A 104,274-nucleotide genomic window follows, 5' to 3' on the forward strand; every position below is an offset into this window, starting at 1 on the left:
GTGGGAGACCTGGGTTCAATCCCTGGGTTGGGAAGATCCCCTGGAGAAGGGAAAGGCTACCCACTCTAGAATGCTGGCCTGGAGAATTCCATGGATCGTGTAGTCCATGGGGCTGCAGAGTCGGACATGACTGAGCGCCTTTTACTTTCATGGCTATGCTGGGTCTTCATTGCTGCCTGTGGGCTTTCTCTAGTTTCAGCAAGCAGGGGCTACCCTCCAGCTGCAGTGTTTGGGCTTCTCATTGAGGTGGCTTTTTTGTTGCAGAGTGTAGGCTCCAGGGTGCATGGGCTCAGTAGTTGCGGCACACCAGCTTAGCTGCCCTGCAGCACGTGCACTCTTCCTGGACCAAGGATCACACCCATGTACCCTGAATTGGCAGGCAGATTCTTAACCAATGCACCACCAGGGAAGTCCAAGAGAATAGATCTCAAAAGTTCTCAACACGTGTACACACACACAAAATTATAACTGTGAAGTTATGGATATGTTAACTAACCTTATTGTGAAAACGTTGTACACCTTAAACTCACACAATGTTCTGTCAACTATTTCTCAATAAAGCTGGAGGAAAACTTTTAAAGTTGGAAGAACTCAAAAACAAATCCTAGCAAATACGTACAATGGAATACAACTCAGCAATAAAAAGGAATGAACTATTAGGTGAATCTCTAAATAATTATGCTGAGTAAAAGAAACCAAAGCAGAAGGATGAGTTATGAAGGATATGAGGAATTTTTCAGGGGTGATGAGTATGTTCATTTTCTTGACTGTTGTGATGGTTTCATGGGCATGTGTCAAAATGCATCAAATTGTTCCTGTAAATATATGCAGTTCATTTTATATCAATTATATTTCAATAAAGAATAATGTTAAGGCATATATATCATTTTTTACTATATCTTGCTCAAATCAATTCTTAATTAACCAACTATATTATTGTGCTCAAGATGCCATAACAAAATTCCACTGGCTGAGTGACTTCAATTTGTTTTCTCATATTTCTGGAGGCTAGAAGTCCAAGATCAGGGTGCCAGCAGGTTTGGTGTTTGATGAGACCTCTCTTCCTGGCTTGCAGATGGCTGCCTTTTTGCTGTGTCTTCAAATGACCTTTCTTCTGGACATGCCCAAAAGAAAAATATCTCGAGTCTCTTCTTCTTACAACCACACAACTAGTCATTATAACAAACAAATGAATCACTCAAACACATATACAAATTTTTATTTAGAATTAGAGACTCAAATACAAATTAAGTACAATATAAAGTAAACCTTCATAAAACAATCCACAACCACTTTAAATCATCTACTATTTCTACAATAAAGTTAAAGAGAAACCTAAAAATAGTGAAAAGTCAAATTATTTTTTAAACTCATATTGTTAACATTAAAATGATTTCAAAACACTCAAAGAAACTTAATCAGAAAATGAACAAAGACTCTACAGAGTGATTCTTGCGATCCACTAAAATCAATTAAGGAATTAAATTATAGTATGATTTCTACTCATTCACAAATAAAAAGCACCTCATTTTTAAAAGACAACTAATTATCTGTTTCTTTCAAGGGCTATGAGGACTACTCTGTTTACTTGACTTTTAAATTTAATATGGCACAATAGGTTTGATCAATGAAAACAGTATCACTAAAAATGCTTAGGATGTCCCTTACAGACCATTTTTGTTTTATTTCATAAATAAGGAGGTCATATATTTAGAAGTTAAAATATTACAATAAATATGTGGCAAAATAAATAATCAAGTCTTTCACTTTTCACTTGCAAGTGGGAAACTGACCAGACTCATTTTATATTTTCCCTTTTTATTATGTCTTAATTCTCCAGAAAAAAAAATTTTTTATATTTTATATTATTGTTATAAATCCAAGTCTAAGAATTGGTGCCAAAAAAACTAACTAACTAAAGGGAGACAGTATATCTTAAGTCCATGTTGTTTCTGAAAATACTTATTAAAAGTGGAGCTAGACCTATCTTAAGTAGATTAACAGGAAAATACACTATTATGGTGTTTATATATTTAAAATAATCCAAAACAAAAGACAAATCCACGCTCAAGAATGGCACCCACATATTCAAGAATAAAGTATTCTCCGTATATACTAACAATTGGGTGGCTAAATATTTTCCTAAAAACATGCATATTATAAGGCCTTTTATAATTGAATTTATAAAACCAAACTATATTATTTATGTATCAACTGTCATCACTGAAGCTTTCTGCATATCAGGAGAGTCAAACTTTAACATCTGTTGTTCTGAGAAACTGAAGATGAAATATGATCAAACTAGCTTTTCACTAGAAAACTTTATATATCTCAGCAATCTGTTACACTTCTTGTCATCAAGGAAATAGACTCCAAGATGTAATTATTCTTTTCAAATGTTAGTTTCTACTGCATTACTCTTTAAAAACCATTTTAATCAAATCACATTTCTTGGAGAAAATTCACTCAGGGTTCTGAACAAATCAGTTGTTTTCTACAAGCAATTCTGCCTTGAGTGGTGGAGCTCTAGCTCTCTTAGAAGTAGTTTTTCGCTTTCAAAGAAAATGAAAAATATTTACAGACTTTCTACTGACTTACTAAAAATAAAGAATAATAGAACATGTATAAGAAAATTCTAGAATACAGTAACTTTTCAGTTTCCACAGTTTCTTTTCCTATAAATTAGCTATAACCTCAAAAAAGTCATCTAAGTTCTCTGTGCTTTAGTTTTATCTTTAAAACAAAGAGATTAGAATAGACAATCCCTAAGGTCCTTAAAATTCTCACATTGTATGATTCTGTGCTTCTGAAGAAATATTTAATTGATATACTGAATTGGCCATCAATCAAGAGAGTTGAATTAAAATAGCACAGCTGAACTAAACATCTATTAGAAAAACACAAATACCGTGGTAAAGCTCAACTTCCTAAACCATACGAGGCCCATTGCCTCTTCAGCCAGACCAATGAAAAGCCCACAGAGTTAAAACCAAATATCTTGGTTAAATAAATTATTTTAAACTAGACTGTAAACCTATTAAAATATATTATCTATGCCACAGTTTTCCTGCATTCTAATATACATTATTTTCATCCTATTTACATTTAAGATAATCTGTACAGTGCAGGTTGGGGGCTACTTAATATTCTTACACTTCAAAACACTAGTAAAGTTAAATAGAATGAAGAGTAGGATATTAGTCATTATCATATTCTGCAAATTTCAAATTAAAAGTATGCTGAATAACATTTATGGGCTAGAAAAACAAGGCAAAGGTAAAAAAAGGAAATCTTGCTTGTAAACGCTAATGCTCAAATGAATTCAGTTGTGTTTTGCCATTTCTCAAAAAAAAAGAAGAGGGAGGAGACGTCGGCAGAAACCTACTAGGTAATACTGAACCACAACATTTCAGGAGCTTTTATCAGAAATTAATAAGTAATTAATGCACCATGAAGCAGCACTTTGGTACTAGTGCAGTGCAAGTTGGCTTTCCTTTGTCTAACTACGGGCAGCAAATGAGGCACTTAACTATAAAATAGAAAAATAGGGTAGATTTAAGAAGAAATTCAAAATCATTCACGAAAGATAATCAGCATTATTCAAAAAGTTAAAAATTCTATTTTTATTTAACACACATCAATGTTACACATGCTTCACTGGGGAAAATCTTTTCAATGTAAGACTGCTGTTTGTTTATAAGAGACAGAAAATCATTCCTTTGCAAGAGATTCTGGATTTCTGAGCATGAAATCCAAGTCTTCTCAACTTGAGTGCTACATATTTAAAAACCGAGAAAAGTACATCTTACCCACAGTGAATAAAAGTTTCTAACTCGCAACATAGTACAACATATGATCCCTGACTTTATTCTTGGAAGGATCAGCTTTTGTTTTATGTAACTTTAAAGAAGGGGACCTAGTGACTGCAACTGAATAATGAATACATATTTAGCACCTGAATTTAGAGAATACTTAATTATTGCCATAGTTTTAAATCACTGTACACACAAACTAGGGGGAAGTCAGATATGTGTGTTCAATGATATTAGAACATTCTCAAAGATTAGAATCTCAAGCTTCCAAAAATTATCCTTGATTTGCAAATGCATTTATTAACATACAAACACAATATTATCATTTCTTCCTGGAGTTACAGATATATACTCTTTTTAATGAATAAAGAAATAAATGAGGTTTACTTTTTCTTTACCACCATTACGTTGTCTTCCAAATGTGGCACTTTTTCAGATTTAGATAGAAAATAGTCCTTATAAAAAATGCCATTCCTAGTCTACCACTGGTGTTATTTTAAATGTTCTTTTCTACGAGGCCAAGAGTTAAGTAAATGACCATGGGCCTCTGCTGAAATATATAAGCAAATACAAAGCAGGAACGAAGAAAGCGTACATTAATTTCTGGCAATATATTGGCACATAAATGCTTATCTGTGCATGTGCTTAGTCACTCACTCGTGTCTGACTGTGACCCCGTGGACTGTGGCCTGCCAGGTTCCTCTGTCCATGGGGATTCTCCAGGCAAGAATACTGGAATGGGTGGCCATGCCCTCCTCCAGGGCATCATCTTGACCCAGGGATCGAACCCAAGTCTCCCACATTGCAGGTGGATTCTTTAACAACTGAGCCACCAGGAAATGCTTATCAATGGGGTGAAAAATCACTACATGAAAAGATAATAAATGTTTGCTGGGATATTATCCCAAGTGAATGCAGCCTATACTTAACAGAAATATTCTTGTGTTGCCCTTTAAACAAGCTTCACTTTAATTCTGGACAGAAAACTTTGCTTCATATGTTAAAATTGATGCATAACATTAAAGTTTTCCATGAAACAATTATCCCCACTGAAAAATCCTATCATTTTACCTTTTCTTCCTGTTTGCTTACAAGAAGTCTTTCATGGATTCATAGGGAGGAAAAAGGCTTAAAAACACATGTTCTTACTCCAAAGAGGCTGGCGAATTTCAATAGTTCACAATCCTTGTATTTGTCATTTATATTTACTGTAGCAAATTGTATTCCTCACTACATAATTAACTTTCTCACATACAGAAGAATTAAAATTCTCTTATTTGTATCTTTAAGGTAAAATTTCTATCTCCTTTAAGGTATTCAAGTTTAGTTCTGAAAGGAAATGAATACATCAAAACATAGGAATACTGTTGAGGCAATTTAGTTGTTAATAAAGTGCATGTGGCTTTCAATATAAATATTGTTTGATACATTATAGCTAAATAAAAAGCAAACAAAATAAAAACAAAGATTTAGCTCAGTACCTAGGTTTCGGCGGGGTGGGGGGATAGTAACAAAATTGGGAGAAATATTCTCCCCCCTGCAAAAAAAAGCCAACTGAAAATATTCTTAAATTAAATAGACTTCTGCTTTTCAGGCAACCAGATATGCTATACAATAATACCAACATGCAATACCTGAAATGTAGAATCACATTCTGACTGCTGCCCTTGTACGTCTGCATTTAATTCACAATTCTCTGGTGTCTGGCTGACTTCATATTGCAAAGCAGGAGATACGTCATGAGCGACATCTACAGAAGCACTATCAGATAAAACATCTAACTTTTCAGGGGAATGAGGTAGGTAAAGCTTACTATCTCCCGTTCCTTCATCAAAATGTCTCCTTTCATCAGCATCATCTAGTTGCTGAACTGAAGTTAGATATTGTTCAAGCAGACTATTATCCTGGTCATTGTTTGACCCTTCCTTACTCCATTCACCATGTTCTTCACTAACATCCCCTACGTCTGACTCTTTGCCATACTTGACAGTGTCAACAGAATTCCCCATTATGGAACTTTCACTACCTTCTGTGGAACTTTTTTCAAAATCCAAAGAATCCTGTAAACAGTGAACTTGTTCAGTTAAGGAGGAATGAAAACCAGAGTCTGGAAATTCTGGTAAGGATTTCTCTTGAGGAGCTTCATCAGGAGGAATGAACCAATCAGAATTTTGATCAGAAGATGGTTCCTGACTTTGGGTGAATAAAGGAGGTTTAGATGGCACCAGAGTACTTGATATAGGGGGAACATCAATATGGCAGGAACTTAGATGCTGGTCCACAGTCTGCTGCCAAGCTTGTAGAGACCTTACCTGCAAACCAAAGGATACAGTTTCACTACAAAATATAAATCATGCCTATTTTACAACTGTCCCTTGAGGTTTTTTCTCCCCTACATTCAGGAAGCTGGTAAACGGCAGATGGTAAAACTTGAGTTAGAAATGTCCTGACTCCCCTGATCCTTTCCACAGCACCCCCAGCTTAGACCTCGTTGGCAAAAGTGGTTTGCATTGTTGGAAAGCAGGAAAGCAGGAATGGGCCAAAGCAATTCACTTGCTCCTACTAGAAAGATAATCAGAAGCACAATAACACACATACAGCTGACTACAGGGTCAATAAGGTTCTCAATACACTGAAGTCTATTTAACAAGATACAATAGAACCTATTAATATGAGTAGATTCTCTAAAATGGAAGTCTCATTGTAGATACCCATTCCAGATAAGAGTTTTTTAAAACTAACAATGTAGGATTTCCCCTGGTGGTACAGTGGGTAAGAATCCCCCGGCCCACGCAGGCGACACAGGTTCAATCCTTGGTCTGGGAAGATTCTACACACCGCAGAGGCCATGTGCCGCAACTACTGAAACTGGTGTGCCTAGAGCCTGTGCTGTGCAACAAGAGAAGCCACTTCGTGAGAAGCCTGAGCACCACAATGAAGAGTAGCCACCGGTTCCTGCAACTAGAGAAAGCCCTCTTGCAGCAACGAAGACCCAGCACAACCAAAAATTAATTATTTTAAAAAGAGAGGGAAAAAACCTAACAATGAAGTATACACAACTCTAAAATACCTAAAAATTCCTGGAGTTCTTGATAATATGACCTTTACTTCTTTTTCTTTTTTTTTGGCTGTACCACACAGCTTGTGGGATCTTAGTTCCCTGACTAGGGATCAAACACATGCCCCCTGCAGTGGAAGGGTGCAGTTCTAACCACCGGACTGCCAGGGGATTCCTGGACCTTTACATTTTTAAAGTATACTTAAAACCTCAGAATTTTACTGTAACATCTGCAACAAGAAAGCAGTATATAGAATTTTTTAGTTTCCCTTAGACCATCCTTCAAGGTAATCCTTGATAGTAGTTTGATATGTATCTTTCCAGACCTTTTACTATGTATTTTCTAAGATGACAGTATAGGTAAAATCCTATTATAACAAATTCTTTTCTAAAAATACTTCCAAGGAATAATCACCCAGAACTATTTGTGGGGATACAATAATAGTAAAACCGATGTCTGAACTGTCCCCATAGCGTGCTATTTCAGGATTCAAACTCTCTACCTGGAAGTCATGTGGACTTTTTAGGACATGCATATTGTAGCCATCACACACTGTTTCAATCATCTTTCATTCAAATAGTCTTAAAAGATAAAACAAGACAGCTACTTGAAACTTAAATTAGGCCTTTTATATCTGTTGGACAGTTGTCCAATATCCTTCAATTTACACTTTCCTTCAGTGTTATAGTTCTTTATTTTTCTGGTCAAAATTATGAAAATATTTTTGTTCAGATTAAATAAAATGTAACAAAATTCACTGTCCTAGTTCAGAGTTAGTGGCAGTGAACACAAACCACATCCTTAACCTTGAGAAAGGGTGCTACCTTGCCTGTAACTATTCTATGATTATCTTAGTAAATCTAGAATTTTTCTTCATTTACACAGGTAAATCAGCAGGAAGGGGCTTACCTGGTTCCAAAGGAATCTGACAGCCTCTTCTTGAACAAATTTTTGAATCCGTTCTTCATCTCTTTCTTTTCTTAATCTATAATAATTCAAAGTCAATTACTGACACAAGAAAGGGTGCTTTGAATTATACTTATTATGACAAATAAACATATTCATTGTAAAGAGATTAATAATCTAATAAGTGCTTTCCACTTTTAGAATATCTAAGTGAAACTTTAGTTTTAAACTATGACTCAACATAGAAGCCAAATTAGATGTGACTGAAATTCAGATTATACTGATTCTACAAAGTATTGCCAGTACTGAAAAATAAAATATTAAATGGCTCTTTTTTGTCTGGCCTCAATTTCACAGCCAAACACACAGAAGGAGCAAGAGCAGCAGAACGGATCAGGATCACAGCTTCAAAGAGAAGAGAACTGGTCTCCTCTTTGAAGAGACCAGCAGGACTAATCCCATCAAATTTCACATCCCTGTTTGCTCCGGGTCCTGACATACTCCTTGCTATCATCAACAGACTTCCCTGTGCATAACTTCCCCTCATTCATTAAAGTTTCACTGTGGGCTCACTGTCCCCGCTCCATACTTAAAACTTATCACAAACCTAGGGTTCCCTTAGCTGTCCAGTATCTCTTAAACTGTCACCCCATTTTGTTCTGAACCTCTGACCTACTTTCTCCAGCCCCTCAAGCCTTCTTACTGCACCATGTGGGACTCCTGAATTATAATTAGCAAACCCCCATGTATACACTCAGCTTCTTCTCTGAACTTCTCCTTGACCAAATCAGACGCACTTCCAAGGGCACTGTAGCCCTCTCAAGTGGCAGCTATTTTTTTCACTTATACATCAGGGTCAGAACACTGCTGCCCACTGTTGTTTACAAATGATTCTTAATCTTCCTCCTGCAAGAACTCCAGCCATCCTGCTAAATTTCCCCAAACTCTTTTTCAAGTACTGAGCTCCCACTATCGGCCCCCATTCACTGAAGCCTCAGCACTAGTATTCTTCTCTGCCCTGTTCCCCTGGTCATTTCTGGAGCCCCTGACATTCACATGGATGCTCTATCAGTCATCTTCAGTCCCACTCTGGTAGTGGTGGCGTTATAGTTGCTAAGTCATGTCAGTCCCACTCTAGACTCAAGTATTTTGACTACACCATTTAAAAAAACAATTTCAAGCACCAACACAAACCTCTCAGTTTACTTGTTCTTGCCACAATCTGCAACAACCTGGACGTCCAATCCTCATCTATGACCACCATACAAATGATGTCTTTCTCCTGTCTTTCCTTTTACCTCATTTAAGTTCCAAGATCTATCACTATAATCATCTCCCTTCAAATTGTCTTCAGCTCCCTTGATCTTCCCTCTCTCCCCTACCATGTACACCTGGGAAAAAACCCACTCCTGGCTGAACCGGGTCCAAAATCAGAACAGAACAGCTGAGAGTTGCTGATAAAAATCACAGTTTGACTTATTGTTTTGCACTTTTAAGTTTTTCCTCATACTAGCCAGCAATTCTCCATTCCCTTTATACGTTCACTTTTAAGATAAATACTCCATACTTCACACCTCTCTCCTTCAACCTCTCACATCCTCATCCCCTCATTTCCAAGTGCTGACCACATCTGGTATATTACTGAAAAAAGAGAAGCACCCATCAGACAGGACTTCTGCATCCCCCACCATCAACACCTACCACCTTACCTGCCCCTGCTCCTACCTCAGGCCACTCCCTCCGCTGGTGCACTGAACCTCTTCTTATCTCACCTTCTCAAGAACTTCTGTTCTGCACTTCTTTCATTGCTCTGCACCATCAGTTTTTCCTTCCTTATTGAATCATTTCCACCAACACATAAACCTCCTCTGTATCTCCCATCTTTAAAAAAGAATCTTCTTTAACTCCAGATTCTCCTCTGGCAACCACCTGCTCCCTTCTCCTCGTCACAGCAACACTCGTCCAAAGCTGGTTGTGCTCACTCTTCACCTCTCTTCTATTATTCAGTCCTTTCCAAACTGACTTCATCCCACTACCCCCTGAAGCTGCTCTTAGGAAGCACACTGGGCAAGAAAGGGTTAACTTAGCAGGACTCAAATGTTCAAACTCAAACATCCTAAAGACAGGATTAGCCTTGACCAGTTTCTGAGAGATAACCTCTAAACCTTTGGAATATCCTGCCTGATAAGAGCACCTTTGTATCTCTGAGACCTTGGTTTATGCTAACAATGTGCTTTATGGTGAACACCAGTTTGGTTCACCTGAGACCCTGGGCTACAATGTTATCAGTTTGACCTTGGGTGGGGGCCGAGGTCTGAGTAGTTAAGGTCAGTCACACGGACTGACCTAGGTGACTGACCGCCAATTAAAACCCCAGATGCCAAGGCTTGAGCGAGCTCCCTGGTTGGCAATACTTCATATGTGTTTTCACTCATTGTTGCTTCGAGAATTGAGCCCCACCTGTAAAACTGCACGGGAAGAAGACAACTAGAAGCTTGTACTTGTCTCTCTTGAACTTTGCCCTGTGTGTCTTCTTCCTGTGCTGACTGTAAGCTATATCCTTTCACTCCAATAAACCATAATAAACATGAACATAAAGAAGAGCTTTTTTGAGTCAAGAGTCCTTTTTGCAAATCAAACCTGGCGATAGTTTTGGGGACCCTCAACACAGTCACCGCCAGTTGCTGAATCTAGCATACAGTTCTCGGTCCTCTTACAGCACCTCTCTTCTCCCTTGAAACATGGCCCTGCTGGAGCTGGGACACACTCTCTCCCAATTCTCCTCTCACTCTGGCTGTCCCTTCTCAGTCTCCTTTACTCTTCCTCCTCTCCCACTTGATAATATCAGTAAATACAGCCAGGTGCAGGATTGATACTCAGAATAAATGTATGAAATCCTAATTTCCCTGGGTGACAGTCATGAAAACATGTAAGTCATAGAATGAACACATAACTTCCACCATAGCCCCCAAATTTTAACCCCTTCTAAGCCCCTACCATTTTCCTCAATTCTTATGTCATCTACTGGGTTCTATGTAGACGTCCTCATCGTCTCATTTTTATACTCATTCAGTTTTTCTACATCTTCTGAATCTTTTGTGTTTGGGTACATAGATGTCCATAAGGCATGAATCTCATCCAATGTTTACTGCTATGCTGCATCTATGTTCCAATTTCGGCACTAGATATGGAGGCACATATTGCAGTCCTTGCTCTCAAGATGCTTTCAGTACAGTGTCAGAGACAAACCTAGAGTGGCAACATGGTATGGAAAGTGTCCCAGCCACAACAGCAGTGATTCAGTGTTCTGAATCAATGCTAAGAATCTGACACCCCCAAACGAACAAAACAGCACCTTCACAGTAAAAGCCTTAAAACAGACTTCTCACCCACCTCCTTATTTCACCAGTTAGGCAGACAATGTGCTCTTGCATCCTGCGAAGACGGATTTCATAGCGCACATCTCTAGCTTGTGGGTTGTAGTTCCTGGTATAAAAGCCCCGCCAACAGGCCTGAAGCTTGGTGGCTGCTTCATTCAATTTCTGGAAGGCAACTTTATCCTGTCCCAAAGGAACAGATTTCTGGGTTAACACCCTGCAGGGAAGTTTCTCTGAAGCTGTTTGAAACCTGGCTTCTTCACTGTCTGGCTGCGTATGGAAGACACTGTGTCCAACTGACTCAGGAAAAGACGTAAGACTGTGGGTGTGATTCTTCAAGCCGGCACTGGTGACTGTTGGCTCAGGACAAGGTAACAGTCCATCTTTCTCATTTATCTCTGTACCAACTGCATTTTTTGTCATCTGAACAGAATTCTCATTTGCAGCCCCCAAAGCCTTTTCCTCTTCCTTGTTTGATAAGCCTTGGTTTTCCGGCCCTTTCACAGATTCATCTGCAGCAGCATCATCTTCTAGGCTCAAGTTAATGCCTTGCAGCCTCAGCTCCACTGTAGGTGATACTGGAGAGAGTCCTGATGCAACTGGCATAAAAGTAGACTCTGAAGAGAGGAGACTGCAATTTAACTTGTCCTCATCGGTCTGGATGTCTTCCAGGTGCAGGTCATTTCGAGAATATCTTGCAGTGTGTACAGAGGTTGGAAAGTTATTCTTAACAGCATGTGATTGGTCATCATGACTGCTTATCCCAACCCAAGAATTGACTTGGATGACAGGTTCTAAAAGAATCAACAGAATATCATTGGAAATATTAAATATTTAAGGAGGGATATTTTCTCAGTTTTATCCCTTTAATGAAATCTAATCCCTGAAATATAGTAAAAGGCAATGAAATCCTTTCAGTAATTTCCTCCAAAATGCCTTAAAATATCAAACCAAATATTTTTAAGAAACTTAATTCTTGCAATAATCATAAAAATAATCAAAGTACTCGGTCAAGTCAAAAAGGTGGCAGTCCTCTGAATGTTTTCAAAAATTAAGACATTTAATGGTTATATATGTCTGTGTATATTGTTGTTGTTTAGCCACTAAGTCACGTTTGACTCTTTAGCGACATGACCCCATGGACTATACAGCCTGCCAAGCTCCTCTGTCCATGAAATTTTCCAGGCAAGAATACTGGAGTAGGTTGCCATTTCCTTCTTTAGGGGAGCTTCCTGATCCAGGGGTTGAACCCACATCTCCTGCATTGGCAGGTGGATTTTTTTATCACTGAGCCAAAAGGGAAGCTGCCATTTGTGTAATATACATATACATATACATATATATAAAATAAAAGATCCAAATGTTCACTTGAGCTAACAAATAAAACATTCTAAAAATATGTACTGTTTCCTGTTTTATGATACCAAACAGATCAAACAAAAAGGGACCAGAGATCAGTTAACTTCTTACCGCTTTCTGGGACTACCTGGCCATCTTGAATGGGGCTGGAATGCTCTGGCACAAGGGATGCCCTTGATTCAACAGGAGCAAGAGGAGACAACTCTTCATTGTGGCTCTGGTTCATTAACTGCCTCTGGTGAAATCTAAAATCAGAATACCTCATGTGATTTAACACAAATCAAAAAAAGAAAGCTTCTCTGCCTCCTTCGACAGTTCCACAGGTAACACTGTCAAGAAGGGAGAAATTTACAAGTTTTCAAAGTACATACCTTTAATGACCTCGAAATTACAAAGTCTCATGGGTAGAAAATGTTAAGAAATTTACTTTTAAATTACATAGTCAGACACCATCATAAGCATACACACACATACAAACCTTCATAGACAGGATCTCTGATGAAAGAAGCGACTACTAAAAATGCTTCTAGCTATACAACGTTAGTATTTTAAGTTTTTTCTAAAAGTTTTATTTATTATTTATTTTTGGCTGCATTGGGTCTTTGTTGCTGTGCATGGGCTTTCTCTAGTTGTGGTGAGCGGGAGCTACTCTTTGTTCTGGTGCACAGGCTTCTCACTGCAGTGGCTTCTCTCGTTGCAGAGCTTGGGCTCAGTAGCTGTGGTGCACAGGTTTAGCTGCTCCACAGCATGTGCCATCTTCCGGGACCAGGAATCAAACCTGTGTCTCCTGCATTGCCAGGCAGATACTTAACCACTGGACCACCAGGGAAGTCTCTATAATGTTAGTATTTAAAAACTCATGTGAAACACCCACACTAAAAGAACAAATGAAGTTATTTTAAATCCCAGGCTGCCAGGCTGCTAGGCTCTCCCCGCTCAGGAAATGACTAGCAAGCAGTGCAGCTGCTGGGGAGGAAACCAGACTGCACTGCATGGTTTGGCTCCTCTGCAAGACCGCTGCGGTGACCAGGGATCCAGAAATGTGGCTGTAGCACTTGCTCCAATCCTACAAACTCTGCAGGAAAGACTCATCAGCTGCTACAGATAAATGCACTTACCTCTGCTTGCTCAGAATCTTCTCTAGTTTGGCATCCTCTGCAGTTTGAAGGCCCAGTGTAGAAGTGAGAGGACAAACTGTAGCCAGATACTGGACAAGCTGGATGTGCTGGCCAGGCCGATACGCTCTCCCCTTGCCTTGACTATACAGCCATTCAGCTTTTAAACTGGAATTGGGGGATAGAAAGAAAAAGGGCTGGCACTGGGGTAGACAAGATACATTTTTAAGCAATAATGATCTTCCTTCTTAATTTGCCTTTCCAGCATCACTAGATGTTTTTCATGAATAACATTCAAGTTAAAAAGAAAAATTATCCTCTGCTTCACTCTCCTTACTCCTGTAATGTTCTAAATGTTTTTTCTTGCTTAGGGGCACTTCCAATGATTTGTACTAAATGGTTCCAAATATTTTAAAATTACCTTCAAAGAAGCAATAAGTATTTCCTCCATTCACTGTCAAACTGAAGTACCTAAATACATAAATTGTGTTTAAATCCATTAGTTCATAATGATAGCTTTTTTAAAGCCAGCTGGTCACAGTTGAACGATGCTAGTGAGCTACCACCTCATTATTTTTAAAAACTGATAAAGGGGGAGAATTAAATATTATTAATTCCATCTTTTCTATACAAACTATGCCAATGAGTAACCAAATAGTTACTTCACAGAAGTATTCCAGCTTATTTAAAAATGAATTATAGAATTAAAATTTCACCACTTTGCAACTCTCAATGAATTAATGGATTTAGGCATTGATCGTTAACAGCTACTCATAACATAAGAGACAACCAGATACCACGTGGCTCTCAACAAGACCCAAAAAGCTGTCCTTGACCCCACAAAAATCTGATCAAACCTCCACCTACAATTACCGATATACAGAAAACACAAAAGGGGAGAGTATGTCAAAGGACAAGGGGACGCAGCAATTGGCAAAATAAGTACAGTAGGAAACTCTGTAGGACAAATAATCTGATTTTGTCAATAACCAAAAAGAAAAAAAGAAAGCAAAGCAAAGAGACGGGGGCCCACAGAGAGATCTGAAAGCATCATCTTGGACCTCTAGCCAAGCTGACCTTTCAAATGACTCCAGCCCTGACTGTGATCACACTACAAGACCCCAAGTGACAACGACCAAATCAGCACACCCAACCCATGCAGCATGCAATAAACAATAAACTTTTAAGATACTGAAAAAGAGAGCAAGAAAGAACTATCTTAAATACATCAAGCAATTACAACGTATGGCCTTATTTGGAACCAGTTTCCAAAATTCTATTTAAAAACTACATTTATGAGGACTAAACATAAGCACTTAATATTTGGTGTTATTAAGCAATTATTGTTAAATTGTTTGAGATGTGATAACAGTACTGTAGTTATTTCTTTACAGACTGACATTTCCCAAATGTCCCACAGAGCTCCCAAATTGGAGTGATTATGAATAAGGCTGGAGTGATTATGTTTGGAGTGATTATGAATAAGGCTGCTATGAACATGCTTATGCATTTTTTTTGGCATACATAAGCTCCTATTTCTCTAGGGTATATAGCAGAGTCAAACTGTTGAGTCATAGGGTACTTATATGTTTAAATTCAGCAAATACTGTTAGTTTTTCAAAGTGGCTGCACGATTTATACTTCCAGAACAGTTAATGAGAGTGCCAATTGCTCTACATATTCATCAAAACTAAACGTATTGCTCATACTTCTAATTTTAGCTACTCTGGTGGGAGCTCCATAATAGCAAGGAAAAAAAATAATCTTTCTAAATTATCAAAAAGTCACTATAGTGGGGAGGGGAGTTATGATGAGTGGGACAAAGAAGACCTCTGAAGTGCTGGTTACATTCTAGTCTTCTTTTCAATGGTGATTATATAGAAATTCTAAAATATTACATTTAAACTATTTCTAAATTATATGCTATCACAACAAACTGCGGAGAATTTTTAAACAGAGGGGAATACCAGACCACCTGACATGCCTCCTGAGAAATCTGTATGCAGGTCAGGAAGCAACAGTTAGAACTGGACAGGGAACAACAGACTGGTTCCAAAGAGGAAAACGAGTAAGTCAAGGCTGTATATTGTCACCCTGCTTATTTAACTTATATGCAGAGTACATCATGAGAAACACTAGGCTGGAGGAAGCAAAAGCTGGAATTAAGATTGCCGGGAGAAATATCAATAACCTCAGATAGGCAGATGACACCACCCTTAAGGCAGAAAGCGAAGAACTAAAGAGTCTCTTGATGAAACTGAAAGAGGATAGTGAAAAAGTTGGCTTAAAGCTCAATATTCAGAAAACTAAGATCATGGCATCTGGTCCCATCACTTCATGGCAAATAGATGGGGAAGCAATGGAAACAGTGACAGACTATTTTTGGGGGCTCCAAAATCACTGCAGATGGTGACTGTAGCCATGAAATTAAAAGACGCTTGCTCCTTGGAAGAAAAGGTATGACCAACCTAAGCAGCATATTAAAAAGCAGACACATTACTTTGCCAACAAAGGTCCATCTAGTCAAAGCCATGGTTTTTCCAGTAGTCATGTACGGATGTGAGAATTGGACTATAAAGAAAGCTGAGGGCTGAAGAATTGATGCTTTTGAACTCTGGTGTTGGAAAAGACTCTTGAGAGTCCCTTAGACAGCAAGGAGAACAAACCAGTCAATCCTAAAGAAAATCAGTTCTGAATATTCATTGGAAGGATTAATGCTGAAGCTGAAGCTCCAAAACTTTGGCCACCTGATGTGAAGAACTGACTCATTCGAAAAGACCTTGATGCTGGGAAAGATTGAAGGCAGGCAGGAGAAGGTATGACAGAGGATGAGATGGTCGGATGGCATCACCGACTCGATGGACATGAGTTTGAGTAAGCTCCAGGAGTTGGTGATGGACAGGGAAGCTTCCTGCAGTCCATGGGGTCACAAAGAGTCAGACACGACTAAGTGACTGAACTGAAGTGAATCCCACAGAGAGAATCAGAGAGAGAAGCTACCCCCTCAAACAAAGTCTACTCTTCCCAACCTCCTGAAGTCTCTGAAATTAGACATTTGCAAAACTTCAGGGAGAAAGTTTTAAAAAAAGACGCAAATTCACCTTTAAGTCACTTGGATTAAAACCATTTCCACAGTATAGAAACATAGCTTGTGAGGAACTGCCTGGCATTCCAGTGGTTAGGACTCCAAGCTCTCACTGCTGAGGGTCCAGGTTCAATCCCTAGTTGGGAAACTAAGATCCCATAAGTTGAGTGGTGCAGCCAAAAACAAACAAACAAAAACCTCTTCAATTCCTAGTTCCTATCCCTAAGTAATGGGCTTCCCCAGTGGCTCAGTGGCAAAGCATCCACCAGCAATGCAGGAGATGTGGGTTCGATCCCTGGGTTAGGAAGATCACTTGGAGGAGGAAATGGGAATCCACTCCAGTATTATTACCTGGAAAATCCCATGGACAGAGGAGCCTGACAGGCTACAGTCCAAAGATTCACAAAGTTGGACATGACTGAGCGACCAAACACACGCACATCCCTAAGTAATAATGCCAATTATTATTTATTAAGCCCCTACCACATGATCAGTATGCTATACCCATTATCCTTAATCCTCAATCTTTAATCCTCAGAGCATACTTGAAAGTTAGGTACCAGATTTTACAGATGAGAAAACGAAAGATCAAAGAAGTTAAGGAACTTGCCCAGGCCACACAGCTAACGGATGGTAGGGAAAGATGTGAAGTTTTCTCTTCTCTCTCCTGACCAGGTCTCATTTCTCCTCCCAGGTCTCTTTTTATGCCAAACCCTTATCTTGGCCCATCTCACCATGGTACTTCCCACACATGAAGATGTTACCAGTCCTACTCTCTTGGCCCATCTCACCATGATACCTCCCACATATGAAAATGTTACCAGTCTTACTCCCCTAGAAAAATCTGGTAACGTCTTTATGTTCAAAGAAAATCCAAGTAAATCCACATTCCAGCTTTAGAATTAACCAAGTTTGAAACAAAACAAGGTGTTTGAGTACAAAGCAGCACTCACTGCAGCAAAAATGAAAAGCCACACTTGTTTGCAGGCAAACTAGAGCTGACATACGTCAGCCTTCCCCAGCACCGCCACTGTGTAGCTCCTGGCTGCCATTCCTCACTGCCCCTACCCTGTCCACAACGAGATGAAAACAGAAGGGAGAAAGACAAGGAAAACCCTGTCAGTATCTACCACTCCTCCTCCCATCGGCAACACCACCAAGTGACTATCAGTCTCTGCTACAGAACGACAAAAATGGTGAGAAAGAATACGACGTGTGTTGAGCCCATGAATGCACATATGTATGCAGTGAAAAGAGGAGGTAGAAGGAGGCGGTGACGAGGATAAAGTCATCTCAATTCTCACTATCCTCTCTTAACTCCACCCCTTCTTGTCTACAACCTTGATCCTTACCTCCCCTACAGCTCTGACCCCACTGATCATGTGCCAGCTTCCAGAAGACCCCATCATGCAGGGGTCCTAGTTCTGAACTGAAGAAATCATCAATGATCTAGAGATCATTGTACCATCTAGTGATCAAAGTATCACTTCTGCTGCTACATGGCTAGAAGATGAGGACCAGTCAGTATGTCTGCTACCAGCTCCAAATTGGAACTCCGCATGTATTTTCCCACAGTCACTTTCATAAAGAGTAGTTGGGTCCAAAGGTGTTATTAATAGTGCCTTTACAATATGATGGACGCAAGTTTTTGTGGAACTGATCTAAAATCCTACATAGCACCCATAACATGGTTTCTATACAGAAATGCTCCAAGCCCCAAACAACTGAATAACAAAAGAATCTTTAGAACTCAATTTATTGTATGTTGGGCATGAAATTAAACTCACTAGCCCCAACCTCTAAGATGATATTTATTATCCTTTTTTAGAAAAGATAGAAAATCCTAAATGAACAGCACAGAGTCTACTATATAACTGCACTAATTACTAATTTCTAAATTAATATTTCAAGCATTATTCAGCTTCTTAATTTGTAGTAAGCCAGAAATGAGCTTGTCAGTTAATTTCCATGATAAATGTGACATTAAAGGGGTCACGTTCACCTTTCCTTCTGAGAAATCACATATCCATCTAGGACTCGGAGGCTTAGGCACCAGCTGACGATGTATGGCCGATAGTCGAACCCTGGGATGGAAGGTGTTGCCATCACACATGGATTGTTCATGATTGACAACTGTTCCAGTTCAGTTAAGGATGCCAGAAAAGAGACCTGGAACAAAGGACATCTTTGTTGAATGAAATGGACTACTCAGTGGCAAGCACAGGGCTTCCGCTGATTACACATCTCTGGCAGTTTGAGAATGCAACAATTTCCCTCTTGTCTTGAAAAGTGACAAGTAACACTCTTATATTATTCACTGACTCCAAAAATTCCAACAATATGGCCATCTGTTCTGGCTGCACAAAGTCCTTTAGAAAGCACTGCTTCCTAGCAAAGAGAACCCTATTTTGAAAACATAATAGAAGCCAGAAAAAGGTACAGAGTATGCCTTATTAACCCCTTTAATGTAGATGTCCTCCACCAACAATCACTTTCCAGTGGAGTGAAGAGTGCAGAATTACAAATGAAATTAAGCCTTAATAACCTACTGACATTAAATAAAAGTGGAAAGAAAAATAATGGTCTTCTGGAGCCAAGTGTTTCATCCTGATAGCAGTTTCTTCCAAGATGCTCATCTAAAGCGAGCTCACCACCTTTTCCTGCACCTCTCCTGAGTTTCCAGCTCCCAGGATCCCATAAGATACCCTCAAATTTTACCTCATTTAAGTCCCGGATTTCATTTTCCGCCAAAGAAAGTATAGCAAGACATCTGGGTAGATAAGCAGGTGCCATTCTAAGAGAGGTGATGATATTTCCATGTAAAAGCAGGGTCTTGAAAGTAAAAATGCAATGAATTACAAATGGAAATAGACAAACTGGTCTATTTTGATAAAACCAAAATAATGTATACAAAAGGAAAGTGATCTATTTTATTATAACTTCTCATTACACATAAATCAAAGACTGTTAATGCTAGAAGGGTCCTAGGTGGCCATTTGGTCCAACACTCTTTTCACATCCATATAATAAGCTCAAGAAAGTTTAAAGACTTGCCAAAGAATATATGCTTAGTTTAGCAAAAGGCATGTTGCAAGTTATTTAAACTTGAGCAACTCTCAACTCAATACAAAGGAAATGAATACTTGTTCATTTCCCTTTAAAACATCAAAATACAGGGTGAGAAAAGTGAAAGAAAACATTTATTGAAACAAGCTACAGGGAATTCCCTGGTGGTCCTGTGGTTAGGACTCTGCGCTTCCACTGCAGGGGGTACGGGTTCCATCCCTGGTTAGGGAAATAAGATATCCTGCCTGTGCCAAAACAACAACAAAAAAGAGAAACAATCAGGTAGAAAGCAAATTAGCAATCTGCTGCTGCTGCTAAGTCACTTCAGTCGTGTCCGACTCTTTGCGACCCTATAGACGGCAGCCCACCAGGCTCTGCCGTCCCTACAATTCTCCAGGCAAGAATACTGGAGTGGGTTGCCATTTCCTTCTCCAGTGCATGAAAGGGAAAAGTAAAAGTGAAGTTGCTCAGTCGTGTCTGACTCGTAGCGACTCCATGGACTGTAGCCTACACCAGGCTCCTCCATCCACGGGATTTTCCAGGCAAGAGTATTGGAGTGGGATGCCATTGCCTTCTCCACATTAGCAATCAATAGAAAGCAAATTTTCCACAAGGGAGAGATAACCCACATACTATGATTTGCAACTATATTCTCTTGGTACCTTAAAACTTGAGGTAGGTAGAATGTACTTGATAAATCTGACTCAAATTCAAATTAAGACAGCAACAGTGAAAAATAAACTGAAGACTCTCAACACCAGGATTCTGATAAACTAATCCTGCCTCCATTCCAGAAAAGAAAGAAAAAAAAACTTTCAATCATCTTTAGTTCATTTGAATTCTCTCAGTATCTGACTACATCAAATTTTTAGAGTAATTGTTGCTAAAAATGATTTCTGCTAAAAGAATGGCAAAAGTTGAAGTAATAATACCATTTCTGAGGTTTAATGAATTCATCTCATGCTAATGATATCCAACAGAGTAAAAATATGGAAAAAGCCTACTCATGTTTTAAGAAGCTGTTGATTTCAACTGTTACATATTTATTTTATTGCATTCCCCTTCATAAAAAGTGCTATAGGCTATAGATTTTCTAAAGTGAGGTTAATATCTACCACTAAAAGGAAATAGCAATCTTCAGTGTCAAACAGGAATGATTACTCTCAGCCCCACCAACATGTTATGCACTGTTGATGCTATACAACTAAAGACACTAATGTTGACAGACTAGGCATGAAGGGAATTTCATCATGTTTGTTGAACAGTAAATAAGCATTAACTTTAACTACAATGACCAGTTTCAGTTAAAGTAAATCAGTAATAGAAATTAACAAGAAAAAGTTGCATACTTAATTTTTGGAACACTAATAGAATTTTTATCATAATGAACACAATTTATTCTTGCAGATCTATATACGGATCAATTAGGTCACTTTCTCTTGGTATTTTAGTATAAAATTTCAGAAATGACATAGAAAACACACTTACCTTCAGTGATACCAATTTAGATAGATCACCTATCTGGGGTATGTTATTGTCTGATAAATCGAGATGTTGTAGAGAGGTGCAGGTGTTGATTTGTTCCATGGCCTATTACAAGAAAAGGAAATTTATTTCATGCACACAAAATCAAAAAATGAAAGTCTTCCCTACTTCCTTGTAGCTGACCCTTTTCCCTCTTTCTTATTGTCAGAAGCAGAGGAGCAGCACTTAGCAAGAGAAAGACGAGGCAGTACCAACAGAATTTGGCATATTGTTATATAGCAAGTTTCTACCTTCATTATCCCCCTAGAGCAGAGGATCATATCATGCCAGATACTTACAGCTTCAAGAAACAGTGATGACACATGACAGCTGATATATCATCGAGTTTACAAGTTAACATTGGAGCTAAACTGCCTGGATTCAAATCCTGGCTCAGCAACTTCTTGACTGTGTGAGCTTAGGCAAGTTACTTAACTTCTCTGTACTTCAGTTTCTTCATCTATATAATACACATAAAGATTGTACCTACTTTATATTTATAGGCTGTCATGAGACTGAATGACTTAAAACAGTTAAGGTGGTTAGAAGAGCAAACCTTACATGCTCGATAAGTCAGTTCTCTTCATTTAATACAGTTCCCTTGTCTAGAATATCAAAAAATTAGACACAGAAAACAAAAAATACAAACAAAGAAAAAAGAAAAAAAAAGACACAGAAATACTGATTAATTTACCCCAAATGATAGTTACTAAGTGATGGAAGCAGGACCAGAAATGAGATCTCCTGACTTTTAAAACTGTATATTCTCCACTGTACCATTAAACATGCACACAGAGTTTAATTCTGCATGAATTTTCAAAACGAGATTTTTTTTTTTTTAGTTTATGGTAACTGAAATTATCTCTGGGGAATGGGAGTGGATACTTTCATTTTTTATTCTACTTAATTCTCTACTGCTTGAATTCCTTTTTCATAGCAAATACTTTTGTGAAGTTAAAAAAAAAACTACTAAAAAAAAAAAAAAAAAAGAAAGAATTCACCTTGAGATTATTTCCTGCCAAATTCAGCCATTCCAAATGAACTAGTTCCTTTAGGCCTTCCACATAGCCAATGCTATTATGAGGCAAATTTAACACCCTGAGTTGGGTCAGTTTGGCCACACCCATCATCCGCACCAGCCTATTATTAGCCACAGACAACTGAGGAAAGAAAACATATCATTATTCTTAGGAGTAAAATATAAATATTAGTTTCACATTAGGGTGGCTAAAAAGATTTGTTCATATGGTCAAACATCCCCAAATATATAAACTCAGTTTGTACTTTTCACATACTTTGTCTAAATATTCTGCAGTGTAACTATTTATTATTGCTGTCACTCCTAAGCAACTGAAAATACAGATAAAGTTGAACAATCCCACACCTCTTCCAAGCACTAAAAGAAAATATGTTCAACCCAGCAACTACTTGAGAATGTAAACTCGACAATAATGGAGTCCTTACACTGTCTCCATCAAAATCTAGAACAATGTCAGACACATAAGAAGGGTCTAATAATGTTGAATGAACGAATGAATCAACTCTTTACCTCTACCATGAAGTAACATAAAACGTTTATTTAGCCAACATAAAATGTTTTATTAACAAATGCTCTTTGTAGAGTATACTTTAAAGGTGGCAAAAATGTGTTAATTTTCAGGAGAAATTTTAAAATTATCATTTAATAGTCATCATGCAAAAATTAATTTTTTAATTTTTATTAAATTATTTTATTGTTAAATTTATTTTAGCTATTAATTCTTTTTAATTTAAGGCAATACCTACTACTTTCTAGGCTTACAGAGTTACATTTGTTATCTTACTGCTTTATTCTGTATAATAATAAACTGGTCTTATATAACTATTTTCCCCACATAGCAATACCTACCTGTACTAACTGTTTGCATTTCTCAAGATTCTCCAATTTAATAATCTGATTTTTATCCAGAATCAAAGTATGAATATCAGTTTCACAGGGTAAGTTTGGACTTAATTTCTGTAGCCCTTGCCCTGACCAATTGACGACTGATCCTTGAAAAGAGAAGGGAAATTGTTAGAAAATACAAATACAAAGCTGAGCATAGGGATAAAATTATACTCATAAAATCTTATACATTTAGAGTTAAAAAACACTAGAGCAAAATAAATATCAAGATTGTAAAACTAAAGCAATTGATTTTTAAGTGACTACAGAATTAAATTATTCACTTTCCCTTAGAAATATCAAATTATACCTAGATTTGCAATATTCACGTATGGATGTGAGAGTTGGACCATAAAGAAGGCTGAGCACCAAAGAATTGATGCTTTTGAACTGTGATGTTGGAGAAGACTCTTGAGAGTCCCTTGGACTGCAAGGAGATCCAACCAGTCCATCCTAAAGGAGATCAGTCCTGGGTGTTCATTGGAAGGACTGATGTTGAAGCTGAAACTCCAATACTTTGGCCACCTCATGGGAAGAAATGACTCTTGGAAAAGACCCTGATGCTGGGAAAGACTGAAGGCAGGAGGAGAAGGGGACAACAAAGGAGGAAATGGTTGGATACTATCATCGACTCAACGGACATGAGTTTGAGCAAGCTCTGGGAGATGGTGAAGGACAGGGAGGCCTGGCATGCTGCAGTCCATGGGGTCACAAAGAGAGGGACATGACTGAGCAACTGAAGAACAACAACTACTCAAGTTTCTATGATATTAAATACTCTGGAATTCTTCACATTTAAATGTGAACTATTATTCCCTATTTTATGCCTAAGTAATGACAGTATTTTTTTTTAGATGTAACTCATCTTTTGATAGAGATCAACCTGCTTACAATCTAACTACCAGTATATCATAAAGTGCCCAAACTATTTTGAAAATCAAAGTATAGTTATGTTGACTCAACTACAAGATGGGAATAATATACCTACTTCATTACATTGATATGGAGATGAAAATCGAAATCCTATGAACAGCACTCAATTCCATTCCTGGCACACAGCATTCAATAACATGACTTGGTATACTTAACAGACGTTCAAATTCTGGCTCCACTAAACACGGTGGTTTATTGGGCAAGTTATTGATCTCTTTGGGGCTCATTTTTCTCCTCTCTAAGATAGGAATGATAATAATACTTGCCTTATAATGTTGTTACAGAGAAAATGAGATAATGTTTAAAAAAAGACACTCAGAACATAATCTGGCTCACATAAAAAGTGCTCCATAAATGTTAACTGCTATTATTATCAGTACATTCATAGCCTCAGTGGGTTGGGGAGGTGGAGTTTAAGAGTAGCAGATATCTGAGGGGGGAGGGGCCAGAGAAACTGCCAGTTTCAAATTTCTACCCAGATTAAGATTACTGCGGGAAATAATTATGCAAGATAGCTCTCCTGAAGGATATCAACGTTTTTCCATTGTCTAATGGCTTCTAGCATTTGGGAGGACAGGTGGTCATTGGATTTAAGAGTTTGATGAAAGCTATATATTTCCGTCCCAGGAAAACGCAGAGCCTCTGCACACAATTCAAAGGGATCGAAACACCTCTTCGACCCTCTCTCCCGCATAATGAGCCAGATCTAAGCGGTGGAAAAGGGCCTCGACCCTCCGCCCTGCCTGTGACCCAGAGCTTCCGAGCTGTAACCAAAACAAAGGAGCTCCGCTCACACAGCACCCACGGAAGCACCTACGCCCCGCTGGGCAGCGACCAAACTAGATCCCAGAATCCCGTCTGCATAACAAGGGGTGGTGAACTGTGGGCTATGAATAATCCCCAGATTTTATCTTGGCCATTGGGACACTTCCAAGAAAGGGTCCAACGTCAATCTAGGGAACTGTGTTTGATAGAGGGTTTCTTGAACGTTCTAGGAACTGAGAGAAAGGGGGAGATCCTACAGTTTTCACCTGGGTACCCAGAACTCAACGTAAACATCCAAGAACGGTCACAGCAGGCAGAAACCCGCAGATTAGGTATCCTCCGGAGCGCGGGACCCGCGGCGCCCGGTAGCGCGAAGGTCTCTGGGGACTTGTAGTCCCTTGCTTGGACCTCGCCGCGACGCCGCAGAGCGAGGCAGCGCCCAAGGGACTACAACTCCCAGAGGGCAGCGCGCCTCCGCGAAGCCCACAACTCGGCATCAAAAGAACTGGTCCAGAATTGCACCCATTAAACCTAGTCTTCTTCTCTCCACCTGGCAACTATTTAATTCAGTTCTATGGAGTAAACCTTGGCACGCAAGGGTGGGGATCGCCTTACCTTCTCCAGGAGGCAAAGCCGCGGCGGCACCCGCCGCCGCCATACTTCCCGCTTGCTGATAATACCAGGCAACCGTCCTCCGGCTGCTCGGTGGATCTAGTGGTCGGGAGGAGCGAGCTTGAGACTACAGCTCCCAGGATGCACGGCACCCAAACGGCCCAATTGGCTCCCTGCAACTAATGATGCGAAACCCGGGTTAGAATCTGAGAATCTGAGTGAGTTTGGGAAACCTGGTCAACTCCCTAATTTGTCAGAGAAGCAAACTATTATTAAGTGATCATTTCACTCTCTTTTCTAGGTATTTTCGAAATTTGACACTTTTATCATCGGAATGATTATAAAGGTCTCTACTCAATGCAGACCTAATTTGAGGACTTATTGCTAGAAGTTTAGCAATGGGGGGTGGGGTGGGGGTGGGGTGGGGTGGGGGTGGGGGTGGGGGGGTGGGGGGGTGCGGGGTGCGGCCCCCTTTATCGACAATTCTGAATAAGTTCAAAGTGTTCAACTCTGCTATAGGCGATTTTGTTGAGATAGTCAAAATGGACACATCTTGTTTGAAAATTTAGTTAAAGCATGTTGGGATAGAAGCTTTTATACAGTTTCAAATATTTAAGTAGTTGTTCTTGAATAGTTAACAGAACTTTAGACCTAGAAGTGTATTTAATAAGTATAAAACCCAGAATTTTTCCAAGAAGTATACAAAAGAAGTTTACAGTACAGTCTCCAAACTAAAAAATTACACTGCCTTACTGTAGGGGAGTAGGCTTACACTTTTGATACGACAATTAACATGCTAACTACTGTGATTGTAACTATGAATTCAATAAGCTTTCAGGGAATGGAGAAAGAAATAGAAACTATAATCTTCAGAAAAGGCTTGAAGGAGGAAGTGAATGGAGCTAAGGCTTAAAAGATGGGTAGGCTCTAAACGGTTCAGAGGCAGAAGATGAAACGACAGCACAGACTGCAGGTGGAGGCAGATAGTAATGAAACTAATCTGACAGCACCTGACAATGTGGAGCTTCCAATCTCCACTACCCACTCCTTCACTCCCTCTTGCAATCTTTATTCTGAATTTCCATCTTTCTGAGACAGCCATGTCCAACATCTCTGATAATTTCTGTTTGAAAAACATCCCCGTAACTTATGCTTCTAGGTTTCCAGGAAATTGATTCTGTGAGCATTCCCTCCTTCCTGGATCCTCCTTCTCTCTCTCGGACTACAGCTGCTTTAACTTAAATAAATAAACAAACCCTGTTTCCCACTGTGTTAGTCTGAAGACAAATTTCCTAGCTCTCAAGAGGGAATTAAGACTAGGAATTTTTTTCCTTCTAACCAAGAACCCCCTTATGTAGAAAGCACATTCTTACTATACAGGTCTAAGAAAAATGTAAGCCTGAATTCTTTCTCCTACTAACCTTTGTTCCCTGGAACAGTTGGTGAAGTCTGAGACGAGTCTCTAGCTCAGGGAACGAGAAAGGGTTTACATTTCTCTCCAACTTTGCAGGGTAATGACTTGGGAGGGGGTTCCTGGAAGCCCAGAAGGTACTTAAGGAGTGCAGGTTTCTGCTAGTTTACAGCAATAGCAGATCCAGAGTTTTGTTTGGTTTGTCTGACCTGGTTTCCTGAGAAAAGGGCCAAAGAACTCACTTTATGGGGTTAACTGAGTATAGTCATAGCTCTTAAAGAGAGCGGCCATAGTCCCTGGGCATAGTCTCACATGCCCAAGTGAGCCAGCAACACCTTATAATCATACCACAGACACTTTTGTACTTCAGCCTTTGCATCCAAAATCAAATTGCTACACTTTAACTAAATTGCTTCATTTTGTCTATCCCTTAAACCCTGCACTGGACTCTGCAGGCAATTTGGAAAATTCTACTGAACAACGCCATGAACTTCTCAACAAGGCAGCATTTTTTGGCCGGCCCAGACAGCAGAAGGAAGACTTTCCCTCCTATCAGCACAGTATACTTGATCTCTGCAACAGCTGATTGCCTTGACTTATCTTCCCCATCTCTAATTCATCTGCCCATTGCTACTAGCATGATCGAAGTAAAACAACACCTTTTATCATATTAATCCCCTCCTCAAAAACTTCCCTCTCGAAATTTAACTTTCTGGGGAACCATAACCTGGCCTCACCCTACTTCCCACTATTCATTCCACTAGTTTTCACTTGGTGCTTTTGATTGAGAGAGTGACAAAATGAAACTTGTGTTTCAGAAAGGTTAAATTGCTCATATGACAAGGATGAATTGAAAGGTAGAATAGTGGTAGGAAGGAGACTGTTGGATTAGTAGATGGTAACCTTTTACAGAGTAGTTTCAGGAGGGTATTATGTACAAGTTTAGATAACATGAAGAGACTAGGTAGACAGAAAACTGGAACAACATTTTGGATAGTGCCATTTCTCTTGACAAACAAAAGAGATTTTCTAATTAGGGTGAGAGCTTACATTTGAAAGAAGTAAGTATAATAACTTCAAAGTTTTAAAACTAAGATGTTATTAATCTAAAGAATTTTGACACTAAAAATTTTGAAAATGTGCCTTTTTTACAATAAAAAGCTTTTTATCTGATTTATGGTTTTTTGTGTGACTTTTTGTGATTTATGTCAAGGTTTGTTGTTCAGTCACTCAGTTGTGTCTGACTCTTTGTGACCCCATGGGCTGCAGCACGGCAGGTTTCCCTGTCCTTTACCATCTCCCGGAGCTTGCTCAATCTCATCTCCATTGAGTCGGTGATGCCATCCAACCATCTCATCCTCTGTCATTTCCTCTCTTCCTGCCTTCAATCTTTCCCAGCATCAGGGTCTTTTCCTATGAGTCGGCTCTTTGCATCAGGTGGCCAAAGTATTGGAGCTTCAGCTTCAGCATCAGTCCTTCCAAAGAGTATTCAGGATTGATTTCCTTTAGGATTGACTGGTTTAATCTCCTGGCAGCTCAAGGGACTCTCAAGAATCTTCTCCAACACCACAGTTTGAAAGCATCAATTCTTTACTGCTCAGCCTTCTTTATGGTCCAACTCTCACATCTGTACATGACTACTGGAAAAACCATAGCTTTGACTATACAGCAAAGTAATGACTCTGCTTTTTAATACACTATCTAGGTTTGTCATAGTTTTTCTTCCGAGGAGCAAGTGCCTTTTAATTTCATGGCCGAGGTCACCATCTGCAGTGATTTTGGAGCCCAAGAAAATAAAGTTTTACTTATCACTTTGTCTCTCACTCGGAGAAGGCAATGGCACCCCACTCCAGTACTCTTGCCTGGAAAATCCCATGGACGGAGGAGCCTGGTAGGCTACAGTCCATGGGGTCACTAAGAGTCGGACACGACTGAGCGACTTCACTTTCACTTTTCCCTTTCATGCACTGGAGAAAGAAATGGCAACCCACTCCAGTATTCTTGCCTGGAGAATCGTAGGGACGGCGGAGCCTGGTGAGCTGCCGTCTATGGGGTCGCACAGAGTCGGACACGACTGAAGCGACTTAGCATAGCATAGCATTGTCTCTCACTAAATTCTTTATGCAATGAGACATCAAGAACCTGAGGTTCATTATGTCCTGAGACCAGGTGTGATCTTAGTTAAAAGACCATGGGTTCAAGTCCCAATCTGATTTACATGGTTTCAGAACCAGTGAATGATTGCCAGCCCACTATTCTCCAAAGCAGTGAGATTACAGGAAGGCTATCAGAGCAGTCTTAAAGCATCAGTCCTAAATAGCATGAAATATCAGGGCCAAAATAATGTAGAAGAGTTCGCCATCTGATGATGAGATACTAAATACTTTTATTCCTCCCATATAACATATCAGCTAAAATCTGAGAAAAAGAAGAGGTGAAAGTATAAATAAATTTCAAATATAAAGTCACTGTGATATAGTTTTCAGGTGCCTTTACCAAAGTGGGAAGAAGCTGACTTTTCCTTAAAAGAATAATAAACTTAAAAAAAATTTTTTTCTTAAATAAAGGAATCCTTGACAGTTTTATTTAATCATCTCTTTTGAAGTGCTTCTAAAAGGCAGTGAAACCTATGTAAATGATTTATCATATTTCCAGTTGAAAATTAAGCAAATGTTTAAATAAAATCTAATTTTAATTTATACTTGGAAGACTAAGGTCTTAAAAGCTCAAAAAGTTCATTTCTATAAGAGTGGTAGTTTTACTTTCTATCCCTCCCTCCCAACTTAATTCATTTTTTTAAAAAAGTGGTGTAATTGTTAATTTTATGTGTCAACTTGGCTGGGCCATAGTGCCCAGATAGATGATCAAACAGTATTTTGGATGCCTTCTGTGAGTGTTTTGGGATAAGATTTATATTTAAACTGGCAGGCTTTAAGTAAAGCAGATTGTCCTCCATAACGTGGGTCAGCCTCATCCAGTCAGCTGAAGAGCTAAATAGCTAGAACAAAAGACTGGCCTCCCAGGAAGAGCATGGAATTCTCAGGCAGACAGGCTCTGGACTTGAACTGCAACACTGGCTCCTTGCACGGTGTCCAACCTGCCCGCCAACCCTGCCCATTTTGTAAACCCTAGCCTTCATAATCACGTGAGCCAGTTCCTTAAAAGAAACCTCTTCCTATATTTGTGCACATGGAGAACCCTGACTAATAAAGGGGGGAGAGAAGTATTCAACTTCCAACAAGATATTAAATACTGAAGTCTTCATTCTGTAATTATATATGACGGTCCACCTCATTTGGGGTTCCACTGACATCAACCAGAGATAGGAAAAATTTGGCCAATTCAGAAAAAAATTTCTCTGAAGAGAAAGAAAATTCAGAGTAACAGTAAATTATGTGTCTCTCATATATGGCATATGCCAGTGTTGCTGATATAAGTGATCTAGCTATAGTAATTATCGGAATAGCTTTCCTACATAGTTGTTTGAGCTTGGAATGTTACAAAAGTTTTCAAAAGTTTGCAAAAAATAACCTCCAAAGGAGTCTTAAATATATCTTTAGATGTTCTCTTTGTCCTTCAGGATATATTTTCTATTTTAAAACAATGTAGCATGTATCAGCTTTAAAGAAAAAAAAGTTACTGTGAAAATCTTAGAAAATGCAGGCAAGCAAAAAGTAAATATAAAAATCTTCCATAATTCCCTTACCCAGAGATACTCACTGGTAATATGTCAGTGTGTTTCCTTCTAAACTATTTTTCTCCACTAGACTCCCAGCCTCTGTATTTTTTTTAACAAAAACGGATATATACTGTACATGGATTTGGGACTAGTATTTTCATGTAATATGTTTCATAAATTTCCCTGTGACTTCAGTTAAGTCACTCAGTTGTGTCCCACTCTTTGTGTCCCCATGGACCGCAGCACGCCAGGCCTTCCCTGTCCATCATCAACTCCGGAGTTTACTCAAACACATGTCCACTGAGTCGGTGATGCGATCCAACCATTTCATTCTCTGTCACCCCCTTCTCCTCCTGCCTTCAATCTTTCCCAGCATCAGGGTCTTTTCCAGTGAGTCAGTTCTTCCCATCAGGTGGCCAAAGTATTGGAGTTTCAGCTTCAGCATCAGTCCTTCCAATGAACACCCAGGACTGATCTCCTTTAGGATGGACTGGTTGGGTTTTCTTGCAGTCCAATGGACTCTCAAGAGTCTTCTCCAACACCACAGTTCAAAAGCATCAATTCTTTGGCCCTCAGCTTTCTTTATGGTCCAACTCTCACATCCATACGTGACTACTGGAAAAACCATAGCTTTGACTAGACGGACCTTTGTTGGCAAAGTAATGTCTCTGCTTTTTAATATGCTGTCTAGGTTGGTCATAACACTCCTTCCAAGGAGTAAGTGTCTTTGAATTTCATGGCTGCAATCACTATCTGCTGTGATTTTGGAGCCCAAGATAATAAAGTCTGTCACTGTTTCCATTGTTTCCCCATCTATGCCATGAAGTGATGGGACAGGATACCATGATCTTAGTTTTCTGAATGTTGAGTTTTAAACCAACTTTTTTACTCTCCTCTTTCACTTTCATCAAGAGGCCCTTTAGTTCCTCCTCGCTTTCTGCCATAAGCATGGTGTCATCTGCATATCTGAGGTTATTTATATTTCTCTCAGCAATCTTGATTCCAGCTTGGGCTTCATCCAGCCCAGCATTTCTCATGATGTACTCTGCATATAAGTTAAATAAGCAGGGTGACAATATACAGCCTTGATATATTCCTTTCCCGATTTGGAACCAGTCTGTTGTTCCATGTAAAGTTCTAACTGTTGCTTCTTGACCTGCATACAGATTTCTCAGGAGGCATCACAGGTGGTCTGGTATTCCCATCTCTTGAAGAATTTTCCACAGCGTGTTGTGATCCACGCAGTCAAAGGCTTTGGCATAGTCAATAAAGCAGATGTTTTTCTGGAACTCTCTTGCTTTTTTGATGATCCAGTGGATGTTGGCAATTTGATCTCTGGTTCCTCTGCCTTTTCTAAATCAAGCTTGAACATCTGGAAGTTCACAGTTCACGCACTGTTGAAGCCCGGCTTGGAGAAGTTTGAGCATTACTTTGCCAGCGTGAGAGATGAGGACAATTGTGTGGTAGTTTGAACATTCTTTGGCATTGCCTTTCTTTGAGATTGGAATGAAAATTGACCCTTTCTAGTCCTGTGGCCACTGCTGTGTTTTCCAGATTTGCTGACATATTGAGTGTAGCACTTTAATAGCATAATCTTTTAGGATGCTGCACTCAAGTTATCCTTCTACCCTCAGTCTATTTAGAAAAATTCATCTAAGTATACCAGGTATTCTCAACAGCTGGTCAGAATTGGTCAGGCTGTCAAAGTCCTTCTCTTTACTTTAGCTCTTTAATTCTATTCAGATCTCTGTTAATTCATTCCTGAGAAAGTTTCCAACAGATGTGCCACTTTCTTAATATTAGTCAGCAACCTTGCTGGACTTTCCATATCTCTTCTACCACCTTTTTAGGGTGAGTTGCTTATACAGAGTGTCCAGGAGAGGTAAATTTCCTACTTTACCCATTCTGACTTCTTGTGGCTGAACTAATAATAAAATTAACACACAACAGATAAATAGGAGAAAAAGAAACAAGTTTAATTCATGTGCACAGAGGTCTCACATAGAGTTAAGTCCTAAGTAAGAAGTGGCCAAAGCAGACAGCTTTTATATTTTTTAGACAAAGGAACAATAAAAATTAGTAAGGAATTTAAGCAAAGCTTGGGCTTTGAGTAGTAAATTAGTAAAGAAATATCAAAGTCTGCTTATGCTAACTTCTCTGCCATGAATTACCTGTCTCTGGTAATAATGATGTCTTCCTACCTTTGCTAGGTTGCAGTCCCTAGGGTCGCTAAGAGTCGGACACGACTAAGCAACTTCACTTTTACTTTTCACTTTCTTGCATTGGAGAAGGAAATGGCAACCCACTCCAGTGTTCTTGCCTGGAGAATCCCAGGGACGGGGGAGCCTGGTGGGCTGCCATCTATGGGGTCGCATAGAGTCGGACACGACTGAAGTGACTTAGCAGCAGCAGCAGCAGCCTACCTTTGCTACTGTACAGCAAGAAAGTATGAGAGTTTTATTTCCTGCCTTCAGGGGGATAGACAGGAAGCTCAAAGTAACCTTCTTGCACCTACTAGTTTTCAAGTAACCTGAATTCAAACTAACCCGTATGTTATTGAGGCATAGTTTGGAGCAACCTGCACTGAGCTCCAACTAGCAGCATAAATCAATCATTGTATTTCTTTTCTAGTCAAGCATTGTCTCCTACACAATTCACAGATTGACTTTTGCCACTCTCTATCAAATGCTGGACTATAGCCTTGGAGTACAAAATGAAGCAAAGATTAACAGAGTTTTGCCAAGAGAATGCACTGGTCATACCAAACAACCTCTTCCAACAACCCAAGAGAAGACTCTACACGTGGACATCACCGGATGGTCAATACTGAAATCAGATTGGTTATATCCCTTTCAGCCAAAGATGGAGAAGCTCTATACAGTCAGCAAAAACAAGACTGGGAGCTGACTGTGGTTCAGATCATGAACTCCTTATTGCAAAATTCAGACTTAAATTGAAGAAAGTAGGGAAAACCACTAGGCCATTCAAGTATGACCTAAATTATACAGTGGAAGTGACAAATAGATTCAAAGAATTAGATGTGATAGTCAGAGTGCCTGAAGAACTATGGATGGAGGTTCATATCATTGTACAGGAGGTGGTGATCAAAACCATCCACAAGAAAAAGAAATGCAAAAAGGCACAATGGTTTTCTGAGGAGGCCCTACAAATAGCTGAGAAAAGAGAAGCAAAAGGCAAAGGAAAAAAGGAAAGATACACCCATCTGAATGCAGAGTTCCAAAGAATGGCAAGGAGAGAATGGCAAGAAAGCCTTCCTAAGAAACAGTGCAAAGACATAGAGGAAAACAATAGAATGGGAAAGACTAGAGATCTCTTCAAGAAAATTAGAGATACCAAGGGAACATTTCATGCAAAGATGAGCACAATAAAGGACAGAAATGGTATGGATCTAACAGAAGCAGAAGATATTAAGAGGTGGCAAGAATATACAGAAGAACTATACAAAAAGATCTTCATGACCCAGTGATGGTGTGATCACTCACCTAGAGTTAGACATCTTGGAGTGTGAAGTCAAGTGGGCCTTTGGAAGCATCACTACGAACAAAGCTAGTAGAGGTAATGGAATTCTAGCTGAGCTGTTTCAAATCCTAAAAGATGACGCTGTTACAGTGCTGCACTAAATATGTCAGCAAATTTGGAAAACTGAGCAGTGGCCACAGGACTGCAAAAGGTCAGTTTTCATTCCAGTCCCAAAGAAAGGCAATGCCAAAGAATGTTCAATCTATCACACAACTGCACTCATTTCACAGTTGCATTCATTTCACTGCTTATTTAACTTACTTGCAGAGTATATCATGCGAAATACCAGACTGGGTGAAGCACAAGCTGGAATCAAGATTGCAGGGAGAAATAACAATAACCTCAGATATGCAGATGACACAACCCTTATGGCAGGAAGCGAAGAGGAACTAAAGAGCCTCTGGTTGAAGGTGAAAGGGGAGTAAAAAAAGCTGGCTTAAAACTCAACATTCAAAAAACTAAGATCATGGCATCCGGTCCTATTACTTCAAGGCAAATAGATGGGGAAACAATGGAAACAGTGATTTTCTTTTACTGAGCTCCAAAATCACTGCAGATGGTGACTGCAACCATGAAATTAAAAGACATATGCTTCTTGGAAGGAAAGCTATGAGCAACCTAGACAGCGTTTTAAAAAGCAGAGAGATCACTTTGCTGACAAATGTCTGTATAGACAAAGCTATGGTTTTTCTAGTAGTCATGTATGACTGTCAAGGCTGAGCACTGAAGAATTGATGCTTTTGAACTGTGGTGTTGGAGAAGACTCTTGAGAGTCCCTTGGACTGCAAGGGAGATCACACCAGTCAATCCAAAAGGAAATCAGTCCAGAATATTCATTGGAAGGACTGAGGCTGGAACTGAAGCTCCAATACTTTGGCCACCTGATGGAAAGAGCTGACTCAATGGAAAAGACTCAGATGCTGGGACAGATTGATGGCAGGAGGAGTAGGGGATGGCAGAGGATGAGATGGTTGGATGGCACGACCGACTCTATGGACATTAGTTTGAGCAAGCTCTGGTTGATAGTGAAGGACAAGGAAGCCTAGCATGCTGCATTCAATGGGGTTGTAAAGAGTTAGATATCACTGAGCGACTGAACAACAACAAATAAAATGCTGAAATGTCTAGCATCACAAAGCGTTCAAGTAATCCAGGCACTGGCCCTCCTGGTGGGCCTGGGCAGAGAGAGGTGACTTCACCAGACAAGGTTTTCTTAGCAACCACCGGAGGCGAATCCACCTCTCCACCCCCAAAAGGTGGCAGCCAAGCAAATGAACTCCTCCACTCCTGGCAGTCATCAGTTCGCGATACTTCGGCGCTACTTAATAGAGACTAAGTAAACTGAAGAAATCGATGTATGCAAATGCTTTAGCACGAGTGCTGTCAAAATGAGATTTTAGATTTTACCTGCAGGGCATTCATCTGTGCATCATTAAACTATGAGAAGTAGAGGAGAAAGGCAAGTTGTCTGCAGTTCACATTTCCTGCAGTAGGACATGGCTCTTAGAATTACTCAAACCAACTGCCTGCCTGCCTACCTGCTTGACTGTCCTTCCCACTTTGCCTGCAAAGGCTCGATAGCCTCTAGCGCAATTATTCCAGGAGAAGCGGGCAGCAGCTGGGGAAGTCTAGACTTGTGGCCCAGGCGACGTGACGTCATCACAGAGGGCCGGGGTTAGGGAAAAGAATTGTGGGAGGAGATCGCCTTCCTACGACCTTATAAGGCCTCTTCCCATAATCCTTTCCTTCTTTTCGCCATCTTTCCTTCTCCCCAGCGCTAGCAGCCATGAAGTAAGCAGGAGCCCTGCATCCCAATCCTCTTCCATCTTCGCTCTGAGCGCCTCTCCGGCATCCCAGCCATGGCCTCTCTTTGCCGAAGATACCCGCTATCCCATCTAAGGGGCTTTCGCTTTTCGTTACAGGGTCGAGCTGTGCAGTTTCAGCGGGTACAAGATCTACCCAGGACACGGGAGGCGCTACGCCCGGACCGACGGGAAGGTGAACGGCCGCGTGGGCTAAACGTACCGTGTACTTCTAAAGAAAGACTGGTCTCATTCGGTCTAAGCCGGGTCCTTTACCACGTCACTGCTGGTGCCTGAAAAGCTTGAACCGGGACCCTGTGTGCAGTATTAGTCAGAAGCCTCTAAGTGAATCAGTCTTGAGCTTGATCAGGTCGGAAGTTAGGAGCTTGTATAATTTTAATGTTCCAGTGTAACAGCAGTGGGCCAGCGAGGTATCTGGCTATTTTCTGGATATCAGGTCCAACTCAGGAGAGGCAGGATCCCTCCCAGAATTTGATACCCTACCCCTCAGTATGAACGTAGATTTGTCTCCTCTCGGGAAAAGACAGGCCCAAACGCAGAGACGGTTTCTTGCCAGTTCTGTGACACAAGCCTTTTAGTCTGCATGGGTTTCAATTTTGTAAAATGAGAGGATATCACTAGAATATTGATTTACTAATAATTTCAAGCTCAGGCTTCTACTTTGAACTTGTCATGACAGGTTTTCCAGTTTCTTAATGCAAAATGTGAGTCTGCATTCCTTTCCAAGAGGAATCCTCGTCAGATCAACTGGACTGTCCTCTACAGAAGAAAACACAAAAAGGGACAGTCGGTAAGTGAAACGCACTTTGTTAATGTTGTTCTAAAGTGCTAAAAACTCTTGAGCGTCAGTTGCTGCTTTATAAAACTAATTAAATGAGACGTATGTGAAAATACTCTAAAACTGTTGAGCATCAAACAGTGAAGTGAGACTGGTTGATGTAAGGGTTGCCTCGTATCTTCAGCTCACAGTAAAAACTGAGTTGAAATTTGACAGCATCCCCACAGTAAAAACTGAGTTGAAATTTGACAGCATCCCCTTTCCAGAGTTAGTAAATAATAAAGCTCACGTGAGTTATAGGGCACCACGGAAGTGTTTAAGATGTTTGAGTGGAAACTAAATAGTTCTTACGGAAACTTGTTATCGGTTATAATGCTTATAGAATTATTCCTAATGTAGGTATCATATCGTGAAGTCTTCCAGCATATTAGTTTGTTCTTAAGACTGGATGTGTTTTTAATTTATAGCCACTCTGACTCTTTGTTGCTGCTCTTTGGCTTTCTCTAGTTGCGGTGCGGGGTGGGGGTTGGAGTGGCTTCTCCTTGGGGAACGCAGGTTCTAGTCCTGTGGGCTCAGTAGTTGTGTCTCACCAGCTTAGTTGCTCCAGGCAGGTGGAGTCTTCCTGGGCCAAGAATGGAACCTGTGTCCCCTGCATTGGTAGTGGATTCTTAACCACTTTACCACCAGGGAAGTTCTGTATGTGTTTTTTGGAGTGGTCTTTTAGGTTGATGAAAGAGATTTTTAAGAAAAAGTTTGAGTGCCATGGCAAGAAAATTATTATGGGAATTCAGAGGAAAGGAGAATTCTAAATTAAAAGTGAATGTGGGGGAAAAAGTGTGGAGATGGAAAAAAGGCTGGAGAAGTCCATTGAGGAGCATGGCTGGTTACAGTTCATGGGGTTGTAGAGGCAGACACAGACAGTCAACAACAACAACAAAGTCTAACACAGTATTTTTAAAAAAACCCGTGAATGTGACATTAGGATTAGGATGGCCCTTATCCAAACGGGGAGGGGTGGTGGGAGGAATTACAAATATTGGTGTTGGTGTGGAGAAATTGGAACCCTGTGCATTGCTGAATGAAGGTGGTGCAGGCACTGTGGAAAGTGGTTTGGCAGTTTCTCAAAAAGTTAGAGAATTACCATCATATGATCCAGCAGTTCCAGTTCTAGGACTGTATATATTCGAGAGGATTATAGGCAGGGATTTGAACAGATGTACACTGATGTTTGTAGCTCTATTATAATGGAAACAAATCAAATGTCCCATCAGTGGATGAATGGATAATAAAATGTGATGTATGCATACTAGGGCGCTTCATTTGTGTCTGTTGCTTCAGTCACATCTCTTTGCAACTCTGTGGACAGTAGCCCACCAGGCTCCTCTGTCCGTGGGATTCTCCAGGCATGAATACTGGAATGGGTTTCCGTGCCCCTACTCCCGTTCAGGGATGGAACCTGTGTGTCTCTTATGTCTCCTGCATTGGCAGGCGGGTTCTTTTCCACTAGGCACCTGGGAAGCCCTTATTTAATGGGTGCAGTTTGGTTTGTATTGTGAAAAAGTGCTTGAGACAGAAGTGGTGTTTGCACAACTCTGCAAAGTTACCTAATGCCACTGAATTATACCCTTAAAAATACTTTAGAATGATCAACTTAATGTTGTGCATATTTTACCACAATAAGAAAAAATATTTTTAAGTGGATTTGAGAAATTATAAACAGGTAAATACTAGCATTTTATCCAGTAAGATTTCATCTTGATAAAAAGTTTAAAGTGAGCATTTGGCTAACCACAAATGTGTCCTCGTTTCTTCATATGTCCCATTAAGTATTTTAAGATATTTTGCATATCCTTGCCTTAATAAACAGTTCAAGTATATTTTTTTTCCTTGGACTTAAGCTCTTTCTTCTCATAAGCATTGTATTATAGATTTCTAATACAGAATCTTCAGCAAATGTTTGAATTATGTTGATACTCAGACATTCCTTAACATTTGGTGGCTTTCCTGTCTTAATCAGTTTTCTAACTTGACTATTTCTCCCCGTGTCAGTACTTTGAGTAAAAAGAAATCAGAGTTTGGGGTTAATTTTTTTTCCAAAAGCATGTTGTTTATTATGAACAATCATACTAAAATTGCTTTTAAAGTACTGTTTAGTTAATTTTCTTAGAGTTAACTTTGTCTTTTTAAATAAAGTAGTAAATAATGGTCAAGATTTGTAACAGATGGTTTAACCAATTTATAATTGGAAAATTTACCTGCATATTGTAGTATTTTATATATAGATGCTTTACAAATATGTTTGTATATCTCATTTCAAATAATTGCATGAACTGTTTTGGGAGGTGTTTTTTTTTTTTTTTTTTGGAGGTGCTGTGCAGCATGTGGAATGTCAGTTTCCTAACCAGGGATTAAACCTGAGCCACTGGCAGTGAAAGCTCAAAGTCCTAACCACTAGGCAACCAGGGAACTCCCTGGTTGAATATTCCTGTGGTCTGAATTGTGTTCTCCCCAAAATTCATATGTTGAAAACTTGACCTCCAAGGTGATGGTTAGGAGGTGGGACCTTTGGGAGGTGAAACAGTCATGAGGGCAGAGTCCCCATTAATGGGATTAGTGCAAAAGGTCCAAGGGAGAGCTCCTTTGCCTCCTGACATTTCATTTCTCCCCCACATTCATGAAGTAAGATTTCTAAGCATGCTTACCATCTTTTTCTGTAGGAAGAAATTCAAAAGAAAAGAACTCGCCGTGCAGTCAAATTCCAGAGGGCCATAACTGGTGCCTCTCTTGCTGATATAATGGCCAAGAGGAATCAGAAACCTGAAGTTAGGAAGGCTCAACGAGAACAAGCTATCAGGTAAGAAATCTCACTAAGAGCCATTTCAGTTATTGACATGGAATTTAGGTTATGTATGGGTTTACAGAGTAGAATCTTTTTTTTTTTCAGAGTAGAATCTTAATCTGATGTTATTTTGTGTTGTGATACTTGAATCTTTATAGGGATTGCCAGTTGTAAATGTTTGTGTTTAATAATACAGAAGTTTATACTATAAGTCTAAATAATTTGTTGAAATTCTGTATGCAATTATAAAGGTACTATATATATATAGTTTCTAATGTTAAGTTGATGTGGTGGTTAATCACATTTGTTAATAAATTCTTTGGATTTATCATACAAATAACTGCAGATGGTGAAGGAATATGTTATTTCTACTTTCCCCAAACACTAGCCTTTTGTTAATAACCTGTACCCTTAAGGAGTAAAGAGCTTTTTGCTTGTTATTTTAATTCCACAGGGCTGCCAAGGAAGCAAAAAAGGCTAAGCAAGCATCTAAAAAGACAGCAATGGCTGCTGCAAAGGTAATTGTCGGATTGGCTAAGATTTCTCATTTAGAGCAACAGGAGGATTTATTTTTAACCCAAATTGTGGTAAATGAAAACTTTTTAAAGGAATTTAGTGTAAGGCTTTAATGGAAATGATGTCCATGATTGGTTTTTGGGTGAGTGATTCAAGACTCCAAAGAGGTCCTTTGCTAGAGCCTTAAATGAGTCTGCAAGTGCTATATAGAAACGAGAGAAAGGGAAATAAAGTTTATTTTGAGATAATTCTACATTTTCAGTAAAAATTTTCTGTAATTGTACAGAATTTACTCAGTTTTTATCAGTGCTAAACCATTTAGATAACCATAATAAAAATTTCAAAACCAGAAAATTAGCATTGGACCTTTTTCTGTTCTTAGGATATAATTCAGGAGCCCACACTGCATCTAGTTGTATCTCAGTTACTTCAGTCTTACCTCTTTGGCTTTCATTCGTATTTCATATAAAGGTAGAATTTTAACTTTTGAGGGGAGTTCTTTATACTAGGAACACAAATAATTAGGTAGGAAAGCAATCTAGGATACAAACAATATGGGCATAAGAGCAGTGATTGAAAGAAAAGAAAAACTCACATGGAACAATGCCACATAACATGTTCTCTTTTTACAGGCTCCCACAAAGGCAGCACCTAAGCAAAAGATTGTGAAGCCTGTGAAGGTTTCTGCTCCTCGAGTTGGTGGAAAACGCTAAGTTGGCAGATTGGATTTTTAAATAAAGATCTGATTATAACTAGACTGTGGTGGAATTTTTACTCTTAAAGCAGGCATGTTTGGCCTACACAGTAGTAGCAGTTAAGAATTTAAGAGCTAAGTATTCTTTAAAGAGTTAATTTCTCAAGAATCATGCCTCCTACTAACTCCTAATATAAGTCTCTTAGATGGAGAGATGTTAAATATTCATCTGTAAATAAGATCTGTATCCTTACTCACCTGAGGCTGTAAGGATACATGACACATTATGTTGCATTATGTATTAGACTGCATTTTGTTGTATAGATTGCAGTCCAGGTTGATTGCTAAAAGATGCGTTTGGTTTTTTTTTTCTATCACTTCTGTTTGCAAAAAGTAAGCGTTTTTAATGGGTTTTCTTCTTAAACTACCCTTTTCCATCATAGACACATTTCATTATTGGGGATGCCTTTGGTTCTCTAGTATCTCACCTTTTAACCACTAGCTTATAGCTGAGCTAAAACTCCTTAAAACGCACTTGTATTATCTGCTCTTGCTTCCAGAAAATAAGCTTAAATGAAGACTACACTTTTGCAGGGAGGAAGGGTCTGTGTTGTGATGCTTGTAGCATCTTAGTTCCCAACCAGGGATTGAATCCCAGGCCCATAGCAGTGAATTTGCTGCTGGACTGCCATGGAATTACCCAAGGATGCAACCTCCTGAGTATTCTTAGTTCTTGAGCTGGGAAGTCTGACAGAGCTGTCCTTAAAATTGCAAAAATGTCTTGTAGCCTGCTGATGTTCAAGTTACAAGTTACTATATTATGTAATTGTTATATGAAAAATAGTAATGATAATTAGTGTTAAGAGGCTTGCACATCTACGAAAATTAGATCATCTAATGTACCACCCCTGTTAAGTTGCAAGGATACAACAAGAAATAAGCTACATCCTCTTGAGAAATGTGATTTTATATATATAGGAATAGTTAAATTTTATTTTTTTTGGCTTCACCCTGTGGCATGTGGGATCTTAGCTTCCTGACCAGGAATGGAACCCACACTCCCAGCATTGGAAGGCTGAGACTAAACCACTTCACTCCTGGGGAAGTCCCTATTGTAATTTTTAAAAATGAAATTTTAAGAAAAAGTCAATCAAAATACTCAACATGAATACAGAGCTACATGTTCTTACTTTTGAACACAATAAAATGTCCCCTTAAAGCATTGCTTTTCTGGTCTTAAATGTCTTAAAATGGAACTGCCCTATTCTGATTATCTTTCAGTCATGAATAGCTTGAAGTTTAGGAGGATATACACACTAAATGAAACTGTTAAGTCACTCAGTCGTGGGAACCCCATCAACTATGGCTTGCCAGGCTCCTCTTGTCTATGGAATTCTCCAGGCAAGAATACTGGAGTGGGTTACCATTTCCTTATCCAGAGGATCTTACCGACCCAGAGATCCAACATGGGTCTCTCCTGTGTTGCAGGCAAGTTCTCTACCAACAGCCACCAGGGAAACCCAAAACTCTAAACACCTCATAGGATAGCAAGTTTAGCTTTTCTCAGGAAGACCACTGGATCACTTGTATAACATTTTATTAAAACCTTTATTGGCTCTAAGGCACAGGAGAACCTCCGGTTGTGATTGGCATGAGAGGTAATTTCTATTTCTAACTTGGCTTCTCTTGGCCGTCCAGAAATTACTTAACATTTTAATCTATTTACATCAGTTTTAAAAGATGTCTATTTCACAGCGAAACACTGAAACATACATATCCCATGGAGAGTGGATTTGGACATACATTCTGGGGAGGGATGTGTCTCGACCTTCTAATGCCTCCGTCTCCTAGCTGTGGTCTGAAATGAGTGGCCCTAAGTAAACCCTAGGCCTGATAAGTTGTATTTTTCCTCAGGGACTGGGAGCTCACCTAGCTACAGGCAGAATATTCAAATGTCTTAAGTATGCCCTTTGTTAACTGCTGCAGTCCCCATTGGCAAGTGCCTTGGAGACCGAGTGTACCCCGCTTTCTGAGCCCACTGCTTTCACCTGCAGTCGGCCCTCACCTGTCTCCGCAGGGCTCAGCGCCTCACTCAGCGACTGCAGATCTAGGAAGGGTCAGGAGAGGGTTGGCTGGGAGTTTTCAGGCTCCAGTAAAGCACCTAAGTGGCAGACCCCGGATGGTTTGGCATGTCGTAGGCCTGAGTCTCCTAACTGCGAGGCAGACTCAACCCACGGAGAGGTGACCAGGGCGACCGCCCCCGTCTCCCAGTGAAAAATCTGACGTAGGACCTACACCTCACCTTGGAAAGTGCAGTTCGAATCGCCGTGGCCTTTGGTGCGTTCCGTATATGTTGGGTGTAAAACTGAGTGTTTTTCTTCCCCAAGCTGTAAATAAAACAGTACTAGCTCCTCTTCCGGAGAAGGCAATGGCACCCCACTCCAGTACTCTTGCCTGGAAAATCCCATGGATGGAGGAGCCTGGTAGGCTGCAGTCCATGGGGTCGCTAGGAGTCGGAGACGACTGAGCGACTTCACTTTTCACTTTCATGCATTGGAGAAGGAAATGGCAACCCACTCCAGTGTTCTTGCCTGGAGAAACCCATGGATGGAGGAGCCTGGTGGGCTGCCGTCTATGGGGTCACAGAGTCGGACACGACTGAAGTGACTTTAGCAGCAGCAGCAGCTCCTCTTCACCGCTCCTTGCCAACATTATTGACTTAATAGGCATAAAATCGTCACTACATAAGCTGATAACTGCAGAAAAATATCGACTATCTACGGGTAGTTTGGAACCAGAAATAACTTAGAAACTACAGTAACTCCTACCACGGATGGATTTAAATTTTTTAACACTTGACAGGAAACTACATTTCATTGTGAAAGGACTTTCTTTGGTCTTATATTCAGTGCCTATAGCCCTCAATATCTCGTGTTTTATGTTTTCGGTTGTCTCAAAACGCAGACGGAGGAGACTCCTTTGCACCTTGGGGTATCAGACCGGGTTAACAACTGCCCAGCAGCTCCTACACGTGCTCAGAGCAAGGGAAAGAAGGGGAAAATAAAAAAAGGGAAACTGCCAGGACTTAATATGTCTGCTCAAAACCATTTGGCTCTCCCAGGAAGGGCCTACCCGCTTCCAAAATGTCCGCCCGCAGTCCTGACGTCACTCAGTCGGCTAGATTAAGCCAGAAAGCCATTGCGCTCCAATCAGGGCTCAGCTCCCTCACCCACTGCCCTTGATTTGCGTCACTTCCGGTGGTGCAGCAGCCATTTTGTCAGTCGCCAGCGGATCCCGCGCGCTGGAGAAGTGCAGTTCCTCCTGGTTACCAACTCTTTCGTTCTCCCTCTGTGCTGCGGGGCGCCGTCGAAGAGCACTCACTGTAGACACAACTGGTCCTTCCCACGGTACCGCCGCTGCTGTTGCATCCGCCTGCAGCTAGTGCGCTGTCTTCCTTCCCTGCCACTGACAGGCGCCCTCAGGGAGCCGCTGTCAGCGATGTCAAGCGAAGAAAGCTACCAGGCCATCCTGCGCTACCTGACGAACGAGTGCGAGCCGTACGCGCCAGGCACCGAGGGCAATGTCAAGCGTAAAATCCGCAAGGCGGCCGCTTGCTACGTGGTGCGGGACGGGACCTTGTACTACCAGCGGCGGCAACGGCACCGCAAGACGTTCGCCGAGCTGGAGGTGGTGCTGCAGCCCGAGCGGCGCCGAGGGCTCATCGAGGCTGCGCACCTGGGCCCGGGCGGCACTCACCACACCCAGCATCAGACCTGGCACGACTTGTCCAAGACGTACTGGTGGCGAGGTACGACCTCGCCCGCGGCGAGAGGGAGGGCGGGCTGGCGGCTCGGTCCCAGGCAAGGCCCGCAGGCGGAGGCAGGCCCGTCTGTGCATCCGCGAGTGTGAGGTACCCCCCAGCCTCTCCCCGGGCTCCAGTAACCGATCTAACCTAACCTGTGCCCGGCGGCGGAGCGCCTGCCAGGCGGATCCCAGAGGGTGGGGGACGCGAAAGGAGCCGCACTTCCCACAGGAAGGAGGCCGGGGAAGCTGGGGGCGGGCCCTGGCCTGGGGTGGGGCGAAGGGGGCTTCCCCGGGGGGCGGACCAGCCGCGGGGAGGGGCCGGGACGCGCGGGCTACCTTGGGCCCGCCTCCTTCGGCCGCGCGGAATGAGGCGGCTCCTTCCCTTCGCGGAAGCTTCTGGGCGGCCGGTGCGGTTGCTGCGCTTTAAAGATCTGTTTACACTGATGGTTTGGGGGTAGCATGGTCTGCTCCCAGCCCATCTGGTTTCTGCGATGCCTTCCCCTAGCGTGTCCGCCAGTGAACGTGAGGTTTTGCGGGCCTACTTATCAGGGTTCATGTTCATGATTCTGCTATTCCGTGACGTGAATAAGGAATCATGCAGTTTTGTGCAGCAGTGATTTCTAGTGACTGTGGAACCAATCATTTGAGCCTAGTTTTTAGAATAGGAATGTAATAGATGCCCTCAATTCTGGATATTTTAATATTCTTCTCTTTGATATTGTGAAGAACACTTTGGAAACTGAGGCACTGCTGCTGCTAAGTCGCTTCAGTCGTGTCCAACTCTGTGCGACCCCATAGACGGCAGCCCACCAGGCTCCCCTGTCCCTGGGATTCTCCAGGCAAGAACACTGGAGTGGGTTGCCATTTCCTTCTCCAATGCATGAAAGTGAAAAGTGGAAGTGAAGTCACTCAGTCGTGTCTGACTCTTAGCGACCCCATGGACTGCAGCTCACCAGGCTCCTCCATCCATGGGATTTTCCAGGCAATAGTACTGGAGTGGGGTGCCATTGCCTTCTCCAACTGAGGCACTACGTCAACCCAGAAAAGATGCGGTTTCTGTGATTGTTGTGGTCCGGGGGAGTGTAGCTCTAGAGTTTGATTCCTTGGGAGCCAGGTGAGGGAAGGAGAGAAAGGACCCTTGGTTGGTTGGTTGTTTTTTTACTGCCCCCTCCAAAAAGATGATGAGTATTCAGACTGTTCGGTTATAATTAGTAAAAGTTTGCAGGCCTATAGAAGAGGTTTTGTTAGGAAGGATTCCGTATGGCTCTACAGAAATTAACTTATGGTAACTTACCTGTGAGTTAGGAAGTTCGGCTACTGAATAGTTTCTCGAAGTTCTTTTCAGATTATGAAATTTGTTGAATATTTCGTTTTGCTGCTTTCGTGTTTTCAAAAACAGTCCCGCTCTGTATTCTAAAATGCTTTCCCTTAATTTATATTACATTTTAAACCAATATCTAAATTAAGTTCCCGTAAAGAGACACAACTGTGAATGAATAATTCGAAGTAAATGCTGCAGTTTGTTAAGATTGATTTGTTTAGAGATAGAATAAACGTCTCAGGTTTAATATTTTATGGCATGTTAACATAATTATAGCTGAAGGTAACAGATAAAGTTTTTACATGCAAGTATAGTGCTGAGCACTTATTTTCACGTATTTGTGTATATGTGTCCAGTCGTGTCCGACTCTGTGACCCCATGGAGTGTAGCCCGCTAGGCTGCTCTGTCCATGCAATTTTTCAGGCAGGATTTCTGGAGTGGGTTGCCTTTCCCTTTTCCAGGGGATCCTCCCAACCCAGAGATCGAGCCGGTGTCTCTTCCGTCTCCAGCATTGGCAGGCGGACTCTTTTGCGCCACCTGGGAAGCCTTATCACCTATTTAAGCTTCATCAAACCATGTAAATTGGAAACATTTATGTCTCTATATTGCAGATGGGAAAATTAAAAGCACCAGGAGCTGACCTTTGGGATTTCAGACTTTTCTTTACTATTATATGGTGCTAAATAGAGTTTAGTGTTCAGAGTTTTCCTTCCCTAAATTGATTATCTGTGAGTGACAGCTAATCCAGTATTTTGTTATTTTGTTTTAGTATGCAGTGTCTTAAAAGACCAAAACCCCTGAGACTGTGTGTATGTTCATTTTTTTTTAAATAAGAAATACACTGATGGTTGTGTAGAATTTTGAAGTCCTTAAATGTCCAGACAGCTGTTCTCTTCAGTTTTGTACTAAACCGCAGAACTCAGAGGCTCTGAGATCCGTTAAGAGAATCCCCAAAGTCGAAATTATATTCATAATAATACCAAGGCACCATTTTCCTTTTCACTCATTGTCTTAGGAGTATACAGTGGAGTTCTCTAGAGACTATGTCACATGTGCTATATGGCATTATATTGAATGCATATATGATCGTGTCTTTTGTTAAACGACACATTAAAAAGATAGGCAAAAATGTAAAGTAGCCCCGCTTTTCTCACTAATTTTTTTTATGTTTTGGTAAATAGTATTTTTCATATAAATGCTATTTTTGTTAACATGTAATGAGTTTATCATACTATTTTATCTCATTGGTTGTTTTCTTAATTTAAGATGAGAATTCATAGTCAATAAGTATCAGAACAGTTTGCTCTCAATTATTAGCTATTCATTTTGATGTTTATTACATGAACACTCTGCTTATTTGTTTACTATAAGTCTATTAAAATTAACAACACTAGGGACTTCTGTGATAGTCCAGTGGTTCCCTGGTCAGGGAACTAAGATCCAGCATGCCCCTCAGGGCAGCTAAAAAGAAAAAAGAAATTAACAAAACTATCTATAGAGAAAAATAAACGTCCTTAGACCTGGAACTGATATTGATAAAACAACCATTTTTAATTATTAGTTTTTAATGTGTCATACACTGCAAATGGACCCTCAGATTTATATTCAAAGTCCTGTAGACTATCTGGGAGCTAATAAGATTTGATCAATGTAGATGCCAAGAGAAAAACTATTTCAGAGTCAAGGATAGTTTACTGGAATTCATTAATTATGCTGCTTTTTCCAGAATGCTGCCCTCATAAACGTTGCCATTATATCCTGGTACTGGGGCTAGTTTGTAGCAACTTCACTTGTTTGAACACAGTGAAAAACTCTGACTCAATGTCTAATGTTGACATATAGCAAATTTATTTAAGAATGTACAATGTTAATAGATATAATTAATCACCCTCTCACCCCCTTATTTTACCCTATATTATAATCGTATGCTGGAGTTTCAAAATAAATGACTCCCCTGCCTCAGTAAAATGCTGACTCATAGGGATCTACAGTTAATGCAGAATGTGAAGGAAAAAATTAAATTAGTAGAAAAAAAGATTAAGCTAGCAAAATCATGTAATAGGTTAAATTAGCTATATGCAGAGCTTCCTACCCAAAGAACTGACTTGTTCTATGGGGATAAATCAATGCTGCCATTATCTAATCTAGAAAAAGAGAGTGTAATCCTTGAAAACCCATCAAGAACTGGGTCTGTGTAAATACAGCTGTAACTATTTTGTAACTTTGAAGAAAAAAACAAGCAAACCTGAATGACTAATACAGGAAGGAGCTAGAAATAGGAGCCAATACTCTGGGCCTCACCACTGATGGGGAGGGGAGAGGTTCTTGAATAGTTGACAGAAGTAAATTGTTCATTCTGGCAGATGTCTAGAGCAGGGGTCCTCAACCCTACACAATTTTGCCTCCCAAAGAACATCTATGTCCAGAGACTTTTGGTTGTGGTAACTGGTGGTGGTGTTTGTGGGGTGGCTGTTGACTGACATCTGGTTGGGTAGAGGCAGGGATGCTCCTAAAGATTTCACAGTACGCAGGACAGGACAGCCTACTTACCTCTCCCTGCTCCCCAGCAAGAAGCATCTGGCCCAAAATGTCTACACTGTTGAGGTTGAGAACCCCTGCTCTAGAGTGAGAAACTGTTCTTTGGGTTGTTTTATCAGAGGTCATTTACCCGCTGGGCTCAGTAAAGAACCTCTTAATGCTAATCTGGTATTTTATGTAGACATTTTCAAGGTACCAGAAAAGTTGACCTTTGAGCATTTTCTAACATTTATGTAGTAGTAGTAGTAGTTACCTTGTATCAGCCACTGTTCAAAGTGACTTAGAAATATTAATATTTTATCACTGTAACACTCTGTGAGGTAAGTGCTCTTATCCCCATTTTACAGATGATGATAACACACAGGCACAGAGAGGTTAGCAGCTTGGAACATGGTAACAAAGTTCATGGTCGCGGAGCTGGTCAGTGGATTCTAATTTTCCTGCATAAAGTAGTTTTCTACCCCTTGTGGTAATTATCCAGTCTCAAAATGAAAATACTCACTCAAATATGTTGATGTCTTTTCAGTGATTAATTTGAGTCAGATTCTTTCAGCTTAATCAGCTCTAGGCAAGCTCGAGAGATCAAGTCCCTGAATCTGTAAAGCTGGATTTAAAATGATCCCATCAGAACACCAACACTTGAGTTATTCTGTGTGCAACTTTTCCTTGTATTTTTCATTCTTCTGTAATTTTTATTTTGGCTGCACGGAGTCTTCCTTGCTGGGTGTGGGCTCTCTAGTTGTGGAGCGCAGCCTGAGTTGCCTGGTAGCTTGTGGAATCTCAGTTCCACAGCCAGGAATCTAACCTGATTCCCCTTCATTGGAAGACAGATTCTCAACCACTGGACCACCAGGGAAGTCCCAGTAGTTTTCATTTCGTTCATATGCTTTCTCTGTAATTTCTCCAGTGGTTTGAACTCAACTGGTTTTAGTTTGATTAATATTAATGTCTGCTGTGTGCAGAATATGCTGAACTGTGTAGCATTGTAAAATTTTTTAGAAATACAACCAAAGTTAATTAGAAAAAGTTGTTGCTTCTTGTCATCTTTATTTTGGACTTGGAAATTTCCATAGCAGCTCTTTATTTACTAAGTATGTTTCTTACTTAGAAATATATATATATTCTCTTATCTATTTCTTCTCCCACTCACATACCCGTGTATTCTTTTACCACTTTAAGCATTTGTAAGTGTACAGCTCAGTGACATTAAATGCACACTGTTCACGTTGTGCAGCCATCATTACTACTCATCTTCAGAAATGTTTCATTTCAACCTGTTTATTATCAATCTGTTAAAACTTGCTTGCTATATCTAATACAGGTGTAGACTTCTTATTGACTTTAATTAACATTTTCAGAAACTATAGACTATAACCTCTGCTCCTCTCTTATCTGTGCACATATAAATACCTTTCTTATAAAAGTTGTATTTAACTCGATATTTCTTGTTATATGCTGGGTGGGGGATGGTGAACAAATAAATTGGGCAAATTTCTATGTTAACAGGTTACTGTAAAACTCAGCTTCTAATATGATGAAATCCATTTGTATGGCTATAAGATCAGTATAATTTTCTGAATTTATTCATCCAGTGTATACTTTTTTTTTTTTTTTAGTAAGTATGGGATACATATTTACTAAATTTCTCAAATACAGTTTGAGAAAGTTACTCAAATATTATCTGAAAGTTGAAATGCAAGGAACATAGTATAATTTGTTGTTTTGAAACTCTCTTCAGGAATTTACAATATAAGGCTTCCCTCGTGGTTCAGCTGGTAAAGAATCTGTGTGCAATGCAGGAGACCTGGGTTTGATCCTTGGTTTAGGAAGATCCCCTGGAGAAGGGAAAGGCTACCCACTCCAGTATTCTGGCCTGGAGAATTCTATGGACTGTATAGTCCATGGGGTCACAAAGAGTCGGACACAACTGAGTGCCTTCCACTTTTCACTTTCTGTATCATTTTAGGTAACAAGTCTTTTCATTTGCATTTTACTTGGGGATTGTGGGAGAAGTTTCTGCCATAGGGATGGATAAATAGCATCCTGGCTAAATGTTTCAGGGTAAATAGCATATCCTGAAAACCACATGGCTTCTCTGGGCCGACTTATGTAGTTTACTAGATGTGACTTAACTTTTAGAGCTTCATTTTCCTTGTCTGTAGAATGACAAGTAATTGGTGGTCCTCCCTTACAAGTGTGATGGAGAGGGTATGTGTGCATGTAAAGTATTCCTCCCTGCTTCCTACCTTCTCCCCCCCCCCCCCCCGCAGCATGCTGAGTTGGAAATTGAAATTTAAAATAGGGTTTTGTGAATGGTTTGTGTATAATCAACTTTTGTTAGGTTGTGTATTGTTGTTCAGTCACTCAGTCATGTCCTTCTCTTTGCAACCCCATGGAGCTTGCTCAAACTCATGTCCATCGAGTCAATGATGCCATCCAACCATCTCATCCTCTATCATCCCTTTCTCCTCCTGCCTTCAATCTTTCCCAGCATCAGTGTCTTTTCCTATGAGTTGGCTCTTTGCATCAGGTGGCCAACGTATTGAAGCTTCAGCTTCAGCACCAATCCTTCCAATGAATATCCAGGATTGATTTCCTTTAGGATTGACCGGTTTGATCTCCTTGCAGTTCAGGGAACTCTCAAGAGTCTTCTCCAACACCACAGTTCAAAGATTGTGTATACTGTTGTTTAATAAAACCCTAAAATCTCTGCTTTCAAAGATGAGATTTTACACCCATTACAGGTTTTGGTTGTGATCCTGTACAGGTTGCAGATTTGCTCCACCTGTTTTTTTTCATCTGCAGTTCAGGCTAAAGGACATTTTCCCCCTGGAACATAGCATGTTTCAGTACACATTCAAGTACACATGCACTTGAATGTCCTTTGAGGGGACAAAGAATTAAAGCTTCTGATAACATATGACATCCATCATATCCGTTCATCTTCCATTGACCAGAGCATGGTCAGGCCTCATGTTCGTAGAGTGGGGCGTTATCAGCATGAACCACACTATTACTGTTTATAAAGGTCAAAGCAGTTGAATATTGACAATTTCTTATAGTTCCTATTGCATAAGTGAGTTGAGTCTCAAGTGGAAATTGGTGGTGCTGCATAATCCTTTTATGGTGAGTAAATGCATAGTAAGAGTAAACAACAAAGCAGTCTATCAGCATGGAAACAGATGGTCATTTATAACGTATCTTTGAAGAAAAAATGTATCTTAAAGAGTTCATTCTACATACTTTATGGGCATGTGTGTGTCTGTACACATGCATTTGAATATGCATTAGTGTACAAAGATGAAATAATCAGTGTAATCTTTAGTTTTCAAATGAGAGCAGTATAAAATTTGACTAGTTAATTTTTATTTCATTGTAGGTATATTAAAGCAAGTCAAAGATTACATTAAACAATGTAGCAAATGCCAGGAGAAACTAGATCGCTCACGTCCTATATCGGATGCTTCAGAAATGCTGGAAGAATTGGGACTAGATCTTGAATCTGGGGAAGAAAGTAATGAATCAGAGGATGACCTGAGCAACTTTACTTCGCCTCCAACTACAGCTTCCAAGCCTGCAAAAAAGAAGCCAGTATCCAAACATGAACTTGTGTTTGTAAGTGGAGCTTTCCATTCAGCTTTTACATTTGTAACTAGTGTGTTAATATTTATAGTATTTTTTCTTAAACCTCTAAAACTGCTTCCCTGTTGGCACTGTCACTGTTACATTGTTACAAGTGCTAAAGCATTAGTCCTCACTTCTGTCAGACGCCTTGCCACCCCGTGGACTGTAGCCTGCCAGACTCCTCTGTCCATGGAACTCTCCAGGCAAGAGGACTGGAGTGGGTGCCATTTCCTTCTGCAAAGGCTTTTCCGGACTCGAACGCGGTCTCCTGCATGGCAGGCAGACTCTTTTACTATCTGAGCCACCAGGTACATGCGCTGTATGTTTGCTGATACCGCCTCTTCCTTAATCATAAATGTTCATGTTGTTTCTTCTCCTCAGAGTGTAACTTGTTGATTTGCTGTTAATTATTCCTCTCCTCATCTTTTTAATTGGTATATTGGTACAGGTAGACAGAATACATTTCTGGAAGCAGTCTGTGGGTCATGCAGCAAGGTAAAATTAAACTGGCTAGGTCTTTGTTTTTTGCCTGCTTCATTTATCAGATAAATTTCTGACTAATGAAAGGAGGCAGTAGGAAATGAGATGTAGGTTTTCATTGGGTCAAGTCAAGTGAACATAGCAGAACATGGCGAGAACGACATATCTTTTTATTTAAATACATAGGCAATAAAGAATATTGGGCTATTCTATTAGTGGAATTTTTACAAATGAATAATGTGTCTTGTTTTAAATTTTGTTAAGGGTAAGAATACAAATGGTATATAATGCAACTCTTGGTCTCCAACTTATTTTGATAGGTTGACACCAGAGGAGTGGTGAAACGTTCTTCTCCAAAACATTGTCAGGCTGTCTTAAAACAGCTGAACGAACAGAGGCTCTCTAACCAGTTCTGTGACGTTACTTTGTTAATTGAAGGAGAAGAGTACAAAGCCCATAAATCTGTTCTGTCAGCTAATAGTGAATATTTTAGAGATCTTTTTATTGAGAAAGGAGCTGTTTCCAGTCACGAGGCAGTGGTGGATCTTTCTGGTAAGAATTTTCTGATACTCTTTGTTTGTTTGTTAATAAGTACATACTGGAAGAGGGGTGTGTGTATCTTACAAACTTAGGATCTGTGCTCAAGTGGAAGAAGCCCATTTATAGCACCAGACTAAGCTGAACTGTAAGCTCCTTCCTTTTAGAAAGGTTTCCAAGGTAGATATATGAAAAGTCTGTCATTTCCTATCACTGCCTGTTAGGCGAGACAGTGGTAGCACTAGTAGAATTTCTCGGATTTACATTGTTAAAACAGTGTGAGAGAAATCCATAACTACACCAAAGTTATTACACTAAATATATTATTTTAAAATTGATTGACTGAATCTTACGTGTGGGACATGTAATTATAAAGCACTTCTATATGTCTTTTGTTTTTCATTTTTTTAAGATTAATAATCATCATTCATGTAGATTTGGTAATCACACTGTCAGTATAGAATAATCAGAATTCCAGGTGTCTTTTTTTTTTTAATTATCATTATTATTGTAAATGAGTGATTTGACTTTCTTTTGGCTTCACTAGAATTTTTATATTGGCTTAGGAGTCAACAAATGAAAATTTAGGAAGTATTAAAATAGGTAACCTTATTTATACATTTTCTTATACTGTTACTTTGCTGTAACTCTTAAATAAGTGACACCACTGTGTGAACTGTCATTTCCCCTTTCTGAAAAAAGTGACTTTATTCAGGTGTATAATATTCACCTAGTTAGCCACTGATCTTTTTCTGTCTTACTCTGGGAAGGTAAATTCATATGTTTTTTCTTAATAGTAGCTGTATGTTTAATTACTAAAAAAGATTTCTCAGGTATCCACTTTGTGCAGGGAACTGGCCGGGCTCTAGGGATACAGCGATGAGCAAAAGCTTTTATGAAGCATAGAGGAGCATTACATTCTAGATTTGTGATATTTACTTTGGCGATTCAGAGGAAAAAGTACATCTTATTCTGGGCCATCTGAATAGTAAAACTTATCACAAGTGTAGTCTTGATATATTAGCTTTGAAATTTTTCCCTTATCTTCCTTGCATCTGAAGCAGAAAGAAGAGTGCTGCTCTCTCCTTGTTTCTCAACAGCTTATAGCAAATGAAATCTCTACTTCCCAGATAATTGCAGCACAGCATCCTATTATTATTTCAGCAAAATACCTTGGTTATTCTTCATTCCGTATGCTTATTTTTGTATATTGTTCAGCAAATAATGATGTAAGCCAACAGCAAGTGAAGTAGACATTATTAAAATCTTTGTTTGATTTTTAAATAGACTGATTATAAGATACATGTAAATATTAAAAAATGATAAAATGTACATCTGTTTTCTTATTACCTACTTTAATATTGTTGAATTCATTGTTGTTTATGCTTTCAAAAATTTCTTCCCTACTCAGTCATAAAGGTACTTTCACGTATTGTCTTATATATAGTTTCTCATTCATATTTAACTTTTAATCTGTTTGGAATTTTTTTAATGGTGTGAGATAAATATTTGATTTCATTTTTTCCTATTTTGATCACTTGTCTCAGAATTTAGCAAAAACTTCCTCTTCCTACCCATCCACCATGCAAATTTTCTTAAAAAACAAATGTTCACATGTTTGGTACTGATTCTACATTTTTTTGTAGTCTATTGGTTGTCTCTTCCCCCACTATTGCTTGGTCTTAATTACCTTATCTTTATAATAATATTATAAAAATAATGGAAGTCTTCACCTTTGTTATCCTGATGAGTCTTAGTTATTTATAGCTCTTCACTCTTGCACATAAACTTAAAGCAGCTTATCTGCTTCCACAAAAGGAAGAAAAATGTATTTATTTTGATAGGGATTATATTGAATTAATAAAGTTTTATATATTTTTCCATAAAAGTCTTACACATTTAAAAAAAATTTATTTATTTATTTGGCTGTTCGGGGTCGTGGTTGTGGCATGTGGGGCCATTAGTTGTGTCATGTGAACACTTAGTTGGAACACGTGGGATCTAGTTTCCTGACCCAGGTATTGAACCCATGCCCCCTGCATTGAGGGCATGGAGTCTCAGCCACTGGACCACCAGAGAACTCCCTTGCACATCTTTTGTTAGATTATTGTAAGGTAGTTTATACTTTTTGATACTATTATAATTTTTTTTAATTATATAATCTCTGATTTATTTTTAGTTAATGTTGATTACTAAATACAGTAGTACTGCTTAATTACCGTAGTCATTCAGACATCTACCTATAGAGTCTTTGGGATTTTCCATATAAAACAAATATATTATGTGCTAATAGTAATGGTTTTGTTTCTGTCTTTCCAGTCCTTTTATTTTTAACTTTTTCCCGTTACTTTACAGTGCCATTTAGAACCTCAAAAAAAATAGCAGTTGAATAGAGGTAGTGATAAAGAGTTCACTTATTCCCGTTCTAAAGAAAAGGTGGTTTGTTTTTTTTTTTTTTTTACTGTGAAACATATTGTTTGGTAAATGTTTTAAATAGATAATCCTTTATCCCTTTTAACATTAAGGAAATTCCCTCTCAAATGAATGTGGACTTACCACTTCACTTTTTCTGTGTCTGATGAGGACCAGGGACGAAACCCAGGCCCTCCACAGTGAAAGCTCAGAGTCCCAACCACTGGACTGCCAAGGAATTCTGGCACAAAAAAAAAAAATTTTAGTGCAGAAGAAATTCAGCAAGAGGCAAAGTGATAGGCAAGAAATAGATTTATTAGTGTAGGATATTTGTTAGAGATGCCAGCTATCAGGCAAGGAAGCTCTGCCCCAGCACAGAATTTTTTATATCCTTTTATAAATGCTTCCAGTGACTGTAGATATCTCTTTCATTCCTTGTGCATTTTCTCTCATTTCAAAAATTTCTTTTACTATTTACTGGCTTAAAGAAAAAGAAGCTGGCAAACTACAACTTGCATGCCAAATCTTGGCCTACTGACCGCTTTTGTAAATAAAGTTTTATTGAGACAACCACACCCATTTATTCGCATATTGTCTGTGGCTGCTTTTGAACTTACAAGGGTGGAATTGAATAGTTGCTACAAAAACCAGTGGTCCACAGAACCTAAAATATTTGCTTATCTGGCTGTTTACAGGAAAACTTTCATTACCCTTTGGCTAAAACATAATTTTTAAATGTTAAAAACCTAACTTTTATGCAGATACTATAGTCCAAGGTCTTATATAATTAATTGCAGAAACCAGTACGATGTTAAAACTGCTTCTTACAGAATTCTCAAGAATAGTATATATTGTCTTTCAACCAGAGAAATGAATTTGCTCAAAATGAATTTGCTGATGGATGAAAAATTGGTTAATACCCTATAGAGAAATAAACCAATAAAGTTTTGGAGTTACCTTTCCAACCCTGACAGAAATAACTTCTTATTCTTTTACAATTCATTTGCGCTTGCTATTACTTTTCTGTAAGTTAATTTTTTACAGAGTTGTAAAATAGTCAGTAGCAATCAGTGGTGTTTGCTCAGCACTGCTCTTAAAGAATACTTGACTCCAAAGATATATTATACAGTACAGGGAATAACTACAAGCGGGAGTATAACTTTTAAAAATTGTGGAACACTGTTGTACCCCTGAAACATACAATATTGTATGTCTGCTATACTTCAGTAAACAGAAGCCTAATAATATTTTTTACCTATTAACCAAATTTTTTAAATTGAAGTATAGTTGATTTACAATGTTGTGTTAATTTCTGCTGTGCAGCAAAGTGATTCTGTTTTATATATATATTCTTTTTAAATATTCTTTTCCTTTATAGTTTATCACTGCATAGTGAATTTCTTGTGCTATACAGTAGGACCTTGCTGTTATCCATCCTATTATATAATAGTTTTCATATGTTAACCCCAGACTCCCACCTTAGTCCTCCTCCACTCCCCTTTACCATTGGCAACAAGTCTGTTCTCTGTGTCTGTGTGTCTATTTCTGTTTTGTGGGTAAGTTCATTTGTGTCATATTTCAGATTCCAGATATAAGTGATACCATATAGTATTTGTCTTTATCTCTCTGACTTCACTTAGTATGATAATTGCTAGGTCCACCCATGTTGCTGCACATGGCATTATTTCATTCTTTTTTTTATTGCTGAGCAATATTTTATTGTACATATGTACCACATCTTCTTTATCCATTAATCTGTCAGTGGACAGTTGGATTGTTTCCATGTCTTAGCTATTGTAAATAATGCTGCTGTGAATATAGAGGTGCATGTATCTTTTTGAATTATAGTTTTGTCTGGAGATATGCCCAGGAGTGAAATTGCTGGATCATATGGCAACTGGGTTATAAATTTTGGGGGGACCCTCCATACTGTTTTCCACAGTGGCAGTGTTGAATGTCTTTTCATGTGCCTATTGGCCATCTATATGTGTTTTTTGGAGAAATATCTTATTTAGTTCTTCTGTCCATTTTTTGATTGGGTTGTTTGTTTTGTTGGTGTTGTTAATTTATATGAGCTGTGTGTGTTTTGAAGATTAAACTGTTGTTGGTCACATCATTTGCTAATATTTTCTCCCATTCCATAGACTACCTTTCCTTTTTGTTTGTGGTTTCCTTTGCTGTGCAAAAGTTTGTAAGTTTGATTAGGTCCCATTTGTTTATTTTTGCTTTTACGTCTATTGCCTGGAGAGATTGACCTAAGAAAACATTGGTATGATTTATGTCAAGAAATGTTTTGCCTTTGGTCTCTTCTAGGATTTTTATGGTGTCATGTCTTATATTTAAGTCTTTAAGCTATTTTGAATTTATTTTTGTGTATCATGTGAAGGAGCGTTCATATTTCATTGATTTATGTGTAGCTTTCTAACATGCCCCATGCTCTTTGTTGAAGAGACTTCTTCCTATTGCATATTCTTGGCTCCTTTGAAGATTAATCGACCCTAGGTGTATGGGTTTATTTTGGGCTCTCTATTCTGTTCCATTGATCCATAAGTTTGTTTTTTGTGCCAGCACCAAACTATTTTAATTACTGTAGCATTGTATTTATTGTCTGAAGCCTCCCTCCTGCTTTGTTCTTTTTACTCAGGATTGCTTTTGCAATTCTGCATCTTTTATGGTTCTGTATAAATTGTAGGTTTATTTGTTCTAGTATTGTGAAAAATGTCATGAGTAATTTAATAGGGATCGCATTTAATCTGTAGATTTCTTTTGGTAGTATGATCATTTTAACAGTATTCTTCCATGCTTCTGGATTGACTTCAACTTAGAAATTAAAAAGGTACTAAGTAAAAGACCAAAATGCATTTTTTTTTTAAGAAATACTCTTTCTTACCTCAAGCTTATTAACTTAATTTCATAATTTGTAGCAATATTAATATGGCTTCAGCCAACTTAATTATCAGCTTTCCTAGGAATGACTGAGTTAGTCCTGTTAGTCGTGTTGATGTGTAGTCTCCCCAACTTTCAACCTGACTCCTAGTACATCTCACAGGTTAGGGCTTCCTAGTATGCTTATTATTTGTTTATCACTTATTTGCCTATGTAAAAGGACCACATTTTATGTATCTTCAGTCAAAACTGAAAAATACAACAAACATGAGTTTTTAAAAGGTTGCTTTGGCCCTCTGTCATTTTTAATAAAAGATCTCTTAAGATAAATCATTATATATGAGAAGAGCAAGGCACAGTAAAGTGTGTGTAATATGATACCTGTTGTAAGAAGGAGACAGAAGAGTATTTATTGGGCTGTATAAAAGACTCTTAAAAAGCTGTACAAGTTGTTAATTCATTCTGGTTATGGAGATGGAATTGGACTTAACGACTATGTAATCTTCTAATTTCTGAATCGTGGGAATATTAACAATGGTTTTTGAATGTGAAGTACTGAGAACTTAGAATGGAACTGATCTTATTTTCTCACATAAAATGGGAACCTAATGCCTGGCGTGTAGTAATTGGTCTTGTTCCTTAGACCAAAGATAAGCAAGCTATAGCTGGAAGGGCAGTCCTTCATCCTTTTCGTCCATGAAGTTACATTGTGACACAGCCACGCTCGTTTACATACATGTTACAATACATGGCTTTTCTTTGCAGCTACAGTGGCAGAATTAAGTAGTTGAAACAGATGCCTTTTTGCCTGCAGTATTTATTATCTGATTCTTTACAGAAAAATTTTGCTGACCCTCTGCTATAGACCTTGTTTTAAAATTTTTAGTAATAGAGCACTTTGTTCACAATCAAATTTCTATATGAACTTCTGTTTTAAACTATCCAGCTGTATTTACTGCAGTGAGGTTAGGGGACAGGTTGGTTGAACCCTGCCTACTCACCTGCCTCCCTCTCTTTTTGTACCCTCCATTCTCCAGCAGCTGTTTCTTGAGGGGAATTTGAGGAACCCCCGGGGTTCTAAGGAGTACAGTTTGAAAATGACTGCCTTACAACAACTCTTTGAGGTAGTAAGTGTGATATTATTTTCTATTTTAGGTATTGAGAGACACGACTCATGGAAGTGAGTTAGTCAAGGCTTAATAAGCAGCCAGAACTCAAAACAATTCCAGAGTGTTTAATTGCAGAATAAATATTTGCCTTTATACTGTATTTTATATTGTCAAAATCATACATTAGTTGTTTTTACAAGGTGTTTTAGTGGTGATTTGACTTTTTTGTCTTTCATCTTTCTTGTTTCGCATAGGTTTTTGTAAGGCTAGTTTCCTTCCTTTACTGGAATTTGCCTATACTTCTGTGCTAAGTTTTGACTTCTGTAGCATGGCTGATGTAGCCATCTTGGCTCGTCATCTTTTTATGTCAGAAGTTTTAGAAATCTGTGAAAGTGTGCATAAACTAATGGAAGAGAAGCAGCTAACAGTGTATAAGAAGGGTGAAGTACAAACAGTTGCATCTACACAGGACTTACAAGAACAAAATGGAGGTACAGCACCTCCCATGGCTAACAACACGGGAACCACAACAACTTTATCCACTGAACTTGGGGATTGTGAGATCGTACTACTGATGAATGGAGAATTGCCAGAGCAGAATGGAGAGCTGGGACAACAGCCTGAGCCCCAGGTTTCTTCACAGGCTGAAGCCACCGCCTCACCTGTGGGCTGTGTAAGTGGTGTTCATCCTGAAATGGAGTCTGTTGATTTAGTAACAAAAAACAACCAGACAGAACTGGAAACTTTAAACAGCAGAGAAGATAGCACAGATTCTAGTACTCATCCTAAGCCTTCACAAGAGAATGTAATCAGTAGCTCTCCAGGAAACACTGATATAGGAAATGATACAGCAGCTGAGGATGTCTGTGCTGAAGACATTTCAGAGCATAGGCAGGACCTTGACCAGTCCTCAAAAGATGAGGAAAATCTAGCTGAACCGACAGCACTGATGGACCATAGCCCTGATGATGATACTTATAGAAGCAGACTTCGGCAGCGTTCTGTTAATGAAGGGGGATATATCCGACTACACAAAGGAATGGAGAAGAAGCTGCAGAAACGGAAAGCCATTCCCAAGTCAGCAGTTCAACAGGTATGATGAAGAAAGAGTTCACCTTTGTAGTTTTAGCTTTAAGTTGAAAGCATTCTATTGATAAACTTATGGTGAAAAATATTTTGAGGGGAGGAGTGGAGTGGGTGCAAGAAAACAATTTAATGTTTTAAATACCAGTGTTATTAATAAGGTAATGTGAATTTGAGATAGTTAAGTTTGGATTGTGTTTTCTGTTCCTTAATCAGGTGGCTCAGAAATTAGTTCAAAGAGGAAAAAAGATGAAACAGCCGAAAAGGGATCCTAAAGAGAATACAGAAGAAGAAGCATCCCATAAATGTGGGGAATGTGGAATGGTTTTTCAGAGACGATATGCCCTTATAAAGCACATATTGAAACATGAAAGAGCTAGAGATTACAAGTGTCCAGTAAGTATCTGGAAAGCTAATTATAAACGGCTCTAACTTCTTTATAAATAGAATCTAGTTTCCTGCTTTGTTATTATTCTACCATTTGTATTCTCCTTGTCCCTTATATTACTGTCATAGTTATCTGCTGGTTCATACATGTCATGTTCTTGCCAAAAAATGTTCAGTGACTTAACCTCTGCTTCTGCCATAGAAAGATGACAGTAAAATGATCTTTATAGAAAGTTCATAGAGAGGCAAAAAGAACAGGAGACCATAGCAACTAAATTCTGGCCTCTGATAGATAAATGTAGTCTTTTTTTTTTTTTTTTTGACTGTATCACATAGCACTCGAATCCTAGTTCCCCGACCAGGGATCAGACCTATGCTCCCTTCAGTGGCAGTGTGAGGTCTTAACCACTGGACTGCCAGGGAAGTCCCTAGATGGAGTCATTGATTCAGTAGATTTGAAAGGGCTCATTCCCAGGCTTTCAGCATGGAAAGCTAAGAATCAATCCAAATTGTATTGCAGAACTATCAGGAGGCTCAGGAATTAATGGACTAGTGACCTTGAAAGTAGAGGTAAGGCTGATGGTTAGAAAGTCTTTTTAAGAAGGAAGTGAATCACTACCACCATGCCTTCAGTCAAAGATCCATCTTCTACTCTCTGAAAAAGATAAAACCACAGCTGCTCTAGAAAACACTGTGGATATGAGGGTGAATGTATCAGTGCGGTATACCCAACAAGGGAAAGTAGAAGCTTCTATACTGAAGATTGAAAGTGCTCTTTCCCTACTCAAGTCCTGGAATGTTAACAGCCAAACTCTTAACCTTAAAATAGAAAGATTTCTTAGAGATGAGAAATCTGAAGCCTAGTTAAAAAAAAAAAAAGACCTAAAGATACCACTCACTAAAGCCAGGGGTCGACAGTTTACTTCCCTACTTACACACAAGTTCCAATCAGTTTTTAAATGTCTTATTCTGAAATGTGAATAAACATCAGGTATACAGACTCATGACAAATATTTCAAGCAAAAAGCAACTTTGAGGACTCCAAGACTATGCAGTTAGAAGAAAACTCAAAAAAAAAAAAAACCATGCACATAAAACCCAAACCACAAGTATGATTTATATTATAGATAAAGGAAAAGATTATGTCAGTGAAACAATAATCATGTACTATGTTTTTAAAAGGGCACTTTAAGAAAACAGAATAGTTTTTTAGGAATAAAATGTATAACATATAAAAAAAATCTCTGGAAAGTTAGGAAACATAATTGACTAAATCACTCAGAAAATAAAACACAAGGTAAGAATGGGAGTGAAAGAAACTGAGGATTGGTCTAGTTGTATTCCAATGTCCAAATAATTCTAAACAGCATGGAGAGAAAGAAATCATTAGTGCAATGAAAAGACATTTTAGAACTTGAACATAGACGTTTCCTTGTTAAAAGGGCATTTCAGATGTTCAGAATCATGGCTTAAAATAATTCTTTACCAAATGCATTATCAAATTTCTGAATTGGGACAAAGAAAATCTTACAGATTGGAAGAGAGAAAGGAAAAGGGTTAGAACAGCTTCAGACATTTCAGCAACAGTGGAAGCTAGAAGACAAAGGCACAATATCTTTAATATAAAAGGAAATGATTCTAACTTGAAGTCAGTAGTCAGACTATATTTGCGATGGTAGAATAAGAACAGTTTCAGACTTGCAAGGTCTGCAGAGTTTTACCCCCCAAATTCCCTTTCACAGGAAGCTGTTGGTAGAGGTATTCCACCTAAATGGTCAAGACATGCGAAATGGAAAACATGGTGTCCAATCTGTGAAACAGTTGCCCCAGTTTGGAACACAGCATAGTGCTTTGATGGAGATCTCCCCCAAGGTGATATGTTTAAACCTTCTATCAGCCAACAATTGAGGGAAGGTTTGACAACGAATTAGCAGTAAATACGAAGAGAAGGGAAAGCAAAAGGAAAGGGAAGGAAATCATACTGTACTATATTGTCCAGCTGTCATAACATGTACATCATCCAAATAATGTAAGCACTGAAATTGATCTCATCAAAATGATGATAAAACTGTCTTGAGCAAGTATGGTAATGAAAGGAATTGTGTATGTGTAGAGAGTGAAAGGTGAAGGAGAGACTCACCTCCTATTGTTCATATTACTGAGAATCACAGAGATGATCATTAAGAAGTTGTCAAAAAAGTAGAAGTAGTGGACCAAGAGGCCAGTTTTATTTATTTAAAAAAAAAAGTCTTATAGATCATGACTGTGTACAACTTTGATTTTAAAATAAAAAACAGAAGCTTTCAGGAATACTCAGCAAGTACAGGATAAAGCTCCTTGCTGTCCAGTGGCGAAGACCCCACACGCCCAATGCAGGGGGCCAGGTGCAACCCCTGGTGGGGGAACTAGATCTCACATGCTGCAGCAAAGACTGAAAATCCTGTCTGTCACAGCTAAGACCCAGCGCAGCCAAATAAATGAAAAATAAAAAACAAACACAATGTAAAAATTCAAAGCAAACAAGCCCCAAGGACTATCACAGTTTTATCCTCCTCCTTTTTCAAGCCCCTGTTGTTGCTCCACCTAACAACTGTTAGTATTCATATAATGATAGTGTGCTTCCTTTTGTCTGTATCTTACCATTCCTTCAAGGCCCAGCCGTAGTGCTGAGGCTTTTCCTTACTCTGATTACTCCCCCTTTTTAATTATTTCACCTGCTTACATATGAATCCTTTTTCTGTGGTTAGATTATAAACCCCTGCAGAGTAGAGACTGGGTCTGTCCCTTTTATCTGTATAATCTAGTACCTGGTATACTGTGTCTTTTATATAGTATATGTGTTTATGTAATTGTAACAAAAGTTGAAATATGAGTTGCGTTTCACTTAACATTTGTAATGAAAATACATTGAGGCAGAACTTACTTACTTTTCCTTTTAGTTGTGTAAGAAACAGTTTCAGTACAGTGCCTCCTTGCGAGCACACCTTATTCGACATACCAGGAAAGATGCACCTACTTCGTCCTCTTCCAATTCCACATCGAATGAGGCATCAGGGTCATCGTCTGAGAAGGGCAGAACCAAACGAGAATTTATATGTTCCATATGTGGAAGGACATTGCCTAAATTATATTCTCTTCGAATACATATGTTAAAGCACACGGGTGTAAAACCACATGCATGCCAGGTAAAATCATTATATTTATTTTGTTATTTAAAGAAGACTGGAATATAACTGACAATATGACTGGTTGAATCTGGAGCCACATCACTTGTAAAATATCCCATAAAGTCCATAACTTTTTCAGTTTGTTGCCTAGGTCAAGGGTGATTCCCATGTTTGCTCTTTAATTTGTTGTCTGAAGTTGTAGTTTGAAATAAATCTATTTAGAGTGTTCAGGAGACTTGATGAAATTCAGAGTGGTACTGGGTGAGAATAACCATCATCTAACTCATCCCTTCATGTTTGGCAGGGCCAGCCTGGCTTGGGAAGGAACCTATGACTTAAATCTTAGCAGAAATTCTGCCTAAACTTTGTATCCTTCTCCAAAGCTGAAGATTAAATGTCAAAATGTGATTACTGGTTCAGAATCCTGTGATGAGCCAGCTTTGGGCTATTTGAAACAGTGAAAAATTTTTAGCAGCACCTGTAGCCTTGCATATAAGGATGACCCACTATTTTTTATTGGTAGTTTTGGAACCAGTAAGATTTTTAATGTTTTTCTCTCTTGTTTTTTTAAGCTTTGTATTATATGAAAAAAGAATGTCAGAGAATAGAATAAACCCTTATGTACCCTTTACTCAGTTTTAGTAGTTATCAACACATGATCATTTGTGAGTTTTTTTAATTAAAACATTTTTATTGAAATACAGTTGATTTATGATTTTGTGTTAGTTTTAGATATACAGCAAAGTTATTCAGCTATTTATTCATTCTTTTTTAGATTCTTTTCTATTATAGGTTATTAGAAGATACTGAGTGTAGTTCCCTGTGCTATACAGTAGGTCCTTGTTGGTATCTATGGTTAGTTGTGTTTTATATGTACTGTCACTCACTCCCTTCTTACCCCTTCCCTTCAGTTATTTTGAAGCCAAGTCCTAAGCATCATTGTACTCATATATTTAAAAATTAAGTGTTAATTGGACTTCTGGTCTTCTACTGTAGCACTACTCAAGATGTATGGTCCATGGAAGTTAAGTAAAAAAAAATGGAGAGTAAGCATGTAGAAACTGTCATAGCAATTTGACATTGTTTGACATCTTTATTGTGTTTGACAAAAATCCCTAATAGATTGAGGAAAGAAAAAAACTGGTACTTCATCATAGAGAGTTTGAGAAACACTGTTTTAGTTGGTATAGATGTGAATGAGTATACTGTTCTTGACTAAGCTTCCATGTCTCTTTTAATGTATATTGTTTAACAGTTTCAGAAAAAACAGTGTGAGGGTTTTTTGGTGCTGATTTGAGTTCTTGCACAGATTACATGGTTGTAAGAAAAATAGAAGTATTTGTTAAGTATGGAATCAGGAGATAATCAACGAGCTTAAAATCTTAGGCCCTTGTTTCAACTTAAATGTTGTCATTTTGTTTATAATTTAAGGTTTTAATTTAAAATAGCATGCTAGCTTCTCTATCTTCATTCTTCAGAAACAGCCCTTAACTCTTTTCCTGTTTTACTCGTTTAAATACCCATGCTCCTTTAGGTCTGTGGAAAGACTTTCATCTACAAACACGGTCTAAAATTACACCAAAGTCTCCATCAATCACAGAAGCAGTTCCAGTGTGAACTATGTGTGAAGTCATTTGTTACCAAAAGGAGTCTTCAAGAACACATGAGTATTCACACAGGTAATGAGAAATTTATACTGACATAGTTAACACGTTATATACTGTTAGCTTACTAGTGTATTGATTATGCTATAAGACTGTATATGTGCAGTTTTTTTAATTAATGAGAGTAAAGCTTAAAAATTGTTCTTACATCTAGTTTTAGAGCTATCTTATTTGTATAAAAGTTTAGTAAACTTTTTTTAAATTAGTGCACGTGTCTGCTTCATGTCAATGTATGGCTAAATCCACCACAATATTGTAAAGTAATTATCTTCCAATTAAAAGAAATTAATTTTTTAAAAAAGTTAAGTAATAAGCAGATGTAGCTGTCAACAAGTATGTGGTTTATAATTTTATTAGAATTTTAAGTCCACATATACTTATTTTCACTTGTTTAAAGCAGTCACGTAGAAGTGGCTGATGAAGGGTAGAGAATCTGCTGTAGAACTTGTATACAACTCTACACTATTATAATCCAGATGACCATGCAAGCCTCCCAAATTCTTTGGGCAGTAGTGGCCTCACTAGTACAATATTGAGAGGAAATAGGATATTTGATGTAGTGTGTTATTCTTAGAAGGTGGGTGCCAAAAGTCATAGCCTCTGTGTTCACTTGATAAAGTAGCTTCTGAAGTATGACATAAAGCATTGTTAGAAGAGCACCTGATTGCTGGATTTGTGACATCCTTTTTAATTTTTATAGGAGAGTCCAAGTACCTTTGCTCAGTTTGTGGAAAGTCTTTTCATAGAGGCTCTGGGCTTAGCAAGCACCTAAAGAAACACCAACCAAAGCCTGAGGTTCGAGGCTATCATTGTACTCAGTAAGTATTCAGTATGTGAACCATTCAGTTAATTTATGTTCTTACTTAGTTCATTTGAAAGTTGTTTCAAAGGAAAATATTTGAGGTGGCTGAAGTTGATTAGATACAGTTTGATACAGTATCACTGTTGATAATGTGTCACTTTCAAAGTTCAACTGTAATTGAACTCTACTAAGGAAGTGGAACTTGAATATCCATATGTAATTATATAAACATACACACATATATATGTATATCTGAGGTGATGGATGTGTTAATTAACAAATGGTTGGAATCCTTTTACAATGTGCATGCATGTGTGTGTGTGTGTGTGTGTACTAAATCATCATGTTTTACACTTTAAATACCTTACAGTTTTGTCAGTTACACCTCAGTAAAACTGAAAAAAGAAAATAGTTGAATCTAATAGTAAACTATTATTTTACTTTAAAAAAAAAATTACTATTTGTTTACTCTTGATTTTAATCAGTTTGCCTTTGTCTAGGTGTTCCTCTTTATTTATTTAGCAGTTTTATTTGCATTATAAATCTCATACCATGCAAATCATGCATTTTAAATGACTTAAAGAAATTCTTCAAATGTGTGACCTAGGAATAGGGACTATAGGAACGAAGGGTCCCTTGGTGCCAGGCAAAGATTCTTTATTGGCAATTCTTCTGAAGTACTGGACTCGTTGCTCATTTCTCTCTTTCTTCAGTCTTCTTTCCTCTCCCTCTTTTTCCAGAACCTCCTGAGATCCCTTTTATAAAGTTCATATAACATAACATTTATCATGTTAAAGTGTTCAGTTCAGTGGCTCTCAGTACTTTCAGTGTTGTGCAAGCATCACCACTGATTCCAGCATACCTCCAATACTCAGTCAGGCAGTTTACAATCCTGCCTTGGTCTTCTCTTTCTGTTTGTGCAGAGTCAGCCATTGGTGAGAGCATGGAGCATTTTCATAATTAAATAATTACCTGGTTGCTGTAAACTTTTAATCAGTTTCCAGAGCTCCAGTAAAATTGATACTGACAGTTTTTGCCACTTTGTCTACTGATTTTGTGAAAGGTTGGGCTTTGGGAGTTACCAACTCTGCCCATATTTGCTGATGTCACTCTGATCAGTCTTGTTTTTATTTTTTACAGATTTTCTGATGTGGACCATTTTTAAAGCCTTTTTTGAATTTGTTACAGTATTGCTTCTGTTTTATGTTTTGGTTTTTTGGCCCTGAGGCATGTGGGATCTTAGCTCCCTGACCAGGAATCAAACCCACAACCCCCTGCATTGGAAGGGGAGGTCTTAACACTGGACTGCAGGGAAGTCCCCTTACTCAGTCTTATTTTAAAAGAAAAGTAGTTTATTATACATACCTTTATAGCTGCAAATGTAAGAAAACCCAGTTTAAACTGGCTTGAATGAATGGTTTAATGTAAATTGATTTCAGCTTCATTCTCACTTGATGTCTCTGAGGCTCCATGTGGACAAGATAGTGGCAGTGGTTTCAGCCTCACATCCCCTCAACTCCCAAATTGTCAAGCTGCATTTCTCATGTTCCTATAAAAGCCCTGAGGTCACTCCCATTGAATCTGGCTAAGGCATTTGGTTTTCAGTGGATCAATCACAATGGCCGAGAGAATGCTATGCTCTGATTGAGCTATACCTAAGTCAGTTGCTCCATCCTTAGGGGCAGGAGTAAATCCTACCCCCAAGAGATGGACAGAATAGGAGAGGGTGAAAAGAGATGTAAAAAGGGGAGATCCCAAGGAGCTGAGAAGATAGAAGATAAATCACCTTTACGATAACCTTTGGGAGCTTTGCAGGATTCTTTATAAAATGTTTCTAGTACTCTGGAACTAAAAGAACTTAACACATTCCAGCCTTGATGCATGATTGCAATACTAAGATTTTGTTTTGTTTTGTTTTAAATTGGGATCATCTTGGAGAGTTCTAGAAACCCAGGAATATACTGAGTTCTTGGAAACTTCTTTTAAAAGAATAAGATGATCCATTTGGGTGAATGGACTTTGTTATTGCAGATGTGAGAAAAGTTTCTTTGAAGCTAGAGACCTTCGCCAGCACATGAACAAACATCTTGGTGTGAAGCCATTCCAGTGCCAATTTTGTGATAAGTGCTATAGTTGGAAGAAAGACTGGTATTCCCATGTGAAATCTCATTCTGTCACTGAGCCGTACAGGTGGGTAAATCTGGGGCAAATCTGAGCTTAATTGAGATATGAATGTACTTGGACTAATTGTTAGTCCATTAGTATGGTTCTGGTGTTTTAGAAAAGATAATTTGTGTTTTTCCTCTATTTTAGGTGTAATATATGTGGCAAAGAATTTTACGAAAAAGCATTGTTCAGAAGGCATGTAAAGAAAGCTACCCATGGGAAAAAAGGACGAGCAAAGCAAAACCTGGAACGGGTGTGTGAACAGTGTGGAAGAAAATTCACGCAGCTGCGAGAGTATAGAAGACACATGAACAACCACGGAGGTGACTATACCTCGTGTAGTTTAGTAGATAGACCTTTAAAAAGAATAAGAACCAGTCCAGTAGTGATTCTTCCTTTTCCATTCCTCTTCTCTGTTATCTTCCTTAATGAGAGATTAATCCCATATTATGGAAGATTTATTCAAATAGTAGCAGTGATTGTGAATCTGACTGCCTAATTGTTGGTGTAGATAGATTCCTTTCTTAGCTTAATATTCTGTATCAATATTTTTATGCTGGAATGGATTACTTGAAGCTTCTGTTTTTTTTATCCTAGGATTATAGGATTGCTGTGAAGGTGTAAAGGGACTTTCACAGAAAACTCAAAATTATCTCAGAGTAACTTCTATCCATAGGAACATCTTTAGAGAGGTTATATCCAGAATCTGCTTTATTCTAGGGGAAACCATTTGGCCCTAACAAAAACATGGCCATAGTCAAGATAGTAAGGTTTATGGACTACTGTACTTAAAAGCATTATTTATCAGGTAGCTGTAATAAATTTTGGTACTTGGACCTCACCACACACACACACACACCTCTCTTTTCCTTTTTTTTCCCCTTTTACTAGGAGTTAAGCCATTTGAGTGCTTAACATGTGGAGTTGCTTGGGCTGATGCTCGATCTCTGAAACGCCACGTCAGAACACATACAGGTGAACGGCCTTATGTCTGTCCTGTGTGTAGTGAAGCCTACATAGATGCTAGAACACTCCGTAAACATATGACTAAGTTCCACAGAGATTATGTGCCTTGCAAGATCATGCTGGAAAAAGATACCCTTCAGTTTCATAACCAGGGAACTCAAGTGGAGCATGCTGTTAGCATCTTAACAGCAGATATGCAGGAACAAGAAAACAGTGGTCCTCAAGAACTTGAAACTGTGGTAGTGACGGGAGAAACTATGGAAGCCCTTGAAGCTGTTGCAGCAACTGAAGAATGTCCGTCAGTATCTACACTCTCTGACCAAAGTATTATGCAAGTGGTTAATTACGTGTTGGCACAGCAGCAAGGACAGAAGCTTTCTGAAGTCGCAGAAGCTATTCAAACTGTTGAAGTAGAGGTGGCACATATTTCAGAAACAGAATGAATGTAGTAATAGAGATAAAAAGAAGCAACGTCTCATGTATATTGAACTCACAGAACATTTGTTTACAATACTGTGTGACTATCTGCCTGGAGTTTGTATGTCCAGGCTCTGGGCTATTTGGCGGTGTTTTAACATGTAATGATTTGTCTAGCTAATGGTTCTATAGAAAAGTCCGTTTACTTTAAACAAATTAAAACAAATCTATTTGGTGGCAGTGGATTATCATGGGATACTTTTTATGAATTAATGTTTAAAAAGAACTGTACTAAATTAAAAACCGTACAGTTTTATTTGCATTTTGACTTGATTATATATACTTTGAAGTTAAAAAGCTGTACTAGTTGGCTTTTCTCTTTTATTCTCAAAATATAGAGGTTCTGTGATTTCATTTGCCCTGTTTATTTCTAATATAAAACATTTTAGTAGGATGCATAGGTATATTACATTTTTTTAAATGCTTCACATCTGTGATTCTTGACTTACTATTTATTTTATCCCTTTATAAAGTCAGGGATTCTTTATTCTGTTGTAAAGCACTTAATGAGTTACATGTAATCAAGTTTGCACAGTGTACTTAATCTATATGGGGAACCCTTAAATGAATAGCTAATTTTTCAAATGCAATTCAAATGCATGAAATGCCTATTAAGCCTTACTATGTTAACCTTCAAGGCAAGTAAATTGACCATAAGCAAAGAACACTGTTAATAATCTCTGTTGATGGGAAATTTCTCCTTGATAACAAGAAAATAAATGGGGGGAAAAAAGGTTAAAACTAGGTTTGGTTGTTTGCAGCTTTTGTATCATGTTTAATTGTTCAATTTTGTTAAAAAACTGCAGTTTAGAAATAGGATAGCAATATAGATATCTCCAGCAATATAGATATCTATAGATATCTCCTGTGGATACCATATGATTGTCAAGTAATTTCAGAATATTGAAAATTCTTCAGTTCAACCCTCATTATAGTATACTACTTAAAGGAATTGATTATGGCCCACCAAATTGTTAAAAGTAAATTCTTTTTAAAAGTTGCCTGAAAAATTAATTTGTGTGTTTGATTTTTAAATTTCCACCTCTGTAAGCTATCTAATTTTCTCATTTTTCAAAATAACCATGGGGAGATAACACATTTCTCTCCTGGGAAACTACCACTCAAGTTATAATTGTTAAAATTAAACTTCTAAGTATTAGAATAAGCTATATAAGGTGTAAAATTAAGATATAAGCAAACCACATGTAAATCATTCCTAAAGCACAAGAAAAGAATGTGCCTTGATGTATATATATTATTAAAATGCTTATTCCAGTTTAAGTGGCTTAAAAGAAAAATAAATGTTATGCCATGCATGTGCTATACCTGCATATGTAATATTTGCATTTGCACATTTCCCATTGTTTCGGTAGCTGTGTGGCTGACTTTCAATTTTAAGTGGATTGACATACAGTCTACAGCTTTATAATGGCTGCTTGTTTAATCGTATGTTTCAGTTAATGAAAATGTACTTCAACCTGACTAAAATTTGGAATTGTCTTTATGTTCCATTGTCACCACTGTTATTAGATTTAGTTAATTGGGTAAGACCATTGATGTATGTCATAAATATGTAAATAAAAGATGTTGAATCTTGTTTAAAGCAAAAGCTTTGAAGTTAAGCTTGTCACTATTTTCAGCTCATAAATCAGTTGCTGTTATTTATTATTAAATTAATCCATTTTTAAAGAGGAGGGGAATTGAACACATTAAAGATAACCACTGAGGGAACACATGATACTATTAAGACTTATTACACTTAAACATAATCTTACAACAAAATCAAAAGTAGTACAATTAACTGCCATGTTTGGATAATTGAAGTGTGTTTAGAAAATTACATAAATTTCATGCAGAAGTAAGTATTAAGATTCCAAAAATTCAGTTTTATATTTCCATGGAGAAACTGCTGTTTATAATAATTCCTTTCTAAAAGCACACATTGATTTGTTGTAGTTGTCAGATCAGGTATCCCCTGATTAAATCTGCTTGTTAGTGCTGTTTTATTAAATGCTGGTGGCTTTTTACATAATTTCACAAAGTTACCTAAACTGCTGGATTTAGTCCGGACCTTCAGTGTCTTTTTTTCTAATAGCTGTGGAGTAAACTGTATATGATGCTTCCCACTCATAACTGAATTAGGGGATTCAACCTATAATGGAAGTTTAAACCTTCACGGAGGTTCCTAAACAGGGGTTTTACGTTTACTGTTTGGATAAATATATCAGGCTTATTTTATAGTCTGTTATCTGAAGTTTTGAAGTGAATACTGCCGTTTATTGGATTTCTCCAGAATGTTAAGAGTACGGGTTGTTGTTTAGTTGCTGAGACTCTTTGTGACCCCATGGTCTGCAGCCCCTGAGGCTCCTCTGTCCATAGGATTTTCCAGGCAAGAATACTGGAGTGGGTTGCCATTTCCTTCTCCAGGGGATCTTCCTAACCTAGAGACTGAACCCACATCTCCTGCACTGGCAGGTGGATTCTTTACCACTGAGCCATCTTGACTTTGGGCTTAATTTGCTGCCTCTTTCCAGTTTACCACCATTCAGGTAAGGACTGCTGACTTAATATCTTTTCTAATGTTAAGTTTCTTCTAAACTCAGCTTTCACAACATTCCACACATTGGGATATGGTATTCCTTCACTGTTACTTGATTTAAAATATTTTCTAATTTTCATTATAATTTATTTCACACATATTTTACTTCTAAACATAGAGGGTTTTGGGGTTATCTTTTTGTTAGTGATCTCTAAAATAATTTTACTGTGATTAAAAACATTCTGTATATTTTTTATTCTTTAACATTTGATGAGGGTTATTTTTTATGGATAAGCAGTGGTCAATTTTTGTAAATGTTTCATGAGAACTTAATTTTCTGCAGTGTGGAGGCATTGTTTTAACATGTGTCAATTAAATGATTATTTTTGTTGAAATATCCTGTACCCCTATTCTTTTTTTTTTCTTTTTCTCGTTTGTTGGTTCTATCAGAAGAATACCTCTACCTGTATGAGTGTAGATTTGTCTATTTCTTTTAATAATTCTGGCAATTTTTGCTTCATATATCTTGAAGCTGTTATTAGTTGTCTAATACAGAATTGTTTTCCTGGTGAGTTATATCTTGTATCATTATGAAAGGATAAAATGAAGAGCCTCTGGTAATGCTCCCTGCTTTATGTCTACTTTGAGTGAAATTAAAATAGCTACAGGGGCTTCCTGGTGGCCCAGGTGTTGAGTCCACCTTACAGTTCAGGGGACTTGGGTTCCATTTTTGGTTGGGGAACTAAGATCACATATGCTGCAGGGCAGATAAGCCCCGGTGCAGCAGTTACTGAGCTCACATACTGCAATAGGAGATCCTGCATGCCACAACCAAGACCTGACACAACCAAATGAATATTTTTTAAAGAGTAAAATAGCTACTTGAGGATTTTGGGGGGGGTGGTATTCATGTGGTACATTTTACCATCCTTATTGCTGTCGACCTGCTCATAACCTCATATTTAAGGTATGTCTCTTATACATAGTATATGATTGGCTTTGTTGGCTGTGCAGCATGTAGTATCTTAACTTCCTGACCAGGGATTGAACTCATGCCCCCTCCAGTGGAAACATGGAGGCTGATCCACTGGACCACCAGAAAATTTCCTATGGTTGTCTTGAATAAAAAGTCCTGGCTGCTAGTCTGTCTTTTCATAGGAATATTAGTTCTGTTAGAAAGTGCTCATTCAGTTGTGTCTGACTCTTTGCAAACCGTGGACTGTAGCCTGCCTCCGTCCACGGAGTTCTCCAAAAAGAATACTAGAGTGGGTAGCCATTCCTGTCTGTAGGGGAATCTTCCCAATCCAGGGATCAAACCCTGGTTTCCTGCATTGCAGGCAGATTGTTTGCCATCTGAGCCACCAGGAAAGCCAACTAGAAAACATGACATGGAGTAGGAAATGGCAACCCACTCCGGTATTCTTGCCTGGAAAATTACATGGATGGACGAGCCTGGTGGGCTAGTCAAGGGGGTTGCAAAAAAGGCCAGACATGACTTAGTGACTGAACCCACACACAGGCAATGTATAATATACAATTTTTACTGCTATGTAAAGCAAATAAAGATCTTTCTCAAAATTAAAAAAAAAAAGACATATTTGCATATAAATCTACCACTTGAGTTTGCTTTGTTTTCATTCCTTGCTCTAAGTTCTTGGCACAGTGTCTTCTACTCCACAGGCATCCATTTCATGAGCTGTAGGCAGTGTAAGTTCAGATACATATCAACACTTTCCAACAGATGTGAAAACAGGTAAGAGGAATATAGTTTATTAACTCCCACACCAATGGTAATTACTGTTATACAATTAAGTCTTAATGTTGACCCCATTTCCCCTTGAAAACCCTCTGTGGATTTTCCTAAATCTTGACTGGAGGTTTTTCTTAAATTTTAAAAGTTATCCTGTAATACATATGTGTGTGTGTCAGTTTTTTTTCCCTTTAGCATCTACTATTCTCCAGGTACCTAGATCCAGACCCCTAGTCATCAGGGATGCTTCCATCAGTGATTCAGGCAATGAATTCCTTAGCTGATTCAGGCAATGAATTCCTTAGCAATGTCTCTGATCTGTTACTTCTATTACATCACTACTAATTACTGATAACATATTATATGTGTGGATGTATCTCAGTCATGTCCGACTCTTTGCAACCCCAAGGACTATAGCCCACCAGGCTCCTCTCTCCATGGGGTGTCTCAAGCAAGAACACTGGAGTGGGTTGCCATTTTCTACTCCAGGGGATCTTCCTGACCCAGGGATCAAACCCATATCTTTGATCTCCTGCATTGGCAAGTGGATTCTTTACCACTTCACCACCTGGGAAACCCTGTTAACATAGTACTCTTTTAAGATTTTATAAACTCACACATGCAGTGCATTACCAATATCTCTGCTTCCCAGCTTTCATGTTTGCCTTGTTTTTCTCTGACACACATTACTTCCAGATTAATATCTGAAATTGCTCTTAATCTTGAACCTTCCCAGTTTTCTTAATGGCTCTATGTCCACAGCAGGGAAGTCATATAAGTGAGTAATGAAAGTGTATTCGATCCCTCTTGCTGGTAGTGGATGGCACTACCAGCACCCCTTAAGAGATGGCACAGAATGGCAGCTCCTTTAGGTGTTTTTGGCAGTGTGGCATGCGATATCTTAAGTTCTCCCAAGAGGGATTGAACCCACACATCCTGCATTGTAACTGCAGAATCTTAACCACTGAACCACCAGGGAAGGCCCACACCTGCTTCTTCAGTTCCTCCTCCTGGAGAAAGCAAGGCCTGTAGTAAAATTTATACTTGAGATTCGCAGTTGTCTTCCTTGGAGCATCTCATAGTCGATGCCTACTGTAGCATTCAAATAGATAGAACGAGAAGAAACACTTGTTTAAAATCAGCTGGGAAAGGGACATTATCGTCTCAAGAGTTACCCTTTGAGAATGTAACTACATTTAAATGTTTTGGGAAATTTGCTGGTATGGTAATGCATATAACTGTTCATACACAGATTAAATTAATATTCTCTCACAGCAAATATATTTGGTGGTTTTTATATTGAACTTAGTATTATTAGATTATGGTTAAGAGACATACCTTGTCAATCTGTAAGTCAAACCACTGCTCACATTTAAAAAAATTTTTTTTAACTATTTCTTTTAAAGAGCAGTTTTAGGTTCATAGCAAAACTAAGTGGAAAAGTAGACATTCCTCATTTAACCGTGTTCCCACATACACACCTTTTCATTCTCAATTGCATCTTCAGTTAGATTTGCTTTAATAATTTGCAAATACTTTACCTAATTAGTATCAATACTTGCATTCTTTCCACATTATTTTCTTTGCAGTACTCTGGTGGTGTTCAGTTGCTCAGTTGTGTCCGACTCTGTGACCCCATGTACTGCAGCACGCCAGGCTTCCCTGTCCTTCACCATCTTCCGGATGTCCACCAGTTCCCAATGTCCAAACTCATGTCCATTGTCAGTGATGCTTCCAACTTACCCTCTGCCGTCCCCTTCTCCTCCTGCCTTCAATCCTTCCCAGCCAGCATCAGTGTTTTTTCTAGTGAGTCAGCTCTTTGCATCAGGTAGCCAAAGTATTGGAGCTTCAGCATCAGTCCTTTCAGTGAATATTCGGGACTGATTTACTTTAGAATTGATTGGTTTGATCTCCTTGCAGTCCAAGGGACTCTCAAGAGTCTTCTCCAACACCACAGTTCAAAAGCATCAATTCCTAGATGCTCAGCCTTTATGGCCCAACTGTCACACCCATACATGACTACCGGAAAAACTATAGCTTTGACTATATGGGCTTTTGTCGGCGAAGTAATCCTCTGCTTTTTAATATGCTGCCTAGGTTTGTCATAGCTCTTCTTCCAAGGAGCATCTTTTAATTTTATGGCTGCAGTCACCATGTGCAATGATTTTGGAACCCAAGAAAATAAAATCTCTCACTGTTGCCATTGTTTTCCCATCTATTTGCCATGAATTGATGGGACTGGATGCCATGATCTTAGATGTTTGAATGCTGATACAATGTTTCTTTTTATTAAAATCGGGGCATAATAATTATATATTCTCTTAGTATTATTTAGGAAATTTCAGTCATGGTTACATGGGTAAATTCATAGTTGTTACTAATTAACCATTTCACATCAACTAAGATTAGTCATGGAATTCTAAAAGCAGATATAGATATATATATAATAGATATATAATTTAATATAAATCTTTATATCTAAATATAATTTAAATATTAAATTATATATATGTTAATATATATATAAAATAAAAGCAAGAATAAAATAAGTAACTTTAGGTGTATATCATGAGATCAGGACAATACTGCTGGATTCTGAGTGAAATTCATTTTTGGCATTATTTGGATGACATCAATCAGTGATAAACATACACCAGAGTTCAGACTTAGTGTAAAGTTATACTTGTCATCCTTGATATTCTACATAGTACACTTTTCTAATTAAGCAAGGTGAATTCAGCAGATACGAAAGATAAGATGCTTTCAAAGAGGACTTATACTTAGAAGAAAACAAAGTTTAGAACAGAACATTTACATTAAAAAAAGTACAAGATGTGAATAAGAGTTCTATGTCCACGTCCATTATCAAAGTAATGTGAGATCAATGTAGAAAATTTGGAAAGTATAGGGAAATGAAGTAAAATGTAAATAACTAAAAACAGTTAATTATTACTAACAATGGATTCTTGTGGGGGTAAAGGGCTACATATCACCAAGGGACTTTTCATGCAGAAGTTCAATCATGAGTTTCCAAAATTTGTCTTCACTATGGTGATGGGAAGCTTGGTATGTTGCTCTTTCCTGAAGCTAGCAGCTCTATCCTCAAAGATTTGAATTTCAGCCTCTGGGCCCCTCCTCTGAGATGTCTTTCCCTTATTCAGTTATTCTCTTAGCCTTGTGGGTAGTTAGTTTCTACCTGCAGTTGCTACTTCTACTACACCTGAGAGTTCTGATGTTAACAATTCTTTATATTAGTTTGCCCTCACTGATAAAATGCTGAAGAACCTTTCAACAAAATTCAACACCTACTTCTGATAAAAGCTCTTAGGAGAGCTGGGAATTTATGGGGACTTCCTTGGTGGTCCAGTTGCTAAAATTCCATGCTCCCAATGCAGGGAGTCTAGGTTCTATCCCTGGTCAGGGAACTAGATCCCAAATGCCGCAACTACGAGTTCACATGCTGCAACTAAACACTGAACATCCAGCATGTTGCAACTAAGACCTGGCACAGCCAAATTTTTTTTTTTCTAATTAGGAATTTATGGGGTTTTTTCTTAACATGTTTATCTTGGTCCTAAAGTCAGGGTCTTATTTAAAACACTGGAGACATTCCTCTGAGAATAATGCAAGGATATCCATTTATTCTACTACTATTCAATATTGTATTAGAGGTATTAAGGAATACAATTAGACAAGAAAAATAAGAGGCACAAAAATTGATAAAGCCATCTCTCTTTGCAGGTGATATTATGGTACACCTAGAAAATTCTTGAGAATCAATGATAAAACTCTGAAGAATTTAGTAAGATAGCAGGATACAGAATTAACATACAGAAACTGCCTTCATATCCTGAAATAACCAGCACATGATAGAGAAAACCTCATTTTAATAGCAACAATGATGACTAACTAGGAAGAAGTTTAACAGGAAATATGCAAAACCTGTAAGAAAAAATTTAACACCCGGAAAATACAAAAGCAGACTACTTCTGATTAGGATGGCTTAATACCGTATTTAACTAAAATTAGATCTTGGTCTCACAAATGCACAAGAATATACTCCAAGTGGATGAGGAATCTTTAAATTTTAAAATGAAACAATACATTTTAAAATAAGCCACTACAAAAACAACAGTGAATGCATCTTTGACCTCAATATAGAGAAAGGCTTTCTAACTACTAACAAAATTGAAAAGCAATAAGCAAAGTTCACTATATATATCAAAAAAGGAAGCTTTCTGTATTACAAAGAACACTCACCATAATCAAAGCCAGAAGCAACTAACAATTGGGATAGAATATTTATAGAATATATAAAAATTAAAAAATGACAGAGATTCTTAAAATTTGAGAAAAGACCAAAACCCAATAGTAAAATGGAATGAAATAGGCTATTCCTAAAAAGATACTCAAACTTCCCCTAAACCTATGAAGATATTCAATCTCACTCATAGCTAGAGAGATGCAAATTAAAATTACTCTAACATCCCATTTTTAAAAACCTATCAGAGATAGCAAAAATTAAAAAAGCATGGCAAACATTGTGCTGGCAAGGCTGTGGGAAGAGGCACTCATACATTTCTGGTGGGGAAACAAACTGGTACAATCCTTCAGGAGAATTTGACAATATCGAGTAAGACCCTAATGCTGGGAAGGACTGGGGGCAGGAGGAGAAGGGGACGACAGAGGATGAGATGGTTGGATGGCATCACCGACTCGATGGACATGGGTTTGGGTAAACTCCGGGAATTGGTGATGGACAGGGAGGCCTGGCGTGCTGCAATTCATGGGGTCGCAAAGAGTTGGACATGACTGAGCAACTGAACTGAACTGAACTGAATAAGAATAGATATGCACTTATATTTTGACCCAGCATCCTACTTCTTGGAATTTACCTGAAGGAAGATACATCCCAATAAAAAAAAAAAAAATACACGTGTACAGGTTATACAATTCAGCACTGTAATGGCAAAACATTGGAAATGACCTAAATGCCCATACAAGTAAGAATAATTGCACTGACTATGGTATATTCCCACAGTAGAGTATTATACAGCCTTAAAAAAAATTTTTTTTTTTGAGAAAGATCTCCATGAACTGGCAGAGTTTCCATTGTATACTATAAGGAGAGGGTGGAGGGAGGATAAGAGTAATTATATTACATTTCATGTAAGAAATAAGGAGATATAATTAACACCCATCTATTCATTTATTCAAAAGGAAACAAAGAAGGATAAACCAAAAACCAAAGATAGATTACTTATAGGGGATAGGTGCAAACAGGATAGAAAAGACAGGAGGAAGAGAATGAGAAAGAATAGAGAGTGACAATGTTTGTGTAGTTTCAACTTTTAGACCTATGCTAATATTTCAAATAACAAAACATTAACAAGGAATAAGCAGGAATTCATTATGAAACACAAATGCATTCCAAGTGAGTTAACACAACCACCCTGAAAGGGGGAGCAAATAACTAACCTTTGTAAACCAGTATTTTGTTTATGTACTTTTAATACTATAAAGGAACTATATACATATACTGTACTCTGGTTAGTAGTTTTTCATAGGTAAATTAAGTCAGATTTCTTACTGTTGGACAAGAGTAATAAGAAAGGAGAAAGACTAGAATGAATCTGGTGCTGGTGTTGAACGGAAGTATCTAAATGAACTCAAGGAGATACATAGTATATACATACATATACACATACAATTAACACACACAAATACATAACACACCTAACAGATCTAGAAAGTGATACAGATGTATATATACATACATATTTTCTAGCTCTGTTAAACAGGCTGGAAGCAATGACACTTCAGTACCAAAGTGTACACTTAGTGCAGATTTTGGCTTCTAAATAGATTCTGAAAGGAACCATGGATGCTTAGAGAAATCATTGATTCTAAGGTTAGAGAAGAGAAAATACGAGATGAGTCCAGAACATCTTCTGGTGCCAGAAAATATTAAGAATGGCGACATGTCAAAAAGGCACAAGGGTCAATGCGAAGGGGTTTGCATGGGCAAATGTGGGAGTTTGAGTAATAAAATATATGACAGTGATGCACTTATAGAGTAACATAAAAACACATGAGCCCATTATCAACATGGAAATTGCCTAACAGAATTTGAACTACTAAAAGTAGAAGGAAAGATGAAAATAGAAAACTCATCATTTGGCAAATCCTACACTAACAACTGTTTCAATAAAAAGCCTAAGGAAAAAACCCCCAGAAACAAAAACCATGAATGTCTGCCAATTGGTGGGCAAAAGTATGAGAAATATGAGACAATAATTTTCCCATAAGATACTAATTACAAATGGAAAAATTACAAATTTGACATTGGATACATCTGGCAAATATCACCCTAACCAAGTGGTCAAAATTAACATTACTAGTAAGAGGACAAAGTGACATCATGTGCTTGCAGATGCACTGAGGACCCATCAGGTATCTTACTTTTGCCAAAAATGCAATAAACAATTTAATCATGAGGAAACATTAGGGAAACCCTAAACTGGGAGATCTTTTACAAATTGGCTTGTACTTTTCAAAAAGTCTAAGGTCATAAAAGACAAACTCTGAAGAGTCCCAGATTAAAGGAGTTTAAGAGAGATGACAACTAAACAATGTGTGATAATGAAGTGAATCAACTAGGGAGACATTAGTGGAACAAATGGTGAAATCTGAGTAAGGTCTGTAGAATAATAGTGAAAGATGACAATATTAATAATGTTAATTCCCTGATTTTGACAATTGTCTTGTGGTTATATGTTATCACTAGAAGAACATGGGAAATACTTCATATATTTTTGCAATGTTTTTTAAGTTTGAAATTTTTTCAAAATGAAGTTGAAAAAAATTAAAAGGTATCTTCATCTAAGCAAGAAAAGTAAATTGAACAATCGCTTCACAGTGTATCAAACTAACCTTGATAATTAGTTATAAAAAAACTGAAATTCATAGCCTCCATTTGTAATTAAACTAGAAATGAATCTTAATTCTAAAATATAGTTCAATCTTTTCATTTACTAAGACTTGACCTATTGGACAGGAGCATTATAAACATCAAGAAAATATTCAGAGATAATCAATGGCAGCCACCAGTAACAGAATACCTTCCAATACTTAGGACTTTTCAAAGATATGCTTTGGCTAGGACTTAACTACAGCACACACTAGATAACATTTTGGCAGTGGAGGGAGGGGAGGATTTGGATCAAGTCTCTTCAAACCTGAGATACCATAATGCTCTTAAACTATGTGCTCAGTTATGTAGATTACAAAAAACAATTTTAAATCTCCGGTTACTTCAGCCACCCATCTGGGCAACAGTAATAACAGGTCTCTTTGCTTAAAACAAACAAACCCAGCAACTGGAACAGAAAATAAGAATTGACTGGAACAGAAAATAAGAACACTAATAGAGTTTGACAAATTTATTGGTATTTTAGTAAAGACATTCATCTTAGTTGTTTCTCTCTCCCATCTTGACCGTACATTGATATTTGAGTCAAGAAAATGAAATGTAGGAGAGGGATGTTATTTCAACATAAACATTAAAATGAACAAAAATGGAAAGTTTGCCTACATTAAAGCAAGTCAAATTCATGTATCTTGATATAATTAAATCATGTAAGTAAGAACTAATAGTTCTATATACATTTCCATTGTTTTACTTGGGGCTTATTCTAAACTCAAATGCAAGTGAACAAAGTATTAGGAATATATACAGGCTGCTTCTCTGGAGTTATTTATTACTTATTAAAAGAGCTCAGCAAGTAGTTACCACCAATCAAACAGTCTGAAGCTGCCTCCAAATCTAACATTGTAGTTTTCAAGGAAATCATTATACTGTATGTTTCTTCTATGTGTGTCTATGCTTTAAAAGATGTGTTTAACTGTCACATTAAAAAAGAATTCATATACAATACAAAAATACAAAATAAACACAATCCTACAACACATAGATTAACAAAGTATATGTGGTCAAAGATTCCATAAAATATGTTTAAAGATGCATTTTCTTTCATTTTCAGTATCTAAAATGTGCTTTTGAGAGGCCACTGGTTAGCAAGTATACAGTTAAAGTAAACCATATTTTTGTGCTAAATAAGAATTCCTGTTAATAAGTTCAAATCAAATTGATTTCACAAGTTAGTAACATAAATGCTTTGATAAAGTTACAGAAAGTGCATCTTTCTTATCTTCCATCTTCATACAATGTTGCTCCCCCCCTTTTTTGGTGTTTATACCCTTTAAAAAATAAGAACAGCCAAACATTTAACTATTATGTACATTTAAATTTTTGGTGGTGGTTTGTTATTTTAAAAGAAACAGCTTCCTTATGATTTGCCGATCTGGTGGAAATGCTTACAGGAACTAGCTAATAACAAAATTCAAGAGAAGCACATTCAAAATACTGATTTACTTTGGTAGCAAATGGTTGTTTTTTGAAGACTAATGAAGGTAGACAAGACCCTTTAAAGTGAAGTGGGCTATTTTAAATATTCAACAGTTTACGTAAAATTTTAAAATGTTCTTTCTAAAGAGCTAAGCATCTGTATCCACTGATAGCAATGCAATAACTAGTTAATGATGATCTGAAACTAAACAAATGCCCATTAGGGAAAAAAAAGCTGTATTTTATCTAATTTACTTTCTCAGTCAACAGTCCAGTAACATTTTCCTCCCAATACAATACTCCCTTCTCTATAAGGCTGTTCCTGGGAGCCAGACAAGTTTAGGTTAATAAGGGAGTTAAGTTAGAGAGTAACTGCCTACAGTTTAAATAGACAACTTTTTGCTTCCCTCCTAATGTGCTAATAGCTGTGTCTAAAAAAATATGCAATTCTTAGAAAGGTACCATTTCTGATTTTTTTAGTATCTGTAACCTTTGGAAACTAATCACATGAAACTACAAAATTAGTAAATGTCTCGAAATCTGTATATAAAACATAAATTACCTCTAATTTCAAATTCTCATTTATTAGTGTACCACTCAATATTTAAAAAAAGAAAAAGAAAAAAAGGGCGGCTCCAAAGATAGTCTTATACCATTCCTTAAAAAAGGAAACTGTTCCTTTTAACTTTACACCCACCCCACACCCCAATTTCAAAACACATCATTTAATTGTCTTGGTCATGGACATTTCCAAGATGAGATTTTATATTTCGCTCCCATAGCTTCTGGTTATCAGAAAACCCATGCTTTCCTTTATTGAAGGAATTTGGTCCTGCTGATGTTGGTGTATCCCTGTGTTAAAAGAAAGAAATTTATTTAAAATGTTATATAATGACTTTTGGGCCATGTTTTTAACTCTTTCAAAATGTCTGTTTAGCACCCATTATAAACGGAGGCCAAACATCTACAGATCTTTTTAAAAATACCCTTTTCCCAGACCCAGTCCTAAAATTTCAGATTCAGTGGGCCTGAGGAGGAGCCAGGTAAATTTGTAGATTTAACAAACATTTAAGGTGATTCTGATACACAGCTAAAGGTGGCAACCACTATAGTTTTAAAAACAGTTGCTTGTAACCCACTGTGGTTTAGTCACTAAGTCGTGTCTGACTCTTGCAACCCCATGGGCTATAGCCCGCCAGACTCCTCTGTCCATGGGATTCTCCAGGTACGAATACTGGAGTGAGTTGCCATTTCCTTCTCCATGTAACCTGTTAACAGGGTCATTAAATCAATTTGGTGACTTGCCAACACTATTTATAAAAAATGAAATAGAAAAAAAACATGAAGATGTATCACACATAAAATGGTTCAGTTGTCATTTTATGAACATGTTTTGATTTTAAATGTTTAGATATATGCAGGTACAGATTTGGTTTATATTTTGGTTATAATGTCAGATGTATTTTTTACTTTAGAGTCTTGTATGAAAGGGAGGCCAGCAGACAGCGACTGGGACTGTTCCCATTGGAACCATAGGCAAAGTCTGAAGACTGATGCTGAAAGACTTAGCACTTAGTTCTTTGGGAGAACATACATTTGATAGAAATGGAGAAATGGTATAGGCCATTTTGAAGCCCAGCTTTCTTACTAACCTCTAAGTTATCCATTTATTCATACAAAGACAAGAAACTGAATATCATGTTAATATGAAATTAATGTTATTTCCATAATAACAAATAGAGGAAAATTTAAAGATGGTTTTTATCTTATTTTGATATTTAGCATCTATATTACCAAGGAAAAAGGAGCACATACAATCAAGATTAAGTGGCGGGGATGATACTGTAAGTGAAATGAGTGAAAGCCATTTCTTTATACCTGAAAAAATTTTAAATCGGAAACATTTCTGTTTATTTGAAAAAATATATGTTACACGTATCTGAAAAGAAATAGCATTATACTGTTGCTATTTTTTCTTAAAATACTAATTTTCTCTTATCAGGAGAGAAATACTGCTATATTAGAAAACAAAACTGTTTTGCCCAAATATGCAACAAAAACTTGAACAGACTATGTGAAATTTATTCTTGCTTTAAATTCACTATAATTTTCTACAATATTATACAAAAATTATACCTTCCAATATTCTTCATCCTCATCTTTGCTTCTGGAGGCATTTCCTCTGGTTCACTCTGGAAAAAAAAGAGACACACAGAAATGACTGCATATAGATACAGCAGACTCGTGAACAATGCAGCGGGCGGTTAGGGGCACCACTCTCTGGCCCAAACCTCCTCAAGTCAAAAAATCTGTGTGTAACTTTACAGTGAGCCCTCCATATCCATGGTTCCACATCCCAGGATTCAATCAACTTGGGATAGTGCAGTACTGTAGCACATGTTTACTGAAAAAAAATCTGCGTATAAATAAGCCCATGCAGTTCAAACCTGTGTTGGCCAAGGGTCAACTATATTAAAATCACTTGATAATAATAATGCTAAATTTTATATCCAACTGTAAATTTTGGTTAAAAAAGTAACTTATTTTAACTACATTAAATAAACCTATGCTTCAAGTGCTGAATGTGCAAAAAGAAAAAATTCTGGTAAAAACCTGATATTTTAGAACTAAAACTGTTTACTAGAATCTACATGTTGTGTTAAATGCTTTAATATGCGCTATCTCTGAAAACTCGAACAATCCTACCAAGTGGGATGAGTATCATCATTCACATTTTGTAGCTGTAGTACACATGGTTAACATGCCTAAAATCACAAAACAGCTGGACACCAAAAAAACGCTCTAAACCACTTCACTGTATTGCTTCTTCTCAAAAATGTCTTCTTTACTGTAAAGACATCTTGAAAGCTCATTCCTTACTGCTCTTCCATAGTTACAGCTGGTGAAAAACAATGTGACAAGTGTCTTTTAGATGTTTTTATGTGTAAATGTTACTGAGATAAATATTATTTTTTAAGCAGTCATCTCAAGATCCACCTTAAAGAGGTTTCTACTGGTCAAATCTGGGACAATTTGAGCATTATAGCCTGTTGAATAGGCTACACTTGTATAAATAAGGAAAAGCTCTTCCTTACAGTGAGACAATTAATAAACATAGGGGGAAAGAATGAAAAAAAAAAAATCACCATTTGGCAAAAATAGAACTGATTCTGGTAAGAATCATCAATGAATATTAATATTCATGAATAAACACTTAAGTAGTTAGGTATTTTCACATATTCTTAAAACATATCCCCACAAGATAAACTTTAATTATAAAAGGTAAAACAGTAATTTGACAGTAGAGAGATCTGGCAGACACCACTTAACCCAATGATCAACGGAAGCATTGCCAGTAACAGGACATACTGACACGCGTGCTCCTGATATAATATGCACTGACAACTTGGCATCATTTCTGTGGTACACCTGCCAAGAGGAACGTGAATCTAATAATAAGGGAACATCAGACAAATCCAAACTGGGGAACATTCTACAAATTAAAAGAAACTAAAGAGACAGAACTGAAAAAGTATTTTTAAATTTCAAAATTAAACAAATGAACATGTTCTCTGTCCACTATATTTCAGGCTGAGATATATATCCAAGGCTAACTATGTTCTGCAGAAAAAGGAAGAACCAAATAAAGACTGTATTTCCTTTTTTTTGGTCGCACTGTAAGGCATGCAGGATCTTAATTCCCTGACCAGAGATCAAACCCATGCCCCCTGCAGTGGAAGTGCGGAGACTTAACCACTGGAACTCCAGTGAAGTCCTCAGATGAAGATTTCAGATGCATGTGTTCTTTTAACTAAGAGACAAGTTTATAATTAACTATCATTACCATCTTATGGCAGAAAGAGTGCTGGCTGAACCTGTCTAAAATTTCTTTAAAAACAGGGAAGAGAATACAGGACAAGAAACCAGAAAGCCAAGTTCTAGTTCTAAGTTCTAGATGACACTTGTGTGCATCAGCACATACTCATGCACTCATAACTTAATTTCTCCATTTGGAAAATAAGAATAACCATATCACACAATTCACAGGGATATATAGAAGGTAAAATAAAGATATGCGCAAAGACTCAATTTGTTAGATTTATGTAGGTGCTTACAATTTTCAGCCTTTCTACTTCTGCATATACTATTCCCTTCTTCCTATACTGTCCTTCCCTGACATAATCTATAGAGGTCAAAATGCTACATAATCTCTTAGGAATTCAGCTTAGACATGAAAGAAAACATTAAATTTAAGTCGATGCTTTTCAAAAACCTTTTTTGGGGGGAAGGGGACATAAAAAGTTTTTTCCTCAACAAAATACTACTTGGATTTCCAAATACCAAATAGATAAGAGAGCAAACATAAATGAAATAGCAGCAGGAGACCAGAGTCATGCTTGTTAGCTGGTTCAATTCCTGGGTCCAGAAGATCCCCTGGAGAAGGGTTGGCTACCCACTCCAGTATTCCTGGGCTTCCCTGGTAGCTCAGAGGGTAAAGAATCTGCCTGCAGTGTGGGAGACCTAAGTTTGATTCCTGGATTGGGAAGATCCCCTGGAGGAGGGCATAGCAACCCACTCCAGTATTCTTGCCTGGAGAATCCCCATGGACAGAGCAGCCTGAGTGGGCTGCAGTCCATAGGGTTGCAAAGAGTTGGACACAACTGAGCGACCAAGTATGCAATACCACAGTAGCTCCTGAGACATTTCTACAGAACCCCAGAACTCTTAAGAAATGGTTTAAAAATCTGTGATCTAAATCTAGCCTTCACTTTACAAGTTGGAAAACTAAGGCTCCAAAAGGTAAACTGATTTAGTTGCAGGCTCTCTATCGGTTAATAACTGGACAGGAAAAGAACCTAGGTCTTCCAACTGCCAGTCCAGTGGTCTTTCCATAACACTGCATGCATCGAGTTACCTGGCCTCTCTTCCTCACCTAAATCTCTTATATCATTTCATCTCTTCAGGTACTTTTGATTTTACCTTGGACCATTTTATGTGTAAGCCCCTGTACTGCTAGGCTGAATTCCTAGAGGAACATGTCTGATTTATCTTTGTAATCTCACTGTACCTAACATACAGAAAGCAATCAAATGTGTAGAATGAGTAAATGTCCAAGGGAGAATACAGTGATAACCACTGTACTTAGCTATTGAGTCCCAATCATTTCATATTCATCCTTGCCTAAAACTTCTACAAAACCTCCAGGTGTCAAACACAGCTGCTTAGCACTACCACTTGTAATTTGAAAGCTGGTATCTTAATTTACAAAAGTATTCCTTGGTTTGTCAAAACGCTGCCTAATGTTTTAGTACCCAACTCGTATTTCTTCTCTTAAATATTCTTGCCAATCACTCCAGCCCCACGTTTTGTGCTCCTCTGAAGGTACAATTCTTATCCATATTGTTCTTGGGAGCTATTACTCAGATACTCATAGCACACATATGTATTAATTACTCATAATAAGCATTTGTTGATTTAAGTTCCTTGACCCCAAAAGTCAGTATTTTAAATAATCCCACAACCAAATTAACAGAAACATCCAGATTGTGAAGATTTCATAAAAAAAAAAAAAGAAAAAACACACACAAACCCAAACTGTAAAGAGTTGCCAAAAAAAAAAAGTTCACTAGTACCATTAATACAACTTGACAATTTGCCACTAACGTTGTCCTTAAAGAACAGGTTAAAGTAAAGCAAAGAAAACTAGCTATCAACTTACATCTTCATCTTCATTAAAAGCTGCTGCTACTGAAAGGGTTTTTGGAGCAAGAGTTGGAACCGGTTCTTTAGGTTTCTGAAGAAGAAACATTAAAAAAAGTATCATCACATAATGTTTACACAGGCTTATTTAATGACAGGAATAATATCTTCAAAGATGCAACGTTATGTTTTCATAGAAACATATAGTAAGGAACTAAGAACAAACTTTGGAGAAATCCATTTTCTTTTTTGAAAATGTGGGTTATCAACTGTAGATTTTACTTTATTAACCATATGGCCATTTGTTTTCCTCTTGTCCAAGATTTTCTAGTTAGGATCTATAATTTAATATCATTTACATAAAAGTACTTAGTACAGGTTAAGAGAAGATGAACATCAACACTTGCCCATAGTTACATTAAAATTAAGCACAGATTACCCTGAGAAAGACACCAAGATTCATCTTTCTCTACCAGCTGGCTGCCACTGGACAGTGCCACTTAGAGATCCGAGGGGTACTGAAGTGCTCATGAAGTACCCAAGACAGAAAACCTTTACTTCAACTTGCACATTCTACTGTGAGGTCCTGTTAACTAGATCTCTATTAAACAGACTTAAATCTCCCCATGCCTTCTCAGCTTACTGGTTACCACGCTACCAACACCTAAGGCCCCTTAGCATTTCTTGCCTGAACTGTTAAGATTTACCATTTTCCCACCTTCTGTTGTTCTTATCCCTCTAATTCTCTATACTAGTACCAGAGTACTGCTTCCAAAATGCAAATCTCTTTATAGGGTCTAGACTCTACAATAGTTCCATGACTCCTCTAGAACCTAAAGACTAAAACTAAATTTTATTATGGACTACAAGTCCTTTATGATTTGGTCCCATGGTCTTATTTGGGGGGCTTTCTATCCCTCCATTTGACTACTAAACACTTCCTAACAATGAACAACTTCCTAAATGCATCATATGGCTTCACATTTAAATTGCCTTTGCATAAGGCACCTTGCAGATTCTGTGGGCTCTTCTGCAACTAAGGAACCCAAGCCCACAGCAGTGAAAGCACTGAGTCTTAATCACTGGACTGCCAGGGAATTCCTCTTTTTTATCTGGGTCCTTTTGCCTCTTTTGCTTCTTTCCTGTATTTAAAGTCAGCTCTAGCATTACCTCCCCAATAAAATCATCTCTGAGCTGCTGAAACAAAATTAACCATCCCTCTTATATAACACAAACACCTTTATAAAGTGTGTACTTTTGAAGAAATGAAAATGTTCATTTGAAATTATGCATAGTGACTCTAGAAAACACCCTTTACTCTTAAAACATGTCATGTATTTGATGTTGTACATACAACATAAGACTCAAGTATTCGCTGGTTGTTTGACTATCTTTTTACATCATATAATCAAAAGCAACAGTTTCAACTATTTTCACATCCTACATCTCACTTCACCAAGATTATGTTTACACTTTGGTTTATTTTGTGAAAAAAAGTTTGTTTTCTAAAGGTTAAAGTTTTAGTGAATAGGCCTTTTAAAGCATAACCCTCCAACTAAAACGATCAGCAATTACTAAATCATTTCAATGACTCAGAAAAAGTAGGGATATGGGTGTCTGACTTATGCGGTATGTTCAACCACAGTAAAATCTATTACCAAGAGGAACACCTATATGAGAAGTATACATAAGAACCACATCTTTATCAAAAAAAGACAATCAAAAAAAGTAAATATTTATACAGGTGGGTATATGCAATGTTATAAAAAAACAGATTAAACCAAAAGAATCAGCTCAAGTAGGGAGAAGAGTCATGAAATAATGAAGTTATAAGCTGAATGCCTTTTGTTCAGACTAAATTTTTTACAAGAAGGAAGAAAAGGCAAAACAGCATATGGCAGGAGTGGGGGTTCTAAGGAATAGTAGCTTTTTAAAAACTAGACGTGTAGCTCAAACACACGCACTCTAGTAGGAATCTGATCCATATTTTTATTTTTTTTCCTGATCCATTTAAAAATCTTTGAACACCTAATGAAGATATTAAGCTGTATGTACTTGACAATTGAGCATTAATTTTCAAAGGACATGAAGAAACGAAAGCAATTTTAGGAGTATACTCCTTACACAAGAACGTATAACCATTTTCTAAAGTCAACAGCGATACGCTGTTAAAGTAACTTCCTTCTTCTTAAAGAGGAGACCTATTTAGTTGAATCACAGGAAATTATCACTTCTATAGATCAGAAATAGTCAAATGTCTAATGCTTCAATCTAATATTTTAGTTATTTTCCAGACACTCAACAGTTAATAATTCAAGGTTTACATATAAAAACAAGAAATCAAAAGTTGATCTACAAAGGACTACTATCATAGGTTTTAATACTCAACATCCATTTGTAGCTCCAAAGTAAGTTAATCAGAAAGCTCTTATTAAGCAGTACCTTACTAACATTAATCTTTTACGACACAAATGATTTCTAGAGATACTGTTTTTTCCACATCACTGGAATTAAAAGATAAACTGAAACTCTAAAAATATTTTTCAGAGGTTTTGCACAAGTTAGGAAATTGTAAGCTATTACTTTGTAAGTCATATATTCCCTACAATATTTGTTCCTTTTCATATTCTAAACCTTTTTAAAAAACAGCTTGAGTTATAATTCATCCAGACTTTTCTTGAATATACTAATAATTTCTTAAATACTAACATGTTATAAGTTCATGCAGCAATGTATCATTTTATACTTATTTATCAGAATCCAAAAAAAGCAGGTTTCCAAAACAAATCCTTAAGACCCATTACAAATATAATATATAAAATAACTCACACTTGAGCCAAGTTTGATGGATATGGCTGAGGCTTTCTTTGTCGTCTGACTACCTATGGCAAATCCAAACTTGGAGATCTTTGTAGGCTTTGTTGGGAGGTCTGCAGTTTCATCTTCAGCTGATCGCTTCTCAGCGCTGCGACTGGAATTTTCCCCTCCATTACTGGAAGAAACAGTCTTAGTTTTCACAGGTTTTTCTGCTTCTTCTTCAGGTCCTGGTGAAGTCGAAACAACTTACCAAGATGAGCTATTTTTACTGAGCAGATTGATGGGAGTAGCAACCTCAAAAAGCATCGTTATAAGGAAGATACCTCTGCAGCTGTCACCTACTGACCCAACAGTCTCTTCCACTGTTTGTTAGAGTATACAGCAGGAACTGAGATTGTGTGGCAGTAGAAGAGGCTCCCATGAATTAACTAGCATAAAATACAGAGCAATTTAAAATTATAAAAAGAGAGTTCACAAAAAGAAAGACCCTTCAACTAAACACTCTAAGTTACATAATAATATAATTACCTGCGGAATTTTGCTTTTCATAAATTAAGAACTATAAATTCTTCTACATGAACTGGTTTGTCGGCAATTAGTCACATCATAGAATAATACATTTGACTAATAAAACATCTAATATTCTTCAATAGTATACTACTAGTTATACAAAGTACCTTTTTATGACCAGCCCATTATGTCCCAAACTACATAGTACAGCCTGCAGTAACTTTCTTGAGTGATGTGTTCTTCATGAACATTTCTCACAATCTTTAGAAAGGAACTTCAAGGAAGAAATCAAGGTCATCCTCCTTTAGTAACTTAATTCTACTCTCAAAGCTTGATTATCATCTGTTTACCCTATTCTTAAAGAGTGATCAACAATTGTATTTAGGTTCACACATTATTTTTTCATCATAAAAAAAGGTGAGCTAGAAATGATAATTTCTAACAGAAGGCACACACATGTAGACATGGAATGCAAGATGTCTTTCAGTAATTTTGTTTGTTTATATTAACAAATGAAATGAGTTAACATTTTGAATGTTACACATGAAGGATATTTAAGAACATACTGGGAAGCAAGACAGAAGAAAATCTGCTGATTATTAAATATTTTCTTTCCCAAGTTTACCAATTTACCCTGTACAATGTACTCTGCTACACCGGATGAATATTTATGGAGAAAGAGAAGATTCTCTAAGGAATGACCCTGACAACAGTTCGGAAAACATGACAAAAAGCAAGAATGGGTGGAAAAGGGGAAATCAAACAGACTGACGAGTAATAAAGGACAAGAGGTTATAGATCCCAATCTATATAACTTTGGAATGATGGGGTAGCTAAATTAATAAGCACTTTGAATAGAACATTTAATTTTGTTTACAGGAAAATAAAAGAAACTCTTTATTACCTTCAGACAAGGGGTGAAAGTTGTAATAACAATGTAGGGGAGAAATTAAGCAGTATTAGGTTTTAGGATTTCCTTAGGAAGGAAAGAGCATTGCAATGGCTGTCTGAATTAACTTATTTAGGTATTAAATTACAAAAGCACCCGAAGAATGTAAGATTGCTACTCAATATTTGAAATATAGAATTCAATTTAGTATTTCTTAAAAAGGCAGTTATTATGCAAACATTATTTTTCAGTCTATCACTAAAATCATTTATGCCAAATTTTATTCTGTATCCTTATACTTTTAATCAAGTATGAATTTTACAGTAAAACCCAAACAGTGATAACTACTACTTCTCTGTGACTGGCATGGCTAAAACTGAAAACTTATTAGCTCTATGCATTGAAACACATAAAAAAAAAAACCCACTGAATTTACATATAGAAGCAATCTATACACCACTAAAGGCACAAGTTAGTGCAAACACAAACTCTGAAAAACATCAAAACAAACAGCACGAAGAACATTTACTCTTGACTCTAGTGTAACTCTGCTCTTTGAACTGTGACTCAAAGGCCATCATTAGTCAAAATTTCTGATTCTTTTAAAACCTGTCTATTCTGAATTCTAGGAATCCTTTTACCTAAAAAATAGTCCGGGAACAAAGAATCTAGAAAAATCAAAGCATAAATATGAGGAAAAGTGAAAAGCATAATTATTACTATAATATTAAGAACAACATTAAGTGTGACAACTAACTGAACTAGTATGTGCTAATACATGGAACATAATACTATCTGTGTCCACTCATGATGCCTGGGGAAGATTTCTATAATTACTGCTCTAGAAAAAGGTAGCATGAACAGAGGAGTTGGGAAAACTACAATTAACTAATCAACTGCTAGCAACTCAAATTTTATTCACATCTGTGTTCCTGTCATCTGAAGAGGCAAACTATCAAGACCATTAAAGTGTTTTAAAGTCCATTAAGTGTTTTCCCTTAAATACAACATATACTACTTTAGCAGTTGGGGGGTGGGTGGAGCTTGTAATCATGAACTGCTGTTTTCAATTTATTTAATGAGATGTTTTCTATTCTGGCACTGTGGAAAACAAAATTTTGAATGGCCACAGATTAGCAATGTGACTTACATTTTAAAGAGTGAAAAAATACACAGTTTTAAAAAAATAAATCACTTTATAACAAATAGGGACAAAGTTATTAAATTATTATGTTCTTTATCAAGGATTATCTAAATAAAAGAGATTTTATCTAGTTTGTATTCTGAGCAAATAAAATGTGTAGATTAGTTAGTGTGACATCAAACTATACACAGTACTAGCATTTTTTTTTCTTCTTGTCTTTCATTGAATAGTTGAGGAGGAGAGGTGGGCCTTGGGAGTCAAAAAGGTACCTTACTTTGAAAAAAATTACCTAGTAAGTTTTAAGTCCATAAGGATACCCTTCATGACCCATTTGCATTCTGGTAGCTTTGTCTGAAAAAAAAGAGTATACATCCACGTCTCTAATAGGACTGGTGTGCAGTTTAAATGAGAATATATTCAAGACCCTCTGGACAGAAGAAATGTCAATTTCATTAAAGTAGTTATTAGAAACATAAAATAGCTTGGGGTGAGTATGATTACAATATGAACAGCTCTAAAATTTATACTTATTTCAAGGAGCTACAAAAATTTAGCCAAAGGGAAGAAAAAAGAGAAAAGCTACCCAAAGCCTAACCCTTAACATTATCCCTCCCCTTAAAGGTGAAAGCAGGTAGTTCAAGTAAGTGGCTTCTCTTATTAATATAAATTCATGTTAACTTCTTTAAAAAATACTTATAATTCCAATTTAATGGATTGTTCAATAGGAGTTAAAATTCAGAAAAATCCCTAGGTACACACCCCCCCCAATACAAACTGCTAAGTGTTAAACAGTGCCTACTTGCCATAAAATTTTATCAATTTAGCAATATCCATGGATGGCATGAATGTTTTAACTATGATTTTTTTGTACAACTTTATTAAAAACATGTCATTCAAAAATGGTTAACATGTAACTTTTTCTTATAAAGGAAGGCACACTCAAGGCAATTATGTAGACATTATGAAAGAATATCAGCCTAAGTCACTAACAAGGAGACAACAACTTTTGATAGCAATTAGTAAAAAAGGTAATTTTGTATCACTCTCATCACAAAAATATGCTAACACAGAAACACCAATATTCATACTACAGAATAAATTATCCCTAACTGAAAGGGTGGTGGATAAATTACACAGTGGAATTATGCTGACACTTATGGTACATTTTTCTGTTTTGTTTTGGCCACTTCAGCCACGTGTGGTGTGAAATCTCAATTCCCTGGACAAAGACTGAACCCAGGCCAGGCAGTGAAATCCTGGGAATCCTAATCGTTAAGCCCCCAGGGAATTCCCTCAAAATATATTTTGGCTCACATTAAACACAGATACTCTCATTCAAGACAAAAAACCATTCTTAAACGGTAGTCTACAAGTCAGATAAGGCTTTTTAGGCTACAGATCTTTGTTTTTCCTCAAACTAATTTTTAAGTGTAATTTTACTTGGTATTTTCCAATTTTGGCCACAAAAAGCCGCTGAAGAGGTAGTACTAAACGGTTTAAACTGTTGTTTCATAAGCTGTTTTACTAGTAAAACAACAAAAAAGAAGGGAGGGGAGTGGAAAGGGTGAAAGGAGTTTGGGCTCAACTAATAGCACCTAATGTATTTTTAAAAAAGGAAATGCTGGGTCCAAAGTAACCGAATAGTACACTTTTCTCAATTTCGTTCCCAAGTTAATTCACATTAAACTTGTTAGGAGGTCCTAACAGTTACCTTCATATACTACTAATTTTCTGTAGTTTCTCATATTAAATACTTTCAGGAATAAGACTTTGGAGAATTAGGACAGTGTGGTACTTAAAACGTTCTAAAGACATTATCAGCTTGCACGTGTTAAACTAGCCTTGTTAGGACAAAGGGAGGGGAAAGCTAGAGAGATTACATGATGTTTCTTTTCCTTAATGCACAAGACCCAAATTTAGAGGACTGGAGGTGACAAAATAAAGACAGCTGCAACCTGAGTTGACATCGTAACAAATAGGGAAGAGTCACACTAGCCTATTGAGCCACCTAAATATCTGGCAGGCAGCTGGCTGGCACACAGCCTAGCACATAAAAAGAAGACAGTTCAAAGAAAGACAATCAAACCCTAATCCTAGACCCCAAAGATTAAACCAGGAGACAGGCAAAGGTATTCCTCTTTCCCTCCATCGCCTCGACACAGCCCTTACAGGATTAGTATTAGGCTTAAAAATGAAGGAATGAAAAAGGCCAGGACAGTCCACTTCCTCAGTGAAAAGGGAGCAGCAAACTAACTCCTAGGTGTAACTGAGAGGCCGACACCGTCGGAAACTCGGCCTGCGGCCAGTTCCTGCGGTCACCGCTCGGTGACTCGCACTGAGTGAGCGCGCGTGTGCGTTTTGTGTGATGTGCGTCTCCGGTGTGGCGGTAGCGGCTCGGGCACCGCCACTCCGAGTCGCACCCCGAGTTCGGTCCCCCTTTCTGGTGCCCATCTCCCTTCTCTTCGGAAGCAGGGTCTCTGCTGGGGCCAGGAGGTGACGAACAGTGACCGGCTCTTCCCCGGTAAGGAGGTGATGTGGGCCCGGATCCCAGTGGGCCGCACCGGGCGTGCCCGGGGCTCGTCTGGGCCCAGCACCTGGCCGGGTGAGGGCCAGATCCGCCCATTCTCGCCTCAGTCTACTCCCCCCACCCCGGGAAGCTCAAAGAAAGGCTCAGAGCATCCCACATAGCCCGCGACGCTGGGGTTGTGTTCACCTCCGGCGGCTCCAGCTCGCTGCGGCTTCTCAGGCTTCTCCTCTCCCGCCTTCCCGTCCGCCATTTTCCCCGCCGCGGCCTCCCCTGCAACCACGCCAAGGACGTCACGGCCCCGCCCAGCAACCATTGAGCTTCAGAGCCAGCCTTGGAAGCGTCAGCCTAGAGCGACCGTAGAGAATGAAGAGAGGCCCTTTCAGAAACGGAAGTGGATATGATATCATCGGCCAGCCGCCTATGAGGGAAGGGCGGGGTAGTTTGGGTAGTCCTGTAGATCGCTTATGGGGATTTTGATAGGGGTGTCGGTTAGATTTTCTCGGTCCAGTGGCGGATTCAGAGAGCGTAACCCTGGAAACGGTGAGCTTTTGTGAGGTTTTTGCCAACTGAGGTGTGGTTGCAGCTGAAGCTAGCAGGATCTCTCATTCTGGTTTTGCTGGATCATGTGTACCTATTTAAAAAAAAAACCGAATTCTTTTTCCTACTTAAAAGTGAAATCCACGTTTATCGAGCGCCCCCTTGTGTCATACCCTATATCGTTTAATCACCACTACTGTTTAATTGGAACAGTAATCCAATGTGAAATTGTCCTCTTAATGTGGTAATCTTAATGTGGTAAAGAGGCCCCCTTCAACGCAAGAGACGCGTGTTCGATTCCTGGGTCGGGAAGATCCCCTGAAGTAGTAAGTAGCAGACCAGTTCAGTGTTTTTGCCTGGAAAAGCCCATGGACAGAGGAGCTCGAGGGCCTACAGTCCATGGGGTCTCAAAGAGTTCGACACAAATGAGCGACTGAGCACACTCACAGCACACAATTAGCTGTGAGAGTTGAGGCCAAAGAAAAATTTGTCTAAGGTTATGGAGGCAAGTGGTAAAACTGATTTTTTTCTGCAAGGGATTTCTGTGTCAAGAAACTTTATTACCTAAAGATCGCAGTAGTTTCTGCCTTTGTTAGAAACCTTGAGTTGATGCTCCTGGTTTGCAGACTGAAGTCCAAGCATCACATTGGGCCCCATCCTAACTTTGCAGCTTCATCTTCCTTTTTTGTCTATATTTATACTGCCCTCTTGCTATTCCTTGCCTGTGGAACTGTAGTTACTGGGTTTGCTGTCAGTGTTACAGAAATTGGTCTTAAGGAGTCAGAACTTGGGTTTGAATCCCTTTACTGACTGAGTAAACCTTGAGCATTTCTTACTGTCTACAGACCTGTGTTTCCTTCTGTATAAAACAGAGGTAATAATTTGTACATCCTCAGAGGGTAGTCTTGGGGATCAAGTGTGATAATACAATCCATATACCTTGCTTTGGTCACTTTGTACTTCCCTCAGTATATATATATATTTTAAAGGTCTTCCTAGATGGCTCAAAATTTCTTTGCCCACAGAGACCATTTAAATAATGTATTTTCTTTACAGCACTTTGTACTGCTCATTTCACACGTGAAATGTGCTTTGTATTTGTCAGTGGATGACTTGTCAGGGTCCAAGTCTAGGGAAAGCAGAAAGAATGAAAGTGTGTTCTGTCACCATGACAGAAACAGGGTGGTTTGCTGATACGGTGATTTGAAGTCTCTGGTTCACCATCTATGACAGAATATGTAAAAGTGCCCAGCAAAATATTTTACATAGTGTGCTATGTTGCTTCAGTTGTGTCCAACTTTGCAACCCTGTGGACTGTAGCCTACCAGGCTCCTCTGTCCATGGGATTCTCCACACAAGACTACTGGAGTATTTGCCATGCCCTTCTCCAGAGGATCTTCCCCACCCAGGGATCTAGCCCACATCTCTTACATCTCCTGCATTGCAGGCAGATTCTTTACTGCTGAGCTACCAGGGAGCATGTAATTAGTTCATGTTTGTTTCATTTTTCCTAGATGTGCTCTTCAAAAGTTACTTAATGGATGATACTCTCTTGTTTTGTTTTTGGGCTACACCAAGTGGCTTTTGGGACCTTAGTTCCCCAACCAGGGATTGAACTAGGGCCCTCAGCACTGAAAGTACGGAGTCCTAACCATTGGATGGCCAAGGAAGTTCTGAGACACTAACTTTAATCATTTTTTAAATGGAGACATAAACATGAGATATTCATTTATAGTTACAAATGTATTTACTCATAGAAGCTTCTGTCTTTAAATGAGAGAAATGAATTTTAGAGAGGTCACATAAAGCTATCCAGTTCCATGTACCACACTGTAGAAGTTAAGGAGGGAAGGTGCTAACCCATTCACCTGTCAATTCCTTGAGGTCATATCGTACCTATCTTGCTCACCCCTGTTTCCCTCGAACCTAGATTACACCAGTTTTCAATAAATACCCATTGAAGAAGTGAATGCCAACTTGCAGGAACCACCCCAATAAATGGATTAAGGGGTGAAAAGGCAGTTGAGTGCAGGGCAAAGAGCAGCAGCACTGATAGCATCACACAAAATTTAGATTATAACCCTGCTATTTGCTAATTCTGTGAGTTTGAACTGATAAGGTAATCTTAATACATTTTAACTATAAAAATGTACCAATACTTATAGGGTTACTGAGGAGAAAGTGTGATAATACAGGTAAAGTTTGTAATACATTGCGTGGCTCATGATGGGTACTTGCTTAATAGTAGATATTTTTTTGCAGTCTCTAAGAGCGAGTCAAATAATGATTTAATAAGCTGAAAATAAAGATTAATACAGACAATTACTATAATTTAAATGTGTAATATGTGAGGTGATAGCTATACTATGGAGTACACATTCATACTTACTCTATGCCAAGCACAATCTGCAATTTTTTAACATGAAATCAAGTGCATTAAATCATCACCATATGAATTAACTGTTAAAGTTGCTCTTGCTTTTATGGAAGAGGAAACGGGGACACTGAAAAGTAAGAGGTGAATGTGAACCTGGAATTCAGGCAGAGAAATACAAAAAAATCAGAGATGAAACGTGGCTAATTTTGGTTTCACTAACCTTAAGTGTGTGCGTGCTAAGTCAGTTTACTAGTGTCTGACTCTGTATGACCCTGTGGACTACAGCTTGCCAGGCTCCACTGTCTATGGGATTCTCCAGGCAAGAATACTGGAGTGGGTTGCCTTGCCCTCTTCCAGGGGATCTTCCTGACCCAGAGATTGAACCTGTTTCTAACCTGCATTGGCAGGAGGGTTCTTTTACCACTGGAAGATTCTTAATCCAAGCTATAATCCCATTATATTTCCCTATACCGTTGTCAAGTTTTTATACATTAGAATCTTCTGAAAGGCTTCTTAGAACAGTTACAACTCTGGTACCACCAAATTTTTGATTCAGTAGATTCAGTGGGTGGGCCCCCCAAACATACATTTCTAACTATTTCCCAAATGGTGAGGCTGCTAGTCTGGAGACCACACGTTGAGAACCCTGGCCCTAATTCATTCACTTGTTTAGACTATTTCACAGTTTCTCTGTTCTCTCCTCAACTTATGAATTTGATTCTTATTTTCAGTAATAAAATAATAGAAATCAAAACAGAACTTCTGTATATTCTCATTATATCTGTGATGTGGTATCTAAATTTGTACTTTTATTTTCTGTCTTCTTTTCTGTTACTAGTGCAATAAATCCCATCCTTCTTGCTTATAAAAGGTTCCCTCTAATGTTATCTCCCATATCTACAAAACAACCATAACAAAACAAAAAATTCTTGGGATCTCATAACTCCTTCTACCTCCTCATTACTATTCCCCTTCATATAGAAACTCTTTGAAAGGATTATTTATACTCATTGTCTCCAGTATCTCTTTGGTATTTGCTGTGAAAGTGCTGCACTCAATATGCCAGAAAATTTGGAAAACTCAGCAGTGGCCACAAGACTGGAAAAGCTCAGTTTTCATTCCAATCCCAAAGGAAGGCAATGCCAAAGAATGCTCAGACTACCGCACAATTGCACTCATCTCACACGCTAGTAAAGTAATGCTCAAAATTCTCCAAGGCAGGCTTCAACAGTATGTGAACCGTGAACTTCCAGATGTTGAAGCTGGTTTTAGAAAAGGCAGAGGAACCAGAGATCAAATTGCCAACACCTGTTCGATCATCAAAAAAGCTAACCAGAAAAACATTTATTTCTACTTTATTGACTATGCCAAAACCTTTGACTGTGTGGATCACAAGAAACTGTGGAAAATTCTTCAAGAGATGGGAATACCAGATGACCTGACCTGCCTCTTGAGAAACCTGTATACAGGTCAGGAAGCAACAGTTAGAACTGGACACGGAACAACAGACTGGTTCCAAATCAGGAAAGGAGTACATCAAGGCTGTGTATTGTCACCCTGCTTATTCAACTTATTGCAGAGTACATCATGTGAAATGCTGGCTGGAGGAAGCACAAGCTGGAATCAAGATTGCCAGGAGAAATATCAATAACCTCAGATACGCAGATGATGCCACCCTTATGGCAGAAAGCAAAGAAGAACTAAAGAGCCTCTTGATGAAAGTGAAAGAGGAGAGTGAAAAAGTTGGCTTAAAACTCAACATTCAGAAAACGAAGATCATGGCATCCAGTCCCATCACTTCATGGCAAATAGATGGGGAAACAAAAAGTGACAGACTTTATTTTCTTGGGCTCCAAAATCCCTGCAGATGGTGATTGCAGCCATGAAATTAAAAGATGCTTGCTCCTTGGAAGAAAAGCTATGACCAATCTAGACAGCATATTAAAAAGCAGAGACATTACTTTGCCAACAAAAGTCTGTCTAGTCAAAGCTATGGTTTTTCCAGTAGTCACGTATGGATGTGAGAGTTGGACTATGAAGAAAGCTGAGTGCCAAAGAATTGATGCTTTTGAAGTCTGGTGTTGGAGAAGACTTTTGACAGTCCCTTGAACTGCAAGGAGATCCAACCAGTCCATCCTAAAGGAAATCAGTCCTGAATATTCATTGGAAGAACTGATGCTGAAGCTGAAACTTCAATACTTTGGCCACCTGATGCGAAGAACCGACTCATTGGAAAAGACCCTGATGCTGGGCAAGATTGAAGGCGGGAGGAGAAGGGGACGACAGAGGATGAGATGGTTGGATGGCATCACCAATGCGATGGACATGAGTTTGAGTAAGTTCTGGGAGTTGGTGATGGACAGGGAAGTCTTGTGTGCTGCTTTCCATGGGTCTCAAAGAGTAGGACAGGACTGAGCGACTGAACTGAACTGTTACCATCCTGATCCAGCTCACTGTTATCTTTTGCTTTTGTTTCTGCAGTAGCCTCCAAACTGGTCCCTCTTATCTAATCTGGTGTCAATAGAACATCTAAAGTGATCCTTTTTAAATGAATCAGATTGATTCATTCAGCATATATCAAGCTGCATCTTCCCTGGTGGCTCAATCAGTAAAGAGTCTGCCTGCAATGCGGGAGACCTGTGTTCAATCCCTGGGTCAGGAAGATCCCCTGGAAAAGGAAATGGCCACCCATTCCAGTATCTTGCCTGGAGAATTACATGGACAGAGGAGCCCAGTGGACTACATTCCATGGGGTCACAAAGAGTCAGACACGACTGAGTGACTAACACTTTCTTTTTTCACTTTATGTGTCAGGCACTGTACCAGGTCCTGGGGATACAGCAGTAAATAAGACAGAAACAGGAGTTCCCTAGCGGCCTAGTGATTAGGATTCCAGGCTTTCACCTGCATGACCTGGGTTCGATCCCTGGTCAGCAAAATGAGATCTTTCCAAAAAAGAAAAATGCAACATTGTAAATCAACTATACTTCAATTGTGTACTCAGTCACTCAGTCATATCCAACTCTTTGTGACTCTGTGTGTGTGCTTGTGTGTGTATGTGTGTTAAGTCAATTGAATCATGTCCAACTTTGCAACTCTATGGCCAGGCTCCTAAAGTGCTTCTGGGCACATAGTAGGTACTCAGTAAATACTTGCTAAATGAATGAATGAGGCTGATAAACTGCTAGACTGGGAAAAGGAAGACCATTGCGGTGATAGGGAAACAAGGAAGAGGTATTTCAAAGAGGAAGAGTTCAGTGAGATCTTCATGGTCCATTAATTAGTAAGAAGTGGCTACTGAATCTGTCTGGAAACAATGGAACTGATATAAGCACAGAACAGATCACAGGTTTATCAGGGTTTATCAAGCTGCACTGTTCAACTTGGCAGCCTCTAAGCACTTAAAGCGTGGTTTGTGCAACTGAAGAACTGAACTCATTTAAGTTAAAAAACTCAAGCAGTTAGCTTTTGTTAAACACAACTGTTGTCTTGGTAGGACTGCATTTTACTTTAACAATTGAAAATTTAGTATTCATATATTTATTTCTTAAAGTGAAAAGCAGGTTTGTTTAGAGAGAGACACACCCCATAGAAAGAGTGTGAGCTATCTCAGAAGTCCAGAGGTGGCCTCAGGGGGTGGGGTAACTTAGGAAAGTGAGAGTTGTGCTGGGAGAAACTCACTCCAGAGTGTGAGCCATTTCAGAAGGTGAGAGCAGCCTAGTATTCATATTAAGATGTTCTGTAAGCATTAAAATACATATCAGATTTTGAATGTTTAATTTGAAAAACAATGTGAATGTAAAATCACATTAGTTTTCAATAACGAATACAAATTGAAGTAATAATGTAGGCATATGGGTTAAATATATTAAAACTAATTTCAGTTTTTATCTTTAACATGGCTACTGGGTCAAGTACATATATGGATTGCATTGTATCTCTATTGAACAGCAGTGGTGTAAAGAAAATGGAAACTGTGTTCTGAATACTGACTTGAAGGATCTGGCTTAGAAATTAAACTGTAATATAGTAGGGGTAATAGTAGCAAATAAAGACTTCTTTTTTCAATTGTTTAATTATTAAAAGCTGGGAATTTGGTAGCATGTTTGAAGAGCAGGAGGGAACTAGAAACGTTATTACGTGAAAACATGTCACTAATAGGTAATAAAGGGAAGACCTTAGGAAACAAGTTACCTTCAAAGAGAAAGAATACTATAGAACAAATTATTGGGTGTTTGAGATAAAGGGAAAAGCTGTTCCTTCCTACTTCACACCCAGGAAATCAGACCACCTAGTTAGGAGAAACTGAAGCAGTATTTGAGGTTCTGCTAAATTCCAAATTCTAAAAAAATCTATAAAACTAAAATCAGTATGAGCTCAAATTGTGGGAGCTTGTCACTGTGATTTAGAAGCAATCTTAGAAGTCAGTTACTGCTTGGCTATTGGGAAGGAAAAAATAACTAAGAAAAAAGTCCAGTGTTGCATCACTGAAACATCTTAGCATATTGTTACATAGAAATATGTGCCCTCAAAGGGACATGATAACTTGTATATATTGTATTAGAAATGCTATACATTCTGAATGTATAGTCTGAATTGGTTTGTATTTATTTTGCACTTAGGTGCCAAGCACCATATTGAATGTTTTATGTGAGTCAAGAACAATTTCTAATCTTTTTACAGACGAGGAAAACAAACTTTGAGACTGATCAATCTAAGCAACGTTAGAACCTATAAAGTGGAGCTGGTACCCAGAGAGCAGGGCTGGGACACTGGATACTCATGAGGTGGTCCAGGAACCCTCTTTGCCTTCCCCCAGTGCCAATCCTGTCAGGTG

At 38.3% G+C, this 104,274-nt stretch overlaps 4 protein-coding genes and 2 long non-coding RNA genes across 20 annotated transcripts; 4 read left to right on the forward strand and 2 right to left on the reverse strand.

Annotated features, from left to right (window-relative positions):
* Positions 1-1,203: 1,203 nt before the first annotated feature.
* On the reverse strand, positions 1,204-25,656 carry CEP97 (centrosomal protein 97). Of its 9 annotated transcripts, none has more exons than XM_081572367.1 (12): positions 25,541-25,656; positions 24,216-24,398; positions 23,192-23,334; positions 22,305-22,463; positions 21,268-21,369; positions 19,432-19,545; positions 18,716-18,882; positions 13,632-13,796; positions 12,625-12,758; positions 11,171-11,948; positions 7,781-7,856; positions 1,204-6,124 (listed from the first exon to the last, which is right to left on the reverse strand). In XM_081572367.1, the coding sequence occupies exons 4-12, from the start codon at positions 22,431-22,433 to the stop codon at positions 5,420-5,422; spliced, it is 2,370 nt and encodes a 789-aa protein (XP_081428493.1). In that variant the 5' UTR covers positions 22,434-22,463; positions 23,192-23,334; positions 24,216-24,398; positions 25,541-25,656; the 3' UTR covers positions 1,204-5,419. The 9 variants fall into 9 exon arrangements, with proteins under 9 accessions (XP_081428493.1, XP_081428492.1, XP_081428495.1 ...); XM_081572366.1 differs by lacking the exon at positions 25,541-25,656 and adding an exon at positions 25,192-25,522; XM_081572369.1 differs by lacking the exon at positions 25,541-25,656 and adding an exon at positions 24,497-25,231.
* LOC145539051 (uncharacterized) lies at positions 25,391-28,121 on the forward strand. The gene is made up of 2 exons (XR_014077534.1): positions 25,391-25,755; positions 27,404-28,121. It is a non-coding gene; the product is annotated as an uncharacterized LOC145539051 (long non-coding RNA).
* Positions 28,122-35,912: 7,791 nt separating this feature from the next.
* On the forward strand, positions 35,913-40,880 carry RPL24 (ribosomal protein L24). Its single transcript, XM_081572375.1, has 6 exons — positions 35,913-35,958; positions 36,090-36,165; positions 36,670-36,780; positions 39,486-39,622; positions 40,062-40,125; positions 40,756-40,880. The coding sequence occupies exons 1-6, from the start codon at positions 35,954-35,956 to the stop codon at positions 40,834-40,836; spliced, it is 474 nt and encodes a 157-aa protein (XP_081428501.1). The 5' UTR covers positions 35,913-35,953; the 3' UTR covers positions 40,837-40,880.
* A 3,196-nt stretch (positions 40,881-44,076) lies between these two features.
* On the forward strand, positions 44,077-71,849 carry ZBTB11 (zinc finger and BTB domain containing 11). The gene is made up of 11 exons (XM_081572360.1): positions 44,077-44,625; positions 51,860-52,095; positions 52,905-53,136; positions 59,783-60,621; positions 60,828-61,007; positions 63,938-64,183; positions 65,700-65,844; positions 66,530-66,647; positions 68,663-68,821; positions 68,945-69,120; positions 69,689-71,849. The coding sequence occupies exons 1-11, from the start codon at positions 44,316-44,318 to the stop codon at positions 70,204-70,206; spliced, it is 3,159 nt and encodes a 1,052-aa protein (XP_081428486.1). The 5' UTR covers positions 44,077-44,315; the 3' UTR covers positions 70,207-71,849.
* A 10,107-nt stretch (positions 71,850-81,956) lies between these two features.
* Positions 81,957-96,792, reverse strand: PCNP (PEST proteolytic signal containing nuclear protein). 7 transcript variants are annotated; one of them, XM_081572433.1, is made up of 7 exons: positions 92,868-96,332; positions 92,131-92,237; positions 91,704-91,881; positions 91,466-91,628; positions 88,656-88,730; positions 85,073-85,128; positions 81,957-83,788 (listed from the first exon to the last, which is right to left on the reverse strand). In XM_081572433.1, exons 3-7 carry the CDS (start codon positions 91,757-91,759, stop codon positions 83,662-83,664), a joined length of 477 nt encoding a protein of 158 aa, XP_081428559.1. In that variant the 5' UTR covers positions 91,760-91,881; positions 92,131-92,237; positions 92,868-96,332; the 3' UTR covers positions 81,957-83,661. The 7 variants fall into 7 exon arrangements, with proteins under 7 accessions (XP_081428559.1, XP_081428558.1, XP_081428557.1 ...); XM_081572432.1 differs by lacking the exons at positions 92,131-92,237; positions 92,868-96,332 and adding an exon at positions 96,710-96,792; XM_081572431.1 differs by lacking the exons at positions 91,704-91,881; positions 92,131-92,237; positions 92,868-96,332 and adding an exon at positions 96,710-96,792 and having other exon boundaries at positions 88,656-88,684; positions 91,519-91,680.
* Positions 96,346-102,400, forward strand: LOC145539063 (uncharacterized). The gene is made up of 2 exons (XR_014077551.1): positions 96,346-99,756; positions 102,135-102,400. It is a non-coding gene; the product is annotated as an uncharacterized LOC145539063 (long non-coding RNA).
* Positions 102,401-104,274: the final 1,874 nt, after the last annotated feature.

The sequence above is a fragment of the Giraffa tippelskirchi genome, chromosome 2, assembly GCF_054371585.1.
Source record: "Giraffa tippelskirchi isolate mGirTip1 chromosome 2, T2T-mGirTip1v1.2.pri, whole genome shotgun sequence".
In the NCBI taxonomy this organism is placed as follows: Eukaryota; Metazoa; Chordata; class Mammalia; order Artiodactyla; family Giraffidae; genus Giraffa; species Giraffa tippelskirchi.

Coding starts and splice junctions, on each gene's coding strand:
- CEP97 (XM_081572362.1), bottom strand. CDS start 25,583: ATGGCGGCGGCGGGTGCCGCCGCGGCTTTGCCTCCTGGAGAAG. Junction 11,949..12,624: donor CCAGGTAGTCCCAGAAAGCG/GTAAGAAGTTAA, acceptor TGATTCTTTTAG/AACCTGTCATCCAAGTCAAT. Junction 6,125..7,780: donor TCAGATTCCTTTGGAACCAG/GTAAGCCCCTTC, acceptor TTTGGTTTGCAG/GTAAGGTCTCTACAAGCTTG.
- ZBTB11 (XM_081572360.1), top strand. CDS start 44,316: ATGTCAAGCGAAGAAAGCTACCAGGCCATCCTGCGCTACCTGACGAAC. Junction 52,096..52,904: donor CCAAACATGAACTTGTGTTT/GTAAGTGGAGCT, acceptor TTATTTTGATAG/GTTGACACCAGAGGAGTGGT. Junction 68,822..68,944: donor TCTGTCACTGAGCCGTACAG/GTGGGTAAATCT, acceptor CCTCTATTTTAG/GTGTAATATATGTGGCAAAG.
- RPL24 (XM_081572375.1), top strand. Junction 36,166..36,669: donor ACGCCCGGACCGACGGGAAG/GTGAACGGCCGC, acceptor TTGTCATGACAG/GTTTTCCAGTTTCTTAATGC. Junction 39,623..40,061: donor CAACGAGAACAAGCTATCAG/GTAAGAAATCTC, acceptor TTAATTCCACAG/GGCTGCCAAGGAAGCAAAAA.
- PCNP (XM_081572429.1), bottom strand. CDS start 96,773: ATGGCGGACGGGAAGGCGGGAGAGGAGAAGCCTGAGAAGCCGCAGCGA. Junction 91,681..96,709: donor GCGAGCTGGAGCCGCCGGAG/GTGAACACAACC, acceptor CGACTTCACCAG/GACCTGAAGAAGAAGCAGAA. Junction 85,129..88,655: donor CTTTTAATGAAGATGAAGAT/GTAAGTTGATAG, acceptor TTTTTTTTCCAG/AGTGAACCAGAGGAAATGCC.